The following is a 144,179-nucleotide window of genomic DNA, read 5'->3' as shown; positions in this document are numbered from 1 at the left end:
GAAGCAGACGTAAGTAGCCTGCAGTTACTTGTATTGTGATGACAGTAAAAATGATCTATACCAGCTGTATCTTTTCAAGACAGCTTGTGAGTCTTTGAAGACATATGAAATGGTGAGTGAGGAACACAGAATGGAGGTGCAAACAGTGATTTGTCTTTCACCTTTCAAAGAATACAAAGATTAAATATTATTTGCGCTGTTGCTACTGACTCGGACAGGGTCAGGTGAGATTGGTGAAAGTCAAATGGTAGGGTTTATCTTTTCCAATGAAAGATGTTCCATAGAATACACCCTGCAATACATCAACGACTCTTAAGAGCTCAACAGTGTAGCACTGGCAAATTCGAATCAGTCATTTATTTTTCCATCATCAAGAGATACTTCTATGAGTCCCTTTTATAAATGGAACAGAGACGCATTTCAATTAATTGTTCACCCTGTGACAGCATCCTGGGGGGGTTTACTGGGGATGTGATGCCAAATATATAAAGTTAGAGAATCAATGCAAAATAGAGTCAATTTTACTGTACAGGCTCAAACCATTAATCCGTCAGTAGCTCAATAAAGTGTTACTTTATAACATATTCAATATGGGTTTGATTTTTGTCTTCAAAGCTATGTTCAATAATGTTCATTGCCAAAAAAAATTTTTTTTGATGACAAAGTGGATATGGAGGACAAATAAGATGAATGGGATTGTGTGCATGAACAGATACAATTGGGGCAAATAACGTTTTATTTGATGATCTCAGTGAAACACTTCAGCATTTAAGGATTCTATCAAAATATTTGCCAAGATGCTAATACCTCCATATTTACAACTCTCTATTTAACTGATGGTGCATTACTCTGTGCCACACGTGACATCATATGTGAAAACAAGTGGAGTCCAGTTTAGCTCCAGATACATGCTTGTCATTGATTTGGTAAGTCACAATGCTAGAGACAGTACCTCTTTTCTGTTAAGGCAATAAACCATCTTGCTGTATGAGTCAACAAAGCTGTCTATATTTGAGGAATATACTTGTTATCCTTATCTGTTGAAGAAGCCAATATGAGCTTACCTCATCTGATCATCGGCCAAACTGACCAGCTAAGATTTGCTTTGGTCAGCTCCTATATCATTTCCCTTAAGTTTAACCATCATGAACTCTGAATGCAGCAGCAAATACCTGTGTGTGTGTGTGTTCACAAGAGCTGCAGCCGCCACACTGCAGTGTCTAGTGAACGCGACAATGCCATAAAATAGTTGTCAGCAGTGTTTGCCTTTCTCACCAAAGCATTGTTGATTGCACACAGCAAGTGATGAACTTAACAGATCGACTGTTGAAATGTGACTTCATTAAACAGAAGTTAGCTGTGAAATTTGAAGTGCATTGGTTTCAGTTTTGTAACTTTGAAGGTAATTACTTGGATAAACCTTGAACTTATCTGAACCTGACTTCAAAGCTGAGAGCCAGAGGCCCTGGAGTCAAGAGGTACTTTTCTGCATTGTTAATCCTGTTTCATGGAGTCGTCATGCTGAACACCTGCATTGTAGTGTTTGGGGAAACGAATAGAATACTCTCAGGTCAATCAAGTTTTACAAATGTTTGTCGCGGTTGGTGCACGTGTTTGAAACAATGCAATGAAATCATGCTGCAACCTGCATTGATGAAAAACAAAGATACACCACGTCCAGATGTTGAGATTCATTTGGAAATGAAGAAACTAGATAAAAAGAAACTCACTCTTGCTAACTTTTCTTTCTTTGTATCCGACTTGTGCTATTCCCAGAACACACACCATTACCACCAACATCTCAAGCCCCCCCACAAAAATCAAAATGACAAATATAAGTGGCGGTGGCTTCGTATCACCTTCACACCATCCTTCACATCCGATAACGTGAACGTGTGATTTTGAGCAGTCACACAATTAGGGAGCATGACCTGGAAGTTTCCGTAGTTATGGTTTAACCTTTTTAAGAGTGGCCTCTGCCAGGGTAATATTATTTTGATGCTTTTGTTTCCTTCCTAAATCTGTATGGCATGGTGTCGTTGAAGCCTAAATCCGATTGTTAGGAAACCAGATCACAATTTATAGTAGCTCCTGACATGTTACCAAAACCTAACCATTTGGTATTATCCACTGTACATATTTGATCTATTATTATTTTAAATGGTCAATTGTAGCAGGTCAGTTCATCAGAGAGCACAATGACATGAGTGCAGTGTTGAACTATGATTTATCCTTAAAACGCAAATTGAGTCATATGTTCACCTTGTTCTTAAACAACGCTGCCTTTTAGAACTTTTTGAGCCAACCACAATGCTGTTTTACTTTAAAGGGGGTCGTTATGCTTCAAAACCCCAACTGCTACACTTGTAAGGGTATAGACAAGATACCAGATGGAAAACACTCCTTGCCTGCCTACATCTTCACTGCAGTCATTTCATTGTATTAAAGGAGTGTACTGTTCCCAGAGACAATAGTATGTGTTGTAAGTTTTGTTGTTGTACGGGAATTCAATGAGAAAGAAAGAGAGTGAGCATGGTTAGAGTTTGTCCTCATCATTGTCTCTTTGGTGATATCTTTTGCCAGTTAGACTGCCAGTGACAACAGCAAGCGTAAATTCCCACCACCTCTTCGGGACACAATTGTAAATGCCTGACAGCCACGGTTCATCTTCTCGCTGTGTGTGCGCAGGTTACTGTTTGTGTTTGCTTGGGCACTCTTGTATTGTGTCCTCTCTCACAATTCTACATTTACAATTTTATCAGAGATGAATGTTATGATTTAATAGCAGTTGGCAAGGTATGCCTTACATCCCCGCGACCGTCACTAAATGTCCCTGATCATTTTTTCCCATCCCCGGGAAGGCTTCACACTCTTGTGTTGGAACCCTGCTACCCTTTTCTCATCAAGACCGGATAAAGAATTGTCTTGGTATGGCTGATAAGGTCCATTTTAAGTACTTTTTTCAGGAGGTGGGACGATCAATACTGACATTAGTTTCTTAATGGCTGGTGTGTGATTCACATTGCAAATGATGGCAGACCCCATACCCTGTCCCTGTCTAAGAAATACATTTCCTCCAGCACTTCACGAAGGTGTCCCCGTTGTTCCATGATGCATGATGTAACTTGTTTTTCTGTCTCTGGATTGGCACACATGCCTTTGTGCACTCAATGAAGACCGAGATCTTACATTTCTCTTTCAGATCAGTTTAATGAAGCCCTGGGCACAAGCAAAAATGCAGCAGCAAGATATAGACAGGCCTGTCTGGTGTTGTAATCCTGTCTCAGAAAACAAGTTTTCTTTCTTTCTTATCAAAGTGTATTTACTATGTCTGCACCGCGGTTAAGACTATACAAGAAGCCTTCATAGGAACTGCCATAGTTCAGTTTTCGCCAAAAGATCAAAGTCAGTATTTGATGTAGCTACGTTTGCAATATGCTGATTCTCACAGGCACACGATGAAATAAGAATAAAACACATTTGATGCTACCTTTAACATTTTATAATACATCTAATACCTTGGATCCTAACTTGGAGCCCAACACCTACAACAAATCAGTTTGGTGCCACCTGCTTCATGCCTGATCCTGCAAACTTGCGTGTTGCATTAGAGTCTCTCTCGCAACACATCATCATCACTTTCCAACCTCAGCATGTGCCCAGCATGCGCTGTAGAGCCTAAGTTGCTGCATCAGAGTTGCTCCGGGGAGCTGTCAGTCAGCAGCATCACGCCATGGGGTGGGAAGGTGGCAGAGCATGAAAGCATGCATTAGGTGGGATGCAGATCAACAGGAAACCTGAATAGGGTTAGACTTGACATTAAACACATAGCTGTGATCAGCAGATACAGAAGATTGTGGCATGAGAAAAGGAGACAGTGTGAGAGATGGGGAGTGTGGCCAGAGGCCAGAAAATGAAGACGACAAAAGATGCTGAGATCAGGAATAACCCTGTTAACGTACTCATCTTCAAAAAGTAGTTTCGTGGCCTTTACTTATAGCGGCGAAAGAGAATATCTGCCTTTTTGATTTTAATTTGGGTTTATATGTGCGTCATCAGCCACCTGATAACAGTGTTTGACAAAATGGATTCAACACATGAAACTGTGGTTTGTTGAGAGCAGGTTGGAGCCATTGACAGTTCTCAGCAGTAACTTAGCAGTGAATGTGCAAGAGAAGTGATTTTCAATCTTATCGATCTGACACGGCGGAATTGACGCTTGCTGTTGTTTCCTCTCAGACGTTAGAGCGGTTGGTGCTGCCGTGTGTCTGCGCTCCTGACTGAGTGTAGCAGAAGTGTCTTGCCTTTTGGGCTGGACGTCGATGTTTTGATCGCTCGTAATGCATACATCTGAGCTGAAGTGATAATGGAGTGGAGCCGCATTGTGACAACATTTGGGGCGATGTGACAGCACAATCAATCATTGCAGAGTTGCAGCTGACACAGACGTGATGCATTCTTTGAAATCAGCCACTGAGGCACATTTCAACTGTATGTCTGTTATCACTGTATCGCTCATCTGAGAAAATATAACATTTATTCACCAGATTGAGGTGGACTAGCTCAACTTTTGCATCCTATCGTTTCCGTACAGCATCAACTTTAGAATGATTGGAAGTTGATAGATTGTAGGCCATTTGTTATGAGTAATCTGTGCGACTTTTATCACTGACTCACTCAGCTGTCTCCAAGTCCCTCTTCTGTCATTCTAATGCCATTTGATATGTATTCCCCAGCACATATGGCGTTTTTGTAGCTAAGGCAATAAGGGAGGTTTGACAACCAGGACCGAATTGCTGACATTTGATTGACAGTGTAATGTTTCAGCAGAGAGGCAGGGAAATGATCTGAATATTCAACATACGGATTTATCCTTCTCCTGAGGGGAAAAGTGTTTCAACATTATTTTGAAAGTTTGAGTTAATTGAAGCACATTGTAGAGAATTTTCTCAACAATGCCGACTGACTGTGGAGGGTTGGTTTCAGAAGAATTTTGGGTAAATTGAATACAGTTCCTTGCACACAATTGGCTCAACCACCGAAGAACTTAAAGGTTATAGATCCAGCCTTTATGGTGAGAAAGCTCCCTGTGAAAACACTGTAGTCCATGCTAACATGAAACTAGATTCATTTCTACTCAACACTTATATAATTTCTGATTGTTGTGAACGGCAATTGCAACTAAAGGAAGCATTGACTTCATTTAGAAAGAGCAGTTCGCCTGTCTTGCTTATCCACTCTCCTGCCTCTTGGCTCGACATCCTTTGCAGTTTGATGTTTTAACAAAGCGAGACAGCGGGTCACTCAATGAACTCTACTAAATTGAGCAGCAACACCTTAACTAAAATGTAAGGGCATCTCAGTCAGCCGTCTAACTTCTCAGTCGCTGAAGCCATTGTTCTGTGTCTCGTTTCCCAGAGTATTGATGTCTTTAAGTGAGCTTCCCAAGTGACGGGAGGGAGTGGATCCTATATAGATTACTTTCAGGGTGTTGGGACACAGCTGACCGGCGTAGCTCAACAGTCGCCCCACGGTCGTTCACTCAAAAAGTGCTAGAGTGAAAGATTGTTGGAGGAGAGGTGAATATTTATACTGTTGAATTACATTGTTCTTTAAAAAAAGAAAAAAAAAGAAAAATCAATACCTTTGCTCTGCAACACGGCCATGCAGGGAAGTGAATTGGATAGAGAGCGTGGATGGATAGGTGTAGAGAGTCACTGGCACTAGGAACACATTTTGTGTTGCTGGCCTCTCTTAAAAGCTGCAGTATTTCATCTTTAGACCTCTACTGCTGTTTCTATTAAATTACTGTTGGTTACTCGCAGAACTTTCTGCTTTTCATTTCGGCGCCCATGTTAACAGGCTAGAGAAGCCACACAGCCCGCCTGAATGCTTGCTGCTCTTCCTCATGTGGTGTCCACATAGACAGCATTGCTGCTGCGGCACTATGAGGACTGCTGCAAAAGCCGCAAATGTTGTGTCGGCTTTTGGCTTCTTCAGAAATGTAAATTATTTAAAGTCTAATCTAATACCAATCCTTACTGTGGTAAAACGAGGTGATTAAAACGTATTGCCAATAAACACATCATTCTTGTCTTTGAGAGGCTGATATGTACGTATCTGTTGAAAGTAATCAAATAAGGGCTTTGATTGCAACCCTGTAGCCTATTAAGCAAAGAAGCTCATTCGAATTATGCACCATGTTGAGGCCTGTTGTCTGAGTGCCTTTATTTACTGCATGTCATGTACATGCCCCAACAAATACAGTGATATAATTAGGCTTTCCAACATCCTTAGATTCATTTTGCAACCACAATTGCACATCCTTCTATGGTGTGTTAAAGTGTCTCTATTTATAGCCTGTTAAATTGATTGGATCTTAAGTTCAAGTCATTATTTTTGAGTGGTAATTTAACAGAGGCTCATATGTCGGGCTAACCAAAACCAGGATTGAGCAAATATATGCTGCCACCTGGTCAGTCACTCCTGCTGGAGTGAATTCAAAACAAACACATGTATGAGCAATCAGAGACAATCTGACAGAGGCATGAACTTAAGAAAACATAATGGTCTTACCCAACTGCATAAGGACTGTCAGTGATTACAGAAGAGACTTGAAAATGTGTGGTTGGATAGAGAAGCTGGGAGTGTTCTGGAGAGTGTAGGCAGCTGCACTGCAGTAATTAGTCAGTGAAGCTATTCGCGGTTAAGGGGCAGCTGACCCCTGGCTTGGCTTGCTTAAAAGAATGGCAGAGGTTCTTCCCTCTCTCAAATATGACTGTGATTAACATCAGCAATTACCTGCCGACATTGCCAACCTGTTCCTCTTTTACACAAAGGGAAATGGATTGCCTGTAAGGTGTACACAGCCTCAACCACGATGGGTTTTCTATTTCAAAGTTTACTGAGAGCACTGTCTGAAAGTGCGGACAATAAAGTATCATAAGTATGACACAACTGCTGCTTTATTTAATTAGCTTTGGTATACCAATGTCATTCAGTAAAACAGTGGGGCAGATGTAGACGGAGGCAAACCCTGGCGTTAAGACACAGTGGAGTTGTATGATTTGTATTATAATATTGTACAGTAAACATTTTTTTCCATGCACCTGTCTAACCTAACATGTGTGGAGCTGTAAAAATCTGCTCTCTGATCTCTTCATCTATGTCTGCTGTCATTTATGGTTGAGCTAATGAGCTGACCCCTCAACACCTTTCGAATTTGTTGATGTTTACCTCCTTAGAATTAGGAAATGTGGGGGAGAGGGAGTAATATGCACATTAATGAGCACGTCTCACGGACAGCAGCTAATTACAATGACACATCTGGGGCCTCATTTGGCGATGGTGTCAGCAGTAACAGCCTCCCGGCCGTTTGAGTGCAGTCTGAATAACCAAAGAAGTCCCACTGAAAGTTGCTCTCGTCTCAAAGCGTACGTGTCTGTCAGAGAATGGAGGCTGAGAAGCTTTACATTTGTTTTTTCTCTAACTTTACACCAGAGAGACTGACGCGAGCATGTTCCTTTGAGGTGAGACAGAAAAGGCTTTTATCAGTTCCTGTGTGGGCTAACCTGAGATTCTTGAGATCAAGCCAGTGTGTTGGAAGATCTGTGAGTAATGCCATCATTACCCAGGGTCTTGTTGTTTCTTTCGTGGTCTAGAGAATATCCTGGCTGGTTACAAAGACCTCTAAAAAGTAGAAACGAGAATGAAGTCACCTATTCCAGCCCAGCCTGCAGCCTGCAACACTGACTTGCTGCAGCCACCAGTAACCACTGGTAACGCCGGGGCTTAAGGATTATGAATAACTAGTTAACTTTGCAACTTAACAGGTTTAGTGTAGAACGTACTGTGCTTTTCTTAAAAACATGCTGAAACCTTTGTGGATAACTTGCCGTTAAGATGCAGAGTTTGTGTTCCTTTGGGCAAATCGTGGAGACATGATTTGTATGTATGTGTGCCATCGGGAATGACACGCAGGCAGAGATCGAGAGTAGTCTACTGTGGGTGGTAAATCTGAAAAACACTTGGGACAAACAATGTGACAGCTGCAATGGCAATTAAAAAAACAGAAATATATATATGTGGCATACATATATCTTGGGGTACCGATGCCTTGAAGCCTGGAGCAATTTTTCTGTGATTCGCTCCAAACATTTTCCTTATCCAAGCATTTTGAATTGATGTAACTGTATCTTGAATACTAAGGTTGGTTTGGATCAGTGAATCGGCATACCGCAAACAAAGTTATTTTTACAGGTCATACAAACTTTGACAACTTAATTGTATGTATATTATGGAACTTTCAGTTGTTAAGAGGTTTCTGAAGAATCAGAATGTCATTGCAGCTGTATCATTAGTCATACATATGGACAATTTAGCTGACAGACACGCTCCACGAAAGAGCTCGGTCAGGAATAATTATACTCCTTGGCTGGATAATGACTTAAAATCTGTAATGGCAAAGCAAGATGCCCTGCCAAGATGCTACATGAAGAGTAAAATAGTTATTCTGACGGCTAACTGTGGGGGACCATCTGTGGAAATCATACTTCAAGCACAAACTCAACTTCTTCACATAACAGAAACAAAACATGTCATTTGAAATGGTGTTTTAAGTTTTGCTCAGATATCCATAATGTTTGTTGGCGTTTACCTTTAACTGCTTTCAATAACATGTTGATTCGGTAATAATCGCACTAATTCATTGTTGGTCTTTTCATGGGATATGTTTACAATAAGATTTAGAATATCACTTATTCTTTACTTGGCAATGCTTATGATAAAATTGTACATATCCTGTACATAGCATGCTCAATTCAGTAGATCTCTGGGTATCACAATACATCGCCGCTTTCATTGATTTGTGCTCTCTTTATAGCTGCTGTCTTATCCCTCTTAGTGCCTTTGGCAATGAATTCCCCTGATTACTTGCATTCTTAATAACTGACCATTACGCATTAAGCCTTTTCAGAAAATGGATTTCCATAGATGCATTTCAGGATGTTATTTCATCAGTTTACACTCTTGACAAATGAAGCTTCTCACTCGTCCCCAATGAAGCAAGGAGAGCTGTAAAGCATCTGTGGCATTGTGAAATCAGGGCGAGGATGACAATATTAATTGTCAATGTTGAACAGATGAACATCGAAAAAACATTAAGTCTTGGATATGATTATTTTCGTAGGTCTTTTGACCTTTCTTTGAGAAAGCTTTCTTTCACTTTAATGAGTATTTGCTAAGCTATCATGTCACACAGCTGTAAAGATGGTTTTGGTAATTATATCTTAATTACTTAAATAGGAGATCTCTATGATCAATTTATTCATTGACTTTTATGATTTATTTTTTGATTTGCTATGTTCTGTAGTCCTTGTGTTACATTTGATGCACTAGTTAATTCACTGATACTGACTGGGGTGCGTTCTACATTGGGGTTGAATACATTTGATGAATCATGATATAAGAAAGATTGTTTGGAGTGTTGTTTCAGCCCTGCCACGTTCAATAAAGTCAATAACTGAAATCAAACATTGTATAAAGAGGAGAAATCAATGGGTTTCCTTCCTATTATTAAGAGAACTGGAGCAAAGCCCTATTGGCTTTTAGTCATGCTTACTTGTGAGAGCTATAATTGACTTTTGTCCCAAAGCAATATTTTCACCCCATTACTCTCTGCTCATGGCTCTTTGGCCAGAGACAGTCTTGGCCTCCATCATCATTAACACCTGCCCGCTCATTATATTGAGCCGCCAGATAAAGGGACAGAGATTATAGATTCCGTCATTGCTCTTCACATCACCTTGGCTAATGATTTGTGTACAGGTTTAATGGTTTGTGTGACAAGAGGCCAAACAGTACCAAATTGTCACAAGTTAGTGCAAATGTCAATGTGTTGGATTGTTTTGAACGTTCACCTTTGACATTCATTACAAAGCAGAGACCCTTATCAGTCAATGAGGCCTAAAGTGGAGTTTTCAGTTAATTCTAATAAACGATATAGCTGAAATCAAAAAGGTTCCTCCTGGGGGCTGAACTCATTTTGATGTTAAAGACTGTGTCTTTTAATAAATTGTGTTTTAAACTCAGGTTTGAAGTCCAAGAATTGCAATCCCAGAATTCACCAGAATTGTTTGCCATCCACCTCCTTTCACTTCGAAATAACTGTGGGAAACTTCAAAATTCAGCATGGGTCCATGTAAGTCTCTGTGTGTGCTGCCCTTTACCAATCAATGCATTTGCTTTGTTAAAATGGAGCAATTGTACAGTATGGACCTACACATAATCCTCTCCACACATTGGTTTCTTTCTCTCACAAGTGCCTGATGCATTCAAAGGTAGCTAAGGCCGAGAGCCGTCTGTGGTCTCGATCAATACATTCCTGTCTGTAAAGCATCCCTGCCAAAATGGAAACCGATAGCCTGAAGAGTAGAGCACCGACACATCAGGATATAAATTAGGCTCCTCATCGAGATGGACTCATTGTTCATCATTCAGCAATTGGATAACGAATGGAGTATGTTGGGAAATTCAGTGGAAAAAGGTCAAGTTTAAGAGATTACCATTTATCACAGCCAAATGCCCTGCTAAATAAGTGCAACCTCCAGTTAACATAAACAAAGTGGAAGGAAAGTATGTCTTCTTTACTGACAAATTTATATCTAGACGAATGTCAGAGAACTGAAAAACCAAAAGCAGAATAACAGGATCTGTCTCAAGTAAGCAGTTGCCAGTGAACTATTTAAAAGGAATCTTGACTTTTGGTGCAGTGAAGATTCAATCCGCTATTGATCCTCATAGTGTCAAGTTCTTGTCAAGGAGGCCCTCACCACTTCCTGATGCAATGCCTTGAGTATAGAAAGCTTCTGAGCAAAACGGAGTGGAGGAAGCGATGGAGACAGGCTAACAGCATTACAGTATGTGAATATGTGTGTGGCAAATAGCAGCATAAATGACTAATTATTAATAATATACCAAACAAACAAAAGTAAACCAACATCATTGATTGGTTGGTTGTGAAAGTAGTGTCACATCGTTACACCACTGCAAAGTGCATCAGCTACACTGCACATGTCCTCGGACACGATGCGAGTGAGAACAATGACAGCAATTCACGCTTGTTTTAATTGCCATCGAAATGGAAGCTCAGAGTTGATTGGAGTGGAGACCGCGTCCAGCACAGATACAGGACCACAATGACAATCGGTCTTTTTAATCACAGGTGTCATTGTTGTATTCAAAACTCTTTCAGCAACAAGAAAACAAAGCTATTCTGTACTAAGGAAACAAAACTGTCCAGTTGGAGCGGCGTGTGTACATTTCATTCATACGCTGACTGACGGCAGCTGCGCTCTTGCTCTCCAGGGTCATGCTCATATCTGCACGAATATGAAAAAAACAAGGATGTATTGGTTTTCACCTCAAATACACATAACAAACGGGTGCAAATATATTAAAAAGCTGTGGCAAAATGGTGTGCACCAGTAGAAAATACTTTCACATCTGCTGGTTCTGGATCTGCTGCAGGTTTTGTGGGAAACATTGACCCTCTCAATTTTTAGGAGCCTCCTATTCACACATTGAGAGTTTCCTACCGCTTGCTCCTCCTCCGCAAGTACAAAATAGTTTTATACTTATTTTTAAACAGTATTTAAACAAGGACCATATATTTCCCTCAAAGAATAACTCGCTCTGCGATAGGACCTGCCTATCTCCAATGTCCATTTAACTATTGCCTGACACCTGCGTATATACGCCAGCATGTGTTATTGGCAAGTAGCCTGTTGGTGCCGTGTTGTCTGATGCTCTGTAAACATGAACTGCCAGCTACAATAAATGCTCATGTCAACCTACAAGTGGTAACGGCAAGTACCATGTGTCCATATTGTACCATATTTCACCAGTGTCAGCACACACAGGTATGAAAAATCACCATAAACTGTTCTCACTCATACAAACATCAACACTGAGAAAAGTGAGTGGTGTCACAACTATTTAAACCTGAATCATCCCCAGTTTAGCATTTCTCTGCTGCAGGATTTTTCTGTGGACACAGGACTCTGTGTATTTGACCCACACTGTTTTGTTATTAGCAGATACATTCATCAATTCTGAATTTCAACCCAATAGCATACTATAGCAAATTATCTATACTGCTGTGGTATATAGCGTATAAGTTCAATAGTCGTCTCCCTTGGTGTCATACAGTACAATCAAATTTGGACTTGGTTTAAGTATAGAATACTTCACCTTCATATTTCTGTAGTGTTACACTTGAATGTAGCTGCTCAAAAGTTTGCCCCATCAATGTTGAACAAGTTATCAAAAACAGGAACGGAGGGCTTGAGTGTTTTTTTTTTTTTTACAGGAAGAGAGACTTGAAAAGACTTGACATAGATTTCCTGCTGTGTTGTGCTGTCTGCTCTGATATTTCGTTATAGTCTGTCGCTGCTTAGTATTATCTGTCGGTGCTGAGTGGTTATTATTTCCCCAGTTTTCTTTGGCACAAAAGACTTTGACAAATATGTGTAAAAAGTGTGGGATCATAATCTCCCTCTGTATCTAACAGGACAATTTATAGGTCCAGTCAACCCACCAACCATTGTCTGACCATGGAGAAAATAAGGAAGGCAAATAAAAGTCTTCTCACAATGCACATGCATTATTCCGGCTGAGCGGTCACATTTTTGCAAGGACGGCCATCACGTCTTATAAATCCTCATAATGTAATTTACGCAAAGTCAGGAGCAAAAACGGTTCACACAAATAGTCCGAAGCATGTTGGATAAAACCGAATATTTACTTTTGTTCTGTCAAGACTGGCACATAGAAGACAAAGTGACTTGGAGATGAATGCACAGTGGTCTTATTGAAAAGTAATGATTAGGGGTGTAACAGTTCACACAATTCACGGTTGGGTTCGGTACGTTTCGGTACAGTAGAAAAATATAAATTCCAGAGAAATGTACTTGATTTTAAAATATATTTATTCATTACAACTAACATCATGAAGTTATTCTTTGACTTTGAACAATGATGGAACTATACCTGAGTGATCCATCTTCTGGGGTGTCTTCTTAGCAATACATAAGCATAAAAAACAAAAACTGCTCCTTAATGTTATGTAGTATTGTTACTTACATCTTGCAAAATTGATTTTTAATATCAATGGGACTACCTGGTTAAATAAAGGTTTTAAAAAAAAATTTAAATTTTTTTTTTATTTTTTTTATTTTTTTATTCAAACGTATTCGGTTCGTCATGCGTACCGAACCGTGAGCCTCGTACCGAACGGTTCAATACGAATATGCGTATCGTTACACCCCTAGTAATGATTCATTGTTCTTATATAAGTGAATGTTAATCAGCCAAAGCTAGGTAAAACCCTGACTATTGATTGAAGTAGTAATCTTACATTGATATTTTAGCAGTAAATAGTTCTAAAGTCAAACACTGCTGTAGTTGCACTGTAAATGCTTGTGTAATGTCACATTGATTGTCACTAACCTGTGTTTGTTTTAAAAGAAAATGGCTACACTAATCACAAAATACATGATTATTGTCAATGACGAGTCTGGGGGTGTCCCCAACTAAGAATTCCCGTAATGAAATCTGATTGGTCAAGACTTGCTCATCGTTGACTGATAATCATTTTATTGCTCATTGATCCATATTTTCATTTGCTACATAATAAAATATTGTCCACACCACACGAAAGAGCTTAAACACCCAATTAAACAATCTGCCTCCTTGACTTGGCGTAATCATTTTATTTTATAGGCTAATAGGATGAGCTGCATCCACTTCCTCCGGGCCCGGCGTCACAATGGGACAGTGCTGTTTGTTGTGTCGGTGCGGCGCGGCCCCTATTACTGAGAGACACTGTGGAGGAGATCGATAGACGGACTGCCTGCTTGCTTTTCGTGGTTTGCAATTTGGGGTCAGCAAAAAAACAAAAGACGATATAAAAAACATGTGACCCATAATATTTTGTATCCATACACGTGCAGCCAATAATACTAAAAACAAACAAAATAGATCAGACGACCCAACATCATCAAGTATTCATATTGATTTTTATATATATATACACACACACACACGCAAGAAGACAATCTGTGACTCACAACTCTTATCACAAGAGACGATGGCAATCCACATTGTGAGTGGCGATAAGTCAATTGATTTCCACTTTGGATGAATGAAAATGGAAAAATGCAAAGTTGTCTGTCTAACAACATGATCAAATACATTAAATGTATTTAACAAACATCGATCAATGCACTCATTTTCTATCTCACAACTATGAGTCACACTGGCAGCTGCCATCGCTGGTAACAAGCCGACTGGAGCGAGAGTGTAGCAAAGAAACACCTGTCTAGATGGAAGAAGAGAGGAATTAAAAAAGAACGCAGATAACGTCTGACATTTCTGCTAACACCAAAGAGATTTGTATCTACAAGATGAATGCTTGAGCTGGGGCATTATGATTGGGCTGTCCTGTTTGACAGCTGGGGCTGCAGAAAGGCAAGGTTAGACTGCATCGTTACGGAAGAAATGAAAGACTTCTGGGTTATTATTCACCATTATTGTTTTTGATTGAGCTTCTGCTTTTACCGCCCATAAAAACTGTCTGTAAGAGTTAACTGTGGCGTATAATTCACAAAATCCATTTAAAATGGATTTTTTTTGTATTATATGGACGTATTATCAATCACAAAACCTACACACAAAATGTTATATTAGGTATTATTACCCCAATATTGTTTACAGACAAAGCATGATAGTTGCACTTTTGCAATATATTTGACTCTTTTGCATTGGTGGCATTCAACTCTAAACAAAACACAGAAAAAAGACAATATTCAGTTTACATTTTTAATGGAAGAGAATAATTGCTTGTGTATTAATTATTTAGTTTTCATAATTAAGAGGAATGAAACAATGCAACATAGATGACTGCATTTGTTGTGTGATGCTGTTTGTCATTGCGTGACTCAAGCTGTTTCTCTCTGTTGTTGGCGAGGCAAAAGTACTAATACGTAATTCATAGGCCTGAGTCATTTTGTCAGACTTTGTAAAATGAAAGAAACATTCAGCAACATGAATAAAATCAAATGATAGTGGAATCCTGGGGGCACAGTGCTGCACAAATGGCAAGGATTTGCATGAAACAGATGAAATATGATAATAGCAGATATGTATAATTGTTCACGGGTCACACAGATGGGCAGAGTCGAAGCAAACGTTTGCTAGGGCATTCAGATGAAGAATAACTCATCGCAGAATGGAGCACACTGTGACACTGGCACACGTGCAAAATGTCATGTTGAATTTTGTCGATTGTCATCTGGGCAAACTTAACTTCCTGTTAGAAAGGAGCCGTTTCTTGTCGTAACACAATCACACACAGTGCTAAGGGACAAGTCGGGGTGTCACTTAGAGACAGATTTATTTGAGAAATAACATAATTCTAATTGTCGAGAAACCAGTATCCAATTTGCATCACCGACACCCATGAAATTAAATTTTCACAAGACTAGTTCTGAGCTGATAGAAAAAGCTTCAGGTACAAAAAAGCTGTGATTTGATTGCCTTTCACTGTGGTCAGTCATTTCATTTTTTTGGCACAGCGCAATCTGAAAGTGATATTTAACTTACGTTTAATATTTATTTAAGTGCTGTGTTTGTCAGCTGCGTGATCTGCAAAGGTAGTTGAGTCGATGTGGACCAGTTTTTTTTGCTGACCGCTGGATGAAACTAATGTACTTTACAGGATGTGTTGTTTTACTATGCAAATTCAGAGGTAACAAGAATTGAGCCTGTTACATTTTATGCCTTTTATTTCCAGCAGAATCTCTGTAGGGATTACTTAGCATCACCTGCTTACAGGCAGCAGTCCATTGTTGTGCCCACTCTCTTGTAATGTGTCTATACTCTATATCAGATCTATACTGTATCCAATACTCTAAATATTAACATACAGTTTAGAAATGTTGATGACAAGGTTTCAAGGCTCATCATGCAAACAAGAAATTAAGATTAAAATGTACTACTTTGCAATTTAGTCAAATTCAAAACCCCTTTGAGCAACTTTCTTACAAGAATGACAACGTCTCTCACATTTCAGATGTGAGGACAAATGGCCTGCTTCCTCATACAAATTATTCCACTCTTAGATTCTAGTTTGTTTCATGTCATATTCTCTCTTTCTCTGTGTGTGTGTGTGTGTGTGTGTGAGAGCGAGCTTTCCAGTTTGCAGGTGCAAGGGCTAGAGTGAGTTATACAAGTGCAACTGACAGACAGCAGGTACACTTGCTTTCATCGCTGGCACTGTGAGGCAGGTGTGGAGAAGGCACCACGACGAGTGACAAAATAATGCTCCCCTTACATCATCCAACCTTTAATTTGATACAAAGTTCACATCAGTGGTGAAAAGATGATGAGATGTTACCACACTCATCAATGTTTACCCTACACATCAGCCTAATTACTGACACTAAATTCAGAAAGAGTCATGTTCTTTTTTAAACCTAGCATCAACTGCTTTACATATGAAGTTCTCAGTTATCTGAAATGGACAAAGCATTCCAACTGTTTTGCAGAATGTTACAGGGAAAGAAGGATCATCTATTGTCAGGACAACAGATGCTTCACCAACACGTGTGTCGTCATCAAAGACCGTTTTGGTGTCCACATTCTTGTCTCAGTAAATCTTCAATTGTGGATGAAAACAGAAAAAAACACATTAAGTTCTTGTGGCTCTATTTTCAGAATATAACATTAATGGTCGTGGAGGTTTAGCCATAACCTCATTATAAAATACTAATCGGCACATACATATTCTACTGGATGACTTGGTCCATTCTAATTGTCCCTAAACTGCATTCCTTTTGGTGAGGTGTTATTTATGTTGGCAGACTTGCGATCAGGTCCTAGAAATGCCAATAGTGTTAATTGCTTACTTTCAAATGTGCATCATAATTGGAAATGGTCCTTTATCATCTTGAACCTTCTCCAGGATTTTTGCAGGACATGCATTGCCTTTATTTGATACTGATAGTGGAGAGAGACAGGACATGTAGAGAAAGCAATGGGGGAAAGATGTGCAGCTAAACGGTCAGGCCAGCTGGGACTCGAACCAAGGACTCGCTGCTCAGGGAATACGTGCCCATGTGGTATCCGCCCTAACCACTCGGCGTGTAGACATTTTTTAACCTGATGCTTGTCTGCAGCTTGCTGCTCTCTCGGCCGTCAGGGGAGCCAGAAATTCAAGGTGCATCATGGGCATCTCTGTACAGTTGAATATGTCAGATATTCACTCGCCTTTCAGCCCACCACGTTTGACAACAGTTTGTGTCTCTTTTGCTTGCTCGGTGTTTGACATTCTTCACCAGCGACTTGTTTACTTCAGCTGTAATCGTCTGTTTCTGGAGAGCTGGTTAGCTCTCTAAACCCTCACATCTTCCAGCAGTTGCACAACCACATGTGGACTGGCTCATGGAAATTGAGACATCCAGCACAATACAATGCTATATTTCCATAAGTCTCCTTTCTCTCAATCTGCAGCCATGAAATCCTTTTTGATCATGTGCAATCCCTACTCCGTACCGGGCTGCTGACCATTTTTCGACACCCAAATGTCCATTTGGCACGAAGAATACAGCAGACATGATTCTGCTTCACGTTTCCAGGCCGGACAAATTGGGCTAAGATACCAGCTGTTAAGCATGGGAAGGCTAATCAGGTTTGCCGAATGCTGAGGATTATGCAGTCGAAAGAAGAGTTGTTGTTCTAAACACAATCTACTGCAGCGGACAACACATCTGCTGTTGGTTTCGTTACCTGAGCTATTTCCTCTTGTTCGTTCTGGAAGCTCGTCTTAGCCTTGTTATTTGCATGCTGCTGCTGCTGCATTACCACAGGCCTTTTATGAAGGAAGTGTCCAATTAACTGTGGATTTGGTGGCATGTGCTATCACATCAGGGTTCCCAGGGTCTCACATCATTTGTGCGCTTGTGTGGCAGGGTGTGAGGGCTTCAGGCCAACAGTTTTAAAATCACTTCCCTCATTTAAATGTACTGCATAAAGCATTGCATGTCTGGATGCTTTAAATGAAAAGAGACAGAGAGAGTTTCAGGGCGACTGAAAGTAAAATGTCGTACCATGATTATGAACATTACAACATTATAATTGCAATAATAATACACAATGCAAATACATGTCCAATACTCACATGTCAGAATTTGTATGTGGCTGCATGTCATAGCACTTTTTTCTTTATATAACAAAACAGTGCCTAAACACATTTTTCAGTTCATCTGCTTCATTTCAGCCAAAGTAATTATCCTCAGTGCTTTATTTAAAGCAATCTTTGTTTTTAATCACCAATATAGCTCCATGTTGTGGACAGTATTTATCAGTTATGTGAATTGTAATTTAGGCTTGCTACTTCTGGTCCCACCCAAAAAATCTGGGTGGGACTCTCTGGCACAGCACTTAACTGGTTTGAATCCCATTTGAAGGGCCGATAATACTTTGTGTATGTAGCTGATTACACATCAGAGCTGACTAAAATGACATGTGGTGTTCCCCAAGGTTCAATACTGGGGATTCTTCTGTTCAACATCTACATGCTTCCACTAGCTCAGATTATGGAAAACAACAAAGTGTGTTATCATAATTATGCAGACGACACACAAATCTACATAACTATGTCACCAGGGGACTATAATCCCATACAAGGGCTGGGTAACTGCATTGAACAAATCAACAACTGGATGTGCCAGAATTTTCTTCAATTAAACAAAGATAAAACAGAAGTAATTGTTTTTGGTACCAAGGACGAACAATTGAAAATCACCGCTCAGCTTCAGTCACTGATGTTAAAACCCACAAACCAAGCCAGCAATCTAGGTGTAGTTATGGATTCAGACCTCAACCTGAACAGCCATATCAAGACAATTACAAAATCAGCCTACTATCACCTGAAGAATATATCAAGGATTAGAGGACTTATGTCTCAACAGGATTTGGAAAAACTTGTCCATGCATTTATCTTCAGCAGACTGGACGACTGTAACGGTGTGTTTACAGGTCTCTGTAAAAAATCCGTCAGAAAGCTGCAGCTGATTCAGAACGCTGCAGCTCGAGTCCTCACTAAGACCAGGAGGGTGGATCACATCACTCCAGTTCTGAGGTCTTTGCACTGGCTTCCTGTCCAACAAAGAATTGACTTTAAAATCCTGCTCTTGGTTTACAAAGCACTGAATGGTTTAGGGCCAAAATACATCTCTGATCTGCTGCTACCTTATGAACCATCCCGACCCCTCAGGTCATCTGGGACCGGTTTACTTTCTGTTCCCAGAGTCGGAACTAAACATGGAGAAGCAGCGTTCAGTTTTTCTGCTCCACATATCTGGAACAAAGTCCCAGAAAGCTGCAGGTCTGCTGAGACCCTCAGCTCATTTAAATCAAGATTGAAGACCTTTCTGTTTGCTGCTGCCTTTAATTGAACCACGTTCAATTAATATATTAATCAATTTCCTGCATTTCTGCATTTCACTACTGCATTTTATTTCTTACACTGTTTTTTAATTGTTTTTGAAATCTCCTTGTGTTTTGATGCTTTTAATGGTTTTATGTGAAGCACTTTGAATTACCTTGTTGTTGAAATGTGCTATACAAATAAACTTGCCTTGCCTTACTTAACACTGAGAATTAAGTCTTTTTTTCAATACATAATTCAGCAGGCTTGCATCCTTTCATGCCACTATATAGTTGCTTAGGCTTGTCAGCCAGGACCTGTCTATCCATGACATTAAACAGAATATTCAATGAAGGGATTGAACATATCACACTAAGCATTAAGGCTTTACAGTTGAGTTTAAAACAACACAAAGCTCTGTATTTTCGTGCTATTCCTAATTAATTGAATCAACATCCTAAATGTCTTTCTACAATTCAGTGCCTGCTTTATTTAGATTACCAAGTATTTCAGTAGAAGCAATAATATGTGCTCATTTTTTCGAGACTGCAGACTGTGAAATGTAAGTTAAAAGAACAATTAACTCTCTCTTCAGATTTTAAGATCACAGAGACCGCAGCACTGTTCGACATTCGGAACTTGGGAGGAATTAAGAAGCGTCTCTGGTTTCAGTGATGATGGAGCAACAATATCTTCTTGTATCTTCAGTTTGGAACAAATATCCCAGTTTTTGTTTATCTTATTCACCTCATTAATCAGGGAGTACTGTAGATGTTTAATTAGGAGAACTGCTTCGCTTCACCTTTTCCCGTGTGTTCCATAACCCTTGTGCTAGGCATCAGACGATGGGGGCCGACTCCGTCTGTGGTCTTCTCTCTGCAAACTGGCCTCATGAACCAAGGTCCCAAGATTGAGACACTGTTGGAAACTGACTCAGACACTGTGTGCTAGCAATGATGCAATAAACCTTTGTTGAGGGAAGCACTCACGCAGCATTACCCTGTGGTGGTCACTGAGCTCTCAGCAAGTATTTTTCTGTTTCAGCCTTTTTTCATCTTTTCCAGGGGGATGTTTTGTTTTCAATATTTCCCCTGCCTCGTGCACAGCCGTCTGGCCGAATGTATATTTTACTTTTAAATGTTAATTGATGTCTTTTGTTTTTATTAATGTAGTCTGGCAGGTGGATTTGCCTTCATCTTCTCTCCTCCATCTGTTCGTGTTTAAAGTGCTGACACTTCACTGTTTCCGTTTTTGTTTCGTTCAAGCTGTGTGCTTATAGATCTGCTTGCAAAGATATACCTCTGACACAAAAGTTTCTGTGATTTCTTTGTGACATTTCAGTGACCTTTTGAATTTATAATCTCCTTATTTTTATACTGTCTATTCTATTCACTTTTCCTTTGTGTGTAAAAAAAAAAGAGCTAAATTAGCTTTTCGTATATTCAGTTTTATTCTCTTTGAAGAGAGACAGATGAAAAGGAGGAAGGGGGAAGTTGTTGATACTTTTCATAAAGCTACTCCAGGCAATGTGGATGGGAGGCTGGCAGCGTCGCTACATGTAATTGTAGTTGAGTTACACTGTCTGATAGAGTGTGAAAATCTGTATTATGTTGTCTTATTCAAGTTAGAAAGTAGTCTTACTTGGTTGGTCATGTAAATTATTTTCATTGAAATGTAAATGACCATGGAAAAAGGCATTTTTTAAAACAATATTTGTCAAAACCATGTAGCTGATTGTTAGTTTGGATTCTCCCATGCCCAATATAAGATGTTTTTATTCCGAGGTATTGCTGCCTCCATCTTTGAGATATCAGATATGTTCAGTTATGACCTAAAAAGACACAAGAAAACACAAAATAAAACACAACATTGTACCGAGGCTCTTAGGAGATCTCACTATAATATTCACTTCAAACGCTGTTTGTCACTGTGAAGAAGAAACAACTGTAGTCATCAAATCAATATTGCATTCTGTAATTTAAATTTGTCACATTAATAGCACTAACATTTTAAGGGAGAGACACATTTGTTTAAAATGCAATGCTGAAACTGCAGTGAGTAATACAAATACCCCAGAAATCAGATTATTGCAAGCTTCAAATGTTATTACACTGCAAAGCAGGAGTAACCCCGAATATTCACGAAGCACGCATCCACAAAGAAATGATTGGCGTTATCGTGCATGTAACTTCATAGAGCTTTGGATCAATGCAACTGGGCCTAAAGGCCTCCTTTGGCATTTTTGTGTATTCAATTGAACTCGATGCACAGACTTCAACTAGCTTTTCATGTCTTGCTAGATAATGAAATGGCTGCCGGGGGGGGGGGGCTGAGTAACACTGCTGCAGATGACTTTAGTCCTATGTGTGGAATCTGGCTTCAGACCTTGAAGCCCACTGAATTGAAATGTGAAATAAGTCATTACGGAGCATGTAAAGCCTCGTCATAAAACCAACGGGGAGATGTTGGTGTACTACACAGGCTTACAGAGACAACATGGTGATTGAAAGGCTTTATTGCATTTCTGTTGCAGGGCTGAACTGAAAGGCAAAACACATAAATAAGACAACAAATAAACTGAAGTATTTTAGAGCTTGAGAATTTCACCTGTTCAACTTTAGAAAGCAGGACATTCACAGCTTCGGGTATTTACGTAACAAGGACAAAAAGACAGTGAATATGCATTGAAGTGAGTTGAGCCTAGTTGACAGTGTGGCCTTTTGTTCCTGGCGAGGACAGTTGCTGGATGGAATTGATCTGACTTTAGAGCCTAACCATTTATCTTGGTCAGTCATGTCTGATCTGTGGCTGTCAAGTGGAGCCGGACTTCTCAGAGAAATAAACTGCCTGGAGAGCCGGCGAGGGGTCTACTTTACCTTTCTTGCATGGCCGCAGCATTTCCTTTGCTACTCCTTTGTGTTTGTTTCTTCTTCCAATAATAAAATGTACCTCAATCAATTAATGATGAGTCGATCGACAGAAAAGTAATCAAAATCCCTTCTCCTAATAATCTGATTGTCAAGAATGAATGGCAAACATTCACAATTCATTCTCACTTGTGAGAGTTTGCTGTATTTCTTTGCATATATTTAGTTGTTCACTAAATAACGAAATAAATCGCCAGATTAAACTGATGAAAATAATTTTTCTAAAAATCAAATCAAAAAAGCACTGATTTTAGTGTTCCGTGTGTTTTGGGTCTTTTCATGTTGAAGAAAACTACTTAGCCGAAATAATTTTGACCACATCTTATTGCTTTTAAAACAACATATTTAGTAGACAATGTAATAAACGAAAATCTCAATTTGCATTCATTTTTAAGCAAAAACACAGTAATAATGTAGGTTACAAGATTAAATGGAGGGAAATAAATAAGTAAATGCTACTTTCCTCCAGCTGCAACAGAAGGCTGTTTGCTCCTGCAGCCATATTTTCCTGGGAGATTTTCACTTTAGTCCACCTCTCTCCAAGGACCCCCCGGAAAAAAAGAAGTAAAAATTCATTGGCACAGTCGCGGCTGAGCACTGTCACTCCAATTTAGAAGGCTGTTAGCTAATCCTTTTGACCGTGTCTTCCGCTACCTGGGCCATTTCTAAGCCACAGATGATAATCCTCAAGGGGCCCTCATTAAGTCTTTGCTCCAATTAAGCCACACTCATTTTGCCGCAGCACAATTGCCCTGTACCGCAGCGCTCAAATCCTCCAACAGTGGATTAGGCTGATCAGTCAGTGGGCGGGATGAAAATAGCAGCATCGGTAAGTCAGGGGAGGAGGTGAGCATTTCTTAGGTGGCACCAGCCGCTGCTCACACGTCCGGTGGTGGGAATTAAATCATTTGAGTTCAAGGCAACTTGAAGTTTTAAAATATACAACATTTTTAGCCACAGTAGATATGGCCTATTTAAGTGACTCGAATGTTTAGCAAGTGGAATCACTGAGCAAGCCAGCGATGCTGAACTTTGATATCGTTCGTAAATTCCTGCTGGGATTAAGGCTTTCGAGGCCTACATTTTTCTTATCCTTCAGTTTCATAATCTGTTATGAATCCAGTTGCAGTATGGATGAGAGTGGCTGGCTAAGTTGTCTTCACATCTCACTGATTTAACGCGATATGTTTTTTTGATTAAAATTATGGGAATCTTGAGTTATAATAACTCAGCCCATTGGTTAGAGTGACAAGAACAAGTACACCACTGTCTCACAATGCTGTGGGTACATCGCAATCGGTTACCAGTTTAATTCTGGCTGCTTTACGGTGGACTGAACGCGCCGCTCTCTTCAGCTCATTGAACAAAGCCGTCGGCCCAGAGAACCACATCAAGCACGGGCAGATTAGCCATTCCGTACTGGTGATTTGTTTTAATGGAACATAGCTAATGCTAACTCAAAAAGTCAGTCAGTCAGTAAGTCAAGTGTCAGTCAGTCAGTAAGGGACATCCACTGTCTAAGTCTGCAGCACTAAGTTGAATGGCACGGGCCCTGCAAATGCTACTTGTCTTCCTCGACTCAAATTATAGCGTAATGAACCATTTTCCAGCAGCTGGCTAGGCAGGAAAATGATCAAGCTGACCAAGGAAGGAGAACGAGCCTGTGCATATGTCATCCCGGCCTTTTCTTGCTACCCTGGTGTGGTTAAGCTAATGTTTTTCCTTGGACTGACATTTCTTCAAGGATTTATCCTGGATTACTGGGCATTTGTGGTGGCTGAGTCGGGAGCTCACTCCCCATGTCTGTTCTGATTTGTGTTTCTTTTGTTTTCTTTCAGACCCTGGAGTAAGTGACCCGTGAATAGTCCTTCCTTGCTTCTGTAACAGTGTATGGACATCTGACATTGGGAAGCCCTGCAGGTATGACAACATACATTTGTATCTTCTTCTAATTGTGTATGCCTTTTTACTTCAGTTCTTCAGTCAGATTTGAAGGACAGGCACACATGCAAACAAACTGTATATAACAGTATCTATCTATAACTTATGCAACCATCATTGGAAGGTGGTTTACAAGATCATAATAGTACGATGTAAATTACAGCATTAAATACAGTGTTTTGTGAGTCACAGCATTTGCGTTTAAAATGAAAATCATGACGTGTAGCTGGTAGCTGGCCAGCCGTGAGAAGCTAGCTGCTGACTCTTATTGACTTTTCTTGAAAGACAGAGGCTGGTGAAACATTGGCAGTCAACACATTTATAGCTCTTTGAGAGAGAGTCTGCTTGGGTACCTGTGTGCAACTGGGCCTCTACAAGAGGCTCTCTGGTATATTTATACACACAAAACACATTTTTATTGGCAAAATCACCAGTTGTATCATCATATGCCAACAAGAATCCTTGCGATTATGTGAAAATGGAATAAAAAAAGAATAATTTATAACATTGGGTTGTCGTTCCTCCGACACTTGTCTAGCTGTGTTTAGCCCAGCGGCAGCAGTGCGACACAAAGCGAAGTCTAGTCCTATTCTCAGAACTGTCACCTTTTTCATCCCACTGGAGTTTGAAGGCCTGAACAGCGAGTCATGTTTGTTTAAAAATGTATGTTCAACGAACAAGCCTGGTCATTGGGCCCTCTGTTCCAGTGCTTAGGTCCCATGACGGTGTTAACCCAGTTACCACTAGTTCATCAGATATAGATAATGATGATAGTAATGATGTTTGTTAACCTCAACTTGCACTTAAATTAGATGTTCAGCATCGCACAACCTGGCATTTATCACAACACACATGTCAAACGGTTTGTAACTATGCAATTAGTATGGTGAGCAGTACACTGTGGAGTAATAGAGTAATAGATGATACATGTTAGATCGCTCTTCATGGTTACACTCTGCACCACCATGTCCTGATTCTTGGAACAGCCACTGCAGCAAGTGGGAAGGAAGAAAGAAAAGGGTTTCGGTGGCGCTGCTCACTGGCAACGTTCTATTTTCGGAGATTATAAACACGGATCGGCCTTCTCGTCTTTCCAGACGTCCATCTCAAATAGCCTCACGAACCACAGTGTTTGCTCATGATCTTTTGCCAGTATAGACATCTGCTGCAGTTATGGAGGTTTGACATGATGTTTTAGAGAACACAAACAAGTCATAAGAGGATGGTGACATTACAAGAGAGTAATCTAATATGATTTTAGCAATTACACAGGTTATCAATTTACTTTTACTCCCATGAAAGTAGTTGAAGGGGACCATCCTCCCCAATAAGAATTTGCAAAATTCTGTGTTTCTGATTGTCAAATAGCTTTTAGCAAACGGATCAAAACAGGAAATAAGAGGAACATCCAAAATGGTGATGTGTTCCTTCAAGGGCAGGCCTGTGGTACAATAGTAGTTATATTTTGTCATGACAACAAATGGGACAAAAGGTGAAAAAGAACTTAAGTGAATCCCCTGCATCAACGTTGCCTCCCCATGTTCAAAGGCATCAGAGTGATATTTTCTTCCCAAAGGGCGGGGAAGACACATCTAGCCAACATGCCTAAATGCACGGCCTCAAATACCAGTGCCGCATGTTTCTGGTGAAACCTAATGGGCCTGTTTCTCCCCATCTGCTTTTCATGTCACTTTTTTCAATAAATGCACCCAGGGAAAATGTTTAAAGAAAGACTGGCAACGGTTGGAGATGAATGTGATCATGTCGGGGAAGGGACTGTGCTGAACGACGTGTGGAAAGAAAATGTGTCTCTCTGAACTCCCTTGCTGCCATGAGGCATAACACAATTAGACTTTAGATTGTTTTTTCCTCTCCCTCTGCCCATCTGATTTCTGCTCTTGCCAGGCTATTCTCTTTCATCTGCTTTATTCCTCTGTATTGTCATAATGTAGCAGACCCTGAGTGCTCTCACAGATCACTGGTACAGCTTATCAGTGAAGTGGTGCCGCTTCAAATTGGGTCCCTTAATTTAGTCTCTCTACATTCATTCTCAGGATCACACTTTCAGGGGAAAAGGCTGTAGGGGTGGAGAGGAAAGATACACATACTGTATAGGTAGAGGAGTACATGGAAATATCATGCAGAGTTTAGGAACTGAGGGAAGAAAGAAAAGTGTGTCTGCAGTTGTGGACGTTGAAGCAGCTTGTTGCTTTTGCAAACGACTGCCCTGATTAATCCTCAGCCGTGTTTGGGAGATAAGTGGGATGAAAGTTCAACTTTCAACCAATTCTGGAAATCATTTTTTACTACTTTGTTAAAGCGAACAGTATCTGCTGTTAATACAAAAAAGAAAAGAAAATAAGCTGGTGAAGTACATTGCAACTTTAATTAACGTCCCATTATTATTATTATTGTTGTTGCATTTGAAAGTGTTACAAATGGTGCACTTTGATTGAACGTCCTTCTCTGAAATATTTGTCATTAAATGTTAAAATGATACATTCCAAACATCCAAATGCAGTTTGAAGGAAGGCATGGCAATGCAATCTCACAGAGAACAGTGTGCACCAACCTTGATGATGCTGCACTGTATACTGCTCTGTATATGGACAGAAGAGGCCGGTATGGCCTCCAGAGAGAGAGGAATAAAAGTAGCCATAGACTGTATCAAACGCAAAGACAGCCCTGTAGCCCACCAATTCACCCACATTGGAATTCGTGCCTGTGCCTCAGATGTTTCTGTTGCTTCAACATGGTGAGTGTCAGAATCCTGAAAATGCTGTGTCCGTGTGTGTTTGTCATGCCATGCAGTATTTGTACTGTTGACAGCACTTAAGTCTCAACCTATATTTCAGAGAGTCTGCTCTTACTTTACCAAAACATTTAAAAATTGGTCTTCCATGTGGATTCATGACACAAATGATGTTGAATCAGAATTATTGGATTTGGCAGACCAAAGAGGTAGGAATTAGACCATGCATACTGATACAAAACATGCATATGTATATATAACATACCACAGAGATACATATATACCACAGATCAACGGCATACATTACAGTTGCAGCTGTGAGTACTTAACCAGTGTACCTGGTAATTGTACTGGATTTCATGGGTATGTTTACCTGCTGTCTACCTCCTGCATCTTGTTGTCAGATGCTGATATTTCATGGGCCAGTTTCAACATACCCTGAGCAGATGTCTCCAAATTTACATTTTAAATTGTTTTTAGGTATTACTCGTGAATGAAACGCTATTCATCTGTGGCCGCACTTTACTGGGACAAACGTAAAGGCATAATTAAGCCATTAAGGCCACATCTGCCAGCATAATTCATTTTTAATTTGCAGAGAACTCTGCTGTATATTGCTACAGTGGATGCAACATTTTAATTAAGCAAGAGCTGTAAAAATGTGTACCAAGAGGCTGCAGAGGGCTACTGCTCATGTCCCTGTTGAGAATAGTAACACAAGGTCCACACTGGCTGCCCCTGCCAGACCAGCACACCCCAGAAATCCCACAGACCTCCCTACTTTCATTACAGCAATCTGTCACACATTGAACACAAGGAAATCTGTTCAAGTTGAAAAGAGTGCTTTCATACCAGTTAAACCAATATTATTTATGCAATACTTGGACTTAACGCTGAGCTTATTACATCAGTATATTTAAATCTATTTTAAAGATTTTTTTTTTATTCCCGTGGTAAATCTCTCTTGAGATTTTCTTTTTTTAATACCGCCTTTGGCATGAACACTGGGACTGGAAATATAACTCTCAGATTCATTTGACACACATAATGCCATCTTGACACACCGAAGCACAGGCATATACCATGACTGATGCTGGTAAATACTGTATATGTGTGCAGTATATTCCGGTAAATGATTTGTGGTTTGCATGGATAATTCCATATGTATTGCATGAGCAAACCATCAGGTATGGGGAATGGATATAATGGCACCAGTGATGGAAGAACTTAATCTAGGAGGAATTTTACGCAACATCTGTGTTGTTTATTTCCCATCAAAAGACTGAATAGGGAGTCCGCCTGTTGAATTCTGTAAAATGACTCAAGACATCAGAATATCAGTGTGTATTTTGTGTTTCATGACCCTAAGCATGACTAGATAGTATCGTATCATTGACATGGACAGTGTATTTTTTGTTTTAAATCAAAAGGCGTCAGATACATCAGCACCATTCAACTCTCAGTCAAACATCCACAGGAAAAGAGAATGCATTAGTCCTCATCAGAGAGCTGCTGGTTTGAATCTCCAGGGTTGTTAGTAATACAGTGAGCTGCAAAAGCGAATGAGTTACATACTCCAGCACCAAGTGTCTGCAGTGGAGCTGTTCAATAATACAGGGCGGAAGAGTGTGGCTGTAGAAAGCCGTGCTCCAGTACATATACTGTACTGCAAGGATTTTGAAGCACAGCATTGCTGCAACACACATCATATATATAAATACTTGTGTTGTTTTTTTTGTTGCAGTCAGTCAGTGTATCTAAGCAACCTTGCTTCAGACCTCTGAGATCTCAGAGGATCAGGCATATTCACAGCTTCATATTTCTTAGCTGACGTTAAGTGAGTGTGATTTTTTCGTGACGATAGGGCTCATGAATATGCATGTGCAGCTGAGGAACTGCGTCAGTTAACAGCGCACTCTCCACACAGCGTTCCCACTCAGCACACCTTAGCACATAACTTGACATTATAATGAGCCATTATCATCGTCTTTTGTAATAATACAATGTTTTACCGTGACATTCAGCAGTATCTCATGAATTGGTTTGATGAAAAGTCTGTGCGCTGTAGTGATGGAAATATCAGACACAATGCAGTCAGCAAAAGCACTGAGCATTTGGTAGCATGCAATTATTATCGACTTGGGGATTTCAGGATTTCGTTAAGCGCACACACATCCTTGTCAAAGAACAGTTGGACTGGTATAGTGAGTGGGATGTGGCAGACAATCAAAAGAGTGTGAGGACTGTATGAAAGCGGTTGATGTATGTGGAGATGTCTCTTCTGACTAATGCTGCAAAGCCAAAGCCGGTCAGCGTCGTGTTCTCTTCAGGACCTCGGACAGCTCCCCGGGGATCTGACCACAGTCATACGCAGTTCATCTACAGAGCATCGGCTGAGCACAAAGAGTATTTATCTTCTTCTGATCCACTTCACTTCACATGCTCACTGTACTTATTATTTTAGCAACTGCCATTTTCAGATGAACTCCAATTCCTAGTAACCTGAAGAACATTTTATGAGCAAGATTAATGGGTCAGTGTACTTTCATGTGAATTAACCATAGTAACTCATTGCTAAACTGTTCCAGAGCCTGTAAAGTCCACGCTAGTGGCCAACTTCTTGTCTGGGGATATGTTGAAATAGGAGCCCACAATGGGACAAATGCTGTATTCAGAATAAGCTGAAAACTCTATGATCTGCAGATTTAATTAATTATCAGGGATCTGTCTGCAGTCTATGTTCCAAGGTTGAAGTGGCTTCCCTTAGGCTTCATTGAACAAACCCAGTTAGACAGGAGTCTTGCCTTTCCACTCGCATATTCATATTTTACACATAAACACACATTTAACATAAAAGCGGTTGTTACTGAAATAAGCAATGTATGATGAGTAAATACCAGGGGCATTTAACAGCCCCCAAAAGTGCTGAAAAAATAACACCAGCTAGGTTTACGTTTAATACTTTACATCAATTTCAGAGAGTATATTTTGCATGTTTGATATGAGTAAAATACAACATACCTGTCAGAGGGGACACTGCCCCAGCAACAAGCTGACACTATTAACTAGGTTTCTCATCATATCGGCAATGGATGAAGTTCAGTGTTACAAACTAACTGAAAAAGAATATGACAAATAAAACAGTGAGTGGTTGAATGTAAACTAATGCTTTCATATTGTATTACTGCAGCTCTGACGAGCATCAGGTCAACATCATGAATAGAACATCTGTTTATAGCCCCAGTGTGACGGCACACTATTTCATCTGATCCTGAACTGCCTCATCTCGAGCACTCCATGTACCCTTTATTACAAAGTGCAGCCCCACACTGTGAATCACCTTAATTGGGACATTCATGAAGTTGAAAGAGGACATTACCAAGCACTGTGAGACTGGTTGTGCAGAATAACCTGTGTTAGGTCTAATGACGCTGGCTAAGACTTTGTGTGACAGGTTCCTTATTACATTACATTTCACGGACAAAGGGAAATGAAATGTCAAGGTTTCTTTTTTTCAGACTATAGTTGTTGGAGGATAACATGATTCTGAGTGACATCACTTTCATTCTTCTTTTCCAAATTCTTGACACGTTCTCGCTTCCCTTGTCTGTAAATCAACATGATTATCCTTTTCCACACAGACCCTTAACATGGATTTACTGAGTCATGTGTGGATGGTTGTAATGGAGATTTCTTGCATTACATGAAAATCTTCTCACTGGAGAGCTGGGGGACAAAGGTTCAAGAGGCAAGATGTGTATTTCTAGGTTTTAAAGCCTGAAAATACTCGTCTTTTGGGGGGAAAGTTACGAGGTTTGAAAAGCTAAAATATTTTTCTTCTTCCTTGTTATTCTTCACATTTCGCTACCTCAGAGTAAGCAGGGGGATTTTTTCTTTGTTGTTTGATGTTGTGGATTAATGGAAGTGTTTTACTTCTTTGACAATAATACAAGGTAATACCTGTGTAATTTACCCTTCTTTCCTTTTTGTATATTTCCTGTGAACAGTTTTCAGCCAACATTACATCTCCTACCTTCAGATGCTTTTGTTGTTTTGCAGAAAACTTTTTCTCCACTAACAAGACACGCTATGTTGAAGTCGGTCATTAAATGTCTTAATCATCCAGCTAATTTATCTTGTTAAATTGGGACTTCTTTCATTTCTCCCAATGTCTTTACAATGTTGCTCACTTTTAGTAAACAGAGAATAAGAGTCCCCGAAGAATTCGACTGCTTTCGTAGCCATGGATGAGATTACATTTGTCAGAGTAGCATAATGTATCCACCAGTTGTTTTGAATGGATTTTTGATGAACCAAATAGGAACCCTTCCAAAATAATGGTGACATTTTGCTAGGTTTCAGATCTATGTTCACAATAAAAAGTAAAAGGACACCAGCTGAATCCTAAAAGCTAAAAATGTTAAATTCTCTGGTAACTCTAATGGTATCAAGACATGCAGATAGCTTCATTTTTCCAGGTTGTACATTTGTATTCACTAAAAACTTCTCTGTTTCTTGAAGAATGCCAGGTAGTTAGGGTATTTAGTGTCTCCCTCCTCGACCAATGCCCTTGTGTTTTTCACTGGGCTTCGGTCATCATACAACCAGACAAACTGTGGTTCTTCACTTCCGCCTGTTGAGACGAGACAGTTTGTGCCTCCAGAGCGTCCCTTCACATGAATATGTTTGTGTAACTAAAACTCCAATATGCCTAAAGGCCTTTCAGTGTATATTCATTTTAAACTCCACACATCTTGTTTGAGGGCATTGAAGTATATGTTTTAACTGGTATGCAGAAAGCATTCAATTTAATGACCAGACCATTTAGTGAACAACCTCTTTCCCGTCTATATTAAGCACATCTAATAATCCATAAAAGCAGAAAAGCTGTGATCTGAATTCCGCTCTGCACATTCATGTTTATGCATGCTGAAAATGGTGGACGTGAGTTTCTATCATGCTTTGACTGCAGCACTTCAAGGCATCACTCCGTTCTGTCCTCTTCATCTTCACTACAGAAGGCTGTTTTCACACCTGCTATGGCTTCTTTTTTTTGGGGGGGGGGCTAAATATGACTCGTGCGCACAGGTTTTTTTCTCTCTCTTTTCATTGTCGGATCAATCTGTGAATTTCAGATGCTCTTAACCTGCCTTTTTACTGGGAAGTCAGTGCATTTAGGCTGCTCTTACCTGGTTCCTGTGAATGACTGGAGTACCAAAGAGACCTTTCAGTTCCTGCCTTTTGATTATAAATACATTTTAAGTCTCCTCTTATGATTATGTAAATCCATTACTTGTTCTTTAGTGGTTTCTTAATTTATGACATTGCTGCTGGAGATTGACGTTGCTGCTATAAGTGAGGCTGATACTGTATTTCAATGCCACTACGATTATTCTGTGGTACTTTACGAGACAAATTCTTAGATCTTTACTATTTCATCAGTATGGAAACTTAGCAAGAAAATATTTACACTCAAAACATAATTCCCATGATCAGGTAAATTTAGAAAATGCCATCAGTGGCAGTTTTCCCAGTATCTATGTGGTACGCTATGCTCATCGTATACAGTTTCAAATCCAGTCAACCATCATGAACAAAAGCGTGTAGAGATATTTGTTATTGTGACTTTGGTTGAGTTGGGCACTGAAAAGACTCACCGTTCACTGGAATGGCACAAGTTCAACAGGATGTAACATTCAGTGCAGAAAAACAGCACATATTAACGACAGTTGACTGTACATTTAAACAAAATGACTTCATGGGCTGCTGATTGACAATCAGATCGTATATTGATGATTGAAGCTAAATTAAGGAGATTTAAACTATCAGAACTAAGATGTAATAATATGATAATATGTAGAATCTGCGCCCTACTGTGCATTTAGAGATGTTCCTGGTGGAGCAGCATGTCTGCCCGCTGAGTCCGTTAATCAGCAAGTCTCGATTAAAATCTTTAATTTCCAGTCTCGGTATCTTTTCCATTTATTTGACACCGCACATTTTTTGCCATATGTTTGCTCACATTTTGATATTAATAAGATAATGACGTTAAATGTAAGTTGTCATGCTGGAATTTAACTGGGACGCTCTGAGGCAGGTCCATCCACCCCCTCCGATATTTTAAGCAAAAAACTCAACAGTTGCAGTTTCTTAAATGTAGATATTTGTGGTTTCTGTAGTCATCTATGATAATAAATTGTGTATAAGTCTAAAATGTAGTTGTTGGTTTCTGCACTGCCTTTTTAATGGTGTGTGGTGTACACTTTTATTTGACTGCTCTACTTGTGACACATTGCCTCATTTATCCTGGCAGTCTCTCGTGAAGTGTAGTCACAGATAATTTAAGCTCTTTGGGTGCTTTTTGATGCTGCTAAGAATCTCACATACTGCGCTGCGCTGATTGCCAACCCTTCCTTATAAGTGCTAATTGGCATTTAACCAAACATGACCCACCTTTTCAAGCAGTGCTCGCAATTGTGATTAAGGTAGTTTACTGCAGTATTCCAGTGGTATAGCATGCTTCTGTTTGTTCGATTCTGCTGTGGCCTTTTCACCGCGTGAGACCCGGTTAAACAGAACAGTGCAGATGAGGCGGGGCCCCCTTGTATAGAAACACATTAAATCTCTTCATATTGTGAGTCTTTTGAGCGCCCCTTTAGCGAGAGCTTATATCTTAAACTGCCGGCTCGATAACTCAATTCTACTCTTATCTGGGGCACACGGAAGAGATTTAGAGTGAGGTGGTAGAGATTTCTCTCATTCGCTGTGGGGATGTATCCCACAGGCCAGACTGTAAAGAAATATGGAGGACCCCCCATCAATGATCTCTTTGAGAGATTACCGTGAAGATGGGCGTTAATAACATGACACAGTATGTGACAACGGATGGTTTATTGATAGACGCTACGGAGGCATTTGCAACACAATGCGGTGGTGACAAATTGTTCCACAGATAGGACTACATGGAGAGCTTATGGAAAGAAGAGATGGGTCTATTTGCCTCATTGATTTTCTTCATACTTTTGCTATAAAGACAAACATGATCTGGTTTCAACAATTACTGAAATAAAGGAAAGTGGCTACAGGATTATACATTGCTTTGATATCAACACTATCCTCTTAGAGAGACTAAATGTTACTATATTATTCTGTGGATACTATCTGGAAGCTGCAGAGGGTAACATTTATGTAATACAGCCTAATTCAGAAGTATTTTAAATATGTTAAAGTGTCCGCTAGCTGAATACACCTGGGTTAATATGTCAGGAAATAGTGACAGTGGAAACCCGTCTGTTCAACTAGACTGCTGAGATGGATGGTGTAACTCCATTTCAACCACTGCCTGGAGTGCAGGGAGGAGGAGTGGGAGGTGTTGTTGCGGTGTTCAATGTACAGATTTTTTCCTGGCATATCTGACTTTGATTATGCAACACGCCCTAGATGTATCATACACAGTTTTTCCCTCACGCACAGCCATGTAAGCGCTGCTCATTCTAAAGAGTTCAGGCTTTTAATCCCTCAGCAGTGTCTTTTACGAGCGTGGTGAATGTTTGTGAGCAGTTTCCTTTTCGACTACGCCTGTTGTTCCCAACACTTTTGCCTTCATGAGAAGAAATATATATGCAGCGCCTCTTGTCACTCATGAAGGAAAAATGTCTCTGTGTAGCAAACTATGCTTTGCCATCTTCCCTTTTTCCTGTCAACATCTCACAAACCCCTTGACTTGTCTTTTGACCCCTTCAAGCGCCCCCTCAATAGGAACCATTGCCCCTAGGCCGTCATTGGGGCCATCTACTACATGTGGCTCTTCAGGTCCCATAGTAAAATAGATGAAATGTTATTATCCAACGTTCCATGAACACATAAGAAAACAACAACATTCTGCTCTTCATCTTGCATGCAGTATCTTATATGTTTGATCCACAAGGTATGACAACCTGTTCAGGGATACCAAACAAACAAATCAACCAATTGATTAATCATATTTATTTGTATTGTGTTTTATCTTACTTGTAATTGCATACAGAAATAGATAAGGAAAATAATCATTTCAGCTCAAGAGATTTCCCCTATCATGAGGAAACAAAGCACCACTTCAGCGAAAGGACACAGTGATGTGATTCGGTATTCTTGGGGAAAAAAACAGCATGTTTACACTAATCCATCCTGACTCCAGATATTTGTTCTCCGATTTCCCTCAGTTCTTCCTTCATTTGAAGTTTTTTTTTTTCTGCTTCGCCCTGTTCTCAATTTATTCCTCCTTTTATTTATTTATTTCCTCAATTTCCATGCATTGATATGTCTGGAATTTGTACGAGACACATTATTTGCATTAGTGGCTGTGCAGAATAAAACTCTATTTTCTGTCTGGTCTGGTTCACGCTTGTTTGTTCCCTGCCCTTTATTTCTTTTGTTCCCTATTTGACGTTATTTGGCCAACTTGTTTGTTGTCATACCCAGTTTGATCAACTCTGTTTATCTGCCTTTGTATTTGTCTTAATGTTTACAGAGAGCAAACATGCATTTGTTCTCTCTTGTTTGCTGTTGCTGTTTGGTGAGGAGGTTTTGCTGCTGCACGTTTAGAGACCAAACCTGAGAGAGGAGCTGTGCATTTCTGTTTTCTTTGTGTTCAACCAAACCTGAATGACCAAATACTTGGTATTCACTGTACAATGATAAAAAACAGAGAAAAGCAAATGATCATTGAATTAAACAAGCTGTACGTTCAGTATTTTTGCTCGACAAAGACACAAGAAGACACAGAATTATCAAAATAATTATTAATTTATGTTCTGTTGACTAACTAATTGAATAATAACTCCTCCTGTAGACACTCGGAACCAACATATTACAGCTCTAAAGTAATGTATTAAGAAAGCAAAATGACATGGTCTGTCAATTACCGTTTCTTAAAAACAACAGACTATCTAATTCTAGAGTTCATTTATGGTTTGATTAAGGGGCAGACAAAATAGTATTGTGTTCATCCCCTGCTACCCTTCAGTCACGCCGTGGGTAAATAAAGTTGTGTTCTGATTGGTCATTTTTTGTTTTTCTTGTGCACTACTAATGGCAATACATGTGCACTGGCTAAAAATGTCTTTCTTTCTCCACCAGGGATAAATAAACATATATATATTTTAATGTACATATCTCAAACATAATGATTTGTCTCTAGTTGTCCCGCTGCCTGTGGAGCCACAAACGTTAAGAACATACAAAGCAAAATGTTTGTTTGCAAGCGATAAAGCCACAGAGGGCTTGTCCGCCTCTGAACCAACAAAGAGGTCCTGTTCATATAAAAACCTTCATGTGGACGAGAGGGGTCGCGACTCATTGCCATCACATGAACACGGAAATGCCAGGCCTCTGTGGTAATCAAAGAAAGCTCAGAGGTGGCATTGACCAGTCTGACACCCACCATTCTTCCCCAACCTTTGACTTTATGCAATCTTTATATGTCCAAGCAAACATCATCTGGGTCATGGAAATTCAAATGTCAAGTATTTCTGCATGAGAATAGTTGTGATTTGGACCCTCGGGACAAACAGGGCCATTTCTTTCTTTTTTCTCTCACCTTTGCCTTACTTTCTGATCTCCCATTCCCTCTTTTCCTCATTCCTCTGTCTTTATCGTGACTTCCTCTCTTTTCCTTCTTCTTTCCTCTCCCCCCCTCCTTGTCTCTGCGCTGTGGCACACAGGACCTGTCCACTTGTTTGTAGAGAGCATTGTGGTAATGTTGTGTGGCAGTTGCTGAGGACAATGGCTGCCGGGTGCTTTGTGATGTAATGATCTCTGCCATCGTCTCTCTCCCCCCTCCGGTCAGTTTAGAGGAGAAAAGGTAGGAAGGTAACGGGCCAAGTACAAACACGCATAAGGACGAGCAGCATCCAGGCCGAGCCAAGCTTGTGACTGGACAGTTGCCAGCTCAAATATGTTACAGGAAAATTAGCCAGAGAAGTGAAGAAACACACAAACTCTTACCTTTCCTCAACAACTACTACTACTACTACTGCTGAGGTGCACTTGAATGAAGCACCCAGCCTCCAGATGCTCCTCTGAAGCTGCTCCAGTGGTGAGCTGCGAAAGCCGTCGGCTGCTCTGCGAAGCTCTCATGTGTGAATGTGTTTAACCGTATGACTGTGAAGCATATGTACTGGAAAAGGGCATGCAAGCCATCGCCAAATGTTCTCTTGTTATTCAGATGTCGCTTTGGCTTTTAAAAGTTCAACAGCCTTTCAGAAGAGAGCGTTTGATACAGCTATGAATCGGTATCGCCAGGATTTTATTCGACACTAGTTATTGATACTCATGATTGTTTCAGTTCTTTAGTAATACTCTCAATGGTTAGTTTTCATTACTAAATCATTTTAAAGTATCTGTTGTTTTATTAAAGAAAAAATTCACAACAGGTTTAGAAATTATTATTTGAACTATAACTAAATGTTTCTGGAGCAGCAGCAGCAGATTTTTTTAGAAGAGCAAAGTAACAATATAAACTCAATATCTCACTGGAAACAATGTCAATAAAACAATTCATATTTCTTTGATGCTTCCTTCAGGTGGAAGAGAGATGAGGGGCTGCATTGTCTCAGCCAGTAGCTAACTTTACAGGAATGTGACAAATTTCAACAGACATGGTAAACTAAGCTAAAAAAATAATAATTTGACTAAATACAGACAGCTTTTGTTGTAGCTTGGTTGTAACAATTCGCTGTTAGCTAGCTGAGCTAACGCGCAGTGCTTGTGTAAACACAAAAACGTTAAAAGTACCAATTAGGAACCAGAAAAGGTCGGAGCTTATCGTTACTTCGGTCTTCAATGATTTAGCTCCGGGGCCTGCTTCATAACTTATTTTGGTATCCATACCTAGACCATCTCAGCATTGCTTGTGTCTGTAGAATGCAAACACATTCAATTGTTCTAGCTTCTTCAGTGTTAAAGTTTGCTGTCTTATTAGTCTTATACAAAAGTGACTTAAAGTTATATATGTTGCTCGGTCCATACTACACACTGTTTTTTTTTCGTGCAGATGTCATTGTTTCCTTGAAGCAGTGGTAACCACCTCCATTATGATGGCGAGTAAGCAAGTTGAAGCAGACTGCTGAGGTTAGAGGAGGACCTCGGCTTCAGATGTAAACAAACCGAACCCAGCGTGAAAACAGTGAAAGAAGCTGTTGTTGGGTTGTCCGGGGTCTCAGTAACTTACAGTCGTATAGTAGCCTATAGCTATTGATTCCACTTGCATTTGGCTCGATCATGTCTGTTATCTAGCATGTCTGCTGTCATCTGCTCAAGAAATTGCAGGAAGGTAGTGAAGTTGAAAGTGTGTTTAAGATTCTGGCTGTTCTCAGCACAGCCAAATGTTCGTATTATCTGCCAAGACAGTAAAACCTTTGCAAATGCACAACTGCAATTTAAAATCCATAAAAACAAATGTATAATTCAAAGGGTTGTAAGTTGTCAGAGTGCACATTAATACAAAAGTATAGATTGTCAGTTCTTCATATCTTGGCTGTTTCAACGAACAGCTGACTTTAATTTCCCACCAACAGATGGACTAAAGAACAGAGAGTTTTCCAGCTCCGCAACATGAAGATATCTTCTGTCAGGGTTCCATGTTCACATCTGATAAAAAGAAGACTGTAGGTCTAAAGGCACGAACACTTGCAACGACTGGAGAAGAAGGGATCCATTTCGTGACGCAGCAAAATTACATTGGTACTTTTTTAGTGAAGCCAAAAAATGATATATAATTAATTTGAACTCTTTAAAAGTGGCACACAGTTGACAGACTAGAATCCCACAACTGGTTTAGAATGGAATTTCACAAAATGTAAAAAAAAAAACATTGTAAAGCCTTGAAAAGTATCTTGTCTGAGAACAAGGCTTTGAGAACATCACAGCCGTCATTTACACAGCAGACCTACATATTCCAATCAAAATCTATTCAAACCGAAACACGACTAATAGGAGGAAAATTGTCTATAATTAAAATGTACATCAGAAGTTGTCGTTGGAAATACACCACAGGCTTCTCTTCCATCTGTTAATTACTCTGAGTGGCTTGTTAAGTGACTGCCTTGGCAATATGCTCATTTCAAATACATTCAGCTGATGAGCACGACTTCAATGACGAGGTTTACATTTGTGTTCGTTACAGACAAATCTGATACATTTCTTCAAATATTACCTGTCTCTTATTTTTTTGCAAAACAAATTATGTCGTAAAGCGAAATGGCTACTCGGTTTTTTTTTTTGACACATTTGCTTTGTTAATCCCTTTGCTGGTCAGGTTTGCATGAATTTATATTTCTCAGTCCAGTCTGACTGGATAAAGAAGATGTTCGAGGGTGCATCATGTCACTGCTTTCAAAATACGTGTTCTGCACAGGTGAGATTACATACGACTGAACGTACAAATATATTCCACACTACATAAACATGATCTTGCCTTTATATTTTAGATTAATTATCTAATCTTGACAACTATTATTGTTTTGCACCGTCTGCATGCTCACCAAGGCCGACTTTTAAAAATCCTTATCCAGCATCTTGCTGAGTCAGACCTCCGAGTACAACGCTCCCAAACGGTTCCTCTCTCATTCCTGTGTCATAACCCAGGAAAATGTAATTTCAAATACTCTATATCACTTCAGTCAGTAGGAAATTCAAATCTTCGTAAACATGCTACGATAGCTGGTTATTCATTGTACTGTTGCACAAATGCACTGTAGCATTATTTTAATAAATAACAATTCAGTACATTTATATCTCTGTATTCATGTTGCATTTTGTTATAAAAAGTTAGGAAAGCAATGATAAAGTCAAGCCGGATGTTGTCTTACACATACAAAAATGATCCCAGTCTCTTCCACACAGTGAGGCATACAGCGTATTAATCAAACACCGTTAACAGAAAGGTACTCTAAATCGGCCAATAACCAAAGCCCAGCTATCGGTATCGCTACTGAAAAAGTCACATCGGTGCATCACTAATCTAAATGTATTTCAACGGTAATCTGCCTCATAAGTTGTCCCTTAGACATAAGTATTCAGTGTTACAGTCATGTGTAAAAGTTTATTGTACTCATTCAATCACTCACCATAGAGCCTGATCCATGCCAACTCTTAAGAGCTTTCTAAAGCGTACTTTAGATGGACTGGCAAAGTCTGCGGTGAGGCGAGCCAACCTCCAGTAAAGCATCACTGGACAATGAACTGAGCAGCTCCTAATTATCTGCACCAATGCTGTTGGAAGTAAAACCTGAATACACATTTCTTTAGGTACATACATGTCACTCACTTTAAAATATCAAACCTTGGAGGAAGTCTTCTCCATTGCAAAGTGTTAGGTTGTAGATATTACTTTGCCTTTAAGCCCAAGCATCTTCGAATCATCTCAAATGACGGTTACACAACCGTTCATTATAATGTTGAAGCTGAAGCCAGTGGTGTGTTTTACCGAAGAACGCCATCACAATGAATTGATTGCAATGATTCACCCTCAGAATTAGTCGTTTTTCTCTTCTTGCAAGAGACGTGCTTCCAGCCACAAAAGCATGTTTGCGCACTTTCATCTGGCTGTCCCTTGCTAAAGTGGCAACGCCCACACATTCCCCTTCTACACTGAAAAAAAAGGATTTGATCACTGCTGCCAAGGGTAATCGACGCACACGTGTGGAAATGTATTGCAACGAGTGGGAGGGATCTGTGTGAAAGCCTGTGTCTGCCTGTGAAGCCTTCATCAGGCCTATGCAAATAGAGGCATTGCCACATTCCAGCAATGAGTGGAATACGTTGAGGCAGTGTTATGATGCAATATGCAGGATCCTGAAAACAAATGCGTTGTCTCATAATGACACACTGTAAAACACTGTGCGAAGGTTCTCTTTTAAAATCTTACTCGGTTGTTATTAAATTACTGTTTCTTCCTGAGCATCTGTCAAAGCCGAGCATACTGTGCCGTTTTCATCAGATGGCTCTAGGATGTTGTTGTTTTTGATGGCTTTAGTAAAATATAGATATTGTTATGATCAATTAAATTCCAGTGATTTGAAAGAGGTGTGAATGTAAATATGTGGAAATAATGAGTCTGAATAAAACATTTAGATCAGTTAGTTCAGTGAGCCTAACCTCTCCTTCTCCTGTCGCTTCCTAAAGACTTAAAACAGATGGATAGCACCTTTCTGAAAAAAAGGCTCATCTTTATTTTGGTGGATTTAAATAATTAAATGAGGTAAAAAGAAAATGTATATCGTGAAAATTGAACCATGTCTTTACACCTTAGCTGTGGATTTTCACACAACTCCCACAATCCTCTGAGCATAGGAGGAGAACTATCCTACATCATCTCGATAAAAGCACTTTGGCATCAGCACTTGTTTCAGGTTTTGATTTCGTTCTTTTTTGTTTGTCTTTGATCCTGTCTTACTTCGGATTGTCTGTTCCGGTGCCAGGAACCCCAAGAGATGTCGAGTCATGCACCAGACAGAACTCACCTTCACAGAAACCATCTTTATTCATGTTTGCATGACTTTCCGTGGCCATCAAACTTACCCTCTCTGCAGGAAATTACTTTACAAGAATCACATTTATTGTCTCTGGGTTCTCAAATTGTTGCCTTTTATTGCTTTTTGGATCTGCCAATCCAAAAAGAGTCTTCACACAACTTGAATCTACTGAAGCTACGAGTGACACTACTGAGGGACTCTTTTTTTTAAACATCCCCCCCCCCCCCTTTGACATCTACAATAGAACCTCAGCACTGGAGACACCCATGGGATGGCTGTCATGAGTGATGTATCAGTTAGACATGAGATATGTACTTCTTAGGGGGATTGATGAAAACGAATTACCTAGAAACTAACCTATTCAGCTGCCTATGTATTTATAGCTATTGCATATCATTGATGTACATCATGAAATATCTACTTGCGTCATGTTCTGTAGACAATAGCATTCTTAATATTCTATCTCTTTATCTCTTTTGTTTCTCTCGCTCTCTCTCTCTCTCCCTGCCCGCCCACCCCTCTTAGTCTTTATCCTTCACACGTGTGCACGTAACATCAAATGTTCAGTATCATCATATAATGAGTCAGCGCTCCCTTGGAGCATCTGCGGCAGCATGTATGCAGCAGTTGTATGGACAGATTGAATCTGTTGTCCTCTGGAGATTAATGGCAACCAGTGCAGTTAACCAGATCTAATTGTCATTTTGCTAATTTGAATCGGCAAAGAAGGGCTTTAAGTGTACTGAAGCCCCCCGTCCATCAACTGTAAGCCAAGAGTCAGCTGGCTTGAAGTGTATAAAACTGTACAGTGACATTGTAAGGTGTGACTTTAAGCATTGAGGCATGGTGAGATTTGGAGCCACATTGAGTGCCTTTGAGTGATTCATGAAACTAATTTGTAAGTCATTAGATAAAGTGAAAATTACCAGCACAAACATCTTCGTGATGGAGTTGTATACAGTACATTGTTTTACCTAATTTAAAAAAAGAAAACTCCAGCATGTTTTTTGAGATGCCCAGGGATCAATTAGCAAAGTAAAGCTGCCACAGCCTTGATGAAATGGATTTAGTCATTTGCATTTGTCAATATGCTTTTGCTTTGTTATCTAAGGATTATCTGTCTTTTTGGTGCGCTGTAATATGTTGCTTATACCATGCTTCATCAACTGAATCAATACGACGAGACCCATGGGGTGACTGTTAAGCCTTTTCACTTCCAAGTGTCAACTTGCAATGTTCATTTGACAAAACTAATAAACAACGGTCTGTCTCACACCAATGAAGGGATTGTAAATTGTATAACCTCTGATAATGACCTAAAAATAGAGTCCTAACATGGGTCATGAAGCTGTAGTTCAAAAACGAAAAAAGGCCTGCACAGAGGTTTTAAGTGTGGGGCCGTGAGGTCGAATGCTGCTCGTCTGATGTGCTTTCTTAATTACCCTTATTGAATTCATTATTTATTTGCTCTGTTGAACCTGCTTAACCTTGCTGCCCTTCAGCAAAATAAATGATTTAGGAGGCAATAGGGAGTTAGCAGAGACCTCTACCTGTGGGAGGACGTCCAAGTTCACTTCACCTCTTTGAAAAGTCATCAAGTGGAATTAATCAAATTTTGAAATATTCACTGGAAGATATAAATGAAGTTACATAAAGATGCTTAACATTCTCAGAGGTCGCTCAGTAGACAGATTAGCAGTCAGAATGTTTGTTGGAAGTGATATTTAAAAAGAAAAAGGACAGGCTATATTACCAAATAATTTTGCTAATTTGATTTAACTATTCAATACTTTCTATGTATTAATATGCAAATACCAAATCAGTGTTCTCTGACAGTCATGTCTTCATGTCCATGTTGAGGTGCTGCCTTCACATTTTGTCATGCAGTATGCTGCTACATGTCCAAATACCTCATCACACAATTCATACATAGAAGACAAGCTACATGGTTTAGTCAAAATCCCATTAAAATATGATGGATGGACAATTCTGTCTTCCGATGGCATTGACATACATTCGTCATTAGTTCAAGGCGTCTAATAACCGGATACAATAAACAGTACATCATTTTGACTTGTATGAAGATTAACTTCACCTGCATTAATATAAATTATTCATATAAAGATGATCTCACGTTGGCATGAGCTTAAAACGGGCTTCTGCACAAAGGCTGTTGGAGTAGTCGTGGCTTCATATTTCGACTGAAACATGAGTTTAACTTGAAGTGAAATACAATGCGATGAATGTATTGTCAAAAGCACAAACAGGAACCTGTATGCTGTTTGGGTCATGCTTCAGTAATATTTACTATCAACATAGCAATACTGATAATAATGTATCTGCACAATTTACAAATCTAACATCGATCTCAAAAACATTTTCAGCATTGATTGTGTAATTCCATGTTCAGCGTCAACTGGGCAATCGGCGTAAGTGTTGAATCTATATAGGGAACACTTTTCACTGCCGGTTTTTGCACAGCTTGTATCTCATCTCTGATCCTGGTTTCTCGTTGTTCTTCAAAAACAACTGATATCTGCAGAGGCTGCCTGCCTGTACGCCTCCTAACGTCGGACAAAACAAGTTATATATGTGTTATAAGGTTCTTATTTTGTATAGGAAGCACTGAACAAAAACTTACTGGGTTGGTTTTCAGTATTTCAATGACGTCAATCAGTAACAGATAAAGAACTCTCATAGGCCACAGTCTGTTAAAATATAACGCATTCCCTCATGATTGAATAAAGAGGTCCCACATCAGTCTTGCAGTGTCAATTCAAGTTCAGATGGGAATTTTTAGATCACATAACTCTACAGAATGGTATTTCACCCAAGCTAGGGATTGTAGAATGACATTGAGTTGCCAAAAAGCGGGGAAGTGCATTGAATTGAGTTATAAACCCTGAACATGGAACACCTATTAGCTCCACTCCATTGGGCAAATGTGTCTGTTTACTCCAAGTCCTTGAAGGGCTGTGCTTTTGAGTTCACTAGCTACTGGAACACATCTCATGGTCACATTTGCCATCCGTTGCCATGGTATTGCAGGCAGAACGCGTGAGATAGTAATGATCATTTCTGCACACCTTTAGCATCCAACTCAGTCTTGGCAAAACACATTGAGACCGAGCGAGAAACAGCATGCACCAATTTGTGTGTCTGTCTGTCTCAAGGATTTAAGGAGGCATGGACCACTCGTGTCATGATTTTCTGAAAGGACAAAACCAAACAAAAAAACACATTTTAACTAGACCCCCCCCCCCCCCCCATACCCAAATGCCTGGCATGATAATTTATTCATGTGTTGCTCCTGCTCCTTCATAGATGCTTTGTGAATGATTCATGAGTTAATTCATACAGTAAATAACAAAAGGTGAAACAGTACATCCATACAGCGAGAGCTTAGCCAAATACTGCACAATCCCTGTTGCTAACCTCTGCATTTGCTCACAAAGGATTCATGAAGCATTTCAACAGACAGTCATTCAATTTCAGATGCAGAAGTTTCCTGAAAGTTGGAGTCTAATTTGAGGCAAAATTGCTTTTTTACGCATTTAAAGGCACATTTACCGTGAAGAAATAGCCGGCACAATCTGCCCTGTACATTGTGGGGAAAGGACTTTGAAGGAGTTCCAGTCTTCCACTTCTCATTAGTACTGACTGTGATTCTGTGTTAAATCAGCGAGTTTGCAGTGAAAGGCAAGAAACAAATGTATTCAGAGCAAACTGAATCGTGAAGTAGCTGCTTTTAGCAGCTCTGTGTCCATATAACTGTGGTCTGATTTAAAATCCAAATTCAGTGAAAGTAGTGCAGCACCACAAAACATCACGGTCATTTGAGGGAAAAAAAACAACTCTTGGCAGTGGATTCAGGCTGTTGTATGGATTAAAGGAGTATGTGTCCTTGTGTTTACTGTGTTGAAGTCAAAGGGAGACGTACAGGTGTTGTACCAGTCAAAACTGTTCTGAATGTGTGTTACGTTTGTCTTTCAACCTTTTTTACTGTCTACGGTACACCAAAACAAATCTGCTCAATGGGTTTGTCATTTTCTGTGGAAATACTACTCATCTGAATGTTTAAATCACATACACGGCTCTGTCACTGACCTATTTACATTAATAATGCAATCATGTGAGGGGAGATGTCATTCCACAGATCAACCACCCTGCACCAATAATCATTATTTGAGCAATTATGTAGTTTATTTCCAGTTGAAGCGGTTCAAAAGCATGACGGCGCAACATCTGGACTAATGTCCGTTTGTTCTCTGAGACAATATGAGTTGGTAGCTGATGTTAACATTTTACATTTAAGCCTTTAACTTGAGATACTTCTTCAAATCAACAAGCATTTTGTTTAAAAAGTCCATTTGTATGAAGTGATAGGATAAGAAAGTATGTTGTCATGGACACATTTTAAAACGTGATCATATGAGTTATTACAGCAGCACCTGCTGAATAGTAGATCTAATGTTGTGTTAAATGGTTGACATTTGTTCAAAGAAAAATAACTGTTTTCATTTATCTGCCATTCCCAAACTCACAGGGATAATTATGTATCGAGATAACTGTAATTGAGCTAAAAGCAGTTTGCAGTATGTTGTTTTGGGGAGGACAGTTTAAGCAGAGACGTATTGTTTGTCCTTCTAGCACTCTGTAAACGGGAACTCATGTGGTGCCGAGCAGGAGGTCTGGAACAATCGGGGCTCATGACCTCACCTCAAAGAAAAACAAGCAGTGAGCACATCCATAACAACTTATTTGGCATCCTAGTGTGAGAAACAACAGCCAGTCATCGGTCCGTTTTTCAAAAAGTCAATAAATTGTGGATATAGACATAACAAATTTGGCACCCACCCTGCCTGCCCATTCTTCATAGTGAGCCCCCTTTAAAAAAGGGGCAAGAAAAAATAGGCCATAATGGTTTCCACTTCAACATCCAATTAACGGGGAGGCATTGTGTCACTACTCATTTGTAATCGTGATGTATATTTGCATGAGTAATGAGAGAAACATACAACAGGTGAGGGTGCTCCCTCACTGTTGCAGATGATAAACTTGCAGCTCGACATCACTGATTACGAACCATTAAATGGCAATGGAGGCAGTTCACAGTCGATTGCATCCATCATTACAAGAGAGCATGAATTCTTGCTGCCGGCATGGGAGAAGTAGAGATACATTGGCTCCCACATCAAAAATGAACAGTGCACACCACTGACAGTAGTCACCATATATAATCTCTGCTACTTTAAACACAAACAAGCGTTAGGTTTCGATGTAAAAAGCTAATTACTTTAAGATTGTGATCTGTTGATGCTGCCTGAACATTTATTTTTACTGTTAGACTGCTTAAGTATTCTTGATACGTGTTTCATTGCTGTGGGGCAATTTAATAAGGAATGTTATTTGGAGTCAGGAGACGGCGTCAAGACATTAAGATGAGGCAAGTATGGCAAGAGAAAAGAGCTGTTCATCTTCCTCTCTGAAAATAATCATAGATTATACCGCCATGTCCGGACTATAGAGCGCACCCGTATATAGGACGCAACGGCTAATCTGCAAAAGAAAAAAAGAATCTGCCCACAAATAACCCGCGCTGGTCTATAAGCCGCAGGTGTCCCCGTTGAACGGCACGATGCTTTTAACAGTACTAAAGTTGTCTTCTTCTCTGAACATCATAACATCGCTCGCTAATCGCTCCAATAACAGCTGATTCCTTCCTTCCTTCCAGACTTCCTGGAAAGAAAACAACAGAGCTCTCTAAAGGAAATGTAGAGGTTCCATTACTCACTGATGTAAGAAGCTCGGATACAATGTTTTATTGGGAATTGTCCTATATCTATTGTGTATGTTGTATTTCTTTGTGTTGTGATGTTTTTTTGTGGCTGGCTACTTTGGTCTCTTGTAAAAGAAGAAGAAGTTTTGATCTCAATGGGACTTCCTGGTAAAATAAAAGTAAACGTAAACATTGTCATCCTGTATAACTATGGAAATTAGGGGTTGATTTACTGGAGAGGTCAACCATGTTACAAAAATGTGCACTGTTTGGGATGTAAGGATCTGTAAATGGAGACATCCATCAATGCTTCTTTTGTTTTGCAACGGTCTCCGAGCTCTACAGCCGTTTTCCCACCATCATGCAGAACGCAGATGCCACCTTATGCTTATCCGACCACTAAATGTACCACTTTATGTTCATTCAGGTGAAAACATTTAACGTTTGCTGCCCAATTTCAACTGAATGGTATCCAGATGTTGGAGCCCAGATGCACTGGCGTATGCTTTCGGAGCAGGCGTCCCGCAACCCATTCAAAGGCGTTTACAAGCGCCACACCAGCTCTACCGAGATACCTGCTAATGTGTGTGCATCTTTGTTTGCCTCACACAATAGCTATTGTGATGGCAAAACCAATGCAATACTGCCAAAGTATGTGTGTGTGTTATCCCAATTACCATACCGTCATCAAATATTTATTCAAATCTCTGCTGAGAAAAGCCAGCTGTTGTGCTGCCCTATTTAACTGCACTTCTGGTTGCTTTTGAATCCCTCGACGCAAAAAACTTCTCTGACCAGAGGGTCTTGGAAACTTCCCCTGCTCGCTGGCTTGAGAGATAATTGAATAACCTGTATGTGTCAAGGACTTTTGATTAATCGCACAGGGGCAGCAGGTATAGGCTGGATGCTTAGCAGAATCGTCTCCTGATTGGAATGTCACCGGTTTGATCCAAAATACAGCCATCTCTTGTGAGACGTCCTTGAGCGAAAGACTGAATCATGAGCGGCACCAGGTGTGCTGCTTCTGAGAGACCCGTTTGGTGAAATGCATACATTTGTGTGTATGGGGAAACATAGCAATTTGAATTACCCTGTTTTGGTATTGTAATTGAGTTCGAAAAACAATCATAGCTTTTCTATTCATGATGCGCTGTATTCGGCGCCGTGGTAAACGAGAAAAATAAACTCGATTCATTATTTTAGGACACTTGTATGAATATGCATTGGGCTGACAGTACGCTTGCAATAAATGTAATACATAGTTATGGCTACTCTCATACAAATGTATGCATGCTGCATTGTTCATGTGGGATGTCAAAGTCGTAGGTGAAAGGAAGAATACATATCAAAATGTGCACCCGGAGCTGGGATTGTTTCAAGGCCATACGCTACTTTCAATGTATGAATAGTCAATGCGTTCTATTCATATAAAGCAACACGTATGCATGTGTCATGAATGTGGAAATGACATCATGCAATCTCATGTGGAAAAGCTTGGTGTACATACTGGCCTTTGACGTTTTTGTCGCTTGATAAAATAAAAAATGCTTTACTCTGTCATTTTCAAGAATCATTATTTTGTGCCCATGGCTCTCGGTTATAATGAGAACACAATATCAGCGTTTTAAGTACGTCTTCACCAGAGACAAATTAAGCGATACTTTGCCCATTAACATTGAAATGAGCCTGATGGATTGATGAGCACGCCGTCATGTATCCCGTGTAAAGTGTCTGCCTCCAACCTGCCATCTGCCAGAAAAAATGAAATGAGAACGACAAGGCATGTGACGATTTATTTTGTGAGGAGAAAAAAATAATAACGAGGCCATTATGAAAGAGTCCGGAGAGCTGCATGTGGAGAGAAAGGGGCTACATAGACTGCGGGAGTAGACGGGGGGACCTCTGGGGGTATTTTTTATTTTGGCGAACAAATGTCAGCTGTGAACTACATAAAAACCAAACATATTTATCAGAAATGTAGAGGAGGATTTGTCTCTTGAGGAAACACATTTTCCTTCAGTTGAACTAAATCCTGGAAATTACAATAACACTTGAGTCTTCGTAAGAATGTGACCTTTGTCGGCGTCGACTCTGACACCTTCATTTAGATTGAGGAATCAATGAAAGGGGAGTGGAGAGGCAATCTCCTGTCACATACCCATGTCTCCCCTCATGTCTTTATCCCACATTGTCAGAGGCTACAGTAGCTGACCCCTGAGTTACATCCAGGGGGTCAGCTACAAAGAGCCAAGAGGGAGGGCATGCTAATGTTAGCCATGCAGGCTCCAATTACTAAGGGAGAAAGAGGGATGGCTATTTTCAAACCATAGAGACACAAGGACCGCATGAGATAGAGGACTTCAGATGCCAGATGTCTTTCTTTCTGATATTTGTGAAGAAAAAATGATACTATGGCATCTCACGAAGGTGGATGAGATGCACAAGCTATAGAGAATTTATCCAAGGAACCAAGAAATGTATTTAGCACCAGCCAACTGCTAAATACAGGGTAAATGCTCACTGTACCAATTCAGGTCAGGTAAATTCAGGTCACCTGTCACCATGGCCAATAAGTTTGCCTTGTTTTAAGATTATTTTTAAAAGCAATTCCTAAGTAAAAATAGTCTGGAATTAATGTTGCATGATATATTCCATATTCCTACTGCATGTTACCACTGACTCAGCGTTTACAGCTCTAAAGCGTTCTACATAGATTTGAAGCGGCTGATAAAAAGATTGAGTGGCTGGTAGAAATGTGCAGTGACCTGCCGGGCGAGGAAGAAACATACTGCATCATACGTCACCATTGTAACTAATTTGTGAGTGTTTTAACTGTAGGATGTCACATTCTGCACATACACAAGAAAAAACAAAGTGTGTGCACGCTGAATCGTAAGTCCGTGATTCAACCCTCTGCAATAGAATATTTATAGGGCGGTCTTGCGCACTCTCTGAATTATGGATAACGTAGGGCTGCTGTGGTCAAGGCAGTGAGTAAACAGATGTAAACTGTTGCAATATGAGTTTTAGAATGGACATTATTTCAATATTTCAGAAATGTAGCTAAATGGAGATGCAAAGTAAGCTTAGACTATATGCTGTGTTTTAATTATGTGACAGCGATTACCATGTAAGACCTTATCGTACTATTGTGAGAAATATATTAGCATTGTCTTAGTGAGAAGATATTTAGCTATTTGGTATGCTTTGCCACTTAAACACTATTGTTCTATGTGCAAGAACCAAAGCCATGACAAGTTGTCTGACAATAGAAGATGTAAAGACACATTCATGTACTGCCTAAAAAGTGAGGAGTTTAGTCTAAGAAAGGGAAGATTTTTCAAAGTGATCAGTAGCAAGGGTGGAAATCAGAGAACAGTCAAAGACGCTGTGAATCAGGAGGAAATTGGAGGGTGAGAACATGAAGTGTCCCTCTCTGTCCTTTTTATTTCTCAAAAAGGAGAAATGAGATTCAGCTTTCTGCAAAAAACATTTTCTATTCATGCGTATCAGCTCACTTTGGGCAATGCTGGTTGGGCTGAAACTGAACTGACATTTTCTTGGTGCCAAATTGTTGGCAATCTAATGTTGCTACAATATTTTCCTCACCCATTCATTCGTAGTCCCTCTCATTATGTTATGGTAAATGCTCTGTAAGAACTTTGCATTATAAGCCTCCTACTCAATCATGAGTCTCAACTTTCCCTCAGTATTCATTTACATGTCAAGATTATTTAACTTCTCAGGATCCCATGACGAGTCATTTTTATATTCGATGATTTTAAAGTTTCAGACCAAATCCCAATCGTTGCCTGCTTCCGCCACAGCAATCAATATTCGTGACGGAGTCTTTATACGGTCTTAAGACAGACTCTCTGTCATCCTGGCAGGTGAAACAACATCAAACCCTGAAGTGCTGTAAATATTCTGCCGAAGCAATATTGATATCCTCAGTTTTTTAATGCGCGATGCTGCATGATACCCAGAAGAATCCTCATCTGCAAGAATATAAACCAGAACTCGAGAGGGATTGTTGTTAAATATGACTCTGTCAACCTAAATGTCTTATAATGTATAATGGGCATAAAACCCCACATTACTTATTGTAGAGTAACCAGATACAGTGCTGCCTTTTATATGCTTTACTTTTTTACAGTCCAGGGTCAAGTATGGTCTTTTATGCACATTTAACCAGCACTATTCAATCTTACATAGGGCCTGTATGCAGAAAGTAGAGGCTTGTTTCCTGTTGTGTTCCAGTTACTCGAGTGTTAGTGCATTATGATTCACCAAAGCACATGGATGAACGCCCGCTCGCTGGCTGTAAGTGTGAGCCCTAGTTGATATGAGTGATGGCTTATCGCTGCATGATAATGAGGTGGAGAGGCGATACGGACATGGTATCCTCGTGAGCAAATCTCACCCATTAAGAGCCGCATCTCTGCCCGGGCAGAAGTGCGCCGCTTAATGGGTTTGTTTCATCATGGATAAAAAGCTGTAATTGGGCAACACACTAAAAGATGGCTGGATCAGTCGTCCTGGAAAAAACAGTGTTGATATCTGAGGTGGACAGTTACGCGTGATTTGTGTGTGTTAAAGAGAGATCCAACTTTAGAGAGATTATGTTAATAGGGCCCATTAGATCAACATATTTATTTATTTGCATGACTATGGCTGTAATACACATGAAAGTGTCTGCCTTTGCAAAGGCTCTGGACACTTGAAATACAAGAACGTGCTTGGCAGAGATGCTGGACGTGGGTGCTGAGCATTCAGAGACACAGAGTGTCAGCCCACACAGATAGTAGTGATGGGTGGAAGAAGAGCAAACGAGCTAATGGGAATTGTCTTATGCATATTATAACGCCTAAGAGTATAAAGATGACCATCTGCCATATTATTCTCCATATCAGATCCTACAAAGAAAATAATGACTCGCAATTTTTTTAATCCAATTACCAGACCATCGCCTTCGTGTTCAATTATATTGGAAGGCCTAAGACAACTTTTCATTGGCTTGTTTTGGAAATCTCAAATTACATTATGGGCATCACAAATTTTATTCTAAATGGAAAAATCGATCGGTGTGAGTCATCGATTTTGACCTTCGAAGTCAAAAACAGGATCTGTTAGTTTCTCTGTGGAAATGTAAATGACAGTTGTTATTTTGTGTTTGGTAATGTTTTCCCTTTGGGGCTATAATACCAAACACTGAACAAGAAGGAACTCACAACCTCGCACGCAGCATCGACAAATACGTTACATTAGGTCTGCAGGTAACTGAAGCCATCTGTTCATTGTCGATGTAGAGCATGACTTCTCCGAGACCTCTGTTGGATAGAGTTACAGGCTAGATGCCGTTTTGGTTGTTTCGTAAAAACGTACCTGGTGCATAAAATAATTGGAGGCAGTATAACACAGCAAAGGAGGGGGTATAGCTTGAAGTCAACGAAAGAAAAGTCTGAATCAGTAGAAGAAAATGTCATCGTGCTTGAAATTAGACTGATGAGAGCAGTGAGAGCGATGCACAACAGTAAAGTTGCAAATCGTTACACATCGTGAACACAAGACAATGAGCTGAAAGGAAAAAAAAACTGCAGAGTCGGCTGATGATTCTTTCTCGTCAACTGAGCAACCCCTTTCACATTCAAAAAGTGTTTTCTTTACAGTAATATAAAGATATTTTAATAGCAGCTCTGTATATCTGACAACCTGTGTTTGTTCTCTGAGAGTAACGTTGGACAGATATTTTGTGGCTGGGCTCAGGTCAGCTAAAATGATTCCATCGTAAATGATGACTTTGTTGTGTGTCATTGACATGCATGCATTGCATGTGATGATAAGATTAGAATGATGCAGTGTGTCATTACATTAGATGATAAAGAGAGACTCAAACAGACACCTGCTCTGCTCAGCTTGGCATGAAAAGACAAAAAAACAACAACACCCAGGTGCTCTTTGTGTCTCTCTTTCTCCCTCCTCCCATGATATATGTGCGTGTGTGTGTGTGCATGTTCTTTGTGCTCTAGCTATCCCAGTGGTGCCTTGCACCGGTTTTGCCTACAAGCTAGCGACCCATTTGTCTCTGTGTCGAACGAAGTAGACATTTGAACAAAGGCAGAGAGAGAGAGAGAGAGAGACGGGAAGGATGGGGTGCAGATTAGTTCCTCTGCTGTTATTCAGGCCTGTGGATTAATTACCCTGAACCTAAACCTGATCCCGTGCTGTGAGCGAGACACTTTGGCATCAGCCTGATCAATAATGCATTTTTCTGTCTCTCCATTTAATTTGCACGCAGGCCCCACGCGCTGGCATTATCATCTCCCTAGAAAAGTGCAGTAGACACCTGATACCTCGAGTGCAACACTCCACCCAATCCCCACCCCGGTGCCATGCTCCATGACACCCCCTCCCCTCGCTGTTGCTCACTGGCAAATTGATTCTCTCTTTATGTGCTGTATGGAAAAAGGAAAAAAAAGAAAATCTACTCAATCCCCAGGAGCAAGGTAACAAGATACATGGCACGTTGGATTAGTTTGTGGGTTTGTACAAATTTGTTCCTGTTTTGGTTTAAATTGTAGCACACTCTGTTTCCAGGGACAGTTATTAAGTAATTTCGGGAAAGCTCAGGTTTAAGGAGCGAGACGACGGAGCAAAGTGGTAGCTACAACTCCCATGAGTGGGAGGTTAGCACTGTGCTACGTTCGCAGTCGTCGAACAAGAGTAGCTGTTAGCAGCAAGGTCAGACGAACGGGGGAGAGAGGTAGGTCATCTGAGCTTGTGTGATTCATGTGCTGTGTGTTTGCTCCTGCATTGAAAGGAGAGCCGTATGTCGGGACCTTAGACTCTTGCTTTGTGAAGCCTGTGGTTTTCTTGAGTACCTAATTGAGTTGCCACTCTTTAATTTTGACCGGCAGTCTTCTTGACCTCATGGGCTAGAACTGCACTTTCAGCACTTTAGGATTTAACTTGTTATTCTCTATCTATAGAGTATAAGTGTATGACAGATACAGCATATGCGCTGGTGGATAAAAGTAGGCTTTAACCATTTGTGATATTTGGCAGTGTTTCACACTTTGTTCTCTAAATCTTGTATAACGTATTGTTTATAATGTGAATTTTTTCTTGAGAAATCGATTGATTTACATTTTATTTAAATAGCGCCAAACCATTGGGTCAACAAATGTGTGTCACCAAACTGTAATCCTACTTGAACTAGACTCATTAAAGGGGCCATGTGGAGTTTTTTTTGTCAACAAACTAATTAGTTTGAATCCTTAAGTTCTAGCACAGGTGTTGAATGCAGTTCCTTCCTCGTGAAACATTTTCAAAGCAATTTGTTTTAAATATTTCAAACCCTGCATTGTGTAACAGCCGTGTTTGCTTGCTAGCAGCATTCCTGATCTTCCTTGCCTTTGTTGATGCATTGTCAAGTTTGTGGACACATTCACCGCAATTGACTATCATCTTTGTGCGTGTTTGTGATTTAATAAAGAGGGGATGGGAACTCCATGGTGCTTCAAGTGGTCAAAAACTCCACAGAGTACCTTTAAGTTATATTTCAATATTAATATTAAATTCTATTTCAAGTCATTTTAGTGCAACTAAATGCAGTTGTTTTGGTCCAATGTCGTCGTGCAGGTTTTTGCTGATATCGTAATCGGACCTTGATGGTCAGATTCATGTTATCTAATCTCGTCCAAGTCAGGACATAATGACAGAGAGTTAGAAAGGATCATACTGCAAGGCAGGAACTACAGTTTTAGCATGTATGTATCACAATGTCAGGCGACGCGGCGGGCCGAGTGAGGCAGTTTCTACCGTACATGTAGAATCTCATGGGGAACCGGGGACGAGTGGGTGTGCTGCCTCTGACACTCGCTGCTATATTCTTCCTATTGATAATAAATGAGACTCTTCTGCTGTCAGTGCACATTCCTGTAATTGGTGGGCTTGGAGCGTGAACAAATAGCAACAGCAATGTATAATCCATGAACTTGGTTGGAATTCATGTCCTAAATAGTGTGCTAAATACTGTGTGCTTTGTAGTCACTGTTTCACTCGACTTGACTCATCACTTTGGCTCTCCACAGCATCCAGTGTATTGTTCCATTGCCCAGCATGTTGTCTTTGTACCATGTTTGTTCAGTGCTTCTTCTGTGAGCTGTAATATGGACTGCTGCCACAAAGACGCACTACTGAACTATTTATTGCACTGGTTAAGTGATTCTGATTTGTCAGCGCTCGCACGCACCTTTGGAGAGATCCAGACTGACATCATTAGTGCACTTAGTGCTTAGGAGAATGCTGAGCCAATTAACCAGCTGCCTGACTTCTGGCAATGCAATGAACAAATAAACTCCCCTTTCCACTACCTTGCCTCTGTGTACTTCGGCATCCCATCTCAGTTAAGTGCAATGGAATATGATTTTAATCTTTTATTATCTCTCACTCTTGTAGTGTGAGACAGCAGCTTAAAATGAATTACGTAGTAAATCAACATTAACCTTATGACACCAATCGCTACCGACTAATATCAATGAGGCAGAATTCGATGGGAGCATTTTTGTCCCGCCCCCCTGTCATCTCTATGTCGTCTTTATTGTAAAGAGAGAAGGTGGATGTTAAGATCTGTGTATTTGCTCCGTCACTGTCGAACACATTGCGTTCAAACCAAAACATCGTTAAACATCGTTAAATCGTAACCTTAACTTTTAACCTATACGCATTTTGTCTAGCAATAAAGAATGTACTTGCAGTGTACAGGTAACATTTTTTAATTCTCATAACAAAGATACTGAGTCTCTACTATTCTACTTTTCAGTCTGCAAAGAAAAAAAATGTATTGAAAATGAAAACACAGAGGTAGTTTTGGCCTTGGAATCTACAGCCATGAGGTGACACTGCAATGCAGACGTGAGTGTTTCCTGCTTACATCTGCCTCTCGTTACACGTTTCCATTATAGACAGAACATGCCATAAATGCCAGACAGTTGCAAAGTTTATAAAACATACCACATTCCTGGTAAATCACATTTATGCGCGGCTCTATGTTGTGTTCTTGGGGCTTGTATACTCTTGCTGTAACAAAAAAAAGCCATTTCCAACCAGATGCGGGCACATAAAGCCAGCAACCAGGGTAGCTCTGAGAGCGAGTAATGTTCCCTTGTAACTCAATCTCTGAGCACACCGCCGATCAGAGAAATGTAGCTTCTTTGGCTCTCACCGCTCTCTCAGTCCCCAGTTGTGACCTTTTTCAGCTCACTTCCGCTTAGGGACTGCACTGATCCCAGAGCAGTCATTTGAGCAAGAGGAGAGCAGTAAAGAGATAGCAGCATAATGTTTTACTTTCATTTACCGTCACAGCATAGCAGAGGAAGTAGTTGTAGGCAGTAGCTTTCAATAAATTTATTTTTTCTTTGAGCAAGATAATAGCCCTTAAACAACTGGAAGCATAGACGGAGCAAACAAACCTTCCCAAAGGTCACTTCTTGCCGTCAAGTGGTTGGTTTTTCCATCTGAAAAAATTGTATGCTAACTATTTTGCATCTTTGAACAGGGACCCATTTATATCTCTGGCCTTGATTATCGTACCTGTTCATGTGGAATTAGCCAAATTTGAGCAAGCCTCGGGCACTGTAGCAAATCATTTGAAAGATCAACATTGATGTAACATAGTGGCTTGTAAACATTGCATCCCCACAAAGTCACTTAGGGAATGAATAAGTTATGACCAAAAAATACCTCCAGCTTTATTTGGTGCATTGCATGCATACAGAATGAGGTTCTCAGGCACCACTCAAAAAGCGGCGAGTGGTCCAATATCTTCCCTTCCCCCTGGGATAATTGCTTCAGACATATTCTCTGACCTATCTCATGCCTTAACAGGCATAACAGTCAAGAGATTGATCTCCTCAAAGTTCATAAATGGTGGTTTGATTATCTTTCACACACTGATGCTGAAATAATCTCAATATACTCTTGATGAAATGCACTCACACAGTGATTTCTAAAATATGCCACCATGAACACCAAGGGGTTTGTGGATTTTGACACACATACACACACACACACACACACACACAAAAACTAAATATATATAGTCTTCATTATTAACACTTAGACATGTCTGTACATTTTGGATTGAATTCTGAAGGGACTGTCTGTGTAAATGAGGTCTCAATGGAACGCTAGCACACAGACGGATTTAATTGCCTTTCTTTTTGTTTCACATCGTCTTTCATTGTATTTTTCCACATACTGTCATTAGAATTACTTTCCTCCCCAGTTCCTTGTCCTCCTCCTACATTTTTTTTTATTTATTCTTTTTGCCAAGAACACTTTCTGTTTTTTCACAGTCAGATGTTTTAGCCTTGTACTGTTGGCGCTTTGATGGAGAGATGAGTGACAGAGAGTGCAAGGTGTTTTTTGAGATTGGATGTGGCATGCCATTGCCTGACACTGATAAGAACTTTGCAGTTGTGTCATTTGTTAAAATAAGCTGATGGCAGAAAAACAAACATCAATGTAACATCTGGCATTGCCATGCTAGACTTTGACTCACTGCAATTAAAGCTCTGTAAAACCTGCAGGCTTGGGTACTGAAATATGACAAATGTGAACATGCTTGTCATTTTACTTTTGCGTGCTAATTTTCTTCTAATTGTCTGAAGAACTCTTTCGCTCTTGCTCTCTCTCTCTATCTTTATATTTATATATACTGTATATGTACACCATTTTACTTTGTTCCTATTATAACAAGCTAAGCTCCTAAACAACAGGTCTGTGGAAACAATGGATGGTGCTTTTGTGTGAGGAGATGTACGAACACAACGGGGGAGTAAAAACAATATATTTTTGCCCTGGTGTGTTCAGCTGTACACATAAACCAAATGAAGCATCTCTATTGATCGTCACTTCCTTGGATTGCAGTGTTTGGGAATGAGAAAGGGAGTTTTCCTCTATCAGCTGACACGGCTCATTGTTCACCACGGGCTAATAAAGAGCTTTACTGGTGCCATTATGCATCCTCTCTGGCTAGTGACAGACTGATGACAAGCCTTAAAGATGGACGCCATTTCACATTTAAACAATAACCAATGGAGGGCCTCACTTACTGAATTGCCTCAGCAGACATAAACCTGCATGTTATATCATTTCAAATAGCTCAGATGCCATTATGTACGTTTGTTTCATATTGCTAACAGGCTTAGCACAGATATATATATATATACATATTTATGTATGGGTACAGAGCACACATCTTGAAACGAAAGAGAATTGTGTTTGGCCCTGATCAGAAAGAGATGCGTCGCTAGGGGGGGAAGCCACTTAATAAGCATCTTGGCAAAGCACGTCAGGCAAAACAGTGTGTTGCGCCTGTGGAGCGGAGCTGCTCAACCAGGTGATCAAGTGTGATTAACAGGAAAAAAGATTTATTCAAGCAGACAAATTATACCGTTTACTCAAATTATAGAGTTCATTGTAATTGAATAACGCTAAAATCAACCCTTTGTCTGCATTTGCCATCGTCCTACTGTTCCCACCACATCTAAGGGCATCAACACAGGAAGGAAGTTTGTACCTCTGCCAGGGCCTGGGCTCGGAGGGAGAGCGGGTCGTCGTTCAATCGGAAGGTCGACGGTTTGATCCTCAGCTCCTCCAGTCCACATGTCAAAGTGCCATTGGGCAAAGGCACTGAACTTAAAATTGCTCCCAAAGAGTGTGCCATCGGTGTATGTAAGTGAATGGGATTTCGTTTTGGATGGTGATGGGCAGGTGGCACCTTGCATGGTATAGCCTCTGTCATCAGTGTGTGAATGGTTGAATGATGACATCAACTGTAAAGCGCTTTAAATGGTGGGAAGACTAGAAATGTACAATTTACCAAGTAGCAAACCCCGCCTCTTGCTTGATTTGATTAGCTGCCTGGGCCAAGTGTGACATTGACGATGTGATTCCGCACCTTGCTCTGAAAAGTGCCATCGACAAAACAAACAACAGTGGTTTTGCTGGCGATGCATTTCTAGTGACGCGTCTATCTATTTGGGGCCTTAATGTGGAGCATTATCTTCATTGTCTGTTATACTTAAGTTTCACATTGTTGTAAAAAAAATAGGTCATAAAATGAAACATCTACGGTAAACACGGAATGAAGTTATCAGATTTATTTCCATATGATACAGAGAGTCTACAGTGTAAATATCTATTTTTGTGTTCAGACTCTTGCACTATACACCTCCTTTCAATACGACTCTTCTCTGTAACCCCTTTAGAATCTACACACATCAGGGTCATAACACAGCAAATGGCAGTGTTGTGTGGGATGTGAGCCGAGGCTTTGACGTGTTGAATCAAGCACATAAGGTCAGTGGATGAGCACAACAGCTTCCACCGCCTTTCTATTTATTGAATCATCAAAACAAGGTGTTTGTGGAATCGAGGGAGCCAGGTGGCGACAGCTCAGGTCCTTTGCCGTAAAGCCTCAGGTTCAATCTCACGCCAGTGTCCTTGAGGAGGACACTAAGCTCTGCCTGCACACCCACAGACAGGTTCTCAATATAAGTTTAATGATCTGTAATGAGAAGTCTTAAGTCACTTTGACCCTCTCTACAGAGAGCGGAAACCCACCCTGCAGATAAAATCTTGACCTTTCTGCTTCTCTCCTCAGTAGAGAATTTGGCAATGGCTTCCTTCAATCATAAACTCGCATAGAAAGAGAAAAAGGACCAATTAAGTCGAACCATTGCCATAGAATCAAGGGTTCCCTGCTCTCCGCTTCTCTGTAGCCGTGTCTATGCACCTTCACAGTCACATGTGATAGAAAATACCTTGTTTAGATTTATGGATTTTTTTTGTGTCAGAAAATAAAGAAAAATATGTTTCTTCTCACACAATTTCAGTAAAAAAAATAGAAAAATGTGATTTGAAGGTTAGGCAACATACTGTATCATCTCTACATGTACCAATTCAGCCTTAAGCATCCTTTGGCCAGCAGCACTATAGCTACTTGAGGTTACGTTATCTGCAGATTGTCAGTATCGTGTGGCTGTAGCTGCTTCATTATCAGGGCTTTAGAGATGTTGTCGGCATTCTCCCAGTGGTCGCGTTAAACTGATGAGAACACATAATGCACTGATTATTGTACTAAATAATGAAGTGCATTGGCTCTCTTGATGTTAGTTGGGACATTTTGGATGGAAATGTTTTTGTCAACAGAAACATTATGTAGATATGGAAAAAAAACAAGCATTGCTGTGCAGGGATATAAATATTGTATGTGAATTTACCTGCAGATACAGATAAAGGGGCACACCGGCAGGCAGAGACACCGAGAGAAAGACAAAGAGATTCTGTCACTAAATACAATTTCAGTACACTTACGTGATTCTCAATCCCAGCATGCCTCAGCCTGCCACTGCCATGACAGATGCTCCAAAATTGAATATAGATTCCAGTGAGCAAGGCAGGCGTGCCTGATGAATCTCAATTTGCTGCTGTCCATATTTCATAGTCACCACCATGGATAGCTCAAGGGGAGGCAGGGAGAGAACTCTGGCTGCACCTGCCAAACTGTCAGTTGGCTAGCGTCGAATGATGATCGGTGCTTCATAAAAGCCCATATTTATCCCACCCTAATTTAATACCCTACATCATTTTATCGCCAAAATGTACATCCGTGAGCGGGGCGAAAGGAACAGATATTGAAAAAAAAAACATGCTTCATTTGAATCACTGCAGTGACCCGAAGAGAAGAAGAAGCCCACGTGATGACACTCGCTCAGCAGTAGAAGATTGTGGAAATGGTGTACAGTAGCTTGAGGGTGGAACAAATGTAGAGAGCTTCCCCAAGGGGGGGTGGAGGTGCCTTGGCTGCTGTGTACCTGTCAGTCTATTTATAGCTTTGGTTTGAAGTACTTATGAAATGGCACTGGGTCCTATTGTTTTGCAATGGAGAATTTCTGGCTTTCAAAGTGCCTATTTGATCACTTGTCTGTGTTAGAGCTGTCACTGCTCCGCCTCACATTTAAATGAACATACCTGTGTTTTTGCATATGTATTCCAGCTTATGACACATTGTTTGTTCTACACGTTGCAGTTTACATTCATGTCTGTAATGCATCAGATATACTTTATTATAAGCTTCTGGCAATGTATAATTAGCTATAAGATGTCATACATATTTATAAGGATATCAAATAACACATACAGCATTATGAATATGTATGAGTACTTATATAAGGACTTATATAAATCTTTTTATAAAGAATTATAATCACAATTTCAATTTATTTAAATCAGGGCTGCCCAGTAAATCCACATGGAGTAAGCTATGATCACATTACAATGCAGAGAACATGTGCAGATGCACACACATGCTGTGACGTTATTACAAGTAATTGAAATGTTATGGTGGAAAATGAATGCTAAGAATGCTGATGGCTACATGACCACATTCATGCATGCATATAGATCACGAAGTGGAGGAAATAGTCCTTTCAACACAATAATAAACACCATGAACTGGAAATACAATTGGGCAATTTTCTTGACATTTGAGTTGTTTAAGTCCAATCGATAGTCTTTATTTATGTTGCTTATAAACATTCTTGTTTATTTTAATGTCTGCCACTCATCAGGTATCACAAAAGGCGTCTTTTATCTATTTGACTTTTCTTGTTAGTGCAAATTTTACTCATATCTTAGATTTGTAATGCCTTGGAATTGCAGCTTTTGTTGACACATTGCTATAATTTGTGATGCCAGGTGGTAGATAACAGGCCCGTAAAAAAACACACAAATCCTTGAAACTGCCCATCAAAAATTGATGTGAAGAGGTTTACCCAGAGGGCAGTTTGTTTTCACAGAACGCCTCGATAGGACTTGAAGGCTGCATCAGAGCTCTTGAGCAGCCCAGTACATGTTAAGCCGCAAAATACACAAGTTTCAGCAAATCGATATTTGGAAAATTGAATGTAGGTAGGTTTGTAGTTTACGGGGTTGTTATGGTTCAACAATATGATGTTTTATTTTTATCCTTGAGTGTGTCTATTGGAGAGTACCACTCCAAGCAAGCCCAATGGAAAAGGAATAAACACTGAGAATAACAAAAATATATCCTATAAATCCATTAATGGCACAGGATTTACCATAATAGCACGTGGAGGCTCAAGCAAAGGTGGGACATTATGGGAAGTATGTCATCCAAGTTCAAGTTCATTAACAAGTACATTTTGCAGTTTGACCTTTTGGTTTTAAAGGAATAATGAACACCAGAAGTAGTGGTGATAATAAAATCATAGTCTACACTGTGCACTGTTGATAGCCAAGAGAGGGAAGGGGAGCGAACAACAGTTCGAGTTACCTTCAGAGTGTTTCGAAACAGCAGTAGCGCCAGGCTCTCATCAATAAGAGATGGCTCGCAGTAGACATTGCTGATTGGTAATTGATTTTCCAAGGCAACAGTGAGGCTTCCTAAAAATTGGATGCAAATATCCCCTGATCACATTGAGTGTGTGGAGAGCTCATTGATTTAATGTTAGCAAAGGTACTTAGCTCCTGGTTAGCTTACAGCAAGACTCCAAAAATCCATATTTTTGCTCATGCCCTGTTGGCTTGAAAGTTGGAAACAAAAGTTGGTAATTTCCTCTATTAGCAAACAACAGCACTGTTTAGCTCGGATTCCATTTAGAACATGCTATAATTGTGACAAACAAACCATCAAGAAATGTACACTCTCTACTCACAACAGCAACAAACAGGAACGTTACTGTTAATTAAAGGACGATGCTTCACTTTCGTTTTTTGAAAAAATGTCTGAAGTCATTTTATGTAAAGGAGCTCAAATCAAAGTTAAGTTTTGAGAGATTATTTCATGAGAACTCTAAAGTCATTCAATTTAGGGTTTAATGTGCATGTGTTGATTTCCCAGACTAGTCCCTGCTGTCGCATTGGAGCTCTTCTAAGAAGTAAAATCATGTCGTAATGTAATATGAAACATTATATACTCAGTCTTCAACATAATAGCTCTTTATTGTTTTTATTGTCTTATTGTAAGCGGAATATTGGATATTCTCCAATACAAAAATACATGCTATGACCTTAGCAACAGCAGCCAATGTTGTTAATATTATGTTTGACAATGATAATATTAATGTCCTTTAATACTGAATCCATAAAGAAGAGGTCATGTAACAAGAGGCCAATGGATTTCAATCTTAATGAATAAACAGAACTGGAGTTGCAACATGTGAAACCTCGTCTATGTGGACGAGTGGGAGTGATGGATGTAATTGAATGGCTCACATTAACTTACCCGAGGGCCTCACTCTCACTTCTTCAATTCCCTCGCTTTTTTTTCAACCTTCGCTGGAGCAGACCAACTTCTTAATTGGCATAATAATGTGATTAATTGCCTTCTTGTCATTGGGCCCACTGAGTTTTACACTGTAAAGAAGTATAAATCAGGAGTGTATTTACAAGCAATCAAATGTCCACCATCGAAAGGAACATATAAAACACCCAGCTGTGCAAAGTGATTGGTTCTGCTTTATTAGCTGTGTATCATTAGTTGGAAGGAAAGACATTTGGATCAGAAGGATGAGTTATTTTGGCATGTTCATTTAAGTTTCCTCATTTTCGGCTCAGCATTAAAAATGAAAACATCACATTGCATGTGACAGCATCTTTCATTTCTGCTGCAGTGATAATAAACAGATAATAAACAGATGGATTTTCTTTACCTGAAAGTTGCCAAAGGAAGATATAGATTCACATTCCCCACATAGGTTAACAACAGTGTATTTCAGCTCAAACACGCAGCTGAAAAGTATATCGAACATACTTTGACGTTGCCACAGGCATCTCACTGCTGAAACGTGAAACATAGTGTTCGAGGATTCTTCTAACCTATGAGATCATCCCCTCTTGGGCTAATTGTTGCTCTCTGCGAATAAATCCCGATTAAGACCTTTTTATCTTTTCTCTCTTTCCACTGATCAGTGAAATGGGAAGAGAAAAAAAAAACGTACCATTCCCCAATCTGTCCTTCGCCATACAAATAAAGCACCAATTATCTGGATTTGGACTCTGGTAGTTGAGCACAAATGTTGATGGAGCTCTGATGTGTATTACGGCATCCAGGTGCTCCTGCATATTAAGGCACTTAATGGTCACATAATTAAGGAGAGACGCTATTGTCTCGATTGGTGTGCATCTTGATTCCAGGTGGCAAATGGCGTGCTAATGCATCCTTACAATTCGAGGCCAAGCTTGTGGCAGGCAGGGGAATCGGTGACGGCTCTTCTGAGGCCAGAGAATGACCGATTGTCAGTGAAAGCTTAAATTAAATCACATTATATGCAGTGATATACTGTATTTTCTAAACACAATAAAAACACAGGCATTTGTTGTGACAGCGCTAGAGACATATGCATTGTTGCAACAGTGCAACATGTACATGTTAGTTTTGAACAAAAATACCTCCCACAGTGCAAGGGGTCAGTGAAGATTTCAAAAGTCTATATCGTAACAAGGTCTAAGGGCGTGTTGGCGGGCTCGGCGAGGCTTTACTTGTTTCATTCAGTGGCGCTGAAGCAAAGGTCGGGGATCTCCGAAGTCTGGAAGATACGTCATCTCTGCATATATCCAGCGATTGTTGAGATGATTCAGTTTGGTAATCACTCTGAAGACCATAAATAGCTGTACTAAACTCCATGGCAACCTTTCAATATTTGAAATTGCCGTCTGCTATCTGGCAACACGAGTGTGGCTAAAAATCGGTGGCAAGATTGAGTTCCTCTTAGTACGTATCATTTGCGTCTAACATTGTCATATTAAGATGATTTTGAGAACTACATCAACGTCAATGAATTCATCTTTCAATCTCGAGTGTCAAATGCATTCGGCTCATCTGTAAAGTCGATTGCCAAGGGCAGACAAAAAAGGGGGATTATTATGAATTCAGCAAAATCGCCCTTTCTCGGCCCATCAATATTCTGTGGCCATTGTGAGGAGATGGGTTCAGGCTTAACGAGGGGATCCAACGGATAAATGATCGAAAAAACAAGACAGCTATTGTCCTTGAACTCTTAATGGCGTACTAATAACACAAGGTGTCAAAAATGATTTTAACCAGAGAGTCTGAGTCAAACTTTTTTTTTAATCTCTCTGCCTTTGGACTTGGAGGAGATAAGGGTCTTCTCTCTCTCTCTCTCTCTCTCTCTCTCTCTCTCTCTCTCTCATCGTCGCATTACCAATTCAGTCACGCCTTTTGCATAATCACCATGCACTGTGTTTCCTCCTGCAGTCTGGATAAGGGGACTCATTATAGTGGAGAGAGTAGCAGGCAGGGGCAAGTGTGCATTGCATAGGTCGCACTGTTTGCCAGGGACTCGGAAAAGATCAGGAATTTCTGCTAAAAAAGAATGAAACCATGGACTCAGCACAATCCTGACATTGTAAGCTTTGCTTGGGTTAAAATGAAATAGAATAGACTCATAACTATATCTATACCGTGTGATTTACTTCATGTGGTTTGAAATAAATATTCAACTCCACTAATCAGCCTCTTCCATTGCAGCGCTTTCGGAACAATCGACCAGATTATGTAGAAAACGCTCAGAACGGTGCAGTGCTCCGTCGCCCTCGTCCAATTAGGACACAGTATCATTGACATAATGCGCAAAATAGATATTTGAATAGTTCGAGTTTTTTTAGGATGAATATTCTAACGCTAATTTTGGATGTTTGAAAACATCAGCACGCAGCAAACCTTTTGCTGGTGTGCTCACACTGTTTCTATCAATTCCTTGTGTCTTTGATGTCCTTCTAATTCCCAAGCATTGTGTTGTCAAGATGTTTTAGAATTTATGGATTGATTCTCATTTTGCTTGTCATTTTTTATTTTTTTATTTCTGCTTCTCCCCTCTCCCGCTAGACAAAAGACTGAAAATAGGGACAACCACAGCAGAAGACGAGAAGAAGAGAATAGGCCATGGCTGAGGGGATGATTGCTTCTCAAAGTGGTAAGCAGTGGACATTTACATTCTTTTAGCTGTTTCGTTCCAGAGACTTGTGTGTTCGTTTTGGAGGATTTTCTTACGTTCGCGCCAGTCCTGGTGCCTTTATTCTACAGAGAAACGGACAAATAACATAAGCGTAAAAACAAACAAACAAACTGGGCTCTCTGTTTGGTCAGGGTGACATGATTATGTTACTGCCACAGTCCCGCTACCTGCAACCTAAAACGTCTCTCACACAACCATTTCTGCCTTTTCTTTTCTAATTCCTGCAACACACTTTACTTTCTTTCTTTATGGTCAGTGCACAGTGAGAAAAGTCTACGTATTTCTTAATTACTTTCTCAATTTAATCAAGATATACACCTTTTGCGCTGTGACAGCGAATCTGTTCAAGCCTCCGTCCACCTTCATTGGCTTTATATGCTCCTGAATCTCAGTGTTGTGTCCGCCTGTTGCAACCTCTCTGACACAAAAATCGTTGCTGAATAATGACTTGACTCTTCATCAGTGCAGCCAGGACAAGGAGGTCAAAACAGCAGGAAAAAGGGTTCACATTGTCACCTTATAAGCATCTTTTAAATTTACAATGAGTCCATGAACTCCTCACAGCTCTAAAGAAAGCACCTATAATTCATTAATTATAGATATACAGCAAGTATTGCGTATTTCTCTTCATGTGGTTCTTTCAGATAATAAGTTATTCTGAGGCCATCTATGATTAATGCTGTAACATTTACCACGTGGTTTTTACGACATTAATAACATCTCAAGATATGTGGGACATTTAAGAGACTCATAGGTATCCCAAATCAGGGAACAATATATGATCTGTGTGTCAGTGTGTTTCGATAGTTTGATACAAGTGTATAAAACATGAGATCACCTGCTCTTTTCATGAAATAACCTGACCCTGCGGGTCCAAGTGAAAGCTGATCCCTCATTAATGTCCGCTCTTAATGCCTCTTCAAATATCAAGAGATAAAGGATATTAGTTGAAGGGAGGAAGCCATTTCAGATACATCTTAAAACCCTGATAACATTAGGACATACATTCTGCAAAGGTGTTCTTCCTGCAGACCTACAGAACAATGGAGCACCCTCCTTCAGCCAGCAAACACTAAACGATGGTGTGGTTAATGCCTGACACAGACATGCTGGAGGGGGCTTTTGAAATGCAGTAACTTAGTTTGGCAGCATTTACTCGCTGTGGATATCAATGCTGTGAAATGCAGGAAGCACAGTGGATGCCAGTCTTATATGTCACATATAATCTAATATAAACTGTCTCGATGACATCCGCGTTGTGCATTTAAACAGCACAGAACAGTGCATTCCCTTCAGGCGTGTTGCTTTTGCCAGGCATGTTGAGTGCAGATCCATAATTTCCCTCTCCAGTATTCATGCAACAAAAAAGATCATCTTTACATGACTTTTAATTTACAAGTCAAACTTCCAATTGACTTCATCCATCAGTAGCCACACATACGTGTGTGTGTGTGTGTGTGTGTGTGTGTGTGACTGTGTAGGCAAGTGCGTCTGCATCTGTGTTTGGGGCAGAGCGAGAGATAGAAAAGCAACAGAGGTGATGTTGTGTGAAGAGACGGAAGAGATGGGAGGCTGCAGACAGTTAGTGTTCCCTCAGTATCACATTACATCTTAATCTCCTGGCCCCTCACGGGAGGAGCCAGCCGAGCATGGGATTGTGTTTTGCATCTAAATCAAGACGTCGTGTTCCTTCTGAGGGGACTTTATTGAGACAAAGTTTGATGTGTCTGTTCGCAACTTTACATAGGTCTGGATGCGCAGGCGGATCATCCAGCTGCTGTTGTTTTTACTGACGTCTTGTTAAATGCAGATGCCTCGTAAACTATAACATCTCGAATCAATTAAAAAGAAAGGGGGTAACTAAACTCCTGGGGGGGCGTACAGTCGTTAAGTTATCAACCACTGTGGGGAGGTTTCGGCAGGTTGCATCATGGGGGCTGAGTTTTCATGACAGCCAATAGCACCAGCTAAAACCAGAAGTTGTAATTACATGTTAAACACTTGCTTTTTTTCTCTAATTGTCACTGATTTACAGTATCACTGCATTTGCTTGCTGATCAGTTTCTTCAATGTATTCAAATGAAACAAATATTGGTTCTTGGACTGATATTTTCTTTTCCCTCTTGTGTATTGAAACTGTAGTAAAAAGCTTCAAGACTTCAAGCGGTGGGCAGTTTTGCTTGTAACCCAACAAACCTAAATGTAGATGTCTTGTAACCTGCACCAGTCTGATACAGATGTATCTGTAGGGTTATAGTGACGGTACTTATGGCTAAGGCTGCACTTGCCACTTCCCATGTTTGTGCTGTATGTAACGCATTCATCCTCCCGTGAACATGTCCACAGGTAGCTGATTGTGACTAATTTACTCAATACAGGAAATAAGTCAAGGCATATTGCGTCCCATTAGCTTCCTGTTAGAACATTCCTCATGTTCTACATCCTAAAATCTTTTTAGTCTTTATTCATCATCATTTCTGGCAAATCTTCAGTTTCTCAGAGATCAAAAGCAAACGCACCACCTGGCCCTTATCGCGATGAGGTCTGCTGCGTCCACGTCCTCTCCCAGCAGGAAATGACCCGTACTTTGGCACCACTTTCCCATCTCATCAGTTGGGAGAAGGGGTGAGCAGCACATGGGGCACGTCGCATTTCAAGATGCCTTCGGGGTTACGCCTTCAATTCTCACCTTCATTTACTGTGAAGCTGCACAACAAACTGTGACAGCTTTTATGGTCAATTATGGTCAAAGCCAAAAATGTGAGTATTTATTGAGAGGAATTAGAGAGGCTGGTGCTGACATTTGCAGATAGAAGACAGTATTTTTTCTCTTTTTTTTGTATTTGTTGTTTTTTCTCCAATGAAGTGTTACATTTCCCTCCAACATCAACTGGATACGGCATTATTAGATCTGGCTGCTCACTTTGAGATATGAAAGGGAAAAATAATCTCTCTGAAAGAGGTTCGCTCTGACAGCACATTGAGGTGTTATGGAAATAGCCTGGCTGCTGTTTCAAAGGGAGAACACAGTAAGAGGACTGGTTTGGAGAGGAAAGCCTGCTCGCTGCAGATGGAAGACAGGGATACACCAGCAAGGCTGCTCAGTTCATTGTACTCTACCGAGTTCTGATTTATTGTGGTTACATTTTTGTTGTTTTTTTGCCAACGCTGCTCCTTTCTTGTTGCTTGAAGGCAAAGACAGCCTCTTGATTGTAGGATAAAGGTCATTTAGTCAAGGATGCAGGGGAGACGAAATATAAGAAATGCATGTACTGTCTTGGAGTTTGTTTTTTATTTCATCGTGATTACTGTGATATGTCAAAAATTCTAATTTTAAGTAAATATCCAACTTCTTCCTTCTTTATAATGAGGTGGGCAGTTGGTTTACTAGACATGGATGCTTTTTTTCAAAGTTACACAGAGAAAGCACATTCATCTTGTCTATTATAATTTCTGTGCTGTCCACTCGCCTCATTATTCTTGGTAATAGAGTCATATCTCCCCCTAGTTTATTGATTCATCATTATTTTCTCAACACATCCATCCAAACATATCATTTGAAGTCTGGCCAATTGCCAACAAAAACATTGTTGTTGTGTGGAACTCCACTGTTATCATTTCTTCCTTGTATTTTGCGATTTTAAGCTTTGGAATAGTTTCGGAGTAAGGACCAAATAACATAGATATTGTATCAAACACATACCACCGGACAGGTTGCTGTGGCAGATATCTTAACTTGCTTCAAAAACATCAAACTTCCCATGAACTCTTAATAACAACAATAGCATGTTACCATACTTTATGGTGGCAAAACATGACTGCTGCTAGCTAATTGGAATACTGCAACAATTAGTCACAGTTTAAAGTAAATAAGTAAGTAAATAGAGATTAGTATATTCAGTGTAATGTAAAGCTAGTGTTCCTTAAAATAAATACCCATCATCCGTAGACATGACAAGGCTTACTTCTCATCAAGCGTTCTCCCAGTGCCCTAATGTCAATTCAATTTGTGCCACCAATATTTTCAGAGCAGGTGTTATCCCTTTCAAAGGGCGGATTTGCCATTTTTGAAAGAAACCCGTCATCTCTTATTGTTTAGTATGGCTAACCTTCTATTATCCACTGACACTGTCCTCAAAATGCTATTATGGGCTGATTAGGGAATGCCAGCACTGATCAGAATTGTTCGCCTTGATTAGAGAATATTCACCCCTTTTGTTACTGTCAAGAATGATCAAGAAGAGAACAAGGTTCGCTAAGTGAGTGAACGTGACTGGGAGCGCCATCATCATCATCTCTGTAACGCAGCGGCACTCATCTCTGAGAGGACATATTAACATGCTGGCGCGCTGTCATCCCCGGTGCCCCCAGATGGGGCTCGTTCAGGTCTTTCACAAAAACACAGGCGGGAAGGGATCTTATATGTCAGTCTCAATATCACCAAAGCCATAATTAAGAATGAGCTGGCAGAAGGACATGTACTTTTGTGTCCCGATTGGATGGATTGTCTAGTTTAAGATATGTAATAATTGGATTTGACATCTGCAATAACTTTAAAGAGTTTATCAATTGGTTTCCTAGAAAATGTATAATACGACAATATATAAATGTTGCATAATAAAATGACTTCTGCCATGATAGAGCATTTTATCCATAGAGCCAACACCCACCAACTGAACCCCTCACCTTCCTTTCGTGTTCAACTACTTCTGAGACTATGGATTGATTGATTCTTTTTATTTATAGTTTTGACAATAATTTGAGTTATATTAAGATGATAGCTTATTATATGTGATTAGTCAATAAATGAATATATCTTGTTTATGTATTTGGACACATCTAACTATCCACTGGGCCCTCCATGTTGGCGCTGGCGAAGGTTATCAGGTAATTTGTGCTGCATCTGCACAGCCTCTATGAATGCAAACTGATATTCATGAAGGAAGCTGGTCAGGAGATGGGACCTAACCTTTGAAGATACCAGAGGTGAATAAATGAGGGCAGAACCAGGTATTTATTAGATGTCCCTATTCAAGACTCTGTCCTCTCATATAGCCCACAATTACTGCTAACTGTAATGGCGGAGTGCATTGTGTGAAATCAAAGGCTGCGCTCCCTGTGGCTTTCCTTCCCTTGTGTTTGTTTGTGTTTTTCTGTTGTTTTCCTTACAGGAAATGCACGGCTTCTAATTAAGTCTTGCAGGGGGAGAAGGAGGCGCCTCAGTCGGCACACTGTGAGCGGCTATCGCCAGCGCAACTTCAATGTTTAATTGATGTGTGCTCTATTATGTATGGATGCCGTGAACCGTGTGTATATGGGGCTTTATGCAAACTTTGAGTCCGTGCAGTGTTTGTGAGTTTTGGTGAAAGAAAGAAAGAGGAAATAGGAATTGTGAAGCGGAGTAAGTGCATAAATGTAGTAGGGTCAGTGTAAACGTTTCCCTGTCATCTGCTCCATCCTCGTATACTGAATGATCCATTCTCTCTACATTACATAGTTCCCACAGAAATGCACTCACATGTACATCCATAAGTATACAAACACATGCATACACTACACTAACAGTAGAAGAATATTTTGTTCATGTTCATTCTCTGGTATCCTAAATTGAAACATAACTTCACTTTAAGACAGAATGCATGTTATGTAGTTTTGAAGGCACATAGTGAATTCTAAATGAGGAAAGTCAACCCCAGTCAGCTTTGTGTATGCAGAAATGTGTCTTTAAAAGGTGGCATGTACACACACAGACACTCTGTCCATTTTACCATACTGCACATCCGCTTAAGACCTTGTCCCTACAAACTATATCAGCAGCAGCAGAGGACCCAGGCCTGAGAAGGTGGATGAGGTAATAACCCCCATGACTCTGCTGCCTACAATGGCCAAGAGGACCGTTGTTATGTTCCCTCCACCTCAACCTTTAATGTGCAGCGATGCAGTTCGAACCTGTTAGATATTTTTGCACTAGGCAGAGCCAACTGAAGGCTAAATTTACGCCTAAAAAAAATACTTGGATCAGCAGGTGTGTGACTGGGAAGGATAGCCCGGATTTGAAGAAGGGGAATTGGAGGGAAAATAAATATTTCTCAGAACATTTTCTAACAACGCAGTTGAAAGGACAGATGAATATGAGTAAGGGATCTGGCTATGCACAGATAGTTACTGAGAGAGGGAGATACAACTTCAAGCAAGGGTGCTCGCTACAAGGTTAGTTTAAAAAGGGTATCTATGGAGTACTGGCTTTTGGTGATAGGAGAATCTACTGTAAACTAATTCTGCAAGTAAAACGATTGCTTGCTTTAAACACACAGTCAAATTTCAAAGGTACTAACTAATTATTACGGTGGCCTCATATAACGATCAGGAAGAAGAAAAGAAGGACATTCTGTTTGGGGGTAAGCCTGAACGCCCCAAGTTCAAAAATCCACTCAAAGCGCCCAATGTCACTTTATGTCATTGTGGTGACTTAAAAAAAAACTATAATACTATAAAGCATGGAGCATTTTATTTCTGGGAATGTCCCCACACAAACCCATTTCACAATATCAGAGCCCGGAGGCCTCTGGGAGCAAGGGGATATATTTTGGGGGGGGAGGGAACCAGTGTTGCTTGCGGATACACAGGCCAAGCCTTCATTTCCGTGCGCAGCTCGTTGTTCACATTTGAATTTGCATCTTGAGATACAAGATTTGATTTGAAGAAGCTAATTTAAAACCAATGAAAAACAAAATCAGCGTCAGGCAACAGCAGCTGGGTTCCAAGATTGCATTTCGGCCACTCTCTTGCTCTCCACACTGACAGTTTACATTCAGCCAAAGCCTGCTCGGACGTGATTGGTCAACACTACTCAAACGAAACTGACTTCCGATACCAAAAATCTTGCTCCGTTGCCTCTACATGTGAATGCAGAATCTGTTTATAGAGATCACCCATTTTGTAATACTGCAAATATACAGTATATATAAATATTGTAATAATTTCATCAGTCGGCCGTAAACTGAATCATAATTGTGTTTACTCATTTGGCTGCAGATACAAACTTAGCAGAGATTAACACTGATGTAAACAAAAGTCTTTGAGATTTCAACTGTAAAGCTTGATGATCCAAATGCAACATGACATCGAAACATAGTGATACTGCAGTAGTTAGTCCACCCATCCCACCACAGACAACTACCTGTCATCATTCAGTTAAGTTTGTGTGCAAATAAAATAATATAATGCTGACAATTTACAATTACAGCAGCACCTCGGTAAACATGCGCATGCTACTTTTGAATGTGATGGATTTATAAGAATAGACGTTTTAGGGTTCCACCAGTAAAATAGATTCCCACTCTAACTCTTATGATGTAAGAGAAGCCCTGTGCTTGTGAATTCACTGTGACTGGCTGGAAATGCTGATCGGTAAAGGGCCAGTGGAGCAACCGCAATGAAACAAACAAGCCTATGTCATGCAGGGAATTAGACTGAGAGGAGCAATACTGCACCTAACAAGCTTACAGCACTTTGAAGAAGGTGATTGAGAGGGAGGCAATTTCCTGGACAGGAGCACTGGACCATCAACTTGCAGTCTCATATCCTATGGCCCCTGTCCAAGAATCTCTCTCACACACACACAACAAGGTGAGAGAGGGCACTTAAGGGCCTCTGCTTCACTGGACAGAAAAACTGGTTGTACTGGATACCAAACATCCTAGAATGTATGTTACTGGGTTTTCAAGTGGGAGAATTTTTTTTGTAATAGTAATTCGTTTTTTTAATTGTTTACCCTATTAACATGATTACTATTTGCTTGAAAAATTACTTACATTCTTATCAAATTTGTAGAAAATAAATATTCCATATATTGACTAAATGATTAATCAAATAATTGTATCTCTTGATCAGACTTAACATTTCCTTTAAGTGTTATCACAGATAGCATTTTTTTGTTCTACAGTCAATGGGCTGCACTAGTAGTTTGGACTCTTTTGAGCACAAAGTTCAAATAACAGTTGCAGCCACATACGTTCCATAAACACCAACATTAGGTACATGAAAGGTTGTAAAACCTGAGTTTGCAACTGGAAGGCATTGCAGCTATGATGCCACCATCCTATGACTGAACCCCCCACAGCTGCTCCAGGGGCTCTGTACTCTGGCTGGCCCTGTGCTCTGTTCCCTCTGATGACATGCATATGCATGTGTATGTTTAACCTGAAGGCTATGCAAAGAGATGGGTTCTTGAACTACATCAAAGGCAGACGTGATGAATACATTGTGTTGAAATGAGCCTATGTACACACTTAGATCTCTGCAGGCACTTACATATTCAGCTGCTTACAAACACTGCACCGCACCTAGCTGTGCAAATATGACAATATTGGTTTATTTGAACAGCAAATTTAAAGAGGAGGGACCTCTCTCTACCTTCATCACGAGTCTCCTTCCTTTTAGGTGGACTTAGTCCTCATCAAGTTACAGGGAAATATACGATGCAGGTATGAGACTACATTTTATGTGACAAATTGGGAGTGGGAGTGATGGGGCTCGGTGAGGGACTGGACTTCATCTTAACGCCTGACGGAAGGTGAATCTGACCTCTCGTGTGGGCCGGAAGGACAGTTGAACTCTGAGCAGTGTAGCATACACAGCAAGATCAGCGGTTCTTCATTACCCCAAGGAGATGGACTAGGAACACTGCCAGGCCAAGGCCATTATCAGTTTGTTGATACAGGTGATTCTGGTTTACTCACCCATAAAAATCATATAGTGCACTGCACCCATCCTAAACTATATATAGTTTGCCAGCTTAATTTACAGATAATATGTTTGTGAGTAACTTTTCCCTTATATTAAAGAGGTCGTTATGTCTCATTCTCAAAAAGGCATAAAGTATTCTGTTTCATGTTGTTATAGATAGATCGATGGATAGATGGCAGTGAAGGGTAATGAAATCCACATTAAAACAATGCTCTTTAGCCAGTAGCCTTGATGAAAAAGAAAATGTAACAAAAGAAGCCTATTTGGGATTAAACCGGAGCAAATGTGGCATTTAAAACTCAGCAGTAAATAAGAGAAGGCAAAGCATGCTGGGATGCAGAGAGGCGAGAAGAAATTGGCCATTTGTCATCTTGGATAAGGTCACTACGTAGCTTGCAAACAGCACAGTAATTGACTGCAGTTGGGATGATAGCTAATGGTTGCTCCAATGAAAAGCCATGGAACTTATAATGATGTACCATGCTTATTATCTTATTTGGAAACAAATGAACATCATCACCAGTGCCATCATCAGAATTAAGACACTGAGGCCCGCAAACGGCAGGAGAGGTGTCACTAACCCCAGATGCTGCTCTGAGGATCGCCCCATGTGCAGGCTGTGCCATTTCTTAAAAAAAGACATGCGAGGATATTACAATATCAGAATTTATGGACTGATAAGCACAGTGTTTCTGGTCCGAGACATATCTAAATGGTGGAATTTGTGGCATCTCACATGGCATGTGGCATATATGCACAGCTGCGGGTAGCCTTAATTAACTTTGCAATGCTTGGATGAATGCATTTGAGATAGACCCTAATTGCTTTTATACACACTTATTTCAATCATATTGAGGGATACATGGTGAGCGCTTGACTGCAGTAAAAAAAAAAGCATTGTATTAAAATCGTCATGCATGTCACATTACGATTAAAGACATTGCAGCAAGTGACCGTAGAGCTCATTCCTTTTGCTCCATACTGTGTTTGTATGCCGCAGAATCTGAGCTGTTTTCACCAATGTTTTCAAGAGATGTGTCATAAAGAACAAAGGTGTTTTTTTTGATGGGACAGCAAACATCCCTACAGCTGCACAATGAAGATTAATAATTATTACCACATACTGTCAAGGATGTATTACCTGCTGTGCATGACCCTCCTGGCAAGCAATGCATGAAAGCAATTTCCACAGCTTGGAACTATCTCGGAGTCTGGATGAATAAAACCAATGCTGACTCTCTGCAGAGTTAGTATTACCAACTATTGCAAGTTCCGTCTCTGAGCCATAGTATGTGTGGCTTAATTCAATCCCCAAATCATCTTCTTTTTGACGAAATGCCATTTTATAAATATATGTTTTTTTAATGTTGTGATGGGAAGAATACGTTTGTTCATGCAGAAGATTGAAGAAACCTTCCATTTACTTTGTTTAACAGCAAAAGTACAGCACAGCTCAAAGAAACTGTGACTGCTAATTAATAGATCATCAGCAACAACCTTTATTAAATCCACTCATTATGATTCTTGTGGTGAATCTTTTTCATGCATTCATCCAAGCTGACATATTTAGGAGAGTTACCCACAGTCATGCCTATGCCACGTGTCGGTAAGATGCAACCTTTTAGCCGTGGTGAGGTAGACACAGAGACACAGTACTTGACAGCACATAACTAATTATGGTGCATTACCTTCTTATATAAGTTTTAAGTCAGCACACGGGGTTAATTCTTCATGTCTTTACCAATGCTGAGCAGCATGCAATCCCTGCTTCACATATTGCTTTGTACAGTCCATTGTGTCCTTCCTTGTTTCGTCATGCAGGTAACTATCAGGGTGTAACTATCAGGGTTGTCATCATGGGGGTTTTAACAACATCATATCGGCACCATTCATCTTTCCACAAGCGGAACAACATTTTTTATGTCCAGCATGTAAAAACTGTCCATCACATCACTTTTAAGATTCATTTTGGAGCCGGTAGACACATCAGACATAAATAACTCAAATAAAAAGACTCTTTGAGCCACAAGAAAAACTGATGACGCAGGTCTTTTTTATTTATTTCAGATATGGTTTCAGGAGGGAGTTATGTTGTTAACATGACAATACCCCAGAAAAAATATGATAAGTGTTAAGATAGTTTCTGAATCAAGGTGTTGCGGACGCAGTGAGTGGTCTGCTGCGTTCCTGCTTGCTTGCATATTCTGGCCAACATTGTCGGCTCGAGCCATTCCTCCACAGAAGTGAAGCTTAATGTCCCAATTTTTTAGGAGCTAACTGTGTTGCTTTGCGTCTGTTAAGCAACTATGACGACACTTGTAGCGATACTATATTTCCAACATGCCCCAGGAATGACAGATGCCTTCTGCATTGTCTTTGCAGTTTGGGTTGTTTATGTTTTGCTTGTCCACTCTCCTCCGTCATGAAAAAGTAAAAGCACAGAGATGAATTGTCCCTGCCTGTTTTTGTTAGTCCTGCTGTTGTGATTGTGTTGTCAGTCTTGTCAAGACTGCAGCTGTCAAACCAAGCTTCTCTTTGATACTGTCACTTTGTGAACCTTTCCTGGCTGCACCCTTGTCGCCCTCAAGGTCTTAATAACTAGCTTTTGTCGCTGCTGAGAAGGATGAATAGTGACGGTGCCAGGCAGCCCACTCTCTATGGCACCCTTATCTTTCAAGTTGTCTTTGCCGGTCTTGTTTTAATTAGATTAAAAGTTGTGTGCACCTCTGGGGAGAAACTGCAGGCCTGGGCTGGTGCCTGGGCCATTGTGTGCAGAGCTCCTATTTTTGTAATGCTCAAAGGCTGCCAAGTCTTCGCTGTTCCTCTGCGGGGCTGCTTAGGTTGCTCAAACTGTGCGTGGGTCAAACATCATGTAAACTTGTTGGCATTGGCAATGTTTTAAGGTGACTCAGTGGCTCAAATGTGTTTATGAAGCAGCAGGTTTACCCTTGTTTGACTTTAAAGCGAGGAGTTCTTTTTACCCGCATTGTTTCTTTTTACATGTTAGCTTTATCACCCACATACTCTGAGTTATAAATGATCTGATTGAGCATGAAGATTATTTGTAGTTATCAAGCCTGTAGTGTGTTTAAGTAAAGCTGTACCATTAAGGAAACTTTACGATGAACATAATATGATCTTAGACTCAAATCTGTAAACCTGCATGCAGTTTTACCCGACTGTGATGATCTGGAAAGACTTCTCCTTGATCATGTCTCCGTTTGTTTGTTTGTTAAAGAGGAAGAGATGTGTAAGCTGAAGCTCCATAATCAAAACTAATCAAACTGAAAATCCTCTTTGAATGGAAAGTCATTGTTACACAGACTCACTTTGCTTGATTCAGTGGTTCTCTTTCATAATAAGTCTAAATTAGTTTGCTTAGCACTGATAACTATGTAATACGAGATACTAACTGCACTACCAGCTCCTTTTCTAAGATGTCTACCGAATGGAGAGAATCGATTTGTTCATCCACCTCTTCTTGCCAACACATTTAGAACACACAGCTGATTTCACCAGCTCTACAGTGGTTCAAACCCAGTATCTTCTAATCACACCTTTACTGTGCTAACCACAGAGACACGATACCGCATGATGTCTGCTACTGGAAGTACTTGTCAGATGTTTTGGCATCTGATGGGAGATGGTCCAAATTACTATTTCTTGGTTTGATACTGCATACTTTTTTTTTTAAGAATAATTGATGTAAGAGTGAGAGTCATTATAATGCGGATCAGCCTTTTAACACCCCTGAGCAGCTCTCGAGGTATAAAAGCCCAAAGGAAATCATGCTGTGAGCTGGAAAACTGAACTCAGCATAGCTCTTTTAACTTCGCTCTATGTTTCACATTTAAGGAGTCTTACTGAGCAAATTTACCCCTCATTCAGGTTTATGAGATTCATGAGGTCTTGTGGGCTTAACTCAGTTAAACATTGGCCAAGATGTGTCAACTCCAATGGCTTTTCATATCACACTCCACTAACCAAACCTGCTTCCTGCAACATTGTACTCGCATCACATCATAGATTGTTAAGAGAATTACAATATTTTAAACATTTATTGCAGTCTTTTTGATAATAACAGAAGAACTTGAAACCTTGATACTTTATCTATTTTTTTCCGCTCTTAAAGCTCATTAAGAGAAGCAATGATGCAACATCAGATCTGAGACGCCTTAATTTCACATGTGAGCACTCCATGAAACATTGTCACCGGTACAGCGTGTTTTTATGGGACTTAGACATAATAAAGATAATGTTGATGATATGGCAATGTGCTTTTGCTGGAATTGCATTTAATTGAATGCAAGAGGGGGTTTACAAGCAATTACACTGGGAGAAAATGAATAATTAAAGAAATAGAAATATAATTTTAAGATAAACAGACGGGTATCCAAGGCATTCTCACAGGCCAGCAGAAATGAATGGAGATTGAGGGGCTCCAACATGCTTTAACGTCCAACCTGATGAATAATATCTTGATAATATGGCCTGCCTGCTCTGCTCGCTCAGACATTGTGCTGACAGCAGAAAGACGTGTGTGCCAGTTAAAGTAGTCTGAACGAAGCCGGTGCCAAAGCAATATTTTATTTTATTTATCTTACTTCTCCCGCTATTCATTGATGCTGTTCATTACCCCCGTGACAGCCCGAGCCATGGCGTACATTGATGTGTGGGGAAACCGGTTGTAAAGTGCAGGAGAATGTTCCAAACCAGACACATCCATTCATTGTAAAGAGAAATCCTAAGGAAAAGGGAGGGATAAAACACAAACACGTTTCATGCCGTGCCATATTGATTCACGATAAATGATTTGTTCCCGAAGAGATTTTAATTTGCTTAGTAAGCCACCAGCGTGACGTGTAACTTTTTTAAGTGCCTTAAATGATTACGCCAAGTCTGGAGTGATCCACATCAAAGTAGATGAGTTGGGTTTCATTGAGAGCAGACATTTCTCAAAAGTGAGCGAGCAGTTTCTGAGCCAACTGCATTCACACACATCTTCAGTCGTGACGGTTAATGTGCATTATCCAGATTTTTTGTTCATATTAATGTTGGAAAGAGGGGCAGATTCTCACTGAAGCTGAAAATGTAAGCAGTGATGAGCAATCCATGTCTGTGTTCCAATGTCTATGCATGCTGTTGATGAAAGAAGATACCAAACAGCTTGAGATGAATTAACCTGCTCCGTTGTTTTGAAGGAAACATCAATTTATCCCGGCTGCTGTTAGTTTCTTATGCAGTGCAGTTGATTAAATTCTGACCCTCATCACTCTGTCACTAAACAGTGATTTATTGGAAAACAATCAATGTTCGCCAGTTGCTCAACAATCTCTCTCTGTGAGCTGCACGGGGAACCATCACAAACGCACACAGCCGATGATTGCTCCAACTATTTGCATAAGTGTAAAGTGTGCTCATTCCCTCTTGTATGACTGACCTCTGGTCAGAGATTAAACAATGCTCACAAATGTGGCTTTTTGCTCCTCGTGACAATGAGGACACGATAATGAGTTCTGGGGGAAGAGGCTATTTGGCACTGTCGAGTGAAATCCCTTCGCCTGAAAATGAAAGCTTTTGGCACCACATCTCAGCGTCTCTAACTGTATTGACGGGCGAGAAAAAAAGAAAATTGAAAATGAGGAAAGAACTCCCGACTTGACCTCGTGCTGTGTCATTGCGACCGCTTGTTATTTATCTTTGTGAATTCGGCAGGATTGAGCGCATTGGTTCTAGGATTATCGGGCATCCACATGGACCAGCTATGAACGCAAACTGTGATCATGTTCCCGTCCAGACAAAATGAAAGTGTAAAACCCTAACCGATTACCAGTGACTGTGGCTGACCAGGGGTGCTGGCCATACCGCAGTGAGACGCAACCGAGCAAATAAAGCTCTCCCATGAGTCATTTCAAACTCAAGTGTTCATATCGAAATTGCAACAATTAGTTTGCTTTAAACTGTAATTTCCAGTTTTGAACCATTATCACGGTGAGCATTGATTTATTTTCTTCCGCACAACATTTGCTGATGACGGATAATTTAATCTGCGAAAAAATGTAAGTCGATGTTGTTCTGTTCTGAAATAGATGGTTCGGATTGAAATTGTCTCAAGGCTATACCGAGGAAAAGGAAGAGGCTGGAAAATAACCCGTAACAGGAAATATGACTGTCGGCTACAGTGCTGTTGTGTATTTCACATGTATCTTTGTTCTTTATGTATGTATGCAGTTTAAGCATGCTAGTGAGCATTGGAACTGAGAGACGAGGGGGGGAAATAAAGACTGAAGTGAATGCTGCCTTGCTTTGAACAAAGACATGTCCCTCTGCAGACGGCTTGTTAAAGCTGCAGAGGATGAGTCAGAGAGCAGGTCCCTAACAGGAGCCCTTGTTGTTCGGTGTACAGTCTGGTTTCATCTTGTCAGCCTTGCTCAGGGCAAGTTTAAAAAGAAAAAAAACGGTTGCAGAGGAAGTCTTCTCCATGTCCTCATCTTGACATTTTCCTCTCCATTAAATCACCTGGAGGCTCCGCAATAATTCCCTGCCTCAAGGTAAAGTTTGTTTTAATGAATGTTCTTAATTGTTTTTAAATCTCCTTTTCTTTTGCCTTGTGTTTTGATGCTTTTAATGGTTTCATGTGAAGCACTTTGAATTACCTTGTTGTTGAAATGTGCTATACAAATAAACTTGCCTTGCCTTGCCTTAAAGTGAAACCGCCAGTGTTAACTGAACTATAACCCGAATGACAAATGATCCTGCTTCGGTTTAAGATTTATATCAATTCATATGTAGTCGTTTGCATTCTTTTAGAAAATGTACTGGCATATACTGCACAACAATGCTGTTGATTGCTCGAGTATCCACATGCATTTGCATTGCAGCCATATGAGTAAAAGGACATTTTGATTTACATTTGCCGTGAAAGCAGTGAAATGATCAGATAACAACAACTTCATCATCTGTTTAGCCCAGAGCCTTAGCTGTTAGTGAAGCATGAACGGGGTTAGGGAGACAGCGGGGCACTGCTTCATTAACGCAGAATTACTACAGTATTGACTGCAGTTTTGAAATACTCGTACCAAAGCATATTGCTTTTTGACAAGCGTATTACAATCGAAATACCCTGACATTTTCAGCAAAACATTTATGCATCTCTTCAAAAGAAATCGCAATAGACGACTGACATTCTGAATATAATATGCCGAGGATTAGCTGCTCAGTTACAAATTTACTCTGGTATAATTTTTCCAAATAAGATCAATTTTACTTATAATTAATAGGTTAATGAGTTAATGCCCTCTTTCCTTTATTACAGGTAGGTTCATTATGAACGTAGATTGTAAGATACATTTGACATGTACAGTGTGATGGTGTAAGAAAGTTTAGAAAACATCAGTGAAGAGACTCCACAGAGACCGTGATCACTCTTTCACAGTAGTTATGAAGCTCAAGCTCTGTTCGGTTGAGAAACACTGTTTTGGCCAAAGGAGAAAGCTGATGTGTGACCAATCTTTCTTTACTTTATTTTAGTACAGCACAGAATGCAATTTAGTGCTCGGGATACTTATGCATAATGTTGTTGTCTTTTAAAAGTTGTATAAGTTGTTTTTTTTATGATCATTTTGTTGTTAACTTTTTATGAAAGGGGGAAAACTTTTTTAAGGAGCTTATTTATTGAATAAATAAATAAACCCTCAAAACAGTAAGTTCTACAAGCTGAATTTATGTTTCAGAAGTACTTCCCAGGTAAAACCTCACAGGTGTGAAATCCACCCCTTCTACTATCGGTGATGGAGTGTCACAGGGATACTAATAAAGTACATCTTTCGATTAAAAAAATTTGATAACCATCATGTGAATACAAGAATTTAATTTTCATACAACTCACACGTTTCAAGTATGTTAAAGCTTAATGTTATGCATAACTAAGGACTTGGCCTCCTTGAGTAACAGGTTGCTACGATGGCACCGCCACCACAACAGTGTTCAGCATATACCGTTGTACTAAAACGTCGGCTGGTCATTTTCTTTCAAGCTTTTTTTTTCACTGGTCAAAATTAGCATCCCAATTCATATCACTGTGGCGGTAAATTACAGATGCAACTTGCTAAGTTAGCTGCTAACTGTACCTGACAGGCCTTGCTCCTCTTCAGCTCCACTCTGTCGGGTGGAAGCTTTTTGTTCCAAAAACCAAGAAGGTGACGGACAAAATGGCAGACTCAAGGCTTCAAAACTGTCGTAAACAAACCAATGCGTGAGGTCCTAATGACTACGTACATACACTGTTATATGCAGTCTGTCGGAACAGTTTGCCATGTATATTTAATGCCATGTTTGAAATGCACCATCGACTAAATGTATATGTATAGCAAGGAATAGCCACATGTTTGGATGTCTACATTTCCATCACATGTGAGACCCCGCCAAGGCTTCTCCGTATCCGTGTGTGTCACAGATTGCAGGCGGTTAATATTTCAGTGCAGTGGAGCTGCATTTGGTGACAGCCAAGCAGTTGGGTCAGGTTAACAGTGCTGTTGCGTGCCAGTGCCCAAGAGAGTCTTCAATATTTGATTGCATTTTTCTTCTTCAGCTTCCTCTTCTTTTAATGCACTTTAGAATGGGAGCCCATATTTGTGGTTCAAAAATAAGCCCACAGAAACCCCCGTCCTGAACATATGCAATGTTTTTTTGCTCTGTTTTAGATATATTGTGCTGAAAGGGATTTAGGTTATGCTGTCTTATCAAAGAAGATAGAGCAATCCCTGAAAGCTGTTATATTCTTCCTGATTCATTTGAATTCAAGAAAGGAACATGGTACAAAATGCATGAGCTACATATTACATTTTTATTAATATGATATTACTTTTCTTATTTCAGTGTTTCGGTGTTTCGGTGTTATGTAACTATTTCAAAACTGCACAAGTCAAATTCATACTTTACCTGAATTGTCCCATGACCGGTAAGATAAGGAGTAATGTAATTGCCGTAAACTTCACACAGCATGTTCTGGTAACCTTTTGCTGGACTGAGCATTTTTTCACCTTAAAACGACTTACTCAAAGCAGGGACAGTGTTTCCTCGTAGTTTCTCCACACTGTAACATAGCCGCACTGTAGCCGCTGATCATCTGAAGTGGTAAAAACCCAAAGTGACAGCTCGGATCATTTGGCTGACCTCAAAGGCTTTTCAGACATTGCAGCTCCGAATGTGGAGACAAATAATGCTCTTTTTAAAAAAGGTAGTCGCTTTCATTTAGCTCTCACCAGGCCAGTCCACAGGACACTGAACCTACTATTATGTCATTTGCAGTCTGCAGAGCCTCGAGCTCAGTGACCACAGAGCAAACCGAGATTTTAATTGTGGAATCCATTTTGAAACCAAAAAACATAAATATTTAACATAATAATCATACAGAAAACTGAATTGTTTTAATGTGATAGCCTTTAATACCTCAACTTGGTATGCATTGAAAGGAATTAAATGAATCCATGCATGTCTACTGGTTTATTAAACACGGCTTCAATGCAAATGTACGTGCTCATGGTATTAATATGTTCTGAGGCCCACATGCCAAGACTTGTTAGATGGTAGGCATCACAAGGGGCACGGGAAATCTATCAAACGGCTATGATACACTTTCCTTTCCTTTTTTGAGCTACCTCTGCTGCTGTGGTCCTGCTGTCATTCAATCATATGTATGCTATGCAGGCGGTGTGGTTTTATCCTGCAGCAAACATAGATTTCCGGTCATTGAGCTATGACCTGTTCATGCAATAATATGTTCATCCGTTCATCAGTCGTGGCAGACGTGGCAGGCTTGTATTCAGCTCTTCAAATCAGGAGAAATACTTAAGGAGGAAAACAATATACATTATGAACCTACAATTTAGAAAAATAAACCGCTTGTGATACTACCTTGAATAACACCGTCTCTATAAAACGCTGGCCCATGAGTTAGTACAGGATTCCCCCTGGGCTGTGGATAGTGGTAATGGTGGACAGGCAGCAGGTGAATGATGGTACCTCATTCTCAACTAATTCTCACAGGACACTTCCAAGATAATGGTGGTGATGGATTAGGAGGTGGGCCGTGCAATTTCTGCTCTGTAAGACAGAATGGCAGGCTCACCAATGATATTTACTCAAAATATTCTTAATAGATTCATTTTCCATGTGTAATGGAATCCTAAAGTGTCAGGTAGGAATGGAGTGACTCTTTACTCTTCTTATTTGCTTGTGACTAAGCTAGCAGCCACATGTTGTAGCCTAGCTAAAAAATATAATAATAATAATAATATTTACTGTAGCTCTCTACTCTTTCTTTATAATGGTTGAAATTGTTTATTTCTATATCCATTGTGTCAAAGATAGGAGAGAAACACAAAGAAGCTCTGTATTTAGGGCGGCAGCAGTGCAATCTGTGGGGATTTGTTTTGGAAACCTGAGGGTCGCTGGTTCAATTTCCCCTTCAGACCAAATACTAGGCATAGACTGTTAGCTGGAGAGGTGCTAATTCGCCCCCACAGCACTGCCCTAAAGCCCTTGAGCGAGGCACTGGACCACTACTGCCCGCTAATCCTAATACTAGGAAGGGTTAAGTGCAGAGACTTAATTTCACTGTGTACGCACATATGTGACAAAAGTTGAAAGCTAAAACTTGATTTGAGTTGATATTAACATTTTGACATGACGTGAACTCTGTACTGTATGTGACCTCTGACCCAAAGTCCGAAAATCTACCAACATTTTTTTAACAGCTCCCTCAAGTGAGCGGGATCAAATGAATGTAGCGTCAGCGGACTTGTCTTATCAGAGTCCCATCAATTGTCTCCAAAGAGCCATTTGTCCTGGGCATTCGTTGTTGTCCTATCAGAGCAACGTCACACAGCAAATTGTCATCTGGGAAGCAGTCAGGGTGGTGGGAGATGAAGAAGAAGAAGAAGGAAAAGGAGGAAGTGACAAGAGTGTTGCTCTAAATTGCTATCGATTCAGTTGTTTGAACCTTTTTTCCCTTGGAGGGTAAGAGTGGAGGGGGAGCCGGGGGGGGGGGGGGGGGTGAGGTTTAAAGGAGAGAACTGTCACCCACTGTTGATTCAAAGTGATGTCAGTTGCACCCTGTCATCCTTCCCCAACTGACCAGTTAGTGGCAAATCGAAGAGTGAAACATCTTGGGGATTCTCGCTCAATTGTCCAGCAGCTGTCAACTCATCATATCAAACTCTTTTCTGTGGTTGCTGGGGAATACGTTGATTTTTTTACATAAATATATATATATAGATATATACTATCCACTATTCAGTCACTTACTGGCAGCAAAAGAGGTCAGCACAGTCTCAGTAATGTGAGTAATCTGGCTTGGGATAAAAGTTGAAAGCCATTGATTCCTAAACAATGTACCCTATAATGTGTTTCCACAAATATTGATACAGATACGTGAAGCTCACCTGTTATAGAAGTTATTGACTGAAATAGCAAGTGAGCTCCTGCACCTTCCTCCAGAAAGCGGACAATGCCAAGTATCCTATTATGACCTCTGATCGATAAAGATGCCAGATAGATTCAAACATAAGATCAGTAGAACTGCGGAAGACACTTTTATTTATACGGTCTGTGTTACAACAAGTACAGCACAGCATTTTGGATGGTTTTAAGGTTGTGGTAATATGTCAATTCAAGCATGAAATAAAGCTTAAAACCTTGTTGTGATCTATCTGCATCTTGAAAGAGCAGATTCCCTTGTTTTTATTTAATTCAGATAGAAATACTTTTGGTGTAAAAGGTTGGGTTTTGTTACTCTGATAATACCTGACAACCTATGATTAACCCCCCCCCCCTACCTGTATCTATCTCCCTCTCTGTCTTTGACTTTTGCTGCATCAATACTGCTTTCAAATACTGATTTGCTTTCAAACAGAAGTAACAAGCTGTTCCTGTATGAGTTGAAATTTAAAGCTGAACATTACCTCAGTAAATATGTTCAGACATCTTTTAATCTCTGTGTGTTGCACACGGGAATGATTTCTCACAAAGCCGTGAGCGAGAATACCAGACTTTACATACTATTGTGCTTAGTGGACTCTGGTTTCAGTGTCCACCAGGTGCCTCTTGCTCAGTATTTATAAGAAGAAAGACAGCGTGCTGTGTTCTGCAAAGGAGTCTCATTGGAGAATTCTGATCAGGTTGTTCTCTCGTGTCGGTGTGAGTGAGTCAGACGAGGTGTGCCGACCTCCCTCGACACAGAAGTGAAAGTGCTCGGAGGATCGGCTTTTTTAAGCAGTAACCTGAAGCGCCACCGCTGTTAAATGTTGCTGCTCCAGTATCATCCCTGGTGTAGCTTGTGAACGTAGGTGATGTGAGCTAGTGAGGGGTGGATTGAGACGAGACACAGCGCTTAGAGATCAGTGTTTAGCAAGAGTGTGTTACAAGAAGATTCTGCACAAGACAGAATGTGTGGCCATTTTCTGAAAAACAGCTTCCATTTGCGCCAAATGGTCATGTCCAGTATTTTGATTTATGTTCCACCAGCTACTTTCTCACAAAATAGGTGTAGCACCCTAAAAGCTAAGCCAGAGTCCCTGAATAAATCAGAGTGAAATACTTTAAGAAACCAGATTAATTGTAACATAATGAGACCATTCAAATAGTAGGATCCAGCAGATAAATCTCTCTGGCTTTGACTGTAGCGGAGCGCCCATAAAAAATGATTGCAACTGCAACGAGTGTTAATGACAGAAACTATTAGATGCCAACCGTCTATCGTCATGAATCTCCATCAGTCTTCCTCTCTTCAGATCAAAGGCCTCGACCGTTTAAGAGTCCCGGGGTATTGATGCTTGCTTTATCACCAATTCCTGGAGCCCATTATGGGCCAGGAGGCTGCTTCTCCACGTCCCCCGGTAGAGGTGACACTCTGCATCAGTGATGGGGCAACTTTCGAACCGTTTCAACTGACCACTCGTCCCCAAATGCACAGGACAATTATTGGCACAAGCAGCTCCGCTCTCATTCATTCACTTCCCATCTGACCCTTTCTGTGACACTTTCTAAGACCCCAGAAAAGAAGATCTTCATTAAATTTCCATCAGCTCACAATGAATACAACGCAATACAAAGTCTACCTTGACTTCTGTAAAATGGGTCACATCATCTCGGGACGGCAAAATGCTTTCGACGTTTCTGTTGAACCATATACAACTCAATTTGTTTGGGGAATGGATCTGTGGTGTCAGATAAGACAGTCATCACTTCAGCACTTCACAGGATCGGGTACGGCAAGTAGTTTAAAATAAACATCATGGCTTATTTGTTTGGCTGGGACCTATATGTGTGACATTCATAGAAATGTCGTGCAGAATTTGTTTGTGGAATACAAAAAAAAAAGGAAGTCGAGCACTGTTTACCGACAGCTTGAAATCGTGTTGCTCTATCGTGAGTGATATATAGTTTTAAACTTAAAGAGGGACTACGCCCGTTTTCAAAACTCCCACAGGTTATTCTTATTGTCTAGGACAGTCCAGAAATATGAGTAAATATGAGCAACTCTTTCCCAAAACCAAAAACTAGGGTACTTAAACTCAAACTTCTGATGTCATCAAATATAAAGTCCGGAACTGCTCCATAGACACACATAACCAGTTTATGAGGATTGTCTTGGTTATGATCATATTTGGGATGTGATGTTTACAGGAGCTCAGAGAAATCGGTTGATTCACATCCCCATATACATGATAAATAACAGTAACCCGGTTACTGATTACTGCGTTCTGTTTGGGCAGGCACTGTGATGTTTACAAAAACAAACCAGAGATGGAATATTAAACACTCCACTTTACATTTACCATCACAACTTAACATCTAATTTCTTGTTCGCCCCAAAGAGCATAACATGTCATCGTCATTGAAACCTCTTTGGATCACCAGCAGCTGTTTGCTCTCTCTCTCTCTCTCTCTCGCTCTCGCTCTCGCTCTCGCTCTCGCTCTCGCTCTCTCTCTCTCTCTACCACACACACACACACACTACTGAGCTACTCGTGAAAGCAGAGCAGCTACACTACTCTTATAGCACCGGTGTCCGCCTGCCACTGCCACTACATAGGACCGGGAAGCAGTGAATAGGAATCAGTGAGCCGCTTTCGCTGCCACCATTGTTTGTGTTTGTGCTTCGTCACTCAGCTGAACCTCGCCTTTGCAAATAGTCGGCGGTCCCTCAATAACCGGGATAAGGGGTGTACATGCAACATCTCGCATACGTGGGGTTCTCATAAAGGGGATGAGGGCTTTTCTGGGTTTCTGACAACGGGATATGGAGCCCAATCTCACCAATTGCCTTATGAATGGCACGACAATTTGTAAGTAATTTTGCGTGCAATGAGAACGTGTCATTTGTATCCAATTTATGCAATGTCAACACATCCCCATGAATATGCTATGCTCCGAACAAGTTACATAGTATGAAATCAGACACAGAGACCAAGCGTGTTGGGAGGTTTTTAGGTAAAACAAACCCAGTACAGCAACCAGAGGCTGTGTCCCAAAGTGTTGTTGTTTTCTTTTTAAGTGATGTATGTGGTGTATTTCCTCTTCTGTTCATATCTAACTTAGTTTACGTACTTATCTTAAGCCCAATGGTTTTCCTAAACCTAACTAAGTAGTTTTGTTACCTAAACATAACTGTGACCGTTTCAGTGTAACGACGTGGCGTTACACCATAAATGTTCAATGAAGTCACACGGAAATATTGTGCTGTCTAAACACCTTCCAATCAGATCGGGTACATGTGCATACACATAAACGGGATACTCCAAAAACCTGATCATGAATAGTTTATTCATCCCCATGTCAACACACTCAATGAATTGGGAGAGATGTTCTGAGAGTATGGAGATACAATTAGATACAATGAAATAAACAGGTCTACTCTATCTGTCTCCCATTCATGATCTATGGAGCAGCTCCAAACTTCATACAAGTTTGACACTGACTTCTCTGGTTTCTGGCTTTGACAGAGAGTAGCTCATGTTCCTTTAAAGCATGATACCATTTGCCACTTTTTTCAGATGTGATGAGACGAATAGCCCGCTGTGCACACATTTCCACTACCACACCTAACTTCGTCATTTTACATTTACCATCACACCTACTTTTCATCTCAGTGCTTGATGTGTCTCCTAGCACTTTCAGTGGGAGTATCTGTGCCAGTATCCAGCAAATCGGCCTAATGAAGTATTTCAGACTGATAAACAGCACATCATGCATATGAGCAGTGTGACAGCCTCTCTGATTTATAATTCAGATGTTGTGAGATTAAAGCAAGAAGAGAGAGAGAGAAAAAAGTTTGACAACTTTATTTTAAATTATTCATACAGATGGAATTATTCCTCTCATGATATTGTCACTCTCTGGAGAAGCATCATTCAAATTTAATAGCGGAGCAAGAGATTGGCCATTTGGGTTAATTCAGTGTCTGTAAGTATTTGAGGATGTGCTTCTATTTTATGGTCCAAGATTTTTAATATTTTTATCCCACCTGTTTAGACATGAGGGGCAGTTTCTGAAGTGATTCATCTTTTTGTTTTCATTATAATAAAATACACGAATATCAATAAAATAAATCATAAGCAGCAGTTACTGTTTGTAACCATCATATTGTTTTGATTAAATTAATGAGAATATACAGTAATTGGAAGTTAATGAATTATCTGTTGTCATTATCTTTTTGTTATACTGGAAGCTGTGTTAGGCAGGGCTTTAAAGGAGAATAACATGAATATAAAATGCTGAGAAGCATGTCTGCCTTAACAAGCAAACTTGAAATGTAATCTTCCCTCGCAGAAATATATTCTCTCCCCCAATGCGCTTTTGAAATCTAGGTGTAGTTATGGATTCAGACCTCAACCTGAACAGCCATATCAAGACAATTACAAAATCAGCCTACTATCACCTGAAGAATATATCAAGGATTAGAGGACTTATGTCTCAACAGGATTTGGAAAAACTTGTCCACGCATTTATCTTCAGCAGACTGGACTACTGTAACGGTGTGTTTACAGGTCTCTGTAAAAAGTCCGCCAGAAAGCTGCAGCTGATTCAGAACGCTGCAGCTCGAGTCCTCACTAAGACCAGGAGGGTGGATCACATCACCCCAGTTCTGATGTCTTTGCACTGGCTTCCTGTCCAACAAAGAATTTACTTTAAAATCCTGATGTTGGTTTACAAAGCACTGAATGGTTTGGGGCCAAAATACATCTCTGATCTGCTGCAGGTCTGCTGAGACCCTCAGCTCATTTAAATCAAGATTGAAGACTTTTCTGTTTGCTGCTGCCTTTAATTGAACCACATTCAATTAAAATTCATCAATTTCCTGCATTTCTGCATTTTACTACTGCATTTAATTTCTTGCACTGTTTTAAAAAAAAATGTTTTAATGCAATGAATGTTCTTAATTGTTTTTAAATCTCCTTTTCTTTTGCCTTATGTTTTGATGCTTTTAATGGTTTTATGTGAAGCACTTTGAATTACCTTGTTGTTGAAATGTGCTATACAAATAAACTTGCCTTGCCTTGCCTTTGAAATTTTGCTATTGTTCGAAAATAAAGTGCCACAGTTTTAACATGACGTGTGCGATCCTTTGCTAACTCGTCACGTGTTACAATACTGTACACCAACCAGTCCTTTTTTTCCCCCAAACCCATGTCTCCTACACATTACATTGACATACTGATTTGGAGCTGCAAATGTTTTTAATGAACACATCTGTAAAATCTAAATTGCTAAATGAATGTGAATGAATCTTGAAAACATCCACTCTCTTGCGTTTTGTACGCCTATCATTTGCCCAATCAACTTCCTGCAACTTCTGTGTGGTACAATTATGTATATATGTTGCCAACAAACATAATTTAGGCAGCAATCAAGAGTACCTCAAAACATTTGGAAAAACGAATGAGTTATACAGGTTGGTTTTTCATGATTACCTTGGAAAATAAACCTTAGCATTTAACTGGATATCATTCAGTGAAGAACAGAAGTATAAAGACTTTATATTTAGAGGTAATAACAGTTTAGTTTCATGTAAATTCTTTCCCATTCTTAATACCTCTGCAGGTATTGCAGCCTTGCGCTTCCTTTAGCCTTGTTTGATCTTTGAGTTGTGGCTCCAACAGATGGCACTCACTGGCCTGATTCAGTAAAGGGAGACCGCATTGCTCCCCTCTAGCTTTCTTTAAGGATAAAAGGGACTTTTTTCGCTTCCCCTGGGTTACGCCGCGCTCCCCTGCCAATCAGTGATTGAATTAGTGCCAGGTCCCGCTAGCTGGTGCTTCCGCTGAACGACGGACAGATCCAGAGTAGAGAGTGTGAAGTTCACTCTCCTTCAGAACTCCCCACATGCATCTCTTTCTCCCGAGCTCTCAAAGGCACCTCAGATGAAGAGAGCTCTTGCCTGACAGGCCCTGAATCGTCCAGCCTGTGCAGAATGCAAACTAGGCGGATGCCCATCTCTTCCTTCCCAACTCTCTAGGAAAGGGGGGGGGGGGACCCATACAGGCTACATTTAGGATGCAGTAGGAGTTCTCATGCAATTTCTAAAGAGCTTTCGGAGTTAAAATGTTTGCAAGATAAGGCTGCACACAAGATGTAGCCTATAGCGCAACTATGGTGTGGAATTTCATAGCACAAGCTGGCAGATAACTTTTTTTGAATGTCTGTTTCCCTGCTATTTTGCGAAAACAAAGCTGGCAGTAATATTAAGCTTTCAGTTCAGTCTAATTAGATTAGGGTTAAACAGATGATCCATGTTGTATTTGTTCAAATAACCCTGTCTGTATTACTGTTGTTCACAGGGACATCCTGAACATACCGAATCAGAATTAGCAACTGTTAATTGCCAGGTATGTTAACACTTACAAACATTTTGACTTAGTGATTGGTGCATAACAATAAACACATTATGAAGACATCCTTTAATATAAAATCTGAAAATGTGTAAAAGAATTTGCAAAACAAATGTATAATAATAAGTTAAGATACGTAAGAGTCTGAGTCAGTGGGGGTCCAGAGCCTTGTTTATGAACAGAAGACACAACAGAACAATCCGGCTTGAAAGAGAGTTTTTCAGACGTTTAAATCCAGCGAGTCCAATGCCAAGTGTTGTTTAGATATCATGCTGGGAGAGCACAAGAGAAATGCTTTAGAGAGCAAACCAACAAAACCCCCTCTGGCTTGACAAACTATTTAAGGAGCATCACTTCAATAATCCACAATGCTCTCCCTGTTCATTGCCATTCCTCAAAACAAAAACATTTGCTTGTCTTAAATGTCCAATGATTCAGCAATGATTTAAGGAGAGCGAGCGAGCACGATAAACATGCCGTGTCACTGAACTAAAAGGTCTTGTGTGAGCTGTTCGGGAAAGAGAGGTTCTTTATTTGATTTTGTCTGGCAAGCTTTACAACCGGCATTCTGGCCAGAGTCCTAAACCATATAAAACAAAGTTGTATTACAGAAGTAGTTCAAAACATCACAAGCATCATTTCAGACCCAATTTAAGCATTTTCAAAAATTCACGATTTTCATTTTACGTTGCATGAAATGTGACCAGATACTGGCATCTAAATGACGTTCTCAGTTTATCCTGAGACTCGATAATCCGCCATCATTTATAGGAGTTGGCTGGATTTTACAATTATCATCGCTTTAAGATGATTTTGATGAAATTAGGCTTTTTTTCATCTCATTGGTTTCAAATACATGTTTTATTGTAATTGATAGGAAGAGTTTTATTAACTTTTGGCCTTCAAAAATACAAGCAAAGACATCAAAAGTCAGCCTTAAAATTTGTAATTCCTAATAATTAACTGCTGTCGATTATGTTTCCTACCAAATGACTTGGGTGTAAGTCTATGTCTATTCCGTCAATTAGGGCAAAATATTTAGTCGGTCTAATTAAGCAGGGAAGGCCCTCAGCTCGTCATTAATGTGCCAGATGATATTTGTGCGTGCTGCAGTCAAACACATAAGTAAATAACACAAAGTGTACCAAACCACACTTGGCTATATGATGAAATATCCCTCCCCAGATACCACCATGGCTTTGACGACGCAAACGTGCCAGATTTTTTTGTAACTTTATAAGATACAGGGATGATGAAGCCATCCAACACAATGCTTACCGCTCGACATACGAAGGATAACACAGCTGTACTGGCATTGCCCTTCAAAAGAAATGGCAAATGATAATCACATTCCATGCCATCAGCTGTGGGTAATGTGAGACTGGCCAGAATCCCATTATCATCTGAGTTATTATCGACTACTGCTGTGAAAGCACGACAAACACAGTCATAGTGACTTCCTAAGAGTTGTAGTCTGAGCCACATGTAGAGGAGGTAAGAAAGAAAGAGACGTGGAAGGATCATTTGACCTGGCTTTTACTGAAAATCTTTTGAGTCCTCGAGTCTAAATGAATCATTCCCAAAGACTGGCTCGCAGGAGATTTTATTTAGGTCACCAAATAAATTTGGAGTATTTCCAATATAGTCTTTTATTTAAGATGTACCTGCAATACACTTCTGAGCCACATGAGGGAGCTTAAATGTTTGTATTGTTCTGATAATGGTAGCCTACTTTTAACATTGACAGACTAGCATACATTCTGTTTGTTTTTACTGATGAGAGGAAATTCAATGAATGAGATAGCCTGTTAACTCTGCCTACATGCATTTGCTTAGTCTCATGTATGAAATATTTAGCATGTGTATATGTATATGTTTTAAATAACATGCAGACGACAAAGTTAACAATCGCACATCTCTTGAAAATAGCTAGTTGACCGATTAAAGATTTTATGAGGTAATGCGAAAATGGCAGTAAATATGGTGAGGAACGTTCAATTACGCACACATTTGCTCTCCTCACAATTTATAGATTCGGCCTGTTGTGAATTGGGTCGCGTTGGTTTGTTATTTTTCAAAAGTGGGTCCCCAGAAAACAAAACGGTTAAGAAACACTGCTCTAAATCATCAGGTATCTCAGGTCACAACCTGACTCTAAGACAAAGGAATGCAATATTTGCCAAAGAAAGAATGATTGTATTAGAGTAGACTAAAAGCAGCATGTAGACAAAGTAAAACACCTGTCGACCACTTGGGATGCAATCATATGGAGACACCGAGCTTGCCACAGGGTTTTCAAACAGATCGTGTCAGACAGGCTGCACTGAAGTAAGGGTCTTTTACTTCATGCTACGTCTAGTACATGTTTCTTTCATGATAACTTTAGATAACTTTAGAGGATGACACACAGTGCTACAAAGTCTCAGGGTTAAGTCCTTTGTTTTGAAAGAACACATATACACAAAGAAACATTCTAAAATTCAATAATCGCTTGGTGACATTTAACTTTTCTCTAAAATGTTTTTTTTTAAATTTCTTCATTCTCTGTGTTTTGTTTGCACACAATGTAACATTTAGTCACTGCTCGTTCATTCCAACTTAATCAAGTGGTGATAATATGTATTTTTAGTCTCAAGCTAATACTCTCAATGCGTCAACGTGAAAGCCATTTTCAGACCGAGTTGCATGGATGGCTTTGAGTGCTGAAGGAAACCGTTTTATTCCAGGCTAGATGTGTACTTTTGTATGTGTGCACTGTTCCGGCCTTATCCTCCAACAATCAATTTCTTGGAGTGCTGGATCCACTTGAGTGATGGGAGCGCAAAAGTAGTGACACTCAGCCATCACTGAATGAGAGCATCAAATGATTGCCTCAGAGAAATTGCTGTATCTTCAAATGTCTTTGAGAATATCTCCCATCCCTGTCTGCTTTTCCTCTACTTGCTGCTTGCCAATACTTGAAGAGTTTCCTTTTGGCTTATGTTATCAGTTTGGGGTTCAGTGCGGTGCACAGTCTTGTGAAATGGCTGTTTGGTCCTGCAGGATGCCCACAGTGGAAATTCCATTACATTGCTTGAAGATCCGAACCTGAGATGTACAGTTATCTGCCAACTCTGAAGACTTAAGAACACGAACTCAACTCTCGTATTTTCTTTAGTTGGAAGGGGAAATGGACATGTTGTTATTTGACAGAACTTTCCAACTAAATGCAACACCTGTCCCAAGTAGCTAAATTAGATCCTTACTAAAACTACCATAAACGATATCTCTGAGAATCCGAACTAGGTTGTTCTCCAACTGTTAAATGACAGAATCCAGGAAGCGAAATGTCTGGCAGACAATGAACTAATTCTCTCTTAAGGAGTTTTCAGGGTTTAGCGGTTTCCCCTGTCCCTCAATTCTGACATCCAGTGAACCAGCATGGGTGTCCTCCATCAAAGGACAACACACAAAGGATTCATTCCCTGGATATAATGGTTTCTAAACTCCCTTCTGTCGTGTGAGCGATGGTAATTAGCAGTAATACAGACTAGCTGTGGAAGCAACTGTCCTCGACATCACTTTAGAGGATGACAAAACCAAAGGACTCAAGTTGGAACCTTATTAGTATTTCATTAACACGCCTTTTACCTTGTTCTCCAGTGTTGCTCCGGTAATTAACGCTCTGTTGCGTTCTCTCTCTCTCTCACGCCACAGGAAGCTTTTAATGGAAGGCGATCCCTCAGTCGAGGTAGTGCTATATAGCTGGACATAACCGCGGCCTCTTCTATCTGATCACACAATCATTTGTCTTTCACTCTCAACAACATAACATGTACTTTATTTTTTTATTTTTTGCCAAAGCCGTTATACATGTGAAAATGGAGTCAATAAAAGCGATGATGAGCGGTAGCACCAATGGACTGTTGATCTTTCACTAAATGACTTATTATATATATATTATATATATATTAATTGTTGTCATTGCTATATTATTGTCTATGATTGAATTAGCTTCTTGAGTCACATGCAAGGTGCTTATTAGTTGTAGTCTTTATCTTGAACTTGTGTTTTAGAGTCTATCCCTTGAGATATTCTTTGTACGTATTGTATCTTCGAAGGGGTGTGGTCCATCAACAACCCATCAACAACATCTAATTTGGAGTCCCGTGAGAACAGTTAATTAGCGTTTAACCAGAACTGCATCCGTGAACTGTGCAGAAAGTGGCACCACTGATAAAACCGTGATGCTCATTTGACTTCTTTTAAACAGTTTGATGAGGTGTGAACTCACAAAATGATAATGAGAACCTGCTGGCATCTGTTGTTTTTCTGCGCTTATTTTGTGATGCCACAACACTGTAGTTCCCTGTGGTGTAATAGCATGAATTAACAAGAATAGAGTTTTTGTCGCCTAAAAGTGACACCAATGTAGCTTTGTTGGCATTTTCATATTTCCATAGGCCTTGATATTATTCTCTCTCCTTTTGCTCTCTTTTGCCGCCCGTGATGTAGGTAAGTGTTTTTGTTTTCTCATTATTTTTGCTGCTCTGTGATATTCATCCACTCCAGTTCATTCAAATAGCTTTCGGCAAAAAGGAAGCAGTCCTGCACGCAACAAAAAACTCATCGAAAAACTCTTCTATTTGCCGAGATATCTCTCTGTTCAAAAATGTTCTCATTTCCAGAGAAACGATAATTCAGTCAAAGCATACAAAACAAAAAATAGACGATTCCTATTCGATTTATGATTTTCAAACAAATAAAAAAGAGAAATAAAATGTTTTGAGCACCATTACTACTCATTTTGTATTGATATAAATGAACACTACATTCCTCTATGTTCCATGTGTTTCTTGAAGTGTGGATTGTGTCGCAGTGATTAAAGACCCCTACACGTTGTTTAACCTTGTTAACATGTCCATATGTTTTTTTTGAGCGAAATAAGCAGTCAACGTAATTTCTACCTTAGAACTGCAGTGCACAATGTCTCAGAAACACAGAGTCAGACAGGCAGGTGTCACATACCTGAGAAACCATTACTTTTCATGTGGGAAAACCATGTCAAACACAATAGTAATCATAGCAGAGTATTTTTGTATACTTTTAAAATGTGTCTGGAGGACGATGCTGAGCCATTTCACCTCCACAACAGCAGTGTGTGATCATGGAAATGGACTCAACGCTGTTTCAGTTCAACCTTCATGAAAGACCTTCATCCTCGCTGCCTCTTCTCTGGCTCACTGCGGTTCGGCAGGATGAAAAGAACAACTTGGTCCTCTGTTGCCATGGCAACTGTTTTTTTGTGTTTCAGTGGTAATGATAGTGATTTCACTATCTTGAACCTTCATGAATGATACACAGGTGATATTCTCATCGGTTTGCGCGGAGAATCCAACGGGGACGTGCACTCCCTCGGTTTTACTGTTATGTGAATCTGTTTGATGGTGTGGTAAGAAACTGGATTCCTAAAGGACGAGGCTAGTGAGGAGCTCAGAGTTTGAGGAAAGGAATGACTCACTTGTAACTTAGACGAGGGCTGTAGTTACAGTGGGATTCAGACTTGTCTGTGGAGAGGTCATTCGGATTCCACTCGATGCTGGTCTGGGAGGCTGCATCGTGTTCCAGTGTGTTCCAGAGAGAAAGGTGGATGTTGGAGTTGGTCTCGTGTTGTTCTGTAAGCCATGGTTGACACCATGCTTTTCAAGGATAGATGACATAACTGGTGTGCTTTTTCCTTCTTATCTTACTGTTTCCTCTCGTATAGAGTACCTTACAATCAGTCAGGGCAACACAGGAGTGTTTCCTACAATTTGTATTGGTTGCAATTACATATTCTTCAGAAATAGACTGCACATACTGTACTCCACAAAGGAAAAGCAGCTAAATTGCTTGTGTTGTACATGCAATGCATTCATTTTCAAATTGTGGAAATAAGCTCAAGACAGACATGAGGGAAGGAGATCTAACAATTTTGGCATCGGTGGCTACACCCACAGTCAACATAATACTGGCAGAAAGCATCTGTTAGCCGGTAATGAATTCAGACCCCTGCCCTATAGCTGTCTATCTGGGCAACGAGACATCTTGAAGGACTTTTTTTGCTATACCTGAAATTCTGTGTTTATCTGAAGCAATGTCTCCCCAAAGCAGGCCTAATCTGGGAGGCTGACCCGCACTGCCCCTGGCTCGATCAAACTCGGGGCTGAAGCCTCTTCCCTCCCACAGTCCCAGCTATGCCACCCTTTGATAGTCGAAGACCCAAATCCTTTAAATGTCGGGCAGACTTTGAGAGACACCACAGCTCAGGAAAAGAAGCAGGCACTTGCTGGGAGCTTACCTTCTCTGGGGAAAACCAATGTCCCACTTTCAGAAAAGGGGGAGAGTACCTTCACATCACTTCGGGTACCACTTGGAGGCTGTGGCAGCAGGTATGAGGACATCCATGGTCCCAAATGGTTTTGTGAATGCAGAGAGGTGGCCTTCGTCTTACTTCCTCCTGTCTCATGCATCACACTTATGATGTGATGGAGGCTAGGGGTTGGATCCAGATGGAGTTCAGTCCACAATGCAAGGTGCTGACTGACACTTTGTATTGTGTTACTCTTATAGCAATAGTGCAAAAGAATGCACACACAGCCATGAACACAATGCTTAATGACAGAGCACTTTTTGGTTGATTGTGATTTGCATATACTTTGAATTTAACTATGGGAAGGTTTTAATCTTTCAATAATGTAAATGTGACAGCTCAGAACCTCAAATTGTCTTTTATTGTTCATAAAGGTTCGATTTTGTCCGCATGCAGTGGGACACCTGCAGATGAATGACGTTTTACAAGTGTTTTTGTTAACATGAATGAAGACATATTGCCCTTATATATGTTTTAAACTCTCATAGTCCCCTTCAAGTAAACAGAAAGGTAAGCCAGCTTAGCAGAAACGGTTAACATTTTTATTCAATTTAGGCGTGCACATCTTAAGATGTGGATATCACAAACACCCAGGGGTTCAGTTCTCACCGGAATTATAGATTAGTTTTAGATTGTATCTTTGTTTTCAAATTTGCCTCCATCTGAAGTTACTTGTTGTCATTTAGGCGACACATAAGTCAGTACAAAGCACTTGTGCAGAAGCCTTTGAAGGACAATTTCGGAGGGGGGGGGGGACCTCGGGGGGGGGGGGGCTGACGTCTCAGAAAGTAGATAAATGTTTCATTGCCATCGGGCAACCGGGAGGAAGAGATTTTCCTGGGTGTCGAAGGTGTTGGACGAGTGAAAAAGACGAGGTGAAAGAGGATACGATGCATTGCAAACAGTGCGACATTGCAAAAATGTAACAATGCAGAAATAGAAACTATGAAACATGAAACCAATAAAATAGAGAAGGTAGGGAAGGTAGATAATATAGTGAAGGTTACAAGCAAATTGTGCAAAGGGAGATGAGTAAATGAGAATGATTAATGTGCACACAAACACTTAAAGGTACAAAGACACATAGAAATGAATAGTTCCCTAATGCTCTGAGCCTTCAGGGGGGATACTTTCTCTGACTGGTATTATCTGATGTCACCACTGTGCAGCTGCAGATGACAGCAAAGGTAGATTGCAGATGTCAACAAGCTCAATAACACTGACAGCAGATTGGTTTTAATTGAATTGATGACGTGTAAAAGAGAGATGGACTCCCTTATCTTTTCCGTACAATTAAATTGAAGGAATTAATGATCAATGACAATTCAGATATTGTGGGCATAAAGGGGTCATTGCAGCAGCATTGTATTATTAGGTGCCATTATGCAAGATGCCTCACTGTCTAGAGGGAATATTCAGTTTTTTTTAATTCAATATAGAGTTGTCCAGCTACTCACCTCACTATTTTATGTTTTTTTAGTTTCAGATGTAGCTGAGAGTGCCTTAAAATAGAGGAGACCCATGGGAGACCCATGAGAGAAAGTTCCCTCAGTAGGCAGTCTTTTACCAACATGGGTATATGTAGTTCATGAGGCAGGGATCTTAACCACAACATCATCCTAGGGCAAATTCATCTCCTCGAATCTGCATTCCCATGCCTTGGGGAAACCGGAAGCAGGACTGAGCTGAGAGCAGCACTTCTTCGTCTCTGCTCCCCCTCGTCTTTTCCGGCTCCTCTCTCGTCTGAGAGAAAGTCTGAAGTAGGTTAGCACTCGGTGCTTGCACAAGGGAGGAAATTGAAATGCTGAAATAAGGAGTAGCTGGGGAGAAGATGGAGGAGCTATAACCGGGACAAAATTGCCCCGCCGCGATGAGAAGGAGAGACATATCTGCTCGGACACAGGGGAGTTCCTCCACTGGACAATCACCAAGGCGTGGTGCCGTCCTTTATCCTTCATTCCAATCTTGGTTTAGTGTCAACGCCAGCCTTATGAATACTTCCCTTTTTTTCTTGTTCTTTGCTAGTTTTATCCACATCCCCTCCAAAATGACATTGCCACACTGAGGAATACTGGTTCTGTGAGTGTAGGGATAATAATAATAATAATATACTCCAGAATGAAATGGGTATCCTCCCGCCTGCCCGTGCTCTGTTCTTATGAGAGATTACTCCAGGGACTTTGATCGAGCAACAAGAATTCAAGCTGCATCTTCGTTGGTTCAGGCCCAGTAAGCTGCACACAACACACACTCGGCTCTCCCATGGAAGCAAGAAAACATGCTCACACACACACACACACACAACCATCATACTGTAGTATGCACAAGCTGAACCATATTCCCCCACTCTTCTTCTATTTTATAATAGTGCTCCCTTGTGGCATATCTTCTGTATTTGTTTTGTCACACTACATCTTTTTCAGCCTACTCTCCTTCAAATGCTGTATCCATCGCACGATATGAGATTTTCCTGGTGACGTTGATAATGCCAGTTTTATTCTGAGGTGTATTACACCCACTGCTCAAATTTAATAACGAAAAACAATGTACACTTCCGAGGGAATCCACATCTCAAGACCCAGTTGATCAGTGTTTGAAAGACACATGCTGAGATCTGTCGATGATGATGTTTACGCTCTGGCGGCGTAGAAAATAGCTTGTTTTATGAGAAGGAGAAAGAGACATGGGAGAGTGACACAGACGGTCCTAATTCAATAACCCACGACGTGTGGCAGGTCGGACTCTTACCAGTGTGGTTTTTAAGTGTTGTCACTGTGCAGAATATTACAAATAAAGCCAGGCGGTGAGTTTTTCGACTGTGAACTATTTGCCCCAGCTGTGTTGAAAACGATCTCCTCTTGTCTTGTCCTTGCTGTGGCGCAAACCACCGTATTTGTCAGACCTCCTTTTTAAGTTTGTGTATCCAAACATGAACAAACCAAACATCACACTTTTCATTGGTTTTGTTGCTTTTCAGCTAAGTACTGAACTGGAATTATGTTTCTGTAAAAATACAAATAAACATCTCGGAGAACCTTTACAGAAACATGTACGGTGGTGCGTAGGTGAATAAGACTTGACACACCTCCCAAATCTCTACGAGTCACACAAACCTGTGTGTCACTCAAGCTGACTGGTTGATCCCAATTCTGTCAGATGTGTTTCTAAACAGAGAAGGGACCATTCTTATTTCTAACTGTCTAAGGACTTTTCCGAAGAGATTATATTCGTACTTAAGCGCTGGGAAAATAAACATGCTTTACCCTTTATTGCAGAATGCTAGACCCCTCATTTTTGCATATTTGCACACTAGAATGTTGGCTGGGCACAATAAGCTAATCAGAATTAGTTTTGTAAGACTATTGCGGGTAAGTTAGTCCTAGAAAACGATCCACTTTTCCTGATCACTTGATCCAAACCCCCAACTATTAGAGCTGTGAGTGCCATTGTCCCTGGACTGTGTCAGACTCCACTGGGCCATGTCAGGGCAGATTGTTTTAAAAGGATTTCCCCAGTGGAATGTTTCATGAAAGATGACAGTGAAGGGCAGTGGCAATGGCTGGTCCAAACTCTGCCCCTTTAGATTTGATAATTAGACTTTGTCATCTGTCTGTGCTACAAAATAGTCCTCTTCCTCTGTGATCCCAATCCAGTTATGGAGAGGTAGGACTTCACGTGTTAAATTAGCTGGTAAAGTGAGCTTCCCCGTCCTCCACGAAGAACCAACTTTCATCTAAAGCCTGTGTGAAATGTTCTAGTAACCTTGGTTTTATCAATACAGGCAGCATCCCCTCACGCTCGACTAGCAGCTGAAGCTTTGGTGTATGTGGAATGGGGTCACCACAATCTTTGACAACCCCATAAGAGTGGATCAACCCGTGCCATTTCCATTTTCATTGAACTAGAGTTACACTATGTAATCTGTTTCTTTGTTCTTTGAGATAACAAGTCACTGAAGTCTACCACTGGGTAGGTAGAAAATGCTGAAAAAGGAGGTGAGAGTAAATGAGAATTTGAGGGTCTTTATTTGATCATCATGATTACCGCCGCTCTTCTGAGATGCCAACACTGCTCAGAAACAATATAGGGAGGTTACAGAGCACCATGGCCCTCTTTCCCCTCTACTCTCTAGAACAACATTCTTTTTATGCACACATTTGCTGGTCCGGTCTGTGGCTACAGTGGTTACAGTTTAAGAAATGGCCTGTTAAAAAAGGGAGAGAACGACTCCACGCAGTCTGCCTGTAAGAAGATTAAGCCCCAACCGACTGAGAGAAGGCTTGGTGTCCTTCCCTGCAGCATCAACACATGAATGGACGAATCTTCCCTGAGGCTTTTTCTCTGTTGAACAGTATGTAAAGGCCACTGACCAGTCCTCAAACTGTAGACCCTCAGCAGTCTTGTCCTAACATACTGATATCAATGTGTGCTGGATGTTGTATACATCTGTAGAGTACTCAACCTTGTTTTCCATCGTGTTGTGCATTTTTATAGCTGCATGGTCTGCTGTTAAGCACTGATATACAAAACGGGCCCATAGGCCATAATGAGGACTTCTACTTCTGTTTACGTGCCTTCGTCTGGAGATGCATGTTTACAGTTAGTCAAGGCACACAAGCAGAATGTCACGGAAAGACGGAGGAGGAAAGGAAAGGCAGATGCAACAATATATCTGTATATGTATATATATATATACATATATATATATACATATATACACACATACACTGCCATCAGCACATCAGCAGTAGTTTTAGTGTTCTGTGAGTGTCTACACTGGATTTGTGCAGCAACCATACTGTTGTGCATTCAGAGGTGTTTTTGGCCACAGCTAAATATACGCAATGTATGTACTGCAGAGACAGACTTGAAGCCTGGCAACATGATTCGGATTTGCATGCATACATTCAAGTGAGGCGGGAGTCATGAGGCCAGAGTAGAGCACAGCTGCATCGATTGAAACTGAAGTACATTACTGCCATCAGATGGGCATGAGACGGAGGACTGAGAATGCAGCACGAAAGTGCCATATGTAGTCTTTTAGTAACGCTGAAGTGAGGGAGACGAGTGTTGGTTTGATATTAAAGCCATAACTGGTGGGATTGTGTCACCACAGGGGAATTGTTTCAGTGTTGGGCCTGGCCATATCGAGATTGTGCTTAAATTGGTTTCACGTTTCCCCAGTGTTGGCTCATTGGACTTAAAATCCTCTACGGCATGAGTTAGACGTGTCACTTAATGCATGCCGGCATGATCAGATGACAGGAATCACATTGAAAAGACAGGTGTAGAACCAGCACCAGGGTAGTGTTGGCTGCAGGGGTGCATGGGGAAACCTGTCACCTGTGATGTACTGCTACATTTGCTTTGCTGTATTCATACGTAATGTAGCAAAACCCACACACAGGCAATGAAAGTCTTCCGCAGTAAGTCATACACATTCTATGCACAGACTTCACACTGTGCACCTACAAGCTTACAAGCAAGAGCCACAGAGGGCAGATACAAATGTATGCACCATCAGCACCCTCATTATTTTGTCACTCACACAAGCTACAGTCATGCATGTAAATATATTTCTCAACACACACACACACACACACAGACTCTCCATTATTGCCCATGCTTTTATTACATGCAAGACAAACTGACTGAGGTTGGGCTTCCAGTATTCACTCTGCGCTCTCTGGCAATCTATTCTTACCTAATTATTTGGGAGGAGGGGGGGGCTGCGTTAATGTGCCACTATGCAGTGTGCAATTAATCAAGGCCCTTGCTAACTGACAGCCTTAATGGACGCACTCAGCTCCTCTGTGATTGTCTGCTGGCTGCCTATTCCTTCAGTGCGTAGCCACAGAACTCAGACAAGCGTACCCTTCAAGAACGGATACACATACGAGGACACTTCCACTGAATTGAATGGTGGGGTGGAATGTTGAATGAGTACATTCATCTTGGCTTACCCATGCCCACCTCTGAGTTGCACTGTGGTAATGATTGTGTTAGAAACAGCAGCCTTTGATTCTTTATAATACCGGAAGGCTCACACCCAACTGAAGCGTCTGTGCAGGCAATTCGGATTTAGTTAAAACGATTCCTGTTTTGCCGTTTGCTTTGTTTTTGCCTTTGAGTATGAGGTTTCTGTGATTATTTAAAAGGGGTAAAGCAAGTGACACGGAGACAAAGGTGAGCATGGGTGCTTTTAAGGTTTCCAAATAGTCCTCTGGCACTTAAGGTTTCTGCTGCACTCAGGTGCAGAGAGAGTGAGGATGTCGCCTGAGGTGTAATGCAATGACAGAGATGTGGCTGCATTTACACCTGGAAAAAAAAACTTTTCAGAGAAAGCCTGCATTCTCCAGGGTTCTGGCCTCTATGAGCATAAGATGGAGTGTTCTATAACGCATTACTTCTAAACTTCACAGCACAATTCAAGTGCATTACACCTCCATCAAGACCTTTTCATGTTGTATCCCAGGGTCAGACTTTGACAATACGGCTCATCATGGCACTTAAGAACCACAACCACTTTAACTGTACAGTCACTTTTAAGTACTTTAAATACAGTGTTTTTTTTACATGGACAACTGGCATAGTTTGATTTGATTTTACTTCACACATGGTATGTTGTCTAAAGGACCTTTCAACTGTGCTCTCCGTGTCTCTGTTGAATCAGGTGGTAAAAATAGTTTGCTATCGTTCATGTTTCTTCAAGCGCTGACCTCTCTTTAGCATCCGTCCTCTGAAAGAGTAGCTTGTAGCTAGCGTTGGGTGATATGGCCAAAATACATATTTTCTTATTTAATTAAGAACTTAAGGGCAAAATTACCATAACAGTTTCACGTAAAATTATAGAAAACAGATAAATATTTGTAGCTATACACTGACTATGTTCATATGAATGCACACAAATAGAGTAAGCAGATTAATTAAGAGAATATAGTGTAGGGACACAGGAGTTGAACAATGAAGCTGAATGAATGAAGAACATGCTTAATATTGTCAATTTAGACGATTTACTTGTATATTATGATCATGTCTAGTGATATGATTTCATCACGATCCATTGATTCCATTGAAAGATGATAAATGATCACCCAGCCCTACTTGTAGCTTGGTTTCAATCACCCACTTGTAACGGGTGTGGGAAAAGCACCTGTTGCAATAGCATAAAGTCTCGGGTGTCCTAATGTCAGTCGCAGTTCAACCATATGTTGTTACTCTCTCTTTTATCCCTGGACTAAAGCAAAAATTCATAAAAGGAAATGTTACGGTAATTATGTGCATTCAATAGGAATGGTGCTCTGCTCGTCCCTATAAGATTAATTCACTCATTTTGAAGCACAGTTTCAGTTAGAATTGCTTTAAAGAAGAAACATATCCTTCAATGTGTCGCACAATGCTGTGAACCAAGATAGAATCCTCGTCGAAGTTATAAATATCTATTTCCTTCATTGCTTCTGCTTTATGGCCCCATAGGCGACCACGAAATGGCAAATTTCTAAGTACATGAAGATGAGTTGTTATAATGAAAACACAAACAGTGCCAAATTTGAAAGATGGATGGAGACAGAACTGCTAATGTGATGATGCACCACAGGGTTGAGTGAAAAGAAATTCCCAAAAGCAGCACCATAGCTGTTGTTTTTGACGGGAGTGCCGAGGAGCGTGTCTCAACTTCCAATGAAAGTTCTTTACATGTGAAACCACAAAATGGCAGGGAGCCGAACTAGGTCCTCAAAGCATTCCACCTTCCTCCTATCAGTCTCTCTATCAGTACCCATCAGGGGCTCTACAGAGATGAAACTCTGGATCAGTTTGCAGGGGTTGGCACAACCTTATAACAGCATGACATGCCGTCAGTTAAAATTGCATTATTATCTATAAATGATCTGAACATCCCATCACTAACTTCTTAAACCGTACTGGGAAAATATATAGGTGAATGCATTCATCAGACCATGGTGATACAAAATGGTTTCTGCCACTAAAAATCCAGTCTTTACAAAGAAAAACCAAACATTTAACTTCTCCCTCATGTTCTGCCAAGAGCAGTTATTTGCGTCCATGTTGAATAGGCATCCATGAATGGTAATTATGTGAAATCATGTGAATTGTTCTTCGGGCTATTTAAATATTCAGCTACTGTGTCATACTGTTATTGTTTCCCTGTCTATGAACAAGCAGCTTTATGGGAGAGTTTAGCCTTCGAGATATTGTGTATTATAATGCTTGACCCGTGGAGGAAATGTGATTGCATGCCTATGGAATTTCTGCTTTTGCTTAAGGCTATTGATGTTTACTTTATTGACTCACGCACATGCTCTTCGTGCCATTTTTAAATGTACAAATCCTATTTTTTAAGTGTAGGCCTGTCTTTTCTGTTTATTTGTGTCTATCGCTACAGTTATTTTCATTTATATTTTTGCTATGTATTGACATTTCCTACCTTTTATATGACGACGTCATGCGAGACATGAATTCACTTTAACACAACAGTTGAATTGCATGAATGACCACCAATGGCACTATGTCCACTCATGTAAGCAGCTTTTGGATGAAAATGTGCACCAGATGGCATTTGCTTACCCAACTGTGAAGGCATTGCTTGAGATACCAGTGACCAGAAAAGTGGAGCAAGCACCACTCCCAACAATGTGTGCCTCGACCTTTGTGGTGTCACCCAGATGGAGAGTGTACATTGATGGAAAAACCCCAGGGTTATGGTGATATGAATGGCCAAGCACTGACCTTTGACTCCTCTGCGCTTTACCCCCAACTGTGAATAAATGATTCTAAAAGGCCCCATCCCAGTGGATTAATGTGCTCAGCAAGGCTTCAAGCTGCTCCAAGAGAGCAGACAGAGTGAAAATGTCCCATTGACTCTGTACTTTACAGTGATACAGTGACAGTAAATGTTGGAACAGCTCTGTTAGGAATCCTGCTTCTTTCTTCATTCAGGACTCAGCTCTGTGTTCAGGGCAATAGAGGTACCACAGTGAGATTAAACACAATGTACTGGACTGTGAAATAACAGAACATATTCATCAAATCAGGTAATTGCTACCTGCACACTTTCCTTAAGTCAGAGGGAATAGTTCAAATAGATTGAGTAAATCAGTGGGTCACAAAAGGGCATAATTATAACTTTCGTCCATGTTCTAAAGATTGTACAGTAGATATGGAACTACAGCCAGCAGCTGGTCAGTTTAGCTTAGCACAAAGACTGAAAACTGGGAAACAGCTCGTCTGGCGCACTCCAGAGGTAACAAAAACCTTCCTTCCAGCACCTTTATAGGACTGTTTCCAATTTGTTATACTATGCTAAGCTTCATATCCACCGCACAGATAGGTCAGCGGTATTAATGTTTTCATCGAACTCTTAAGAAAGCGAGAAGTTTAAGTGTAATTCCCAAGGTATTGCTCCCCAAAATATAATATAATATGTTATGATACAGAGCAGTGGAAATATTATTATGACAAATTCAGTTTTCAACAGTTTGAATCAACAATAACAACTTCATGATATTCGATTTAAATATCACAATGTTTATTTATTTTTCAGTCTGTTTGCTTTCTACTCAAGACTTTTATTTATTTTTCTAATTTTCCATACTCGCTTGGATCTATTCAGGGTCATAAAGACCAGGCGTGTATCCCAGTGACGACGAGATCAGAACATGGTCAAGTCAGCCGAAAGCAATGAGTCAGCTGAACTTACATTTCATCTGTGGGAAGAACAGGAAACTCACAGACTGTACATGTGCGTAAAGCTGCAATGTTTTATCATAGAAGAAGAACAGTGTGTATGTTTGAAGGGTATCATTGATACATTTGAGGTCGAACTAAAGGTGATCCAAAATACATAACATGTACTTATTTTGAGGCAGTGATGTATCTCTGACCACAGTTATTTCAAGGCACATCAAATTTCAGAATTGCTTCTTCACAAGGGAATGTGAATAGCTGGAAGGAAACCAACCGGATATTAAACATGAAATAATTTGTGTGAAATTGCCATTTTCTGTTTTCTTCTACATGTCGCCATCTATCATCTGCCCAATGTCTGCCTGTTATTGTCAGATTTGATTCCAAACAAAATGGATGCGGTTGACATGCTTTCATATTCTGATACATTTTCCAGCAGGAAGAGTAATAGTCCAGATATGTTTGTGCTTGTACACACATTTTGCTGGGTTAGCACATTTGTCAGGCGCTGCTGACACTGTTGTGGAGGAGTCCTCATAGATCACTTGGTATCCAGGAAGAACGTAGGCCGGAACAGACGGATGGAGTCGTTTTAAATGGAGATGCCACTCTCAAGCCTTTGAATAGAGTGTCGGATCACCCCGCTATGTCCAACCGCATGGAACCTATTATATGTATTAGCAGCCCCAATGTGTGCAAGTGTGTCTTACCTGGTTTCCACCTAAAAGTGGAGCCACAAAACCAGGGGTGACGAATGGCGTGTCAGCATTGTTGTTTTTCCTCTTTTAGGATTATGTGAGCTGAATATGAATCTCTCCTGCTCTCCTCTCCCTCTTTCTTTCTTATTGCTGGTTAAGTAGGACCCTCGGAAGCTGAGAACATTGTTGAACTGTAGGGCCTAATTAAGTGAAAAATCAGAGATGGAGCTAATGGGAGGAAAGTAAAGGGTACCAGTAGAATAAAGAGTTGGGTGTGGAGGGAAAAGCCTTGGCCCATAGCACAGAGCACACTGACTGTTGCCTTCCATGCATTTCACAAGCCGTGGCATCCCGATCACCAGCTGGCAAGTCTGTTTTCCTTCAGCTTGAAGTCCTAGTTTGTATTCCTGTCCACTTCTTGATCAGAAACCCCCAATGGGCAGTCCTCTGCAGCCATCACTCCAGCAGTAAGGCTGGTTGGAGTTAATTAAATCTGAGCTAAGTGATGCGGCAGAGTTGGGGATGGGGGGGTAATGGTCACCCATGTACAGCTTGGACTGTGGAGTGTCCTGTCCAATGATAAAGCAGAACTGATGCACTGCCTCGGAACGGCACAGGAAAATGGTTAGGAGGACGGGGGCAACATGCCGTTAAATTGAATGGGAAAGATCTTTAAGGCAGGGCGCGGCTGTTAGGCAGTGGGCAGAGCTGATCATTTCAACGTCTACTAATCACATAAATGCCAGTGAGGGCTAACAGCACCTGAACATGATGTGTTTTATAATATTTGGTTCTCTCAGTTTGTAACATTTTCTTGTTTTGTTCTGCTTCCACAATCAGTAGAAAAACAGATTTGCTGATTCAATGAGCAAGAACTTTACCCACTGACATGGATTACTGAATTTCTTTTTGATAGATATATCATGTTATCATTCTTTGATTGTGTGTAAATAATTACTCACTTACACATTATTTAAAATTGGTATGATCCAGTATTTAGATGACATCATAGTTTCAACCTTAGCCTCCCTGGTTTTTTTCATTTGAGATACTGCATTATTGCTGCAGAGAACTAGACTGAACACAATACAGATCCCGGTTATTTGGTTATTCATCTTCGTTACAGCAGAAGCAAACAAGAAAGGTATATTGCTGCTAGGAATTTACATCTCAATCAAATGCATGTTGGGTGTGCTTTGTTATAGATCACAATATGATTATGCATGCAATCCATAGTTCAGAGTTAATCACTATCAATTCTGACACACTATGTATAGTCTCAGCCCACTTGCATTATCTAGGGCACTGTGGCACTAAGCAGCAGTTAGGAATTATTTCACGTTTCATACACAGCTCACGCCTTTATCTACTTGCAATCGGTGACATCAATCAAACAGTTGGCAAGCTAGTTTAGAAGTATGGGCCTGTCCATGAATGTGTTTTACTCAAAGTCGAAGACAAAAACTCTTTTGTCAATTCCTGCAGAAGCTCAAAGTCTGTCGGCTATGCCATTCTCCAGATCAATGGTAACTACGACCAAGTCTTTCCTGGCAAACTCACACAACAAAACTACTTAACATTCATGGTTTTGAGTTTCCCTCATGTCACAGTGACATATTGAGAAAACGTACACGAGTACGTCTTTTAGTGCCGACCTAATCTCATCTCAAGGAGTGAATATGCCACAGCTGAGGGAATCCCGTTGAGCAGGTCCCCTAAGACAGACAAATTGAGGCTCATTTTATCGGAGTTCACGTCACGATATGGTATGATCCCAAAGCTGTCAGGGAGGAAAGAGAATTGGTATCCACGGCTCAAAGTTTAGAGTGCTGGAAAGTGTTTAAAAGTAAGTCTGAGTACACCATAAAAAGGTGAGTTGTTTGTGTGCACCAGCCCATGCAGAAATGCACTCATCTCATTTTTGGACTATTTACATTCAAATTACACATTTCTAGCAGATCTAGAGCACATTTATCAATGGTTGCATCAGTGCTTATGAGGCCAGAGATGACAACAAACATACGATATGAGGGGCACGGTGTGATCCAATGGATGCTGTAGAGAACAAATGTCCAGGCTAGAACAATGGCTGCCATCTTATAGGACAGCTGGTTATCGAAGATGACACAAAGGACTTTGCAGACAGGAAAGGTGTTTATGTAGTTCCATCTCATAGGGGATATCTTTTCACAGGGATGAGAAGAGTCCATTTGAACTGGAGCTTGTGGGAAACATCCACCTGAAAATGTCAGTTGTAACGTGACTCTGTGAGACATAAAAAAGTAAGCCGCAGTAAAGGCAGAGCAGGAGGGGGCTAACGACTGAGCTTGAACACTCCAGCGTCTCTGTGTGTGTGTGTGTGTGTGTGTGTGTGTGTGCGTGTGCATCAGCCAATGATGTATATCATGGCAATATTGACACCTGATATTAGTCTGTCGGTGTTTCTCATGATGGAGATGAAAACGTGATTTTCCTCAACAGCATCTGGGCTCTATAAAATCTGCAGCGAACCCTGCTTCACTCTGCTTTTGGGAGCTGCTAAACCTTCATGAGCATGTCTTTTATTATTCCATGATGGTCTACTCTTTACAAGCTTTTCCCACCTCGAAGAATATTGTCTCTATATTCTCTTTGAGTACTTGCACAGAATATAAGTTATTAAAGACATGTTGGATTAGGGCATTCATTTCCACTGGGCCAAAGTCTGTTTCACTTTTTATCCATCTCCACCGTATATTAAGACAAGTCATTAAAGGACGCTCCTTTTGCTCTGTCACGAAGGCTTTCATCGGATTTCCACTGGGTGCTGACATGACTTGGACCTGTGGATGCTGTCGTAGGTTATTTATTGGTGTGACCTCTTGCTACAATTATCCATCACTAAATAATAACTCTTCATGCTTCAGTATTTGGCTTTTCAACTTGACTATATTCATAGAATATGAAAAATTAGCGAACAAAGCTCCATGGGTGAATTCATAAAAGCATTGACTGATGTTGTACTTAAACATAGTTTACTGACTAAAGCCACCAAGCCCCAAGGTCTTCTTGGAGTCAAAATGTTATGTTATAGCCTGGTATTTGCCGAGAGTGATAATATTTTCATAATTGACTGTATTCTTCAGGTGTTTCTTGTGATTATTTATTTATAATAATAATGATTTTCCCCCTGTTTTGTTTTGTGTGTATGTTTTGTTTCATCATTTTATTGGAATATTTTGTTCGTCAAATGGTCAGTTAACGTGGATGAAATTAGTGTTGGTGGCACGAAATGACACTGTACATGATCACATAATCACACATGAGACATTTTACTGTGTTACTGCAGTATATCCTATACTATACTGTAAGTGCGATTCTTTTTTTTTACCAGGTCTGTGAAACACAAACGTAACCAACAACCTGATCCTTAGATAGTTCTGCTGCAATCTTTTTATTCCTCCACGCCGGCGAAAGCCGTGGCTGGAGGCATTAAGTCTGTCCGGTCTTTTCTCATGAACGTAATATCTCGGGAACGCCTGGCGGGTATTTCTTCAAATTTGACACCAACAGTCACTTGGAGTAAAGGTTGAACTGATTAAAATTTGGTGGTGAAAGGTCACTGTGACCGCACAAAATACATTTGTTTGCCGTAACTCAAGAATTCCTGTGTTAATTATGACAATTTCACGCAAATGTCTAATAAGACAAAATGATGATGACATTTTGGACATACATGAAAGTAAGCTGCAACTTGACTGGATGGCGGAGGTATATAAGCTTAAGCCGGTAATTGTAGGCGGGTCATTTCTGGGGCAGTGCTGGAGAGATAAAAACCAGACATAGCGGCCCTCGAAATAAAGAGATGACTTATCTAATATCTGATAGTCCCCACAATGAGAACTGTCAGATATAAAACATGGGATGGTCTGATTAACAGTCTGCAGATACTATTAGATAAAGTCCGGTTTGTGAAATTTAAAGCAGGAGCACTTCTGTCGTCCAGAAGCCACTGGCGCTCTTGAAATGGAAACATATTATTAAAAAGCACAAAAAATATGATGTATACAATTTAAAATCCAAAGCCAGGCACTGGATACATTAACCTCTTTGTAGTGTGAATATTCCTCAGTGGTTAAAGCGTGTTTCCTCTTGAGTGCTTGGTATTGGATGCATAGGCCACATCTATCCACTGGATGTAGATATGTTTTCAGAGACTGTCCTCCCAACAAATACGAAAGCAGGGTCTTTCACAAAATGCCCAGAAACTACATATGTTTACGTTCAAGTTTATTATTTGAATCATGACGACAAACCTCCAACCTTAAAGACGTAGTCATTTTAACCCCAATCGCGACGATTCACTAAGCCTAATCTTGGAGACGCATAATAATCGTTGTAATGCAATCACCAAACAACTACGAATGGTTTCTCCAGAGAATTTAATTTAAAGACAAATAAGTTGGAATTACTTGCTATGGTTATCTTGTACCTCATCGCTTGCTAAACTGTTGACTAGAGCTACATTTTAGATCAATTAGAAACGTATTGTAACATATTAAAATGTAGAACTTCATCATCTCCCTGTAGTGTGTCTATTCCACTCGGTCAGGTTGTATTATACTGGAACCCATGTACACACCCAGTCGCCCTATCCTTGAACTCCCTCGGCAAGTGATGAAGGACTTGAGATCTCTGTTCTCCGCGCTCGCCTTCCAAGCTTCATCATTTATCATTCAGGAACCTCACATCAGAAAATGGGCTTTTAATTATTTATTTTCTGGCTGTGTCCAGGATAATTTTGGGCCGAGACCTTGTGGTGATTTACAAGAAGGCCTCGACGGATGAAAAATGTCCTGCTCTGGTGATATGATTGGAACCTTTACTGTCTACATCCAACTGCCAGTTCTTTTTAGGTTTACCAAAAAATAATCTATCTCTCTGGATTTTTACTTTTGGATCAAAACCCTGATCGAAGCAGATACAAAACAAAGACGCCATCAAGTATTTATAAGTTCATAACTTTTCCTGAATAATGAATCTTTCCCAAAAGGTGCAGTAAAATAATGCATCTTTAAAAAACAAAAACGTATTTTTAATTCACTTTTAATCAGGTTTGAATTGCCCAGTGGTCATAAAATAACGAAGTTAATCTTCCATTCATGCAACTGTGAATTCAACAGAAAAATAGCATTTTCATCACGTCACCATGAAGAACGCTGTTTGGACAGATTACGCTCATAATGCCTGTAACATGAAATTGAATTGGAGAACAGTTACATTACAACAGATTGCTAATCATCACATTCTGTGTTGAACGATATAGCACAGATCAATGAAAATACTCTAATTGCACTCTGCTAACTCACTTCTCTGTGAGAAAAAGAAAACCATGCAAGCACATAATTAAACGCAATGCACAATTCCCAACAATACATTGTGATTTCCTCCCATCATTTGCCAAAACAGTCTCCACAGAGAGCAGCAGAGCTAAAATGTCACAGAGGAGTTCAGATAAAAGGCCAAGGGCCTGTGAGTTCACACACTTCTGTGTTTTCTCTCCATTCTTCTCCTCTTCATTCTGTCTGGAGGCACCATCATGTGTGCATTGTGGTTTGATTAAGAGCTCCCCAGAGTTCGGCCGAGGGAAGAGAATGTGTTTACTACAACACTTTTATGCCATCTACAATGTTCAGTTTGTGGTCCTGATTGAGCCCAGTAGGCCTATCCAGATCACAGCCTCTGCTCTCTCTAATCCCCTGGAGGTTAATTAACCAGACTAGGTAACTAGCTAGCAGCCTCCCAGCACATTAGCGGACAAACAGACCTATTGAACCTTTTATTGCCTGCGTCCTGCTCGTATTACATTGCGTTAACAAAGCTGAACAGATTTTGCCTTGAGAATGATAGAAAACCAAATGTAACAAACTACATTTTTCTTGCCAGTGATCTGTGCCGTAGTTTGCTAGTTAGCTGTGATACTCTGGAGAGATTTGTTGTCTGAGATAGAGACGAACCCACAGGATGAAGATGTGGACTCTGCTTTCTACGGGACTGATCTTTCGGCTTTGTTTGCTTTTTCTGCACCAGAGCAGCAGGCTGTTCTCTGAATCCCTGTGGTAAGACACCTTCACTTCAGATCTGTATTCAAAATGCATTTATTGATTAATTCATTTCAATGCTTGGGGTTGTATAATTCCTGGTTTATATGTTTTATATAATGTATAAAATATAGAATATACGGTGGCTTTCATAATGTTTAATACTTAAAGAGGGATTTTGGATTTATCTCCGCTTGCTCCGGAAAAGAGCTTTTGTCTGCCACGCTGGTATCATGTCTGCCTTCAGACAAACAATTATTTTTTGACTTTTGCACAGATGGGAGTAAATCCATGTCATCCCATAAAATCAGCACCAGTGCCACCAAATTTAACAGAAACATGATGATGCCAGATGCCCTTTGTGGAAAATCAGAGCAGCCTGCATATTTCTGAGTTGCCTCACAGAACTGCATCTATCTTACAACCAAACTTTTGTGTTTGCTACCCGGCCTATTGACTTATTCAGTGTCCTTCGATGCTCCAGCGGGGGGTATAGTGAGTGATGTATGCATCGTTTCTTCATGAATCCCCAATTGTAACATGAAGGCATACCTTGTAATCTGAAATTCTTGTGATATTGCACAATGAGACGAAAGGGAAACACATAAAAGGATCCGGAGATTCAGATAGGAGCTACGTGCATCTCAAACCCAAAATTGTGAGAGCTCAGAAAAAGACAAAAGCGCCTCGTCGGGCATCTTATGCACCGTACTTCCAGCAGAGCCTCGCTTCAGGCTTAATCTTCCTCCTGCTAAAATGGTGTGGAAATCTGTGCCATTATCGTTTTCAGCAGTGAGTTGTTGTGTAAAGAGCATGCAATGCTTGTCTGAGAGGTTTCACGAAAGTGCTGAGGCTTAAGGAAAAGAGGAGCATGATTCATCTTGTTTGTAAGGCGAACGTTATTAGGAGCCGAGTAAGAAAAGGGCCTTGGCTATAGCTCTTCCACCCAGAGGCTCTGTAATTGCTTTCGGCTGCACCTTGAGAATTTGATGAGTCAAGTCAAGACTTTCGTTTGAGTGACTGAGCAAAAAAAGAGCTCTTACAGTGAAAGTGAATTATCGCAACATCGCTGTGGAAACACAAAAGGGAAGGCCATGGGGTGTGAGCAAGCAGTAATGCATTAGACATCAGGACTCCTTCATTTCGTTCCGTAATTCCCTCAGCCTGCAGCTGATTCGTGGCTTCTGAAAGTTTCTGAAAGCAATACACGCATGGACCATGAACTGTGACTACATCTCTCTCAAAGTATCACATTCCACATCTAAAGCCACAGTCACAATATTTGTTTTTTACTTTTTCTTTTTTCTAGGTTACTCTTTTATTTATGTCAAGAGCAACCTAAAAAAACAGGTAATAACTTGGTAACCTGACATTGTGACTGCTGGTGACGGTGTAGAAAAGCTTGAGATTATGTTCACAAAGCTATTGACAAACATGGCCTTAGAGACATTTAATTGTTTTGCTGCACTTGGTATCCTGGTGATTTTTCTACCACGATGGCATTTCCAGATTAACACAATATTGATAAAATGAAAATGAAACAAACTGAATTCATCCCTTTGAAAGCAGTTTTGTTAAATAACCTCTGCTGTACCAGGACAAATGTCCACTTCTCCCATTGGTCTGCAACAACAGGACACACGAACAGTTCTTTGCACTCCAACACGCCCCCTGCACAAAATGTGCCACATCAAAGCTAGTTACCCTCACCGCCGAACTGTAAAATCCCTTTGTTTCCTTTTTGTTCTATCTAAACTTAGCTCTCCTATCTCGCACCTCTGACTCTGAGATCACACAAGCTCCATGATTGTGTCTTGTTGTGCTGTTTTGACACTCTCCTCTTTAATTACAACTTATTTCACTCCCTTTCTCGTCCTCCATTGTACCCCACACCCCTCTAAAAAAAGCTCACCCCACATCCGCCAACTTGAAGCATGCCATTAACCAGTAAAAATAGACACAGGCAGCTCTTTTCTCTTATTAGCAGAACGGAGTGTGCTGTATCTGTTGAAAGAAGATAGGTTTGAAGTGTCTTCACAAGACCCTTTGGCTATCCTGGATCCTGTAATGGGGCCCATGGGCTTTGTCATACATCAGCGGTTCCCAAACTTTTTAGGCCGCGCACCCCCTTCTACATCCCGACCGGGTTCACGCACCCCCACCCCCCCCCCCCCAAACACACACACCTTAAAAAAAAAAAAGCAACAGAGCCGCATAAAAATCGGACGAATGAGAGAACAGTTTGCTCGCGTGTGGCGTTTGTTTACAAGATAAAAAACACAAAAACTCTTCCTGCACCGTGCCTTCGAAAAGGTAACGGACGTAACGTTACGAAGGTAACGGACGATTGGCCAGATTGGCCACATCTGTAGGCTCGTCTACTTGCAGAGAGTAAAACTCACTCTTCTTCACGCGACCGACCAATGTAGCCAGGATGTCTTCGGACAAAGCATCGATGCGCGCGACAGTGTTGTTGGACACCGGGATCACGCGCAACTTTTTCGCTTCTCTCTCTCCAATCATACATTCCACCATCTCTTTAACATTTTTCCCTCTCCACCACCGCCTCTCCTTCTCCCTATTACGCGGTCAGAATACCACCACAACACGCCGCCTGTCTCCGGCAGAAATGCGCTCATCCACGCACGGGAACAACACCGAGTTGTAATATATACCTCCATAACACCCCGTCACTCTCGGCTCATACCTCCCCAGCAACGAGGCACATCACCCGGTCACAATACCTCCAGAATGTCCCCCGGGTGAAATCCGGGACTTGGTTTTATAGTTCCGAGTGGCGGGCGCTCACTCGTTGGCGCCGGGACGCGAGGTCTCCAGCCGTCCCCGCCGTGAGGCGCCCGATCGTCAGGTCTGTCAGCCCTCGGAACAGGCCGCGGGTCAATAACTTGTGGGTGGCGGGGTAGAGGCGAGGCAGATCACAGAAACATAAAGACTAGAGTACAGCAAAGTTATGTTGATGAGAAACGTATTTGTACGTCAAACACAAACGTAATCAGGGAGAAAATACGTTCATGGTAAAACGTAATTGAGAATGCATTTTAGTTTTGGGGGAACGTAATTTTTAGGAGACAGGACTGCACCGCCATTACACTTTTCCTCTCGCGCACCCCCTAGAGGCAGCTCGCGCACCCCCAGGGGTGCGCGCACCCCACTTTGGGAATCCCTGTCATACATGATATATATCAAATTAATTGTCACTTGGAAAACAATTGTCGCCAATGGCCAAGACAAACCCACACATCTTCATATTGTTGGGAAAGTAAGGTATCCAAGTCTATCTGAAGTGAAAGATAAAACTTCCTGTAGTTTGACCAGTCTGACGTCTGTCGGGAAAAGCAGAGCTCCATTTTCTGTTCCCTCGGGAACCACCTTCTTTTTGCAAATTGGGTGCCAGAAGTTCGCAATAACCCCCCTTTTTACCCTGAAGGCACTTTAATTTTCTCGAGTGAGACGCTTTAGTCCCCGAAACATTTGTGCACAGTCAGTAAGCAGTGTGCACATGGAATTTGAAACAGCGTGGTCATGATCAAGTGAAGAGATTATTTCCATGTCATCACAGAAACATCTGTGACAAGGTGGAGATAACAAGTTGTGAAGAACAAAATCATAAAATGTCAGGGAGTTTCTCCACAGAGGACATGTTTTGCCAACGAAATAAAAAGTGACTGAGGCAGTAAAGCTATGTGTTAATATGTAAACTTCAAACCATACCTGACACGTATAAGCGATAATCTCTTCAAAAATTATAATTTTATTGAAAAAAAACAATCAATCTCAATTATTTACAATTATTTACAAATTTTCAATTGTTTACTCATTTGATGCAAACAGGATGTGCTTGGAGGGATACTAGCCATGTTTAGTGCATGAACATTCAGTAATTAATTGTTGGAAGTACGACCAATTCTGACCATCTGGACTATAATTATCCCCCCCATCCCTGATCATGACACAGTGTCCTTGGGAGCAACCCTACGGGCACCTGGGAACAAGTAGCGCATTGTGTTGTTGTTTTTGGTCGTCGATTTTCTGTCCACTCACACTGAAACCTTAAAGAAAACATTTGGTTCGGGGACAGAAAAGAAAAAACATTCAAGACAATTTTTGCATTCCTAGAAGTGTATCATGTGAGTATGTTGGTTAAATAAAGGGCACAAACTGGGATATACAGATATCTCCACCCTCAAATATGATAATCCACAACTGATTAATTTTAAACTCGCATCACCATTTGTACCTCAGCTTCAAATTGCCGCTCTTTTCGTCAGTATTCTTGAGTTCATTTTACAGTAATCACAGTAAAGGTGGTCCCTGCCTGCGTTATTGACCTGTTAACGCCTTAATGTGTTCTTAGCTCTACTAATTTAGGTCCTGTGGCTGCTCCACAGTCAAGGTTAAAAACCAAGGGGGACCAAGCCTCCTACTTTTATATGAACTTTTTCTAATTTTAGCAGTTGGAGATTTAACCAAAAGAGCTAAGATACAGAAAATAAATAAAAGAAATTGACTGATAATGGATTTGTAAATATATATTTGGCATGGTTATTTGGGAGAGATTTGACAGAGACACATAGAGATGGAGGAAACGTTTCTTCACCTCGGAAACATTTGCCAAAGGCACTTTACCTTAATCTGCAGTGCAAAGAAAGGCCAAATCTATCACCACGTTCGGACCGTGATATATTCCTGATCCATTTGGAGGCTTGCTCAATTCAATCATAGGTCAACGACTGAACTTGCCTGGGAATACAAACTTTGACACAGTGTAAGAAGTTGGCCGGATATCTCCAGTCTGCGTGTCTTTACTTCTTCAGAAGCTGTTAACGTTATGCGAATCAACAGTATAAATAAAGAGTGCGTGCACGGGGAACACTGATATTGCCGGCAGACAGCAGAAGATGGACTTTGAGATGTCGTAAGGGTCGGCCAGACAGAGGCTAGAATGTGTGGCTGCCTTCATAGAACAGCTGCCACGGGTGATAAGCTCAGGACTCAGGCACCATGTCCTCCTTCAGCAGCAGTTTACCTCAAATACTGTCTTTGAGCTTCTAATGCATCTAAGTATTTGCATTTCTGAACAACAAACATAGCAAATGGCACATAAGAAGGTAACAGAAGTTACTGTAGAATTCTGCAAAAAAATTAATTGATGTATAATAAGTAGTGCGGACAGCAGTTTGCTACGTACTGCAGTGTTATCAGTGAAGTATAATAAGATTTTCTCGGGCAGCCCATAGAGCAACTGATTAATCCAAAGATTCATTTAATCTGTTTTCATAATAAAACATTATTAGCCGTTCCCTTCTCTAAGCGTTACCTTTCAGCCCTCTTCAGAGATTATACACTTCCCAATCACTTACCTGGAAGCAGTCAAGAAAGCCATTAACTTAAGTAGACAGTGTAAGTGTTCAGGATGCTGAAAACGATGGGAGAAATTGGTGAAGTGCCATGAGAAATGGCCACGTTAATGATTTCTTGGCAAAAAAGGTCTGTCTGCGCTGGAGTTTCATTTGGGGCTTATCTTCAGCAAACAGACCTTGATGAAACCCGCCCCAGGTCTCCAGGTGGCAACAAACTTTTAATGTGAGGAAGCGAGAAGTCAAAAGAAAAATCCACAAAGCACTCACTGTGTGTGTTTCCAAATCTGTTTCTGTAACAAAAGTGGTCAGCAAATCTTATCTCGACCGCTCTGCTGTTAGATTAATGTAAAATCCTTCTCTTTTTGGAAACAGAAAATGTTGCTTTGTGGTTTTATTGTTTTAACGTTGGCATAAAATCAACAAGTATTTGAGGAATTGTTTGTTCGTAGAACTCGACTCGACTTAGTTTGACATTTTTTGTCCTGCAATTTCTTGTTACATACATGCAAACATATGCACCGAAACCAATACATCTACAATTAATAATATAGTGCTCTATTCGTTAGACTTTACCATTAACATGCTCCTTATCGTATGATGTCAATCACAACTATCATGTTGATTGAGTGCTCTATGTGCTCAACAGTTACTACTTTCATTTTGATACTTTTACCATCTGTCTCTTGAATCTTTCATCCAATCTGTAATAAAGTAAAACACACTGACTTTCACATCATGTACAGATTCCAAACTGCAAGTTTAGTGTACCGCTGAGTGCAAAATGTCAACCCTGAACGCTGAAAATGAATAAAACTGCGTTTACAGTGATGCTGACATTTGATACCGTTTACAATTGATTGAATGGGCTCTTGTAAATACTTTGGGTGACATCTTATCAGATTCTGCTGGATTTACAAACATTGCAGCAACACTGGGCCAACAAGCTCCCCTCATATCATGTTTGACTAACTTGTTCTCTCAACTTGTTTTACAGACCAAAACATACGTGTAAAATAGCAAGTTCTCTCCCTGCTCTGTAATATCCCCCATCATTACCAGACACGTTTTGACTGTGATCACACTGTAAGCCCTTCATGACCCATGTCGTTTCACATACAAACACTGTCACAGCAGGATCGCAGGGAAGCAGACATGGAGGTGATATGTGTTTAAAAATGAGCACCAGTGCCCCCCCCCCCCCCCCCCCCCCTGCTGGTTCCGGGGTAATGGTGCCGCATGAGGCCGTCACCGTTTCTGCCGCCCGGTGGCAAGAGGAAATTAGAGACAACTGTAGTAAACAAGCTATAGAGTTGACAACAAGTCATTTTTTTTGATCCGACACTGAATGCTGGTCCAGTTGACAATACAACTGTATTATTCTCACCACATAGTATTCAAGTTATGTCTCTGGATTTGAAACAAAGCCCACATTTATCCATATGGGAACTTTTGTTTTGACTGATATTTAACAATTGTGTGTGTTAGGGTGATTTGATCTCATTGATAATATGAGGTAGAAGTCCACATCAAACATTGTATTTACCTAGAACACCTGGTAAAACACTGTTCAAATAGTAGCTTCCCACAACACCCTGTTCCTAGTGCTTAAACTAACCACCCGGGGCTGTTGTTAGCTAAACTGCCGCCATGTACTGAGCTACAGAGTCACTCGGTGGATCCAAATGCTTTCTCACTGCTCCGCCTTCACCAAGCAAGCTACTTCAAGGAGACAGAAAAACAGAATCAAGTGGAGGAAAGTGGAGGCCATTTAGTATGGTTTATTTGATAAATACATTGTCGCAAAGGTGGCACTCTCTGTGACATCAACTGTGAGTAACTGTTTTCAAACTCTAAACGGAGTTCGTGTTCAGGAATTAGACAATTTTCATATTTAGTTGTTAAGAACTTTTGTTGCCCATTAATACAATATGGTTATCTCGAGCACCAGCTGCTAAATTTGAAGATAATTCATACTCCCACTGGGATCATTACTTTTTATCATTACAGTAACATCTTAATACAATCACTTTTTTTTTTTACCGCTGGCTTGCACAATAACTAACTTTTATTTCAGAAAAATGGCAGAAAATGCAGTCATTGTCACTGCTATAACCACAAAAACACTGTGAGATCGTAGAGGGACTGAGTGTGGTTCACTGATTAGTACCAAGGGTGTTCCTCTGCCTCATTCACCCAACACCCAAGGGAGCCAACGGAGCAGGAAATATGGTTTCAGTTTACCACGACGATGACAGCCACCCGAGAAAGGCCATTTGTATCAAAGTTGAGCTTGAATACTTTGAAACTAACGAAATTTAATAAAGCAGATTTTTATTTTTTTTTTTCACAGTATTGCACTTTTACAAACTTCTCTATTTTGAATATTTCAAAAGTTGCTTGAACTGTGTCTTGTAATCTTATTCCAGTGTTTGTACTGGAGGCAATCTGTAACTGAGGAAACAATTTAATTAAACCTGAGCATGTTTATTTTGATTAAATCCGAGCAACATTGTTTAAGCAGTGACATTACCTGAGCACCCAACGGCAATGCAGCTACAATCCTGCTCTGGCACGTTTGACTGAACGCAGCCTGTGGCTATTGCCTTTGACAAGCAGCTCTGACAGATCAGTACTCAAATTCAAAGATTTCTAATTTTTCTTGTTTTCTTTTCATTTGACTCCCACCACTTTCCTTCCCCACATAATTCCAAATGAGAGTTGTGTGAAAGTTACTGGGAGACCACCAAAGACTCTCCTCATGAATTATTCAAAGTATGAAATGTGAATTTATCATGGTAGGATAAGTGATTATACAGATATATATATACACACACATATGACACTTACATTAGAGCTGGGGAAAATGTCTGTGTGTTACAGTCATTACTTTACTTTGGAGAGCACTCAACGGTTGTGTGACATTCATACATGTATTATGGAATGTACTGTATGTTACTTCTTACATGCATCTCATCAATAATGATATAGATGAGCTTTACCAGTTTGTACATTTATTATTTATTGATGTATTATGTTTCAGATTAAGTCACAACTACAACTGGGTTTTTATGTCTGATGCCATGGCAGATGACCTGCCAGATGCTGGTGAGAAGAGGGGAGGTGGACTGTGTGTTTACGTCAATGATACTTGGAGCCCAAACATAGTCAATGTGGATGGACAATGTTTCCCATTTGTCTACTTTGTCATTTTAATGCTAGGATGTAGGCCATATTGTGTGCTGATCACGCTGTTCACCCCAGACTGCTACCTTCTACATGAAGAGAACTCTGTTGTGAAGTTTGCAGATGACACTACGTCATCGGCCGGATTGAAAGCAAAGATGAGACTGCATATAGAGAGGAAATCAACAATCGTGCAGAATGGTGCTCAGAGAACAACCTTCTGCTGAACTTCATTAAAACAAAGCAGCGGATTGCTTATTTTGGAAAAAAGGAGGCAAAGACACACAGCCCTGGAGCAAGTAAAGAGTTTCTGGCAATCAGCATCACAAACATGACTTGGTCATCACACATCTCCATCCTGGTGAAGAAGGCTCATGAATGGCAGTGTTTCTTAAGGATCTTGTACCCATCTATCAAACTTTAAAGATATTGGGGAAAAGAGGAGCCCAAAGGACATTAAAAGACATTACCCACCCCCCCCACAACCTGTTTACTCAACGGATACAACCTTGTAATGGTGATATCAAATATATCAGTCAGGCTCTAGTCACAATGTGACTAGAGTCACATTGTCCGACACTTAGCATAAATAAAGGTAACACAGGTAAGAACAGGGGTATGCGGATCAATAGCAAACGGTCATGACACGTTTTAATCATGTATAGGAATGGGAATGCCACTCTACAAATGTTTGATCATCATACCTAGTCTGAATAACTATAGAAGTTTGACTCTACTAACACACAGCTGAAGCACATGTCTCCTATTTAGGCTTCTTTATAGCTGCTCAGGGGAAAGCAGGAATAGATCAGGGGGGTAAATGTGATGGCAAACAATTTCACTGATATTCTAAACATGATGTGCGCTTTAGGAAACACATCCCACAGACTTTGAAATGAACATGAACAGCATGAAGCCACATAAATGCAATATTGACTGAGGCATTCCAGGCAAGTATCAGCAGGACGGTGATTTTTTTCTTTCTTTTACCACCCGCTGTATCTTTTATTTTATCTTTTTGCTGCTGCTCTACAACAACTGAATCACGTGACCTGGTCAATATCCAATAAAGCTCCGTTATCCTTGACTGGACTGTAATCCCACGGGAGAGCCATATTGGATAGCTGATAACAGCAAGCTATAAAAACAGCCAAATCACTCAAAGGCCTGCTTTGATTTGTCACCTGGGAGTTCATTTACCGCACTTAAATCTGCAGCAATAGCATGGACATTACCAACCCTGTGATACCCCACCATACACCCGTCGTACCTGAGACTAAGCTGTGTCCTGAAGTAATATCAGAACAGGGAAGTTGAGTGGAATTAACTGCGTAACCATTTGTTTGTTTTCCCCAGCTTTTCATTTCTGTATCAGCAGTGGTAGCCGAGCTTCTTATCTGCATACGCAAATACAAACAACTGAACATCTGCGTCGTCTTCTACTTCCTACCATGTTTTACGGCTGTAAACTCGACAGCAAAAAATGTAATTGTAAAGATAGCAGATCATCACATCGGAAATGACTTGGACAATTTGCGTTACGCTTATTATTGTCTCCACCCGCAGATTATGTATGCCTCTCTGTGTCTGTCTTCCAAGGCTAATCTCGCATACTGCTGGACACATCAGCCGCACAATAGATCCATTGAAGTCAGTCAATACACCCTGACTGTGTTTGAAATGAGAGTGAAAAGCGAAATAATCGTACATGTGGGTTTTTTTTTCTAAAGATGACTCGGACTATAAGAGAGAGGAAATTATGCAAGCCGATATCAAGGGCTGATATTAAGGGCTACATTGTCTTTTCCGAGGCGCTACAAGCCGAAGAATTGAAAGGAGTTTAATGGCGTCGAGCTTTTCGAGGTCATAGGCCAGATCTCTTGATTGGGTGAGGCGAGAGAAAACCAAAGAGGAGAGAGGGAGGGGAAGACAAAGAGGGAGACACAGAGGAACAAGCACCACATGCACAGGTAAATAATGGCAATAAAAGAGATGAGATTCAAAACAAGAAGTTGTGAATCCATTTTGATTTAGAGGAAGAGATGGAGAGATGTCTTTCAGATATTTGTACAAGATTTCCTGCGAAGTGTGCGGAAATACCGTTGTGACGTCACGGGGACGCATGGGTATGTTGGAGCTGCATGTGTTCCTTTCTACCGACGTTGTGAATAATTTCCGTCGTTTCTGTGTTTGTTATGTTGGGCATTAAATACTTCTTGCCTACTGGTCTCTCGTGAGTGTGCTGAAGACCTGAGAATGATGCTAAATAAACAAATGACAACACTGGTTCGTAAATTCTGAAAGCGTGTGCAAAATGTTACAGTATCAAGATGGAAATGCATGTGGAATTCCTTTTAATGCGTAAGACTATGAGATGTTTGCAGTGTCTTGTTGTAATACTGAAAAGCATCCTCTCAACACAGTGCTTGGTCGAAGCTGATGCACTTTTGGCAATATGAAGCATGATGCTTTCATTATGCTGCAGTAATACTGTTTGTTGTTTTCTGAATTTTTGCTCCAGGCATGTATGCAGTCAGCAGTACATGTCCTCCTTTATTATGGCTGATTGTTGATATGGTTGCCTTATTTTGGGGTTTTGTTTTTACCATGCAGCACTTTTTTTTGTCTCAGGCTGTATATGCTATATGGTATCTTTAGTTTTTATGGAAATGTTTAGATGTGAATATAGGCCAGAATGAGGTTTGTGGGTGGAGGGGTAAAAGGGGATTGCCAGTCATCTTTAACTGTCCCTGTGGTTGAGTCATAGTACCACTCAGACCTGATGTAGGCTGTCCAGACTTGGAGGGGTTGGGGGGAGGGGGGCTCAAGGGCTCTCATGAGCCCACACAATGTGTTAACTGCTGCTGCAGATGCATTTTAATCAGTCCACACTATTTATCCCAAGGCTTTTCAGTTCAAAGCCAGAGAGGGAAGAAATCCTCCCGAGGTTCTGCTTACCCTTTTAAAAATGCTCTTTAGACGTGAGGCTGAAAAAAAAAAAACAGTCTAGGTCAGTGCAACTATAAGAGATCAGTGACAGAAATTTGAGGCTGTCTTACTGGTTGTGCAAGTTTATGATGAAGTCATTAAAGGAAAGAGATTAAGGACAGGAGAGCTTCATCTTTCTTCATTTCCTGTCTGACTCTTATCCTTTCTTTACCTGTTTCTGGCAGCAGTCTGCTGTGATTTAAGAAGCAGTTCCTTCACACCTGCAGCGCCCAGGTTCAAGCCTTATTGTTGGCATGTGTGTACGGTACACACACTGCTGGTTGAACCCATGAGCAGACCATAGCATTCCTCGCAGCTTCGGGGGTGCTGTTGTGGGCTAATCTCTCTGTGGAGGCAGCAGGTGGAGAAAAGAAAATCCCTCCAGGCATCACTGAAGCATTGCCTGAAATGTGAAATGAAAAATGTCAAACCGACATCACTCTGTGTGCTAGTTGTACATTGTAACATCATATATGTTACTGTAGTTAAGTCCCAATTGGTTGGTGGTTTGATATTATAACTAATCTATAATATACTCATCCATATAAATCTGCGTATGACTGGGATTATGGTCTCCGATGCGGTTATTGATTTTTGCCTAGTGAGCTACATGTTATATTTAGTGTTTGTGTTACGGAATATGTTACATATAGTAGACATTATCAGTCTTAAGTGGTGTTCAGGGTGCGGATGGTGAAAGATCTGTTTCATCATCTAAGAATACTGCTGGGTAGTACCATGATTAATGAGTGTTGGGATTTTGCTGTCCGTACTGAGGTGGAATATTAATATGTTCTGCGTATTGAAAACAACAGAGATGTTTATAAGCGTCATGTCGTATTGCGGGTGTTAACGGTGGCTTTGTGGAAGGATCCAAGTTATTTTATGTGTGAATGTGTATGATTTTAAATCAGTTATTGTAAATTAGAAGATTTCACTTTTCATTTCAGCAGCACAGCTGACAGTAGAACTGATGTTTTTTAGAGTCTGTCCAGGGCTGGATTTTTGAGGCCCATACCAACAGTGATGGTGGTGCTCAGGATACCTGATAATTTCAGGCAGTTTTGAAAACATGAACAAAACGTTTAAAAGAAATGAACATGGGATGAGTTAAAAGTCAATACAGGTGAGTTGCTGGCTGTGTCTCTTATATCAGATAAGAGGCAGGCCAATGTTCCACATCTTGGAGAAAACACATTTGTAATTTATCCTTTGGGTCATTTGCATGACCTATTTGGGCTATTTCCCCTTGTTAGTGTGAGATTAGGTTTCTGTCCTGAATGTCCCAGTCATAGCGAAGGAACAAAGACTTCTCACTGGAGAGCCGTCCGACCTGCTTAAGTAGAACCATAAAGCACAATAACTTTCCCTCAACAGCAATATAAAGGTGCATTAATGTTTATATTGTATGAGTCTAAAGGGAGTAGTCTCCCATAGCCAGACCTATCTCCACACCGCTGTGTCAGCACCCATTATCAGTCTGGTTATGGGGGAACAATGCATTGGCGTGTTTGTATTTCTTTCAACCAATCACAATCTTCTTGGGCAGCACTATATAGCAGGTACAGTAGTGGGTAGGGAGGAGATGATGTGTGAAATACGCAGCCAACAGCAGGCCTACACCCACAGTTTACATCCTTTGAGTCAGACTAAACACGAGTGGAGAGTGGATGTCATTTTAACTGGGAAAAATACACCACATTAAACCTCTTAATACGTAACACATTGCTCTCTAATGAACTGACAAATTGCTTGATTTGTTTTCCCTTTTTCACTTGTCACTTTGTAAGTGTAATGAAATGGCAACGCTCTGTTCCCCAGACCTCATTAATTCCTTTCATATTGTCAGTTGTATTTTTATCCTCATACATTTAATTACCAAGTTTGGTTACCTTTTCTTTTTTTTCCAGCTCCTTCTTGTCTCCAAAGTTCAGAATTTGAATAGCTATTACACATAAGATTAACTGTCTTCTCCGAGAGGCTTTTCTTGCTGGATGAATGGAAATCCGTCTGTTTGATGAGGCCGTTTTGACTCCTTCCCAAACGAAGGGTTATCAGACACAGAAAAGAGCAACTGAGATTGGCAGTGGTTTATTAAAGAAGTACAGTGTCATCTTGCATGATGGCAGGCTCGCCTTAAAGCCTCTCTGCACTTTACAAAGATCCTTTCAACAATGGATAAGACCAAGAGCATTGTAGTCTCTTCCCTCTCATTATGATCCCATTTGATTACTCACGATGCTCTTTTGAAAAGGTGGGTTGATTACACACTGTGACTGTGAACTAAGCTGCAAGTTAATAACACCTCTCCTTCAGGGTAGCATCATTATAAGATATAAGCCTCATTAAAATAAAATTATGATTTAATAATTTTCCCTTGCAATGACCCTTACGAGGATTTAATGTTATTTTTTAGTTATCTGGGAAATTAAGACATCAAACACTGTATTTGCATGTCCTCTGCTGCCTTCAGAACGCAAGATTAACTGTCTCTTGACCACAAAAACTTTTGCCCAACAGGGCAAACAGTGATTATATACTGCTTATAGTGCTTACAATTACATCTCTGACATCTGTGCACATGTCAGAGTGGTGAACAGTTTTTTTTTCTCTGACTTGAATGGATTTTAGGACTGCTGTGTGGAAGTAGTAATTTGTTTAACCCTCCTTTTTAGCACTTTCTGAAAGTTTATTGTTCATTCCTCATTATAAACAATTACAGCACGATTGGACCCATTGACGGGAGGGCAGCCCATGTCAGATGCTAACGTACAAGAGAGCTTGCCATATAACTGCAGCACATTCTCTCTCTGCATGATTACACATCATGTTGCTTTCATCATTGCTTTATTCCTCACATATCCCCCGTTGCTCCCTGGCTTTGCCCGTGCCTTTCAAAGAAGCTCTTCCTCTGGAGCCATCCTCCAAGTCAAAATATCAAAATTTGACACTTTGATTATGCTTTTTGCGGGGTGTTGATAATTGCCGGGTAAAGAAAGCAACTGTCTCCCACCATCCACCATGAACGCAGGGAGGCTTTTCTGTGCGAAGAGGAATCGCATTATGTGCAATGATCAGTGCCTGGGGGCCCACATCAAACACAGTCTGGAAACCTTTCCAGAGGAGATAGAGGCAGGCCAATTTCACAAGTGGCTTTTTATTGGTTGATTGCACAGAGGTCAAGTTGTTATCTAAATCCTCAAAAACTACTTGAGCAAAAGAAGAACCGCCTTGTGAGCATTCAGGGTGTTCAAACCTACCCCTCAGATGAAAGCCAAAGCAAAATGTTTACAACCGATAGTTTGCCAAGATTACGGCTTAAGAGAGTAAGCGTAAACCGAATGCAGTGGTTACAAAGTCGACCAGTGACAAACGGTGTCATTGCTAGTGCGGAAAAACTGTGTTATGCCAACTTTGATTTTCCTGTTCGCTCTTGAACTGTCTGCTTATATAATCCTTTAACGGATGAACAGGTTTGATGCCCCTACAGCCCGTGTTCAAATGAATACAGAACATATGCTTTTTAAAAAGTACTTTAAGAGTACTAATAACTCATATGCAGTTAAACTGTGATTTCAAGACACACTCAATGTATTTGCGTCTGATCATATTAAGTCAGACTTTAAATCTGTTGCCAAGATCATGTTGCAGTCTAATAAGCAGCCCTCCTGTAAAGTCAGGTCTAGCATTGAGTGATTTGATTTATCATTTAGCATAATTATAGTCGCTCCATACTGGAGCTGTTGGGGTAATTAGTAAGTCAATAATTTGAAATCAAACATTGATAGTGGGTGTCCACTCTGCCCGGCAGGGGGAGAGACACTGATGAGCAAACTGACCCATGATTGCTAGATTTAATTTGTTCCAATTAAAATGACCATGTTTCTGTGGAGTTTCTGGCTGCAGTAACTCAGAGGAGATTAAAGGGAAGAGAATGTTTACTGGAGGACCACGGCTGTGTTCCAAATCACCACATATCTGTATATTCTTTCGTATTGCTGTTTTTCTGTGTGCATGAATGCGTAAAAATGTTGCTAAGTAAAAGGATAAAGCAGGATGTGAACTCATTTTTATTGTTTTTTTTCTCCCATAAAAGGGAATCAATGAATAAATAATTGTCAGGCTTTCCTTTTGAAATCACCGTATACTGTAAACAAGTTTTATGTCCAAGATGCTGGACTTTGCAGCACAAGATTATAATTTGTGAACTGTGTTTATTGCATTTTAGTGTTGTTGTTTTCAAATCAAACTTACTCACTTAGTGCATATCATTACTTTTAAACAACTGTGATATTTATTCGCTGTATTATTGCACATCCATAGGTTTTACAGTCTGAATAAATTAGCCATAACCACAGTAATTTACCACCCATTTAAACGACAATGTTACTGACTTAACCTTTTAAATTCCACATGCACTTGTTTGTTATTCTATCATTACCACTTTGCGTACTGTAGATCCTATATCTCAGATCAATTATTGTAATAAAATCTGTTCCAAATGTGGAGACTCTACCACTTAACTCTGCACATACTTCATCATTCTGCACAGTGAAGCTCACACATCCAAGTACAGTAACAATAACAAGCACATTTTTAATAATAATGAATAGTTTAAGCAATGTGTGACATAAAAATAGTGACACAAAAACAGTACATATCAATTAGGGATGGTACACACATATAAGAAGTTAAAAAGTGAGCAAGATGAAAGACATGGTGAGGTTGTGGGAAAGCAAGATACCGAGACAGAAATTCAGCAATGACCCTGTGGAAGATATCCGCTGCCTGCCCGGGGAGCGATTGCAATCTCCTGTATTCAGTAACTCCCCTCTCGCCTCTCGAATTCTATCTGATAAATCCTCTTGTAGCATTCACTCACCTCAACACCCAGTCAAGAGAGGTCAAAGCGACACAAAGCTTTATTAGTCTGACAAAAAGATAGATGAAAAGAAAATATACCTGTAATTAATGTGAATATTTAGTGTGAGGTAATATAAGCCTTTGTTTGTTGGTGGAATCATGACTGACAGCGTATTCAGGCTGGTGTTTTGCCACTAAAGACAAACATCATCCCGACTCATCCTCTTACTAGCTAGCCCCAGGCTGTGTTGAAAAGTAAAGAGTGGCATCATGGGATGGACGAGCCCCGCATGTTTTCAGTGATTCATATGGAAATTAGTTTGTGATGGGAAAAGAAAACTGTGTGCGTATTAAAAACAAGCCAAGACAAATATGTTCTCATATATTTGTCATCATGGAAGCGCATGTCATAATTTATTGTGACATGCTTTATAAAAGTTTGAGATTCATATTGGGCCACATGTGTACAGATGATTGGGATGTTGCCATTGCGCAGGCGACCTCGGCACCCCTGCGTAACAGCTGTTCACTGAGTTATGCTGAGTCAGACACCATTAGTTGTTCTCCTCCCCCTCTTAGGATCCAACCCCGCACTAATGTGGGTCAGGGGCCACATTACAGAAACACCTTAAATGTGCAGTCTTATCTTTAAGTGCATTGCAGGATTTTTGCTGTCACAGGACTGTAACTGAAAGTCACAGGGGAGTTTCCAGAATATTGACATGAAATGGAAATGTTGGGAAAAAATTGACCGTGTGGTCAATATTTTTAATATTAATTTATATTCCAAATTGTTGCATTTGAAGTTATTCGTAAAGCTTGGGTAGGTAATATTGGAGAAACTAGATTTTAAAATGATCCAACCAAAAAACCTAGCCCAGTGACTCTTTTTCCCGCATGAAAGGAGCTAGCAGCACGAGCTCCAAAAGTCAATTTAACCAGGCAGTCGCCAAGTCTGCCAGCCCATTCCTACTGGCCTCCATCCAAATCCACTCCCCGAGAATTATCATTACGACCATAAACGAGTGGCTTGATGTGGTTAGGATGGGCCCCAGTGACCTCTAGGCCCCTAGTGCACACTAGCTACTAGTTATAAAATAGACACACACACCATCGTATTGTCTCATCACATGATCAAACAGATACTTCACATTGGGGAATGTCAGCATACATATTACCCAGCAATCATCATTATGTATCTGTATATGACAAGAATATCAAAGAAAATATATTTTTTATTTATAGTATCTATAATCTATATGTGTAGAGTAGGCCTATAATGTTGCCTTTATTTATACTACTACTTCTGATTACTTCACTCAAAATGATTTACTATTTGTTTAATACAAACACAGGCATGTTACTGATAAACAAATGAAGTAAATCTCTTATCACTGCACAACATTAACGTATGTTAATGAATGTAAACAAGGAATATGGTTGTTGTGAGTGTTCCCAGCTGTCAAGCTAGCAGTTTGCGGTAGCCTCTAGTGAAGCGCAATGAGTTCATAATTACGGTGTTATTACAGAATTTCAACAAATATAACAAAATAAATTACAAAACACACCCACCCCAGCTTCAACTGGCGTGTGTGACCAATTTTTCATTTTGTTTTGAGGCTGTAATATATCATGGTCTACTGAGATCTCTGTGGAGAGACTGGTTGTCTTTGCTTCTGCTATCTGTTTGGTGAACATCACATATTCGTTCTGCTGCCACACTCTTACCTTGATCCCACATCGTCTACATTGTGCCAGTTATGCATATTAGTCAGAGACGTTTACAGAAATGCAAGCTACACTGCTGAAAGGATTTTTCTCATTCAGGGCCGAAAAGCCATGGTAAAATCAAAAGTGTTTGTTCGAGAAAGTGGACATTTTCCATAGTATTGAATACGTTCGGTCACAAAATGTACCGTCCTCTATTTAGTCTTTTCTTTTGAAGGGCACGATCAGCACACGATGAATCAGTGCAAGAATAAAACACATGATACATTCATTACGTATGTTGTTGTCGGTCAAATTATCAGGGACATTATAATAAAAGTAGTGAGATGTACTCACACATAGACATCAACCGTACATGAGCAGATAATTAGGATTTTATTTGCAGAAGTTGCCCTATAGGGCAGCTGCCTATTCTGTGGATTATGTGCTCCTGCATGGGACTTCAGCTGGTGCCACTAATGATGCTCCTGCATTATGCTTCTCTCATTCAGCAGTGCCCAGGTGAAGGGGTCACATCGCAGGCTCACTCTCACTCTGATTACATTCTGTTACAAAGAGGCCCAATCATTGTACTGATTAGACCCCATTTTAGTAAACCATTGAATCATATGGTGCTGCAATTGATGTGGACAGTGTGTATGTGTGTGTGCCTAAGGTGGTTATTATGTGGGAGGAATCTGCAGACGGAGACACAAGAAAAACCTCCTGTACAGAAATGAGAGTGTTTGTGTGTGTCTGTGTGTGTGTGTGAGTGTGTGAGAGTGGCACAATCACGATAGCCATCTAGAAACATTTCAACACCGCATTAAACAAAGTAATTATATTGATTTAATCAGTGAGTATTGCACTGAATGCTAGAATTGAGTGTTTACGGTTTTTTTCAATACCTGACTACACTGACTATAATAAGTATGTTTAATTTTGGGTTATCACAAACCCCTGCATAGGAATCATACTGCCTTGATTTTATACTAAATAAATCAACTAAATGATTAATAAAATCAGGTACTGTGTTAAGATTTGGTACCCAACAGTTCTCGATACTTTGATACCAAAAACACACTTTGGTCGGAGCTTGAATAAATTGTGGTCCAGCCCTTCATGGATATTAAGAAAACTAAAAAATATTTCCCATATTGGTTCACAAAATGAAAGCAACAATAGTTATCTGAGAAGACAGACTCAGACAATTAGTATGTTACCATGAACATTGAGCATTATATGAGGTACCGCTTTTAATGCAAGGAGTAAGGATGTAGCTCTGCATTACCAATCAACTGCATTAGAAAGCCGCTGAACATTTAAACGGGCCAAGTCAGCAGCAACCGAGAGCCAGACATACGGTGCACACTATCCATAGCGACATAGCTTTTTAGAAAGTGGAGCAAGGGGGAAGTAGAGACAGCAAAACGGAAAAAACATGCATATCAGTGAGTGATACAAATGCCAACACATGATGCACAAATTCCATGAATACATACAAATATTTGATACGATAAAAACAACATAAAACACAGGCTAATAACATGCAGATGAATACTATAGCTTATTTCTGTGTCACCATCTAGATATATTGTAGAACAGGAATGCTTAAGATCATATCATTGTTTCTCTGTAGATATAACATCATATTATCTTTGTACCACAATCTGTATGCATATTAAAAGCCTGGGGAGAAATTCAGATTATTCCTCTCCTGATTTAAATTAAGCTCAGCCCATGTAACACCAAATGAGGCAGAGATGGTTTGCAGTCTTTGCAACCTCTGTTTGTGGCAAGCAGTGCATTCATTTTGTATATGCTCATCTTCATGTCCTCATGTGGTATGTATGAGCAGGTGCTTATGTGATATACGTATATGAGTAGGCATGTGGATGGAAACAACTGCATAACAAGTAGATTTAGGAAGAACCAGGTGGTGTTTTAACCCTCTAAAGTCTGACACATGAAAAAAATGTATTTTTAAGGTTGAGGGGTTTGTTAAACCATTTGCCAGAATAGACGAAAATATTATTTAATTTTGATTTGCATATATTACTTTTAAAAGGATATATAGGTGAGCCACATGTACAAAAGAAGCCAGATATGTCTCACCTAATTTATCTATGTGCGCCTCCAGCAAGGTCACTTAAAACAGAGTGGGCTAATCTCAATATTGTTCACTGCAAAAGTACAGAAAGTAGACATAAGAATTCTTTTTTTATTAATTCATGCTGCATAATGATTTGTTTTGCTTTGCTGTAGCGGCCTTGCACAACCAAGACATGGTTTTATAAAGTGGATGTTGAAATTGATCAAGAGTAAAACATTGGCATTGATTGATTGTTCTCTCATTTTTTAATTACTTACAAGGTAAGATATCTATCAGGTAGGCTGACTCTCTTTTGCCATTGGACTTATTTGAATGGATTTGGAACAATTACCAGAATAATTGATTTTGTCCATCCACCATTTGTTTGCATGTTGTTTGAATCAGTTTTTAAATTGGATTAAAAATATTCAATTTCAGACCTTTTGTTTATTGGCATTTGAGACCTTTGTGGTAATTGTTGATTCCCTCCAACCAGTTTTTTGTTGTTGATTGAGTTCGGTCACACTTGTCCATGAACTGCATAAAGTGGCAAGTATTTTTTTCATGATTGATTTCTTTCATTCATCCACTTTAGCAAGTTTGGAATGGTTTCTTCTGGGAGAGAGAGTGCAGTATCTTTTTTTAATAATGTCTGACAGAGACTGGTGATATGTGTGAAAAAACAGACCATGTCTAGTAGAGATGCAACATGTTTGCACAGAGTCCAATTGATATGTGTTTTGTTGTCTGGCTTGGATTTGCAGTATACACTATCAAAACTAACTGAATGGATACAATGACACATACATAATTTGATTTTGGTGAAAATCTAAATATGTACCAACGCACACCAGGGAAACATTTTAACCAGCGCTGTTGTGCCTTAATCAGTATCCCATGGGTGAAAGGAAAACAAAGAGAGTAAGCATATTCAACTGGTAGAAGCAAGAGACAGATGTTCATTAATTCAAAGACTAAGAAATACCCAACCAAAATATGGAGTGGAGCAGTTCAGCCTGTATTTGAATCAGTAATTAGATGGGAAGAGGATGGAAGGAATGTGAAATTTGTGTGCAGCGAGGTCTATCCAATTATACACAATACGGTACTAGTAAAGGCACCTGAGGCTATTTTGCTCTTTACCAGTCCTGCCATGTTATTTGTAATATTAACTAACATTACTTCCAAAGCCACCACCAAGACCATCCTGAGTGACTAACCTCGCTCTTTCTCTCTTTGTTCTTTCCCTCTTGTTGTGCAGAACCGTGACAGAATGGTCGACTGTTTGAGCAAAGTCATGCTGCACACGGTCGTCTCATGCTGGCAACCATTCCTGGGACTGGCCCTCGTGGCTGTCTTTGTGGGTTCCACCCTGGGATGTCCCTCGCGCTGCGAGTGTTCAGCGCAGACCAAGGCAGTTGTCTGTCACCGCAAGCGCATGCCAACCATCCCGGACGGCATCCCGACCGAGACCAGGATCCTGGACCTTAGTAAGAACAAGCTAACAATGATCAATCCTGATGATTTTTTTGCCTTTCCTGGGCTTGAGGAACTTGACCTCAGTGGAAATATTATCAGTTATGTTGAGCCTGCAGCTTTTAACGCCCTGTTTACCATGCACTCACTCAGTCTCAAGAGCAATCGTATCAAGCTCATTCCTCTGGGCGTCTTCACAGGCTTAACAAATCTTACCCAACTGGATATAAGTGACAACAAGATCGTCATCCTACTGGATTACATGTTCCAGGACTTGCACAATCTGAAGTTTTTGGAAGTGGGTGACAATGATCTGGTTTACATTTCTCACCGTGCATTCAGTGGACTTTTAGGCCTGGAGATGCTAACCTTAGAAAGGTGCAACCTTACAGTTGTACCCACTGAGGCCCTTTCCCACCTGCATAACCTGATCAGCCTCCATTTACGATACCTCAGCATCAGCACTTTGCATCCTTACTCATTCAAAAAGCTGTTCCGGCTGCGGCATTTAGAAATTGATAATTGGCATTCTCTAGACCATGTGCCAGCCAACACCCTGCATGGTCTAAACCTGACCACTCTGTTCATAACCAACACCAACTTATCCTCCTTCCCTTACCAAGCCCTGAAGCATCTGCCCTACCTGACAAACCTCAACCTGTCCTTCAACCGCATCAGGCACATTGAAGGTGGGATGCTGATGGAACTGATACGGCTTCAAGAGCTCCATCTGGTTGGAACTCAGTTAACCACCATTGAACCGTATGCCTTCCAGGGCCTGCGGGGACTCAAAGTCCTTAATGTCTCTCACAACCGACTGGATACACTGGAGAAGGGTGTTTTTCAGTCTCCTGAGGCTCTGGAGGTTCTTCTGATTGACAACAACCCCTTGGTGTGTGACTGTCGTCTCATGTGGATCCTACAGAAAAGGCACTCCATCTTCTTTGGGGAATTGCAGCCAGAGTGCAGCACACCTGAAGGGATTCGTGGCAGGCCTTTTAAAGAGTTTAAGGAGACTCTCCTGTCTTATTATGTGACATGTACCAAGCCAAAAATTCGTGAGAACAAAACACAAACAATCACTGTGGATGAGGGCCAGCATGCGATGTTGCACTGCAGTGCTGAAGGAACACCAAGGCCCCTGGTGTCCTGGTTGTCCCCACGTCGACGAGTTCTGACAAGTAGGAGCCATGGAAGAGTTACCGTCCACAACAATGGTACACTGGAGATCAAGTCAGCAGAGGTGCAAGACAGCGGCGTGTACCTTTGCCTTGCCTCCAACAGTGCTGGGAATGACACCCTGATGACTTCATTGGCGGTAAAAAGTCTGGGATCACTGTATGCTAACAGGACCCAGTACTACACAGATCCCAGCAATACCACTGCCAACGCCACGGCCGGTGTGACCCTCGGTTTAGACCTAAAGACTATTTTAGTGTCAACTGCCATGGGTTGTTTCACATTCCTGGGAGTGGTCTTGTTTTGTTTCCTGCTTCTTTTCATTTGGAGCAGAGGGAAAGGAAAACATAAAAACAACATAGATGTTGAATATGTGCCTCGGTCAAAGTCTAACGGCACTAACGTTGACTCCGCAGAGGGACAAGCTGGTCCTCGTCGTTTTAACATGAAAATGATGTAACTTATTTTATAGATCCAAGATTCTGGATTGTGGAAATGCCCAAAGTACAATGTATTTTTGAAAATCTGACGACTGAACTTCCCACTGCTTCAGGGAGAATGGTAGTGAAAAGATTTGGGGCATCATAACAAGATGAGCAGTATCTTGAATCACTGGATGTTGACATAATGCTTGAATATACTGTGTTCTTAAATACCGAAAGTCGTAGAAGGACATCCTCTGACATGACTGCCAGCGGGCAACTTCTTCAACATGGATATGGAGTGAATACTGTTGCCGCTATGGGGACCTGAAGGGAATAGGTGTCATTTATCAGCTTTTTGAAGTTTATATGCCCAAAAAAAAAAAAGAACGCTTCAGTTTTGGGTTGGATCTACAGACTTGGCTGAACCATGTACAGTACAAATTTGTAACTAAGCTATTAACCTACTTTGTTTAGTCTTGCACCATGCTTATTCACTGGACAAGTCAATGAAACAGACCATCATTTCCTATGTTCCATGCTTTGCATATATGTACCTAATGCTTCATTATGTACATGTATATTCATTCAAAAGAACTATTCATAGCAATATTCATGGGATACATTAGCCAAAATTGATATACCCGATATGTTCAGAAAGAACATTCTTCAGACTTTTGAAGATTCCATGGATTCAGGAAGGGCTTCAATGGGTGATTATATGTCCCCGCTCCCCCAATTGACCCCTAGATATTAATAAATATATATTATTTATCAATGAAAAAAGAAGAAAAAAGATTTAATTTATGTAAAATGTTGAGCATTTTACAAAAATCAGTCCTCAAACATTGTTCACTTGGATTAACATAACGGTGACCCAGTATTGGTGAAAGTACCTATGAACCACCTCTTTTTCCTATTTTGTCTCTTTTTTTATTCCTTTAACTGTACCGTTGCTGGTTGGCAAAATACATGTGTCAATTTTACTACAGTGACATTTGCATAATTTTCCCCAGTAGGAAATTTGGACTTTGTTGTGGTAGTTCCTCATTTTGTTGTTGAATCATTTAGATTGTGAAAACTTCAAAGTAAAAGTAAAAAAAAATGTATGTGAAATAAATGAAGATGTATTTGTACCAATGAGTCCGACTAAATGGCTAATACGTAATGAAATCTTCAGCCTCAATGATGGACATCACAGTCCTCTTACGAGTATTGAGTAAACAAAGTATGGAACAACATGCAGCAATGACATAAGGAATTTGTACTTTATTCATGAACTCATGACCAGGTCTTTAAGTTTTCAGAAACATTTAAAAAAAATGTGACTTGTCCACCATTTGGTACAACATGACAGTATATAAAATATGAGATATGTTATTACTTACATATACCGTACTTAAAAATACCAATATATTAAAGGATTCTAACATGCAATGATGCACAGCTGTAATACTTCCCTATAAAGTCCATTAATTTTGATAACAGTAATGTGTGCGAAAACTGTCTGTGTTGCTAAACTTTAATATTTTGTATTGTAATATGGACAATCCCATGACAGTACATTACCAAACATTTACTGTTGTGCTGTATAGATTTATTGAAGTCACACCTGGATTACAAAAATCTCTACCATTATATTTCAATTCAGTTTCCATAAATGTACTAAGCCTACTTGTCATAGGGAACTGCTCCAGTAAAACGAAAGTTACGGACGTAACTACGGTTCTATGAATCCTGGATGACCGCCAGAGGCAGTGCTTAACACTGGATGTATCCCGTCTCGCGCATGCGCAGGTCGAATATTTATATCAACAAAGTCACGTGTGACCTCGGATGACCACCGTCATCTATAAGTTCCGGTGTCATCCTGAGCTCAGTCCTATGGAATCTTCTCGCGAGTTCACGGGATTCCGAGTGACCAAGAACTCTGGCGGTCATCCAGGATTCATAGAACCGTAGTTACGTCCGTAACTTTCGTTCTATTTCATCCTTACTGACCGCCAGAGGCAGTGCTTAACACTGGATGACTTATACCAAAAGAGTCACGAGGAAGCACAGTAACTACCCCTTATAGCTCCGGCAGAGAAAATTGGCCAAGAACCCTCCCCAGTGGGTGAGGGCCGGCAACGTTAACTCTGTAGTGTTTGGTGAATGTGCTCGGCGATGCCCATGAGGCCGCCGCACATGTATCCCCCACAGGCACACCACTCAGGCTTGCCCTCGGTGTGGAGACACTCTTGGTAGTGACCCTTCACCCCGGATGGCCGAGCGCAGCCGCTCGCCTTGTATGTATCGGCAATGGCCTCCACTATCCAGTGGGACAGGTGCCGTTTTTCCCTTTTCCCTTAAAAAGGAGCACAGCCCTTCTTAGGCTCACCATAACTGACTATGCAGGCGGTGGCTGCCATATAAGCTCTGAGGGCCCACACTGGGCACAGCAGCCTTGACCTCTCCTCTCCCGATGGGGGAGGGGGGGGGGGTCAACTTTGCCAGCTGGATAGGCCGGTTTATATGTGACCGTATCCACCCCCTTGGGAGAAACACTGCCTTAGGCCAGAAAGTGACACCCAAGCCATCTGAGTTCCACCTCAGACATGATTCTTCCACTGATAGGGCATGCAGCTCGCCCCCACATTGAGCTGAATTGACAGCAAGGAGAAAACCGTCTTGCTGATAGCCATCTAGGCTCCGCCTGTGCCAGGGGTTCAAAAGGACAAGCATAAGCTGGCCAGTACCAAGGGTAGGTCCCATGCAGGGGAGACCGGCCCTTATCCAGGAGAGACTGTAGAAACTCAGTACAGCAGGCACGGGCGCTGTACTGGGACCTTGTTCTGAGCCGCACACTAGTCGGAGAACAGCTTCCACCTGTTTCTTGTACTGCAGGCAGGTAGACCGCGCACTGGCATTCAGAATAGTCCGTCAGACTGGTTCTATGCAGCCACTCAGCATCCGGTCGGGCCCTCCCGTGACCCCTAATTGAAGGCGGCAGGGATTGGAATGCCAAATCCGACCCTCTAGTTGCGACAGGAGATCCCTCCTGTCGGGGAAGAACTCTGACAAGCTTACAGCAAAAGCAGAGGGAATGGTGGAAAGGCATAAAGAAGATCCTCTGGCCACGTGTGAGCCAGGGCATCTTGACCCAGAGGGCTGGTCCTCCGTCAGGGAGACCCAGTGGGGGCAGTGGGTCGACACGTCTGGCTGCAGCCGCCACTCTCCCGGTGGAGGCTTGTAACGGAACAGGAAAACCACAACCTTGTTCCATTCTCCTGGTGGGTACATTGCCCACAGGCTGGTCAGGCGAGGGGCCTCCCAAGTCAGAAGGCCACGGTGATCCCCGTAGCAACTTCTGCAGATCTGGTGCCCCATCGATAGTTCATGGGAAATCACAGCAGAGGTGCTGTCCACCGGACAAGCACATGCTTTCCTGGGACACTGTTCGCCAGATATGCACTCCCTCCATGGGGATAGTGAATAGATGAATAGACACTGTTTCGATAATATTATTGCCCTGTATCTGTGCCACTTGGCATCCAAGTGAAGGCTGTTCAGCCATCCGCACTGGGGCGACAGACAGGCCCTCATAGGGCCACCCTAATGAAGGTTATGCTCTGAGAAGGGCTCAGGTAGCTCCTCTCCATGTTCACCTTGAGGCCTACCGGGCCACGTGAGAGAAGGCGAGCAGTGTCCTGTGGCGCCTGAAGCCGGGACGGCGCCTAGGTCAGCCAGTCGTCTAAGTACGGCAGTATGTTCACGCCCTGCGATTGCAGGGGGAAAGGACAGCAGTAACACACTGTGGACACCCATGGGGAGATGGGAGAGTCCGAATGGAAGCACCCAGGACTGAAAGTTGTGGTGACGCACCATGGGAACAGGCGTCGATAGACGTGCACCACTCTCCCTTGGAAATCCGCTGATGGGAGAAAGAACCCTGACAGCCGGCCTGGAGACATCTCCTGGCACCCCTGCCGGGGGGGACGGGGACGTAAGTAGGGTTGTATAGGTAGCGGTCCGGCCTCTCAGCAGGACGCCGAGGCCTGTTGCGCTACTAGGGTAAGCTGGAGGCTGAGAAACGGCCTTGTGGGCCAAAAATGGGACCCCTAGGTCTGGGGGTGCAGGCATGTCCCTGCAAAGACCAGAGAACTGCTGCCAGGTCTGGCTAGCTCTAACAGTCCGCTGAAGCGCCTGTACAGCAGCTGACTCGAACAGCTCACCAGGCTCCACTGGGACAGTATGGAGGGTCCTCCTACATGTCTCAGATAGGGGTGACTGCCCCAGCCAAATCTGGCGGCGAGTCTGAACCAGGGTGGACATCATCCATCCACGTTCCCTCGATATGAGCGCAAACGCCTGCAATGAAGCATCACTGAGCAGAAGCGTCGAAGTAGCCCGCTGCAGAGAATCTGCGAGGGAAAGCATGAGGTGGGAGAGGGAGTTGTCGATACGGTGCACAGCGCTGCTGTGTCCTAAGCCCTGGCTAGCAGGTCATCTTTGACCCGACATTGGGTCGAGGGCACCTGGCATCGGGCCTCAGAGTCTCCTCAGGGGAAACTGATGGACGCCATAGTCGTCGAACTGGCTGGCATACGTGCAAGGCCAGATTTGCCACCTCCTGCATGGTCTGATGTAAGGCGGGAGAGAGCCCTGGTGTCTCCACCATGCACGCAACTCCCTCAGATATTCCTCGGAGGGAGGAACAGAAAAGGTGGTGAGGGCGGGAAGGTGCCTGAAGAAGGCACTCACAGGTGGATGCTCCAGCTGCTGTGTATGCCCGGCGTGCAAGCGCCATACCAATGACCAGGGTAGGTTGGTCTGGATTCAGCTGCCCTGACAGGGGGAGGTAGACCTCCCGCATCAGGTGTTCCACTTCGGCCAGCCTAGCAGACCTTACTGCTCAAGGCGTGATGCCG

General features: G+C 40.7%; 1 protein-coding gene across 1 annotated transcript; it reads left to right on the top strand.

Annotated features, from left to right (window-relative positions):
• Positions 1–66,352: 66,352 nt before the first annotated feature.
• lingo2 (leucine rich repeat and Ig domain containing 2) lies at positions 66,353–139,307 on the top strand (the record flags this gene model as incomplete). The annotated part of the gene is made up of 2 exons (XM_079268490.1): positions 66,353–66,423; positions 137,454–139,307. The coding sequence occupies exon 2, from the start codon at positions 137,466–137,468 to the stop codon at positions 139,305–139,307; it is 1,842 nt and encodes a 613-aa protein (XP_079124616.1). The 5' UTR covers positions 66,353–66,423; positions 137,454–137,465.
• Positions 139,308–144,179: the final 4,872 nt, after the last annotated feature.

This window comes from Melanostigma gelatinosum (assembly GCF_949748355.1).
Source record: "Melanostigma gelatinosum genome assembly, chromosome: 5".
NCBI lineage: Eukaryota > Metazoa > Chordata > Actinopteri > Perciformes > Zoarcidae > Melanostigma > Melanostigma gelatinosum.
This window is presented reverse-complemented; position numbering and strand designations above follow the sequence as displayed.